At 54.2% G+C, this 139353-nt stretch overlaps 4 protein-coding genes and 1 long non-coding RNA gene across 20 annotated transcripts in view; 1 reads left to right on the forward strand and 4 right to left on the reverse strand.

Annotated features, from left to right (window-relative positions):
• Nucleotides 1–12413: 12413 nt before the first annotated feature.
• KCTD17 (potassium channel tetramerization domain containing 17) lies at nucleotides 12414–25843 on the forward strand. 12 transcript variants are annotated; one of them, XM_010389189.2, is made up of 9 exons: nucleotides 12414–12764; nucleotides 13913–14021; nucleotides 17126–17217; nucleotides 18207–18302; nucleotides 20109–20234; nucleotides 21624–21723; nucleotides 21905–21976; nucleotides 22340–22430; nucleotides 23324–25843. In XM_010389189.2, exons 1-9 carry the CDS (start codon nucleotides 12555–12557, stop codon nucleotides 23391–23393), a joined length of 966 nt encoding a protein of 321 aa, XP_010387491.1. In that variant the 5' UTR covers nucleotides 12414–12554; the 3' UTR covers nucleotides 23394–25843. The 12 variants fall into 12 exon arrangements, with proteins under 12 accessions (XP_010387491.1, XP_010387489.1, XP_010387492.1 ...); XM_030915495.1 differs by having other exon boundaries at nucleotides 12418–12764; nucleotides 21905–22185; XM_010389187.2 differs by having other exon boundaries at nucleotides 12415–12764; nucleotides 22340–25843.
• Nucleotides 16150–17976, reverse strand: LOC115892883. Its single transcript, XR_004052797.1, has 3 exons — nucleotides 17898–17976; nucleotides 16617–16708; nucleotides 16150–16508 (listed from the first exon to the last, which is right to left on the reverse strand). It is a non-coding gene; the product is annotated as an uncharacterized LOC115892883 (long non-coding RNA).
• Nucleotides 25835–72107, reverse strand: TMPRSS6 (transmembrane serine protease 6). Of its 2 annotated transcripts, XM_030915491.1 has the most exons (19): nucleotides 71902–72107; nucleotides 64750–64829; nucleotides 59173–59369; nucleotides 55937–56070; nucleotides 54540–54607; nucleotides 53798–53982; nucleotides 53454–53495; nucleotides 48752–48956; nucleotides 45894–46030; nucleotides 44348–44460; nucleotides 43916–44025; nucleotides 34601–34746; nucleotides 34053–34151; nucleotides 32972–33085; nucleotides 31274–31390; nucleotides 30837–31005; nucleotides 29419–29690; nucleotides 27217–27353; nucleotides 25835–26633 (listed from the first exon to the last, which is right to left on the reverse strand). In XM_030915491.1, exons 3-19 carry the CDS (start codon nucleotides 59366–59368, stop codon nucleotides 26475–26477), a joined length of 2403 nt encoding a protein of 800 aa, XP_030771351.1. In that variant the 5' UTR covers nucleotide 59369; nucleotides 64750–64829; nucleotides 71902–72107; the 3' UTR covers nucleotides 25835–26474. The 2 variants fall into 2 exon arrangements, with proteins under 2 accessions (XP_030771351.1, XP_010387494.1); XM_010389192.2 differs by lacking the exons at nucleotides 64750–64829; nucleotides 71902–72107 and adding an exon at nucleotides 63798–63873.
• A 10348-nt stretch (nucleotides 72108–82455) lies between these two features.
• On the reverse strand, nucleotides 82456–105969 carry IL2RB (interleukin 2 receptor subunit beta). Of its 3 annotated transcripts, none has more exons than XM_010389193.2 (10): nucleotides 105791–105969; nucleotides 99622–99742; nucleotides 99077–99191; nucleotides 98003–98081; nucleotides 94849–94954; nucleotides 93401–93549; nucleotides 92048–92213; nucleotides 91150–91264; nucleotides 88169–88253; nucleotides 82456–85052 (listed from the first exon to the last, which is right to left on the reverse strand). In XM_010389193.2, the coding sequence occupies exons 2-10, from the start codon at nucleotides 99707–99709 to the stop codon at nucleotides 84300–84302; spliced, it is 1656 nt and encodes a 551-aa protein (XP_010387495.2). In that variant the 5' UTR covers nucleotides 99710–99742; nucleotides 105791–105969; the 3' UTR covers nucleotides 82456–84299. The 3 variants fall into 3 exon arrangements, with proteins under 3 accessions (XP_010387495.2, XP_030770584.1, XP_030770585.1); XM_030914724.1 differs by having other exon boundaries at nucleotides 99077–99194; nucleotides 105791–105940; XM_030914725.1 differs by lacking the exon at nucleotides 99077–99191 and having other exon boundaries at nucleotides 105791–105940.
• A 30039-nt stretch (nucleotides 105970–136008) lies between these two features.
• C1QTNF6 (C1q and TNF related 6) overlaps nucleotides 136009–139353 on the reverse strand; it is a 10211-nt gene continuing 6866 nt past the window's right edge. For both annotated transcript variants that reach the window (XM_030914726.1, XM_030914727.1), the window contains one exon: nucleotides 136009–138596. In XM_030914726.1, coding sequence (XP_030770586.1) covers nucleotides 138049–138596 — 548 coding nt within the window. In that variant the 3' untranslated portion in view covers nucleotides 136009–138048. The remainder of the gene's footprint in view (nucleotides 138597–139353) is intronic.

Consider the following 139353-nt stretch of genomic DNA (forward strand, 5'->3'; position numbering starts at 1 on the left):
AAAAAGAAAGAAAGAGAGAGAGAGAGAGAGATTTTAATGGTAGAGAAAACCCTCAGTTACAATAGCAACAAAAAAAATTCAAAAGGACAAAAAAAAGCAACTTAACAAGAAATGTGCAAAGCCTATTTAGGATAGCTTTAAAATAACCTCCTAAAAGACTCAAAAGTAGGTTTGAACAAATGGAAGACATCGCTCGTCCTTGAATAGGACAACGCAACGTCATAAAAATGTCAGTTCTCCCTAAGATAATTTAAACATTTGACCCAACCGCAGTAAAAATATCAACACGCTTCTTTATTGGGCTAAAAATGCTGACCCAAGTTCACGTGGAAAATCAAACGTGCAAGAATAACAGGAAAACTTTGAAGAGAAAAAGCTACAAAGGGTCTGACACTACAAGAATACTCTAAAGACTCTCTGTAATTAAAACAGTGTGTGGCTTGTGCATGAATAGACAGACCAATGGACTAGAATAGTGAGTCCAGAAATAAGCTCCAATACTCAAGGAAACTTAGTGTATGATTAAGGCATCTCAGACCACTGGGGCAAAGATGGACTTCTTTTTTGTTTAAAAGACAGAATCTCGCTCTGTCATGCAGGCTGGAGTGCAGTGGTGTGATCATGGCTCACTGCAGCCTCGAACCCCTGGGTTCAGGCAACCCTCCTGCCTCAGCCTCCCAAGTAGCTGGAACTACAGGTGCATGCCACCATGCTCAGCTCCAAGTAACTCTTGAATGTGATATTTTGGCTGCTTAGACTATACATACTTAGGCAAAATACAAAATAAACAAAAAAACTTCCCATAACAAATACTGAATTCTTGTTAATAGGTTTGTTTTTCCACAATGTTATAGGTTACCAGTTATAAAACTAGGAGTGGCCAAATAAGTAAATATATTAAATATACTGGGAACAAGTTTTTTCCCTATTAGAAAGAAGAAAGAAGACAGACAAATATGGAAAGGGAGAAGACTTGAATGTTGGAGATATCAGTGTGAACTCAGGATTTCTACTATAGACAGGTGCAGAAACTGTGTGTGTGTGTGTGCACGTGTTTCCCAGCTCTAGCTCTGTTCCTTGAGATTTCCTGAAAGCAATGACATCCTAGTGCAATGAGCCCACCAAATGCTCAGGTGTTGGTTTTGGTTATATATTCTTTCTTTTTTTTTTTTTTTTTGAGACGAAGTCTTGCTCTGCTGCCCAGGCTAAAGTGCAATGGCGCAATCTCGGCTCACTGCAACCTCCGATTCTCAGGTTCAAGCGATTCTCCTGCCTCAGCCTCCGGAATAGCTGGGATTACAGGTGCCTGATGCCATGCCCAGCTAATTTTTGTATTTTTAATAGAGACAGGGTTTCACCATATTGGTGTCGAACTCCTAACCTCAAGTGATCTGCCTGCCTTGGCCTCCCAAAGTGATGGGATTATAGGCGTGAGCCACCGCACGCGGCCTGGTGTTGGTTTTAATACCATTAGCCATCAAAAGGAACTGGAGCTGCTGGGGCAGGGAAAGTATAATATGAGCCCAGACTGTTTTGCTGGGCCAGAAAGGAATGAAGTGCTCAAATGATAATGGGGATGAGTCAGAAGGATACAGGAGCCAGTTAGGAGAGGAGAATGGAGACCTGCTGTTTAATGGGTACAGAGTTTCAGTTTTGCAAGATGAAAAGAGTTCTGTGGATGGATGGTGGTGATAGAATCACAACAATGTGAATGTATGTAATGTCACTAAACTGGACACTTAAAAATGGTTAAAATGGTAACTTTTATGTGCACTTTACTACAATGTTTAAAAAGATTCAATGTTTAAGAACCTGTTTTTAAAAAACGACACAGGGGCCTGGCACGGTGGCTCACGCCTGTAAACCCAGCACTTTGGGAGGCCAAGGTGGGCAGATCACAAGGTCAGGAGTTTGAGACCAGCCTGGCTAACATAGTGAAACCCTGTCTCTACTAAAAATACAAAAATTAACTGGGCATGGTGGCGCGTGCCTGTAGTCCCAGCTACTCGGGAGGCTGAGGCAGGAGAATCGCTTGAACCTGGGAGGCGGAGGTTGTGGTGAGACGAGATCGCACCGCTGCACTCCAGCCTGGGCAACACAGAAAGACACTATCTCAAAAAAAAAAAAATTCAAAGGGGAAAGAAGTAACTGTACAGCTCAGAAACCTGGCAGACACCAACTTCACAAAATAATCAGCCGTGATCCCACCAATAATGGGACAATGGACATCAGGGTCCTTCAGACCCGATGCACTGGCAAGAACACAGCACCATTTCTTTCTTTTCTTTTCTTTTCTTTTCTTTTCTTTTCTTTCTTTTCTTTTCTTTTGAGATGGAGTTTTGATCTTGTATCCCAGGCTGGAGTGCAATGGCTCCATCTCAGCTCACCGTAACCTCTGCCTCCCAGGTTCAAGCGATTCTCCTGCCTCAGTCTCCCGAGTATCTGGGATTACAGGCGCGCACCACCATGCCCAGCTAATTTGTTTGTATTTTTAGTAGAGATGGGGTTTCTCCATGTTGGTCAGGCTGGTCTCAAACTCCCGATCTCAGGTGATCCGCCTGCCTCGGCCTTCCAAAGTTCTGGGATTACAGGCGTGGGCCACAGTGCCCGGCAACACAACATCATTTCTATGGGAGTCCTGCCAAAAATGCGTACGCGGAATCGAATCATGAGGAAATATCAGACAAACCCACACAGAGGGTAATTCTACCAAAAAAAAAAAAAAAAAAAAAATCACCTATACTCTTCAAAAATGAAAGAGAGAGAAACTGTCCCAGATCGAAGGAGAACGAAGGAGAAATGACAAGGGAACGCAATTGTCCTAGATGGGCTCCCAGAGGCTTTTAGCATTTTTTTCCCTTTCTTTTGCTATAAAGGACATTCGTGGGACAAATGGAGATTGGAAGAAATCTGTAAATAAGCTATGGTATGTATCAATGTTAATTTCCTGACTTTGACCATTGTCCTGTGGTTATGGAGAGAATGTCCTTGTTTTTCAGAAATCATGTTGAAGAGTTTAGGAGTGAAAAGTCATTAATTTTGCAGTTTCCTTTCATATTTATTTATTTTTAATTTTTATTTTTTTGAGACGGAGTCTCTCTCTGTCGCCCAGGCTGGAATGCAGTGGCGCGATCTTGGCTCACTGCAACCTCCACCTCCTGGGTTCAAGTGATTCTACTGTCTCAGCCTCCTGAGTAGCTGGGATTAAGGCATGTGCCACCACGCTCGGCTAATTTTTGTATGTTTAGTAGAGATAGGGTTTTGCCATATGGGCCAGACTGGTCTCAAAGTCCTGATCTCAAATGATCCGCCAACCTCAACCTCCCAAAGTGCTGGGATTACAGGTGTGAGCCACCATGCCCAACCTGCAGTTTACTTTCAAAAACAGTTCACAAAAACAGCAAAGAAGGTGGGGAGAGAACAACGAAGGAAGGATTGTGTGAACACTTGGTGAATCTGGGTAAAGGCTCTATGGAATTTTTTACCGTAATGTTTGCAACTTTTCTCTAAGTCTAAAATTATTTTCAAAGTGAAATGTTTTGTTGTTATTTTAATGCAATTTTTTTACTGATTTAGTTTCAGCTAGGGCCGCTTGCTGACCCCACTTTCTTTTTTTTCTTTTTTTTTTTTTTTTTTTTTTGAGATGGAGTCTCTCTCTGTTGCCCAGGCTAGAGTGCAGAGGTGCGATCTGAGTCACTGCAAACTCCACCTCTGGGGTTAAAGCGATTCTCATGATGGGATTACAGGTGCCCGCCACCACGCCTAGCTACTTTTTGTGTTTTTAGTACAGACAGGGTCTCACCATGTTGGCCAGGCTGGTCTTGAACTCCTGACCTCAAGTGATCCGCCCACCTCAGCCTCCCATAGTGCTGGGATTACAGGCATAAGCCACTGTGTCCGGCTGACCCCACATTCTAAAACAAGGTGAAGTGACAGACTCTCGAAAGCATTGCTTGCTACTGAAGTGGTTAAGAGCTAGCTGTAGAACCCTAGGACCACCCCACGACCCACACCTCTCCTGCCCCCAGCAGAGATAGGAGAGCTGTCACCAGGAGCAGCAGGAAGGTAGAGGATGCTTTCTCTAGCGGCAGGTGATGCTGTCCCATGGAGGAGGTGCATGGGGTGCCTCCCCTCTCCACAGGCGGAGAGGGCTTCAAGGAGGCCATCTGCAGAGTTTCACCCGTGTGTCCTGGATTCTGGGATCTCGGAGGCTGGGCGGGCCCTTGCCTGGAAAAGCCTGGCCAGCTGCTCCTTGCTGGGGTCAGGAGGCATATGTGCTCTGAGTCTTGTCAGGGTGGAGCCTGCCTGCAGGCTTTTCTGGGCCCAGCTGAGAGCTGGATGAAAGGAGATGGCTTGGAGCTGTCCAGAGGAGAACTTGGTGCATGAGGGCACAGAGGCCGAAAGGGGGGTTGGAGAGTGGGTGGACAGTGGAACCCAGTAAGCTGATCCGTGAGTAGTATCCCAAGGGGTGAACCAGAGAAGACACTGCCCAGGAAGAGACCTGTAGTAGGAGCTACTCCCAGCAATGGGGGTACCAAATAACCCCCAAAGCAACCTGCCAGAAAACAAGGAGCCAGCTTGAAACATCTGCTCCAGCCACAGCAAAACCACACCAGAGAACAAAGGATGCCAGGCAAGGAAAACCTTTCCTGCCCTTCCTTCTACCCACATCCCCACTCCCGCCAGGGAGGAAACAGAAGGGCACCAGAGGGTAGAAGGAGCTGGAGGAAAGGCTGGGGCCAGAGCAGCACAGAACACTCCTTGGGCTCCTCCTCTGTAAAGTGAGATCATGGCCACATCTCCCTGTTGGGTTAGGATTAAAAGAGATCATCCACAAAAGTGCTTGGGCAGTGCCCGGCACATGGAAGTGCCATAAACATCCCTCTGGCAGCAGGGGCAGAGTCCACGGGGCCCAGGGGGACAGACGGTAGATCCCTGTTCTGTGTGATCAAGCTGTGGAATTACATGCATTGGAGCCAAGGAGACGTTGAGGCAGGAGAGGGGAGTCCTGTGGAGGGGAGGCCGGTGAGAGTTAGGCCAGCTGCCATGGCCTCGGTCCTGAGAGCTGAGCTTCTGCAAAAGGAATCAGCCATAGCAGACACATAGGCAGGCAGGTGCCCTGGGGCTGCTGTCCAAGCCACTCCCCAAGGACCTGGGCGGCGGACACACCCCCTGCTGGTGAAGAGGCGTCTCCAGCCACTCTCCCGCCCAGTCAGGTCAGGCTGGGAGCCCACTGAGCCCCACCCTGCTGGCTGAAGGCAGCTGAGCCAGGGGCCCAGGTGGTCCAGCAGGGGCCCGAGGGGCCAGCATCACTGCCGCCCCCACTGCACCTTTGGGCAAATTAGAGAAGGTACCCTTTCCTCCAGACATTCCTGCCCTTCCTTCTACACGCATCCCCACTCCCACCAGGGAGGAAACAGAGGCCCGGCGGAGGGTAGAAGGAGCTGGAGGAGAGGCTAGCACCAGACATTCCCAAGCCTGTCACAAGTGCTGAGCTTTAGACTTTCAGAAACGAAGGAGACACAGACCCTCCCCTGGAAGAGCGCCCTGGGAGGGCCTGTAATGTCTGCAGACTCTAGGATCACCATCATATCGTGAAAGGGCTGTCAAATATTCAAGTCTATGGACCCATATCTAGCTTCTCTGAGAATGATGCTTCCAGCCCAGGACTCAGCACATAGTAAATGCTCGGTGATAATGGCTAATATTCACTGTATGCAATAGCACTAATAAGCAGGAATTACATGACGATGTAAATACTGCAAACGGTTTGAAGGGGTTGCATCACTAACTAATAAGGTGTCATGAGTCAGGATCCCAACCTGGAGCAGAGATTCAAACCCTGGGCCGTGGGCCTCTGGAAGCCTGATCTCATGCACCCATAGCTCTGGCTGGTCAGGAAACACTTTCTCTGGTTGGATATGCCTGTTTCTCTCCTCAAGTGACCTGAAAAGGTGCAGGCTTAAAACCAAACAGCCCTGAACCAAGGATAAGTAGCAGAATGGGCCCCAGGCAGTGATAGGATTGGATTTGACATAAAGAACAGAAAGTGGCTGATCAGAACGTTCTGACGTGCTGAATCTGGGGAAGAAGAGAACTGAAACCAAAAAACCCAGCAGGGATGAGTGACGTCTTAGTCATGGAACTGACAGCAGCTGTGAAACAAGCCGCTCAGAAGTGAGGCAGAGACTGCTGCTAAGCTGAGAAGGTTCAAAACAGGACTCAGTGATGTGCTCAGGTGAGAACTTCAGGATGTATCTTGTGTTCTTTCAGCTCTATCTGGAGCAGAAAAAAAAAAAAAAAAAAAAAAAAACTCCTGGGCCATTCTAGGTCACAGGCGGGGCGGGGTGGCATGAGGAAATGACAGCCAGCCTGCTCTGGAGCTGGGATCATCTAGGGTGGCCTTTCTCCCTGCCTTTCCCTCCAACCCCAGGAATGGGGAGTTGGTGGGCTTGGTTCTTCCCTGACCAAAGAGAAATGGATGTTAAGGGGCAGCCTTTGCATCAGGCACTGATCTTGCTTCCAGACAATGATAGGCAGGGTGGCAGGACTGGCTTCACCAAAGCCAGTGTTCCCTGGTCTTCACACAGGTGGCCTGGCGAGTGGCCTCCACCTGCTACCTCTTTAAATCCTCACAACAGCTGAGGTAAGCACTATTATTGTTTTCAATTTAGAGATGGGGAAACTGAGGTTCAGAGAGGTTAAGTGACTTTCCAAAAGTGACCCAGCTGATAAACCACGAAGCCTCGGCTAGCATCCTTGTCTGGGGGCCTGTACCCATTTAACCATATCTCTGTTCTATTTCACCTTCAAGTGCAGTCCAGAGCCATATTAAAAAGCACTGAATGGGACATGCACGGTGACTCATGCCTGTAATCCCTGCACTTTGGAAGGCTGAGGTGGGATGATCGCTTGAGGTCAGGAGTTCAAGGCCAATCTGGCCAACATAGCGAGACCCCCCCCATCTTTAAAAAATGACAATAAAAATAAAAATAAAAGGCACCAAAGCATCTGATCCCTAGTGGTCTTGTGGTTGGGGCAGGGCGCAGGGGTCGGGGTCCGTGGAAGAAGGAAAGGAGGAAAAAAAAAAAAAAGTACTTGAGGCTGCTCTTCCCAGAAGAAGACATCAGGGGGCAGTGTAACCAGCAGGCATTTGAAATCTGGCCCTCCTCCAGTTTAACCATCTTCCCTGAAAAGCAGCTAAGGAATGTTTGCATTTTTATCATTATCCTCCGAATGGGGAAGACGTGCAAAAATCTATGCAGAGTGATAGTCCATGACTGCTAATAGGATTATCTGGGATTCCATGTTTTGTCCAAGCCTCCCAAGCCCACCTACCCCAAACCAAAGCCTTCCCTAGGGCAGAGGCCACCTCTCTGTGTTTCAATGTCTGACATATATCGTGGGTGCTCAGCAAGCCCAGCCATGGCCTGAATGCCGGGTTGGTTGTGGGGAGGGGCCAAGCGTCCTTCTCAGAGGTGGGTGCACCCTTTCCCAACCCAAACATGGCTTCATCCGGACAAAGCCCAGGCACGGGCAGGGACGTGGTGGCATCTGTAGGCTCTATGTAAGCGTTCCAGGTCTTGCCACCTGGCTCTTGGCTGTGGCCCTCACCAGTGAGGTTGTGGCTTCAGATGGGAGGATTTTAGAAGCTTGTTGAGCAGAGCGCTGCGTCCAGGGATAGGTTGGGGTCCCTGTGGAAAGGAGGGGGAGTGAGACTGGCCCAGACAAAGCCTTTCCCTCCACTTTGGGACCAAAGATGCTGGCCAAGTCCCTGCCTGGCACCTCCAGGGCTGTACCTATGGGACGGCGGAGACCAGCCCTGCCCCCGGCTCAGACAGGCCTGTGTTGGACCAGCCCTGCGACTGCAGTTTCCTCATCTGTAACATGGCGTCAAGAGCACCTGCCGCAAGGGTGCTGTGGGGTTCCATGGGAGGCCGGAGAGCAGAATGGTTATCAGCTGTAGCTTCAGAGCCAGCGAGACCAGGCTTTGAGGCCAGCGCAGTTCTCAGTAGCCATGTCCAGCACGACCCAGTAAGGACCCCTGGTCTCTGAGCCATGGCCTCACCCTCTGTAAGATGGGGGTGGGAACAAGATGGCTCTCATGAGCTTGCTGTGAGGATTACAGGAAAAACACATGGGCATTACTTGGTCCAGAACAAACCCTCAATTAAATGACAGCTGCTGCTCCTGCTGTTACAGGATGCCTGGAACACGGTCCGTGGTACCTAGCAGATGGTAAAGTTGTCTTCATTGGATACACACAGTATGTGTGGTGTTGCACTTAGGACAGTGTCTGGCACATGGGAAGCATGAAGCAGTGAAATAAAATAACATGGGGCCAGGTTCTCACGTCTGTAATCCCAGTACTTTGGAAGGCCGAGGTGGATGGATCACTTAGAGGTGAGGAGTTACAGACCAGCCTGACCAATATGGTGAAACCCAGTCTCTACTAAAAAATATAAATATATGAATTAGCCAGGCATGGTGGCGGGTGCCTGTAGTTTCAGCTGCTCAGAAGGCTGAGGCAGGAGAATTGCTTGAACCATAGGTGACGGAACAAGACTCTGTGTCAAGAAAAAAGCAGGCCAGGCGCAGTGGCTCACGCATGTAATCCCAACACTTTGGGAGGCCAAGGCAGATGGATCACCTGAGGTCAGGAGTTCAAGACCAGACTGGCCAACATGGTGAAACCCCATCTCTACTAAAAATACAAAAAAAAAAAAAAAAATTCACCGGGCGTGGTGGTGCACACCTGTAATCCCAGCTACTCGTGAGGCTGAGGCAGGAGAATCGCCTGAACCCAGGAGGCAGTGGTTGCGGTGAGCTGAGATCGCACCACTGCACTCCAGCCTGGGCGACAGAGTGAGACTCGGTCTTTAAATAAATAAATAAATAAATAGAAAAAAAAATAACATGGGAATACAGTATGAAGGAAGAAGACTCCATCTCTGCCCTAAAGATATTCCCAGTGTATTTGGGTTCTTGTTCCATTTATCCCCCTCCCAGGTCAGGCCCAGTGTTTGACATCTTTGACACCTGCAATACGGCAGAGTGGGGACAGGGCCTGTCCTCAGGGAGCTCACACTGTAGAGTGAGGGAAACAGACCAGAAAATGGTGCTACTGGAAGTGGGGGTGGTCTCTGGGTAGGTCCCCGACAACATAAATGTTGGCTCTTACCCTTCCCTCCCCCTTTCTCCCTCCCTGCCCCCGGACTTTCCCCCACCCCAACTATCTATCCTGGCACCAACGCCAGGTTAAGATTCCCCAAGTGCCACACTGACAACGCTCCTCCTTTGCTGAAAGACTCGGTGCTATCCAAGTTCTGCCGCAGCATCCACATGCCTCAGTAGAGAGAGGCAGCCCTAGGTGGGCAGGGGCTGGCCCAGGAAACGTGGGGGTTGTAACTCACCTTCCTGACTTTTTTGGTTTTTTTGAGACAGGGTTTCACTCTGTCACGCGGGTTGAAGTGCAGTGGTGCGATCATGGCTCACTGCAGCCTCGACCTCCTGGGCTCAAGGTATCCTCTCACCCCAGTCTCCCCAGTAGCTAGGACTACAGGCACATGCCACCAAGCCTGGCTAATTTTTTTAAAATTTTCTGTAGAGACGGCGGTCTTGCTGTTGTCCAGGGTGGTCTTAAACTCCTAGGCTCAAGAGATCCTCCCACCTTGGCCTCCCAAAATGCTGGGATTACAGGTGTGAGCCACTGCATCTGACCCTTCCCAGCTTCTCCTCAGGTCAACTTGTTTCATCCCAACTGGCCCACACCTGGCCTCGGGAATGCCCTTATTCCTCCCCATCCAGCTTTGCTTTTTTCTCTTTCCCCACTCAGTCCACCCTCCCCTCTCCCCACCTCCCGAGACCCTCCCTGGACTCTTTTTTCTGACGCTTTGTTGGCTGGGATTACAGGCGTGCGCCACCACGCCCGGCTAATTTTTTATATTTTTAGTAAAGACAGGGTTTCATCATATTGGCCAGGCTGCTCTCAAACTCCTGACCTCAGGTGATCCGCCCTCCTTGGCTTCCCAAAGTGCTGGGATTCCAGGTATGAGTCACCACGCCCGGCCTGGGTTCCCTCTACTCTTGAACCAGATGCAGGTGGTCTCCTAACTGGTCTCTCTGTGCTTCAAACCACCTTCCCTGCAACCTAAGGGTGATCCATGTTGCAAATCTGACCGTGTCACTTTCCTGCCCGCCACCCTTGCGTGGATAAAGAAGTATCGCCTGCTCTAGTTTTGCTTTAGCTGACAATAGTCAAGGCCTCACTAAGTGCCAGCAGTCCTGCCAATCTTTCAAGGCCACTTCATATCCCGTCTCATTCACCCATTCATGCATTCAAACATAATAAATGCCAGAGACTCTGCTAGGTGTTTTTTTTGTTTGTTTGTTTTCTTTCTTCTTCTTTTTTTTTTTTTTTTTTTTGAGACGGAGTCTTACTCCGTCACCCAGGTTGGAGTGCAATGGCATGATCTCGGCTCACTGCAACCTCCACCTCCCGGGTCCAAGTGAATCTCCTGCCTCAGCCTCCCGAGTAGCTAGGATTACAGGTGTGCGCCACCATGCCCGGCTAATTTTTGTATTTTTAGTAGAGAAGGGGTTTTACCATGTTGGTCAGGCTGGTCTCGAACTCCTGACCTTGTGATCCGCCTGCCTCGGCCTCCCAAAGTGCTAGGATTACAGGCATGAGCCACCATGCCTGACTGTTTTCCTTGTTTTCTATCATTTTATTTTTAAAAAATAGAGATGAGGGGCAGGCACGGTGGCTCACACTTGTAATCCCAGCACTTTGGGAGGCGAAAGCGGGAGGATCACTTGAGCTCAAGAGTTCGAGACCAGCCTGGCCAATGTGGTGAAACTCTATCTCTACTAAAAATACAAAAATTAGCCAGGTGTGGTGGTGCATGCCTGTCATCCCAGCTACTCAGGAGGCTAAGGCATGAGAATTGCTTGAACCCAGAAGGCAGAGGTCGCAGTAAGCCAAGATGGTGCCACGGCACTCCAGTCTGGGTGAGAGAGTGAGACTCTATCTCAAAAAAAAAAAAAAAAAAAAAAGAGAGAGAGAGAAAGAGAGAGAGACAGGGGTCTCACTATGCTGTCCAGGCTGCTCTTGAACTCCCGGGCTCAAGTGAGCCTTGGCCTCCAAAGTGCTGGGATTACAGGTGTGAGCCACCGCACCCAGCCTATGCTAGGTGTTTACAGACATTAATCTTCACAACAATGCTCTGGGGTCACAACTATTGTAAGTCCCATTTGGCAAAGCAGAAAGCCAAATCTCAGAGAGGAAGTTGCTCAGGACACACTTGGTGAATTTTAAGTAGCAGGATTCCAGTACACCTTTGACCCACTCCCTGCCAAGGAGAAAAGCTTTATGCAGAAACCAGGGCATTGGGTGGTAACAGGGAAACTTCTCCCAGTACAGGGCCAGGATGCCCAGTGTTCGGGCTAGCTGTGTGTGACATTAGATCAGTGAGGGGAGCCTCTCCCACATAGGCCAGGACCAGGACTGAAACCAGTAAGGAGAGGAAGCTAAGGAAACAGCTTCCTTGTCAGCCCCTGTCCCTCCCTGGTCCCAGACCACATGGTGGGGTCCCTTTCCCCATCCTGAGGTCCACAGAATGACAGTCCTCCTCCAAGTTAACTGGGAAATAACTCAGAAAGACACCCACAGAACCAATCCCTCCTCCTCCTTGGGGAGGACTTGGAAAAACTGAGAACAGCCAAAAGCCAGAATGGAAACTCAGTTCTCCTGACTGGGATCCAGGGCCTGCTCTACTCTTCCTCCTTAGAAGTCCTTCCCAAGGATCCCTGACATTCCATGGTCGGGGAGCAGGAAAGAGGTCTTGGCGGGTACTCACTCACCAGCTATGTGAGTAGGGCGGTCACTTCGCTTCTGTGGCTTCATCTGTAAAATGGGTATAGCCCAAAATACCAGACTCACAGGGCTGCTGAGAGCTTAAATGAATAACACACTTACGCAAAGTGTCTGGCATACAGGTGCTCAGCCAACCTCAGATCCAGCTATGTCGTTCTCCAAGAACTTAGGTGAAGGAAAGAACCCGCTCGCACCCACCCCGCCCCCACCCCTATACACACAAAGGGCAAATGAAAAAATATGACGAAACACATGCGGGACAATGCTATGGGGATTCCTGGTGGGGGAAGTTTCTTCCCTTATCAGCAGTTGGATGACGCAGATGGCACAAAGGAAAAACAAGAACGCTCGGACCAATGGGAGGACTGCAGATTTGGGGAAGCACTCATTCTTTTCCCAGAGGTCGGGAGTTCGACCTTTCCCATACACAGTGATTTGGTTTCACGAGTCCAGACTGCGGGCCTGCAGGGAAGGGCGAAGCGGGGCGGGACCGGGCGGGACCGGGCGGGACCGGGGGCGGGACCGGGGGCGGGAGCTGCGCGGGGCGGGAGCAGCGCCAGGCGGGAGCAGCGCCGGGCGGGACCCTCCCCGCGGCCCACGCGGAGCCAGGAGGCGCGGACTACAGCTCCCGGCCTGCCCCGCGCGTGGTCCCCTCCCGCCCCCCGCGCCCGGGAGGAGGATGCAGACGCCGCGGCCGGCGATGAGGATGGAGGCCGGGGAGGCAGCGCCGCCGGCGGGGGCGGGCGGCCGCGCCGCAGGCGGCTGGGGCAAGTGGGTGCGGCTCAACGTGGGGGGCACGGTGTTCCTGACCACCCGGCAGACGCTGTGCCGAGAGCAGAAGTCCTTCCTCAGCCGCCTGTGCCAGGGGGAAGAGCTGCAGTCGGACCGGGTGAGGCCCCCGGGGTGGGCGGCGAGCGGGCGGTGGGTCCTCTGCTGGCCCGACGCAGGGCTGTCGGGCCTGGCTCGCCCGCCAGGCTGGGGACCCGGCTGGGTTCATTTCCGAGGAACTGGAGGCGGGAAGAAGCGGCAGGAGGAGGGAAGGGGGAGGTGGGTCTGGTAGTGAGGGATGTGCCCATTGCCGTGGCAACGGGACAACGCAGGTCGCGGCCATTAGAAGCTCTCGAGCCGCCCTGGATCGGGGCCTCTCCTTCTCCTTTGGGGCAGTGGACAGGGAGAGATCTGGGGCCTTTCCTCCCTCCCAAAGGGGACTCCTGCTCTGGGGAAGGAGTCGACGAGGCTACTTCTCTTGCCCTTTGAGATGTGGGTGGCGGAGGGGTGCAGGGAGCTAGCTGGATGGAGGAGCCCTGGGGCGCCTTGTGAGCGGGCTGAATCTAGAAGGAGAGCTGGCCCAGCGGGCACTGTTTCTGAGCACCCACCCTGACTGCTGCACACTGCCTGCTGCGACCTTGGGTCGGACCCTTCCCTGCACTACACTCAGCCTCCTTCCTCATCTGTAACACGAAGGGCTGATCTGAAGATGACCTCTAAGGTCTCCTGTCCCCCATCCGTGACCCTCCGATGCTGTGGCCTTTGGCAAGTCGCCTGACCTCTCAATGTCTCCCATCTCTCTGTAGAGTCGCATGGAAGCCCACTCTGCCTCCCTGCCCGCCTGAGTGTCCAGTGAGATAGTGGCTTCTTTGGAAACTTGTAAACATCCCCTGAAAGCCTAGGGACCTGGGGACGACAGTGGGGCTGGCATCAGGGGACAGCTTCTAAGAGGGACATTCGCCGAGCCCTGTGCTGCCCCAGTTGCCACTCAGACTTCCTGTCACCAGATGCTCATAGCGACCCCTGATTATGGGGAGAGGACTGAGGCTCAAAGAGGCCACATCATTAGCCTAAGGTCACACATTCAGGAAAAGGCAGAAGCAGGGTTTGAACTCAGGTCCATCTGACCCCAGTGCCTTTTTGCTCCTTTGTGCCTGCTCCATCCAGGGAAGAGCTCTCCCTGGACTCGCCTTCCCTCCCTGTGCATGTGCGGGGTTGGCCTGGGAGAGGCCTCACTCTTCGCTCACCGAGCATCCCTCACCTCCATAGGATGAGACCGGGGCCTACCTCATTGACCGTGACCCCACCTACTTCGGGCCCATCCTGAACTTCCTCCGGCATGGCAAGCTGGTGCTGGACAAGGACATGGCTGAGGAGGGTGAGTTGGTTCAGGGGACTGGCCTGGGGCCCACATCCTAGCCCGGCCCTCTGCAGCCTGCCAGGGCCCTCTATGGAGGCCCCAAGCCATTTGGACAACCAGGATGGCCATCTGCCTGCTTTGTTGTTTCCTGCCTCTTCCCATCCGGACGAGTCTGATTCCCAAGCATCTGCCTGTGCCCAGCCTGGGGCTCTGCCAAGCGGACGGGCTCAAGCTTTCCCAGGGTACTGTCAGGGAGGTGACAAAGACACACGCGCAGGGGATAGAGGAAGTCAGCAATGCCCTGTGGCCTCTGCTGTGGGCTGTGATGCCCTTTCTCTCTGGCCTCCTAGGAAGCCAGATGTGGACCGTCACATCTGGAGGGTAGGGTGACAGGCATTTGGTGTTGACAGGCATGGGGAGAGCTCTCTCTCTCTTTCTCTGGCTGATCCAGTATCTCCAATTCTGCCTGGTGAGGGCTTGTAAGTGGGTGGAGCGGGTGACTATTCACTAAGTCTGGCAGCCTGTGCAGCACAGTGCTGGTTGTGGGTGGAGGCAGGGGAGGGGGGAGTCTGCTTCCCAGTGAGGCTTTGGTTATCCCCAGGCCTAGGTGGCAGAGGCCCTGGATATGCCCATATCTGGGCCTAACAAACAGTGGGGAAGCCGTGTCTGGGAGAATGACCTGTTAGCAGAGCCCCAGCCAGGGGCAAGGACTGCAGTCAATGCCAGGTTAACTCTTCTTTGGGACACAGGGTGTGGCTCTGGGTCAGCTGATCCAGCCAGACCAGCTTGAACATGTCACTTCTCCTCGCTGCGTCTCCACTGGTATCTGTTAAATTGGGGTGGTGATCTGCCTCCTGGAGGGAGATGTCGTGAATCCTGTGCACAGACAGCACCTGCATCTGTGTGTGCCTTCCTGCTCTGGGCCATGGTCTGCCCTCCGTGAGCCCTAGGGGACACAGTGGCTGGAGGCCCAGTAACTCTCTAGCAGGTCGGGGCCGCAACACCAGAGTCCACTGTAGGTGCCTGGCCCTGCAGAACCCTACAGCTTCCCTGTTAATCCCTGGGGGAGCACAGATACCATGGGCGTGGCCTAGGCTCAGGAGCGGGCCCCACCTGGAAGGAAGTAAACACTCAAGCTGCCTCACAGCCAGCACCTGTTTACACGCCCTGCGTTCTCAAAGCCCTGCTATTCCCACACCTGCAGACAGGCCTTTCCGGGGGCTAGAGGATCAGACAGGGCTATCCAGGGGCTAGGGGATCACACAGGCCTGTCCGGGGACTAGGGGATCATGCAGGCCTGTCCGGGGGCTAGGGGATCACACAGGCCTGTCCGGGGGCTAGGGGATCACACAGGGCTAGGGCTCATCCAGGGGACAGAGGATCTGAGATGAGACTTACTAGCTGTGTGACATTGAGAAAGTGACCTAACCCCTCTGTGCCTCCATGCCCCCATCTGTGAAATGGGGGACCATAGCACCCACCTCACCGAGCTGTCATGAGGATAAAAGGAGTTAATAGCAATGCATCATGGAGTTCAGTGCCTGGCCAGTGGATGTGGGATGCAGGTGCTAGCTGTCTGTCACCTGCAGGGCTCTGCCCAGGACACTGGGGATAATTCTCGCAATCGGGTAGCAGCACTCCCTGACCTCCTGCTCTGTGTTCGGTCCTGTGTGGGCACCGGGGACAGAGGGCAGATCAGAAATGTGAGCCCCATCTTAGCCATTTCAGGCGGCAATCATGAAGTACCGTAGATTGGGTGGCTTGTGAAAATCAGAAATTTATTTCTCTCGGTCCTAGAGGCTAGAAACCCGAGATGGGGGCACTGTGGCAGCTTCCGGTGAGGACTTTCTTCTGGGCTGCAGACTGCTGACCTCTGGTTGTGTCTTCACATGGCAGAAAGAGAGGCAGCTAGCCCCCGCCCGCCCCTTCTCGAGAGCTTGTTTGGAGGTTCTAGCAGGGCAGCGCAGCTACTCACACACCCTTGACCAAAGACTGGTCCTCTATCGGGGGTGGTCGCCCTCTTCGACGGAGCTGGCAGCTTTGGGAGGGACACACCTGGAGTGGTGAGGGAGGAAGGGGACATGCACCTAGCCAGCTAGATTTGCTAAATCAACCCTGGTGATTCAGTGGGGTGACAGATGTCACAGCCAGATCACCCTCACATCCAATCAGCCTTTCTTATAAGAAGACTGATCCCACCCTGATCTCATTACCTCCCCTCCTAATCCCATCACGGTTTTCAGCAGGTGGATTTTTGGGGAACACACACATTCAGCTCATAATGAGCCCTGTCCCCAGGGAGCCCAGAGGCCAGTCAAGGAAAGGGCCCGAAGGTCCCCTGCCTTCTGGGAGCCTAGGGGAGTCGAAACAGCTGGAGGCTCATCGCTTCACTAGTAGGCTGACATCTTCATCTCCCAGATTAACTTAACTGTCAGATGGGGATGGTAAGGCCGGCTCTCCTCATATCCCTGGGACTTGTGATGAGCTTGTGTGGGGTGTTGCAAACTGTAAAGTGAGGCAGTTGGGGGAACGTGTGGTCACAAGGGTATGTACTTACGGTGGGAAGACATGGGCTCTGGAGTCTGCGGTGCTTGAGTTCCCTCTGCCACTTACCAGCTGTGTGACCTTGGACAAGCTGCTTCTCTTTGGGAACCTCAGTTTTCCCAGTTGTTCAGTGTGGATGATGAAAGTACCTCCTTCTAGTTCTGAGAATTCAAAAATGTAATGCACCTAGCACTTAGAGTGTGCTTAATAAATAGGAGCACATGATCGGGAGTTAGGCAGGGCCCTGCTCATGGTGACATTCTGGGGATCAGTCCCAATGACCCTGCTGTCTCTTGATGGCCCTAAAGCTGCCCCAGACTGTGGCCTGGCAGGTGCCCCTGGGTCACCGCGCTCAGCCCAGCAGAGCTGTGTGGCAGCCTCTCAGCCCCTTCCACAAGAAGTGTGGGAGCCAGTGAAGGAAATGCTCCCTTTTGCTTGACCCCTGACCTCATAGGCACTCAGCTCACCCTCAGGGTGGGTGATCAGAGCAGGAGGTGGGTTTCAGGGTGAAGGGAACAAGAGGAGAATGGGGCATGGAGGCAGAAGGAGTGACCTGGGGTCCGTTCTATCTGTGCCAGGGGTCCTGGAGGAAGCCGAGTTCTACAACATCGGCCCACTGATCCGCATCATCAAAGACCGGATGGAAGAGAAGGACTACACGGTGACCCAGGTCGGGAGCAGGGGCAACATACATGCCAGGGCAGGGGCCGGTGGGGAAAGTGAGGCTGGGAGACCGGGGCGGGAGGCAGAGGAGGTTGGAAAAGACAGGACCAGTGTTTATCATGGGGAGACCAGGCTGGCCTGTAAGGAGAGGCATGGTTGTTGGGCTCCCAGGCTGCCCAGCAAAGCCCCAGACTGGGAGATGGACACTGGGGTTCAGTCCCTGTCTCAGCCCCATTTGCTGTGTGACGTTGGGCCAGGCTCGCCCTCTCTGGACCTTGATTTCCTCTTATGGGATAGAGAGGGGTGGGAATGGCACCCCCATCCCTTCCTCATAGGCAGAAGGGGGTCAGTGTGGAGGTACAGGGTGCCCTGCAGAGTTCAATGCAGGATTAGCAAATTGTGCATTTCGTGGCATCAGATGGTCGCCTGGCGGGCTCGGCACAGGCTGTTGGGGCTGGCATTTGTGAGCTTGGAGCCTGGGCCTCCCTGGCCAGTCTGCAGGAAGAGGGAGGGAGATTTTCCGCCTGCTCTTGGGGATGTGTAAGGTTTGGGGGACAGGTAGTGAGGAACCATCTCCCAGGCCCACGGGATTGAGGAGGGGAGGCTCCGTGTCTCCTTGAGGGCCTGACTCCTTGAGGGTGACCCAGAATGTTCCCCAAGCCCCACCCATGTTCTTTCTTGAATTACCTGTGTTCTGATTCTGTCTCCACCCTTGAGCTGGGTGACCTTGGGCAAGTAACTGGACCTCTCTGAGCCTCAATGGAAAGTCCCATAATGCCTAGGATTCTTGGAAGGATTAAGTGAGATGGTGTCTGGTGAATGCCTGGTGAGGAGCAGGCACTCAGAGCATGGCTGCCTCCCCCCAGCCACCTCTTCTTTCTCTCCCTCTCTTCTTCTTTAGGTATGTTGCGGGGGTGGTGGCAGCAGGTGCTCATGCCCCTCCTGGGGTGCCTGGTGCTCCCACAGGTGCCCTCTATGTGACCCTTCTGCCCACAGGTCCCACCTAAGCACGTGTACCGCGTGCTGCAGTGCCAGGAGGAGGAGCTCACGCAGATGGTCTCCACCATGTCTGATGGCTGGCGCTTTGAGCAGGTGCGCTGGGGACGGGGCGTGCCACCAGGACCACCCTGGGGCCTCCTGGCCTCTGACCAAGCAGGCCCCTCCCTTCCTGCAGCCCCAGCCTTGGGTTCCCCACCACAGTCCCCCCTGCCCCAGGGGTCTTCTGAAATCAAACTAAAGAAGGTTAGGAGAGACCACACTTTGTGGCAGGTTGACCGAGAGAGAGAGGACAGGAGCCCCAGTGGCCACAGGGAAGCACGGGGCATCCTTGTTGGTGGGAGTCCTCACAGCAACCAGGTGGTGATCTATCTGGCGGCATGAGCGAGTCTCTGGCCCCCAAGTGACAGCCCAGGTACAAGGAGACCAGATCCACATAGGTGAGTGGAGTCCACCTGGAATCAGCGCCTCTTAGAACTGAGTCAGCACCATGTGATCCAGCAGTTCCTGACGCACAGTTTTCAGGGTCTCTGCAGGGGATATGCCCAGCGGCCAGCATTGCAACATGCAGGGGAGCCCAAAGCAGTGGCTTCCCGTGAGGTCTTTGTGGTGAGCGATGGTTCCTCCCAGTCCAGATGCAGTTTACCCATCGCGAGATCCTTATCCCAAAGCACTTTATCCCTAGTCATGCAGCTGACCTCCCACCTCTCAGGTTTCCAGAGGAGCAGAGCCAGAAAGTGAGCCCAGGGTCAAAAGTGCCTTTAGAGAAGGAGAAGGTCTTGGCTAACCTTTCTCCACACCCACCCACACGCTCCCTGGCACATGGAGACTGCAAGGCAGAAGGTCGGGGCCCCCAGGATGGCCTGGAGGGATGGAAGAATGGGCCCAGTGCAGAGCCAGAGCTTCACCCCTGGGCCTCGCCACGGACATGCCTGCCACGTTGGGCAAGTTGCATCTCCTCCGCGGGCCCATTTCCTCATCGGTGAGGTGGGCTAACGGTACCTCCTCTGTAGGACTGTTGTGAAGATGAGAAGGACCATCGGTAAAGCTTACAGCCCTCCGTAGGACTCCCTATGTGGGCACTAGTGTCGTGCAAATCATTAGAAATCCATATTGAAGTCTGCGACCCTCAGAAAGGACTTGGGACCCCCGATGCCATTCCCTGCTCCACCCCTTCCCGGCTGTGAGGCCTTCAGCAGGCCTGAGAGTCCCTCCAGGGTCCCTGAGAGCTGAATGAGATTCATCACCTGGAAGAACTTTCTTATTCTTAGCTAGAAGGGCTCTATGGGCGTGGTTATTCTAGGGACCCTGAAACAAAGGCAGGGCCACTCTGAGAGCCTCTGGGCGTCTCTGGCAATTGCACAGACTCTCAGAGGCTGAGCAAGCAGGCCAGGGGCCATTGGTCATTTGCCCTTTGGTCTCAGGAGTGGACCACCTATCCCACCTCTGCTTCCAGGAGTGAAGGGAATATTCTGTGGGGCTCCACCTTGTGAATGCCACCCTGCAACCTTGTCCTGGGGCTGTGTCACCCACATCTGGAACGGGGCACAGCTGCCCTTTAGAGGCCTCCGCCTGCATTTAGAAAAGGGGCCCCTGGCTCTGGGGCTAGGCTCGGGGTGCTGGTGGGGACAGCGGTAATGCCGCCACCCTCCACCAGGGATCGGACCAGCCAAGCCAGGCGGAGAGGCTGGTCCTGGGGCACAGACCACGGGCACAGGCTGCAAGGGGAAGACTCCACCCTCCTGCCCAGGGGTGCCCTCTACAAACCCAGGAGTGGGCCCGGCAAGCCACAAGATCAGAACCTGAGCTGGTATCTTGATTTGAGTGCCGAGGTCTGCCCTACCCAGCCCCATGGCCCCCAACACCAACCTGCGTCCTTCTCCCCATGCTCCGCCCCTCTAGCTGGTGAACATCGGCTCCTCCTACAACTACGGCAGCGAGGACCAGGCAGAGTTCCTGTGTGTGGTGTCCAAGGAGCTCCACAGCTCCCCGAATGGGCTGAGCTCAGAGTCCAGCCGCAAAACCAAGGTGAGCCCACCCGCCTCAGCCTGTGTCCAGAAAAGGTTCCTGTCTCCCTCCACCCTCTCCGCCTCTGCCGCCCCTGCGCCCGCACCATCCCTCCACCTCTCTACCCCTGCTGCCCATGCACAACCCCATGCTCACAGCCACCGCCATCCATCCCATGCTACCTGCCGTTACCCAGGCCCAGGCTGGGAGCAGTGAGATGAGAGCATCCCGAGGGTGCGGCCGGAGTGGACTCAGAGGCTGCGTGAAGGGGGCCGCGTAGTGGCCACCAGGCACTGTGGCATGGACGAGGGGTCAGGGCACAGCGTGGCACTCTGTATGACTCAGGACAGGGCTTGTCCTCTCCCGGCACCTTTGCTGTGCTCTCTGAAGTGAGAGGGGAGGATCACATACTCTTTGTGGTGCCTTGGAACCTGGAACTTCTGGGATCCCACATGTCCGTTTATTCCCCAGGGACGGGTGCATGTCCCCAGCTGGCCTGAGCCGGGATGGGGAAGCCACCGCTATAACTCCTGCCCCTTTCCCAGGCCCCCTCCTTGGCCGCTCTGCAGGATGGGGGCAGCCTGGTGGCTGCCAGTCCTGTGTGTCTGCCTGGCCTGTTGAGGCAGCCTCCTGAGAGTGCCCTGGCAGCATCCACTGTACCACTGTGGGGAGGGGGCTGAGCGGGGGTCCTGCCACCCTGGACACAGTGCTGTGGTGGGAAGTCCCAAGGGCCTTCGCAGAGCCACAGAGCAGGCATGAACCAGGCTGGGAAGAAGGCAGGCTGCTCCACCTGGGGCCCACCCCTGCACAGTGGAGGCTTATCTCTGGCTTCCTGTCTGTCTGTCTGCCTGCCTCCCTGTCCTGCTGTGACGCACCCTGCCTGCCCACCCACCCCCACCACTGCCAGGGCTGGCACTGCCCTGCAAGGGTGCAGAGCGAGCCTGCTCCTTCTGCCTTTTTGGGCCAAAGCCCCTGGACCTGGGGTGTCAGAGACCTGGTGGCATCCCAGATCTGGGTGGTGTCTGCCCTGGGGCTTCCTTGGCCACATTTCTACTCAGGAGCAGTCTTTCCAAACAAGGCCTTCCCAGCCACCCCCAGGGATACCCCAGTCCCACACCCTGGCCGTTCTGCTTCATCCCCTCGCTGTAGCCCCACTCTATGTAACAGCAGCCAGGCTGACCCCAGAGCATGACCACAGCACCCCATCCTCAGCTGCTTTCCCCAGGCCCCCCCCCAAGCTGCCCAGGGGACCGGAGAAGATGTCCCCAGCTTCTGTGGCTAGAGCCCTTCCCTCTCCTGAGGTCCCTTTCACCTTGCCTGAGACCGGGTCTTTGGGGATAGCCAGCAGGCCCTGGCCCCTCTGTTAGTGTCTCCACTCTTTCTTCCCTGGGTCCGCCGGCTGGTTCACAGAGCACGGAGGAGCAGCTGGAGGAGCAGCAGCAGCAGGAGGAGGAGGTGGAGGAGGTGGAGGTGGAACAGGTGCAGGTGGAGGCAGATGCACAGGAGAAAGGTGCAGCCAACCCCCAGGAGGATGATTGCTAAGCAAAGTTGGAGCCTCCCGCCCACTCCCTGCTGGAGCCAGCTGCAGAACCGGGGGCCCCGGGGCTGCTGGGGGGGCACCAGGGTTAGCTCAGCCACTTGCCTGGCGCCTCACCCGCATAACCATCCCTTCTCTCACTTTCTCTTTGCAGCCCAGTCATCTCAGGATCCCGCTAACCTTTTCTCCCTCCCACCACTGCCTCCTCCTGCGCTTCCCGCTGGAGGTCCTGCCTCATCTTCATCCACCTCTTCTTCCTCCTGGATCTCATCTGCACCCTGCCTCTTCCCTCTCTGCCCCTGTCCGGGTTTTCTCTCTGCCTGCTCACGCCTCCATCCCGGGTCTGCCCTGGTCCCAGCCTCCCGTGCCCTCCACCCAGGCCCCCTGGCCCTGCATCCCAGAGCGTCCTGCCTGCCGCCTCCTGCGCCCCTTCTGGTACCTCCTGCCTCCCAGCCCGGGGAGGAGGGGCGCAGCTGCACCTCCTCTGTGCCCACCAACCCTGCCGGGCACCACTGAGGCTGGGCCCCGGCCGCAGGCCCTGCCCCGCCTCCTCTCCTCCCGGCCTCCTCCTCACGTTTCCTCCTTGCAGGTTCCCGTCCGCACTCTCTCAGACCTGAGGCTGAGCTTGCAGTGAGGGCTTCTCCTCGGCCCCTCGCCCGCCCCCAGAGCTGCCATCCCTGGTTTGTAGCTTGGCGGTGCTGGAGGGAGGGGTGGAGCGAGGAGGGTGCTCATCTCTTGATCCTTGGACTTGAGCCGAGCTTTCGGCTGATTATCTCCACCCACCAAAGTTTCTCATCCAACCTTGGCCTTGGGGGTGAAGCTCTGAGAGAAGAAAGTTAGGGAATGGGAACTTTCCCACCAGCCCATCAGCACCAGAGCCAGGCTTGCGGGGAGGGAGGGACCCGCTGAAGCCAGAGGCCTTGGCCGAGTCCCTGCACATCCAGGAGCTCCTGTGTCACTGCCTTGTGGCATCCCCTATTTCTGTGGGGATGGGGAGGATAGTCCACTTTTGGATACCCTTGGCCTATGAAGTGTCAGCCAAAGCTGGCTTAAGGATTGCAGAGTGTCAGAAAAAGCCCTGGCCACATGCCCAGAAGCCCCCCACCCCAGTCTTTTCTTCCTGCTGTGTGACTTTGGGCAAGTCACTGTCCCTCTCTGGGCCACAATTGCCTCTAAAATGGGGACAAACGGCTGCTCTCTGTGGCTCCTTTTGCCTGGGGCATCAGTGCTTCTCCCAGCCTGACCAACCCCCATCCCACCCCCTTAAAAGTCTTGGCAGAATCTGGCCTTTGTAGGTGGCTGCCACTGAGCCCAAGACGGGGCATGGGGCTCCTGGATGGGTTACTTGGGCACCCTTCCTGCTCCTCCCCCACTCAGTTCTGAATCCACCTTCTCTGGGCCTCAGCCCCATCGCCTTCTCCAGAAGGAAGCCTGTGACTCAACTGCCTCTCTCTCTCTCCCTCTCCCCGCCCCTTCAATCTCCTCTCCATCCCCTGGCCCTGCATCACCCCCTCCTTACCGGCCTCACCTCTGTTCCTTCCATCCTCCTGTCCTTCCCCTCTTTTTTTTCTAGCTGTTACAAGCCAGAGGCACCCGGATGTGAGGCCCCAGATCACCTCCAGGGACTTGGGGTTCCCATCTGAAATCCTTTATTTTTGTACCATGGGGTGGGCCCTGGGCCTGAGAAGGAAGAAGCCTCCTGTCTGCACCTGTGGGGCTGTGACTTACCCCTGCCTCCAGGGCCGGGGCGGGGCGGGGGCCCCTGGGACCTCTCAAGGCCCAAGGTGGGCCCCAGGATCTCTGGGCAGAGCCAACTACTCATGGCAGACGTGTGGCAATGTCTGGCTGTGTCTCTCCAGCCCCCGCGTCCCCTTTCCCGGGCTCCCCTGCTGCATGGCGGATGCACTCCTTCCTGGCCCAGTCACATCGCCTCCTTGAGCCTTAGTCCAGGGGGTAACTCCTCCCACCCCACCTACCTCACAGGGTTGTTGTGAGGGTGCACAGAGGAGCAAGGTCCCTGAAGGCCCTCAGGCAGTATATAGGGGCCGCCCACCTTCAGCTGCCCTGGGATGGGAAGGACCCAGCCCGACCCCTGGGCGTAACACTGTGTTTGCAAATGGAGATTCAGGTATTGGGGATGCAGGTTGTGGGGAGCTGGCCTGTCAGAGTAGGTGTAGGTGGCTTGGCCTTCACCTTGGTGATCCCATCCCCAGCCATTTGCATTGCTGGCCCAGCACCTGGCCTCAGGGGCGGGGAGAGGCAGCCGAAGGGGCTGGGCAGGGGCGGTGGAGGACTCACGGTGGAGGACTCACGGTGGAGGACTCAGGAACTGCCCGGGGAGCATGGGTGTGGCAGCTGAGCCAGGGCCCTCCTGTGTTTGACTTCCTGGGATGGGTCCTTGCTTCTCAGCTGTGTCGGACCCCACCGTGTAATAAAACCGGAAGGAACAGCCCAGCCTGGCTGTCACCCTTTCTTTCTCTGGACCACTTTTGGGGAACTCAAGGTGTGGTAGACTGGCCCAGAGGAACGCAGCTTTCTCTTGAAAGCCCAAGGACGCTGCCCTGTTGTCATTTTCCTGGGTGTGTTGCAGGGAGGGCTTGGGGAACTGGCTATATCCTTTGCCCTGGGGCCAGATACCAAAGCACCTGCTCTACCTGGCCAGGAGCCAGAAAACAGAACTCTAGGGAGAGCCCTGGGCTGCCTCTGCCACATCTTTAACCTCTCAGGACACCACCACCCCCACTTCTATTCTGACACCTGGGCCACCTCCATCCCTCCCTATTGGGCAGATCACCCAAGGGATTCTGCATGTGTTCTGCCCACCTGCTCTGAAGACGCCCCCTGCTCGCCCAGCTGCCCCGGCTCCTCCTGGCAGGACCCAGGTGGGTGCTTCCCGTCCCTGGTTCCCCTTCTGCCTCATTCACCCACAGACCTGGCAGCAGCACCCACGTTGGAAAAACCCCTCTTCAGTCTAGGGCCCCTCTGAAGCGCCCTCTCTCCCTTCCGCTCCCAGTTAGGCTTCCAGAAAGAGCTGTCCACAGTTGACCACCCACCCTCACCTCCAGCGGGCCCCCTGACTCCATCACAACTGCCCTCAGGGGTCCGAAATCATCCTCCAGTCCATCCCATGGCGCTGCTCAGTCCCGGCCCATCCTCTCCTTCCTGGAATCCTGCAGTGGCCTCCTAACCAGCCTCCCTGCCTGCCACTCCCTGCACACTGGTGCCAAGGCTGGTTCCAAAATGTGAATCCACTCATGTCACCCCTATGCTATAGAGCCTACCATGGCTCCGCAGAACTTTCAGGGTCAAATCCTTGGCTCAACTCCAGGCTCTGCTATCCCTGCCTCAGTTTGCCCCTCTGAATTCTTCAGTCCTTCCCCTCTCAAGCTCTGTTCTAACACTCACTCGGCTTGCTGGGTCCTAGTGTGTCTCATTCTTCCAGGACTCTGTGCCTTTGCACATGCTCTTCCCCTGCCTGGAATATCCCTCCCAGATATTCCCACCTTGACTACCTCTGAACCCCAGCTCAAGTCTCACAGCCTCCAGGCAGCTTGCCTTGACTTGCCCAGTCCGCGCTCCCCTCCGTCCCCTTCCCACTGGATCATCCCCACGGCTCCTGGGGTCAGGAGCCAGGTCCTTCACCCCTGTGGCCCCAGCACAGTGCCTACTCAATGACTCAAAGAATTCAAAGGGAGTGAGTGTTGCGCTGGAGGGGGCCATGGCAGACGGGGAACTGGGAGACAGGAGTCTATACCACCTCCACTCCTAACCCCCAGTGCCACCATGAGGATGTCTTAACCGCCTCTCTCAGCCTGTTTCCTTTAAGGTTCCAAAAGGAGACCATTGCTCCTCACATCCCTCCCTCTGACCTGAGGGTCCCCAAACGATTGCCTTCCTGGCATTTCTCCTGGGATCTGGGCAGCTGCCCCAGAGGCCCCAGCCCTCAGTGGCCACGCTTGCTGCCACTGAGCCCACCTTGGCCTTCTGGTCACTTGTCAAACAGGCTGAGCTGGAAGCAGGGACTGCTTCAGTCAAGGGCATGAGGCTGGCGCCCGGGTCCCCGTTCAAACTCCAGCAGAGGGGCTTGGATCAGGCAGCTTTATTCCAAAGGGCAGCTGAGCTCACCCTCCCCAGGTCGGGGCTGTGAGGGGCCAGGTGGCAGGCAGGGGTGGGGCAAGGACCCTGGAGACAGGGCTTCCCCACCTTTTTTGGCTTAGGGTGGCAGCTGGCCCACCTGGCAGTCCCCAGGGCTCTGAGGGTCCCCTCCTATGGGGGCACCTTCCATTCCCAGATCCCAAGTTAGACCAGGGGCTTCCGAAGCTGGCATCTGCTCTCTGGAGCCAGGGCTGCCCAAGCAGGCTTTGTACAGAGTGTACACCTCAGACACTCCTGGGGATGTAGAGCCAGCATTCTTGCTGCTGAGCCACTTCCTTGCAATAGGCAGCAGTGGAGGAAGGAGACGGAGGAGAGAAAATCGGGAGGCAGAAGGGCTGGGTGTGGGCCTCGGTCCCCAGGGGACGTCTTGACCCCCAGCTGCTGGCACTCCTCCATCCTCCTGCCATCACTGGAGCAGACATCAGGGACAAGACAAGATGCCACCTCCTGCCACCACAGGGCCCGCTCGCCTACCCCCCCCCCCCCAGAATACTTGTCCCCCTGCTTGGCAATTGCCCTGGGCTCTCTGAGTCCAGGAGGTGGGACCCGCTCTGCAGGGGGGCAGTTCCTCAGGTCACCACTTGCTGGATCCAGCCAATCACACCTGTGATGCGGGTGTAGACACCGAAGTAGTTAGGCCGGCCACAGCCCAGGCCCCAGCTGACCAGCCCTGCCAGGAACCAGCGGCCACTGAGTGCCTTGCATACCAGCGGACCACCCGAGTCACCCTGAAAGGGGGAAAGGAGAAAGGACTGAAGCAGGGTAAGGACACCCCCTTTCCAGGCGAGGGGCCATGGGGATTAAGTCCTGACTGTTGGGAATTGACTGGGTGCCAGAGACTCACATTCAGTCTTAAAGCTCTGCTTTTTCCTCGCCTGCTAAATGGAGAGAGCCCAAGCCAGCCCTCTTTGTCCTCCAGCCAGCCTGGGCCCTCCTGGAACTGTGGCTGTGTCCCCACACCCCCACTCTGCCTCTACCTCCCTTCTGCGGCTGACACGCCTTTCTTCTTCCTGCATCCACCTCACTGTGGGACCCTGGGCCTAGTGCCTTGTGATGGGCAAGGAGCAGAACTGGGTTTGAGCCTAACACCTGCCCGTCACAGCATCTCTTCTGATCCATGGCTCTGCAACCTTGGGCAAGCTCCTCAACCTTTCCACCCCCCAGTCTCCTCTTCTGTAAAGTGAGGGTGGCCATCGCCACCTTGCTGGGAGGATGGGAGGCTTCAGCAGGCTGATGTGAGCACAGGGCCAGACCCTGATGATGTGAGCAGCATCCTTTCTCCTCTCTCCCTCCCACGCCGGGGGGACTCACCTGGCAGGCATCCTTCTTGCCCTTGCGGTAGCCGGCACACAGCATGCGTGGCGTCACCTGGTAGCGATAGGCCTCGCTGCACAGGTCCTGTGGGATCAACTGCACATCCACTTTCTGCAGAGCATTGCTGGTGGGGCCTGTCCGTGGTCAAGAGCAGAAGTGAGATCTAAGGAACCTGGAGCCCCTGTTCTCTGTTCTCTCTAACGCTATTCCCTTTGCATCTCAGGAGCCTCCTTCTCTCCTGCTCTGCCCACCGTTACCTCTGCTGGGGTTGCACCTGCCCCTCTGCCTCCCTGTCACTTTATTCTAGCTCTTTCTCTGTGGGGTTCATGGAGACAGAGCGCCTGACCAAAGCCCATGTGGAGGGCCGGGCGCAGTGGCTCACACCTGTAATCCCAGCACTTTGGGAGGCCGAGGCGGACAGATCACCTGAGGTCAAGAGTTCAAGACCAGCCTGACCAACATGGAGAAACCCTGTCTCTACTAAAAATACAAAATTAGCTGGGTGTGGTGGTGCATGCCTGTAATCCCAGTGACTCAGGAGGTTGAGGCAGGAGAATCGCTTGAACCCAGGAGGTTGTAGTGAGCCAAGATCGTACCATTGCACTCCAGCCTGGGCAACAAGAGGGAAACTCCATCTCAAAAAAAAAAAAAAAAAAAAAAAGAAGCCCGTGTGGATGAGTGTCTTACTCCAGCGTCTTGTCCCCCACCTCTGTCTGCTCAGGCACCTCTGGGCTCTGGCTGGCTCTTCGCTGCTATGTTACAGCACCTGGGGATGTCTCCAAAGCCCACATCTGACCCCTTCACCGTTTCCTTACAACTCTGCAGAGCCCCAACTCTGCAGTACACCCCAGTGCTTCTCCAGGAGGGCTGCATATCACAGTCCCCTGGGAAGCCTTGATACAAGGGTTTTTCTTAAAGCTCCATGCATGGTTGTAAGGTGCAGGTAGGAGGGAGAACTCCTGGCCCAAGATCCTTACACTGGCTGGCAAGGCCCTGTCTGCCCTTCTGGCTGCTCTTTGCCCAGGCACACCTGCGCCCCACCTTGGCCCCTCTGGCAGGCTGCGGATGTTCTCAGGTCTTCCTGTCTTGGCACCTGTGTCTTCACCTGAATGTCTTTTCCCTTTGTCTGGATATTGCCAACTCATCTTTCAGGCCTCAGCTTAAACAACCCTCCCCTTGAAGCCTCCCTTGATCCTACCTAGGCAGGAGCCTCCTCTGTGTCTCCACTGTCCCTGCACCTCCCCATCCATGTCAGCCCTTATCACTGGCTGTCTCCCCCGAGAATGTTCTCTCTCCTTCCTGATGTACCCTTCCCTTAACCCCATACCTGGTACATAGCTGGTGCTCAGAAAGTGTCATTGAGTGACTGAATGAGTGAAGGAATAGTGAATGAACCAGCCTTTGCTTTGCCATGACCTCTGCCATCCCCTTGGGTTAGTCACTGTTCCTCTGAGCCTCAGTTTTCCCATCCTTAAAATATCTCTGCAGCCTTGCCTGCCTCCAGATTGTAAGTCATTGTACACATTTTTGAAGCCACCAACATTAAGGCTGCAGGGCATGTCTGTAGGTTTGCCAGCTGGGTCTGTGTCCCCAAAACTGTACAGTGGCTGCCAGGGATGGCCAGCTCTGGTTAGTGAAAGTAGAAAGGGGAGAGACCCTGTTTCTGAGAGCAGTAGCAGGAAGAGCGGGGGCTCTGGAGGCAGCCAGTCCTGGGTTCTAATCTCTGCTCTAGTCCTCTCTGGCTGTGTGACTTACAGCAACATGTCTCTGAGCCTTGGTTTCTCCATTCATAAAATGGGGCCACAGCATCCGCCCCAGGGCTATTGGATGGATTATATGAAATCATGTTCCCCTAAAATTCAGCCTGGATGTGGAAAGTGCTAATAATTAAGAGCCTCCGCCCTTGCAGCCCAAGGAGCAGCAGGTGGAACTTGCACGTGGGCAGTGGCCCCCCAGACCTGCCCCTTTGCCCCACACACATAACGGCCTTCCAGAGTGAAGCTAGGAAGGCAGGGGCGGGGGCCTATCGGCCGCATTAAATGGTGGTTTTGTACCGTAAAATTCAGCCCAATTTGAATCCCAGGAGTAGAGGGCCTGTGGGGTGAAGTCCCGGGACCTGGGCCCAGCCCCGCCCTTCTCCAGGTCAGGTGTTGCAAAGCGGATCCGCACGGTCTCCCGCCACCCCTGCGGGCCGCTTACCGCCTTCGCGCAGGGCACCCCAGCCGGTGATCCAGCAGTGCAGCCCGGGTTCGAAGAAGTGGGAGCGCGCGGGCAGGCAGACGGGACGCACGGCGGCTGAGCGCACCACCGGGTGGTCGAGCTGCAACAGCGCCACGTCGTAGTCGTGGCTGTCCTCTTCGTGATACGGGTGCAGGAGCAGGCGGCTCACCTTGAAGGACACCTCTCCAGGCCAGCGCGAGTTCTGCCACACCTTGCCCAGGAACACCGTCCACAGCGCCGGGGAGGCCATGCTGGGGTGGGGTGGGGTGGGGGGAAGCTGCTCTCCCCATCCAGGGACCCTCAGGATAGCCAACTGCCGCCTGGGACAGTGCCCTCCACACCCAGCCCTCCCTTCCCTCCCTGAAGACCGCCTAGCTGGTGGTACAGCGGTCAGCCTTCACCCACTCGGCCTGCCTGGGTTCCAGGCCCCAGCTTCATCCCTCCCTAAACCTGTGTGCCTCTCTAAGCCTCTGCCACCTCATCTGCAAAATGGGAAGGGCATTTTCTACTCGACTGTTCTTGAGAGAATCCAGTAAGACCGTGTATCAAAACTGTAGCACAGGGCCAGGCCCTCAACACAGATTTCTTTTTTCCTTAGCACTTTACGGACCCAGACTGCTCTGAGTTCCCCGAGGTTGGTGGGTCCTGGTGGGGAGGGGCTGGGCGTTGACCATGGAGGAATTGGACTGCCGTAGTCAGCTGCCTGCGTGGCAGCGGGCAGCCTTCGGGTCTCTCTACCTGAGGGGTTAGGGTACCCCTGGGATGGGTACCCTAGGTTAGGGTATCCCTGGGTTAGGGTACTACCTGGGATGGGGTTAAAGAGAGCTAGGTGGTCAGAGCAACCTGTGCCCCAGAGAGGATACAAAAGGGGATCCCTATGCAGGTTCTGGAGGCAGGATCTGGAGCCCAGATCTGTCTGCGGGTGGATTGGGGAAGGTTTCAGCCCACCAAGCAGATGGGAAAGATGGCCATGAGGCCTGATGAGATGTCCCCTGGGGGCTCCCTGCTACTTCATGTCACACCTCGGGGAGTGTCATAACTTATGATGAGGTAGGGCAGTTCTGTCCTTTACTGTATCCCCAGCATCTAGCATAGCCCCTGGCACATAGTAGGAGCACAACAAGTGTTGCTGAATGAGTGAATGAAATGAATGAATGAATCACTGGCCCAACTTAAAGCAAGATACCGAAAGTAGATGGCAGAGAGGTGGAACAACGTGTCCAGGGACCCAGTAGGTCCTGGTGGAGCCAGGACTGGAACCCACATCACAGTAGCCTGTCTGAGGGGTTCAGCACCCTTCCCTCTATCTGCAAAGAGCTCAGACTACAGTGCACCGCCTACCAGGCCTTCCCTGCCCTTGCCTCTTATGGCCTAGGCCCCCACACCCTCCCGATTACCTGTCCTCCTGGAAGCAATGGGCAGCTGTTATCACCCAGCGGTCAGCGATGAGGGCCCCCCCACAGATGTGTCGACCCCGAACCTGGAGGCTGGCCTGCCATGGCCACTCACCCTCGGAGGACATGGCCCCACCAACAATGCGACTGGAGGGGCCCTGGAGGCCACAGTCTGGGGATGGGGCCAGGTGGTAGGGTGGACAGAGGAGGAGGGGAAGGGGAGAAGCAGACAGACAGAGAGGAAGGGCAAAGGAAAGAGATGGAGAGACAGAGAACAGGAGAACAATGGAGGGAGAGAGATCATAAAGACCCAGGTGAGGGGGCAGAGGGTGGGATAGAGAGAGACCAGGGGACAGGGGTGAGATTTCCCTCCAGTGTCCTGCTGTGGGCACCCCCTCCCTCCCAAGCTCCAGGGCCCCGGGCAGCCAGGCAGGGCTCACCACAGTGCTGCTCGTCTGAGCCGTCCCTGCAGTCGGGCTGCCCATCACACTGTGGGTTGGGCTTCTTTACGCAGCTCCGGTCCTCACACTGGAAGGTGAATGTCCCGCAGGGCACCCCTGGGACAGGGGATGGGGACAGGGCACAGAAGGTGGGTCTCTGAGCCCCAAAGGAGACTTCCAAAGTGGGGTGCAGGAACGATGGAGCCAGAAGAGCCGGGAGGTGACTGGAGAGTCTTTTCCTGAATCTCCTTTAAGATTTCCTAAAAGCAGGCCATGTCCCCCACACCCCTAGCCCCTCCATTCAGACTGGTCTGTTGAGTGCAAAGCGGTGTCTCCATTCTCAGACTGGAGCTCCTGACCGCAAGATCATGCCTCCCCCTCTGGTGTGGAACTTCAAAGCAGAACTGTGCCTCCACTTTCAGACCAGAGTCCCCACCTCGCCTGGCAGTCTCCCAGGCTCTGGGCCTGCCCAGTTGCCACCTTTTCCTCCCTGCTCTTCACTGTAAAGTACTTTCCACTCCACCACTTGGTCTTTGCCTCTCTCCTTTCCTCCTGCCTATTTAAGTTTTAGCTCTCACCAAGGACCAAACGCCTACCTCCTCCAGGAAGCTTTTCATGTCTGACCTTCTCCCTGCCCCACAATCTACACGGCAGGAGAGTCACCCATCGTATCCTCCTAACTGATAAGCCTTGGAAGGCAGGGGCCGCATCTCTGCTGTTTTATTCCCACTTCCTCACTGCACCTTGCCTATTGCTGGATAGCCTGCAAGTGTTGGTCAGTTGGTCAGTTGGGTGGGTAGATGGATGGATGGATAAATAGACCCAGACAGAAGATTGAGCAGAAAAGCCAATGGGTGGAGTGGTGGTCCATTAGGGAGACTGACAGACAGCTAGAAGGTTGGATAAATGCATGGATGTAAGGACCAGTGGACAGACAGGGTGCTAGGGAGATCACTGGATGGGTGGGTGGATGGGTGATGGATGGATGGATGGATGGATGGATGATGGATGGATCGGTAGATGGATGGGTGGATGGATGGATGGATGGATGGATGGATGGATGATGGATGGATGGATGGATGATGGATGGATGGATGATGGATGGGTGGATGGATGATGGATGGATGATGGATAGATGGATGGATGAATGGATGGATGGATGATGGATGGATGATGGATGGATGGATGGATGGATGATGGATGGGTGGATGGATGGATGAATGGATGATGGATGGATGGATGGATGGATGATGGATGATGGATGGATGGATGGATGGATGGATGGATGGATGGATGATGGATGGGTGGATGGATGGATGGATGGATGATGGATGATGGATGGATGGATGGATGGATGGATGGATGGATGGACAGATGGATGGAACAGTGGCCATTACAGACAGGTAGTCAGCCAAACTAATAAGTGGGTAGATTGACTGTTTGATGATAGGGAGATCAGTGGTTACAAAGGTCAGTAGATGCATGGATAAATGGGTAGCTGTATGAATCAATGGACAGACAGGGTGATTGGAGACCAGAAGATAGCTGAATGGATGGATGGATGCATGGATATACAGGTGTAAATACAGAGGGGTTGGTGGGTGTTGGGATGAGAAGCTAGAAACCTTTGCTGAAGCCTGTAGCAGGCCTAGACTGCCTTTGCTGTCCCTCCAGACACTCAGCCAGGCCCTGTCCTACCTTCCTGGCACCGCTCTTCATCGCTGCCGTTGAGACAGTCAGGCTGCCCATCACAGACCTTGAGCAGTGAGATGCACGTGCTGTCCTCTTGGCACTGGAATGTGGCTCTGCAAACTGTGTGGGGACACAGAGAGGGGACAGGTTGGAGGAAGCCAGAGGAGACAGCTGGGGCTTGGCGATGCCTATAGAAGGTGTGCTGTATTGCACATTACCGATCACAAATCTCTCTCTGCTACTTTATTTTAATTTAATTTAATTTAATTTTGTGTTATTATTTTTTGAGACAGAATCTCGCTCTTGTTATGAAGGCTGGAGTGCAATGGCACAATCTCACTGCAACCTCCCAGGTTCAAGTGATTCTCCTGCCTCAGACTCCCAAGTAGCTGGGATTACAGGCTCCTGCCACCACACCCAGCTAATTATTGTACTTTCTGTAGAGACAGGGTTTCACCATGTTGACTAGGCTCATCTTGAACTCCTGACCTCAGGTGATCCGCTCGACTCGGCCTCCCAAAGTGCTGGGATTACAGGCGTGAGCCACTGCACCCGGCCTCTTTCTCTGCTACTTTACACCCAAAGTTTCACAGCAACCCTGTGAGATACCCCATTTCATTGGTGGAAACAGATGAGGTGACTTGTCCAAGGTCACTTGGCTGAGCCAGAACTTGAAGATGTTCAGTTTCCAAATATGAGGCACCTCCCCCAGCACCGTGGCAGGATCATCCCCCTGGCCATGAACATCTTGCTTCCCTCTTCCCACATATTTAAACCTTTGACAGGGCAGAGCAGGGGGACATCTCCCTCACCCATTCTGTTCCTTCTTGGAAGGTTGGCTGGGACAGCGGTGGGGGTGATAGCTCTGAGCTGGAAGTCAGGAGACCTGGCTCACCACTTGTCCCTGCCACTGTCCCACGAGGTGGTCTCATCTTGCCACCCCCGACAGTGAGAGAACCCCACTTCCTGGGTGTTGATAATGGAAGCTACATGTAGGAGTAGGGTCTCTACTCAGCTCAGAGCAGGGAAGGTGAGGAGGGAGGAGGGATTGGCGGGGAGAGGAAGGATGCGCGGGTGGGTTGCTCACCGCAATTTCTCTCATCCAGGCCGTTGGGGCAGTCCTTGACCCCATCACAGGCAGGGACGCAGAGTCCATTCACAGAGCAGAGGAACTCTCCAGGGCAGGCTGCGAAACCACAGGGGACCGTGGAGGCAGGGAGGGCGCCGTTAGGCCATGCATAGCCCCGAAGGCGCACAAAGACATGCAGGCACCTGTTCACTCACACACACGGACAGGCACCGACAGACATGTGTTCCTGGGCACCCATGTACACATTCCAAGCAGACATACATATCCAGACACACGCACAGAACACACAACACACGTGGTTATGTATGAGTGTGTATTCCTGCAAACCCGTGTGGCTGCCTTGCACATGGCACACACAAAGCTGCATAAATCTGTGCAAGCACAAACACACGCTCTCGCTCTCTCTCTCTCTCTCTCTCTCTCTCTCTCTCTCTCTTCTTTTGTTCAGCCTCATAAGCAGCTGCCTACAGCCCCCTTGGTGGTTCCAGGGATGGCCAAGAGGCAGGGAGTCACTGCAGGGGGTTCCCCCGGCTGCCCATACTCACGGTCCGACTGGTTGTACAAGCCATAGTGCACCCGCACACCAGGCCCTGTGAGGGAGATCTGGGAGGTGAAATTGATGGTGATGCCGGCCGTGGCCACCACGGGGATCCTCTCGGCGTAAGGCTGCAGGATGCGCAGGCCACACAGCCTGGGGGGAATCAGAGACAAGTCAGGGCCGCACTGGCTGGTCTCCTGGGTCCTGTGCACAGAGCAAGGACAGGGCAGCCAGAGGGGCAGGGGGAGCTGCACCCCCACTGCGCCTCCTCTGCCCTGATTTCTCCCTTGGGTGACTGCTCACCCCGAGTCATCTTCTAGAAAGTAGCCTGGCTATGTCACTCCCCTGCTCAAAAATCTTCAATGGCTTCCCATTGCCTGCCAGATAAACTCAATTCTAGTCACAGTCACCCGTGAACTGTGAGGTTCTAGCAAGTCAGGATCCTTCTTTGAGCCTCACTTTCCTCCCTCATAAAACAAGAAAAATTGGCCAAGAGCAGTGGTTCACACCTGTAATCCTAGCATTTTGAGAGGCCAAGCTGGGTGGATCACCTGAGGTCAGGAGTTCAAGACCAGCCTGACCAACATGGAGAAACCCCGTCGCTACTAAAAATACAAAATTAGCCGGGTGTGGTGGCACATGCCTGTAATCCCAGCTACTCTGGAGGCTGAGGCAGGAAAATTGCTTGAACCCAGGAAGTGGAGGTTTCAGTGAGCCGAGATCACACCACTGCACTCCAGCCTGGGCAATAAGAGCACGAAACTACATCTGAAAAAGAAAGGAGGGAGGGAGGGAGGGAGGGAGAGAGAGAGAGAGAGAGAGAGAAAGAGAGGGAGAGAGAGGAAGGAAGGAAGGAAGGAAGGAAGGAAGGAAGGAAGGAAGGAAGGAAGGAAGGAAGGAAGGGAGGGAGGGAGGGAGGGAGGGAGGGAGGGAGGGAGGGAGGGAAGAAGGAAGGAAGGAAGGAAGGAAGGAAGGAAGGAAAGGAAGGAAGGAAGGAAGGAAAAATTATTTCTGTTGACCTTAAATCTGACAAAAGGCTTCAATGTGTCAGTCGAGGCAAAAGCCCTTGACTGGCCCACTGTCCACAGATGTGCAAGGTTATTCGCCTTGAGGCTGGTGTGGGACGAGGGGGCAGCAGTGCTCCCCATTTAGGCACCAACCCTCCTGCCTCCTTGTGACACTGTGGGTTTGAGGGAAGGACCAGTCCTTCTCCCATGACCAGTAACTTAGTGCTGATGGGCAGCACCTTCTCCATGCATGGCCTCACGGGGTGGGACCACCCCCAGCTGTGGGAGCACCCTCATATCCCTGCTGGACAACACCGCTCCTGCTCCCCTGCCACAACACCACCAAGAAAATACACTTGTTTAAACAGAGCAGGTGGGGGAACCTCCAGAGAGGCTGAGTCTTTCTCTCCTACCAGAGAACAGGTAGGAGCCCTCCCATCTCTAGGTCATAGGCCCAGAGGCTCCTCCTGCAGAGTCCGGCGCACCTCCTCCCACAGAGTAAGTGGGCAGCGACATGCCTTCACAGAGTGGGTGTAACCACTCCCCGAGAACAGTGGAACCCTCCCTCCACAGCAGCCGGGGGTTCCTTTTCATCCCAGGTGGGACACGCTTGCAGAACAGACGGGGACAGCTTCATCAGCTCATAGAAATGCCCTCCACAGAGCAAATCAGAGCGCTTTGCAGATGGGGGAAACACGCCCAGGGCGCAGGTTGAAAATCTGCAGGGAGAGCTGAAAATGCCCCTGGCAGAGAAAGCAGAAGGAAATCCAGAGAGCATCAGGAATAGCCCTGAAGGCCGATGGAGATATCCCACAGCAAATCCAAAACCCCTCAGAGCCCGCCATGATTCCCAGGGGCCAGGCACTTCCCCAGAACTTTCTAGTATGTGGTAAGCACTTAACCTTTCAATAAATTAATCAATTCACTAGCCACTGAATAGCTGAAGATGAGCTTTGAGGCTGTTTTAACATCTCAAGGTATGTGGCTGGGGCTGAGCCTCATCGGCTATGGCATCACAAGGCCTCGTTGCACGGGAATTCTGAGGTTCAAGCAGCACCTCCGCCCAGGGAGGGAGGAATTGCTGTCATCCCATTTTACAGATGAGGCTCATGAGCGCAGGAACCAAGGTGTCGTCAGAATCTGGTCTCAGGGCCCAGAAGAGCTCACCTAGCTTGCTTGGCGGGAGGGACCCTGATTCCCACTGCAACAGTAGCCCTGAGGTCTGAGCCCCCTACATCCCCCATGTCCTCCACAGACCTGGACTAGACTCTGGCACCCCCATAAGTCTGTCTGGCCACAGTGATCACGATCTTACCCTTACACCAACCAGCAGTTCTCAGAGCACAGTCAGGGGACCCCCTGGGGTCCAAAAGTCATTTTTTTTTTTAGTAACACTCAGATGTCATTTGCCTTTTTTGCCCTCATTCTCTCATAAGGTGACAGATGAGTTTTCCAGAGACTACGTGATGTGTGACATCGGGACTGAGGGAACTCAGAGGCAGATTCGAAGGTCCTGCCTGTGGTCTGTGAAGCCAGTTGTTAAAGAAATGTACAAAAATGTAAAAGGACAGTACTCTTGTCACTAAATGTTTTTACTTTTGGAGCATGCAACTAATTTTCATAGAATATTATTTATATTCAAATGTGTAATAGGCTGATAATTACATTAAAGGAATTAATAAACATTTTTAAATTTTGTTCCAATTTCCAATGCTGCAGGTATAGATCTATAACCTGTATAAGCAACAACTCTTTAGGGTGCTCAGTCATTTTGCAGAGAGTAACTGGGTCCTGAGACAGAGCAGGTTGGGAGCCGCCGCCTCCCACCATAGTTCCCCCAGCACAGCAGGGCCAGTGGGGGACGAGGCACCGCCAGGGGGCGCCCCTGAGCAAACCCGGCCCTCTTGCCCTCGTAAAACCCAGGAAACCCTGGTTTTGGTGTCTGTTTATAAAGTTATCATGGATTGTTTTCCTCACAGAAGGATCTCAGGAAGTAGACAGGGGAGCCAGGGGTTGGGAAGGACTGGTCCAGGAATGAGGAGTCAAGCACATCCCATGGGCCTTGGGGTGTTCCTCCCACAGTCACAGGGAGATTGTGGAGAGACAGAGAAGGAATCCAAGCTGGGGTTGGAGGGGAGTGGAACGTTTCACCCTAGAAGCAACTGCGTGGAGGGCTGCAGTGTCAAGCCTTGGGCAGGGGCTGTAAGGCAAAGGCACCTGTGCCTGCTACAGGACGTTCTCTCTACTAACCTCCAGGGAGAGTCCTAGAACCAGCCTGTAGCTGGCAGCAACCTTTCCCCAAGGCTTCACCGCGTACCCGGGAAACTGTCTGCCTGGGCGGCATTTGGTTCTCACTCTGGAGGCCTGGAGCAGGGGTAGAGGTGCTGGACCCCTAGGACAAGCCTCTGCTTAGAAAGCGCCAGAGAGGAATTCAAGGCAGGGGCTGAAATCTAGTGGCCCAGGGGGAGTCACTCAGCATAAAGACAATGTGTTTATGCAGCGTGTAGAAATTGCTTCATTGAGTCGCGAGCTAATTTCACATAATAATCCAGATTCTTGCTCCTCTAGAAGAAGGAGAAGGAGAAGAGGAAGAGGAAGACAAAGAGGAAGAGGAAGAGGAATAAGGAGGAGGAGGAGGAAAGATGAAGAGGAAGAAAGGAGAAGGAAGAGGATAAGGAGAAGAAGAGGAAGAAGAAAAAGAAGAAGAAAGAGAAGGAGGAGGAAGAGAAGAAGAGGAAGCGAGAAGAAGGGAAAAGGAGAAGAAGGAGAAGAAGGAAGAAGAAAGAGGGAGAAGGAGAAGGAGGAGGAGGAGAAGAAGGAAGAAGTAGAAGAAGAGAAGGAAAGAAAGAAGGAAAGAAAGAAAGAGAGAGAGAGAGAAAGAAAGAAAGAAAGAAAGAAAGAAAGAAGAAAGAAAGAAAGAAAGAAAGAAAGAAAGAAAGATAAGAGGAAGGAAGGAAGGAAAGAAGGAAGGAAAGAAGAGAGAGAAAGAAAGAAAGAAAGAAAGAAAGAAAGAAAGAAAGAAGGAAGGAAGGAAGGAAGGAAGGAAGGAAGGAAGGAAGGAAGGAAGGAAGGAAGGAAGGAAGGAAAGAAAAGAGCCTGGAAAACACCACTGGAATACCCTACCCCCCCATCATAGGCTCTAGCCCTGGCCTGGCCCCTTGGCCCATCTGAGTTTTCTGTTTCTGCTGCAGAGCTTTCTGGGAGAGGGTGCACATTCTCTGGCTCTCCAGTGCCTCCTGTCCATCAAGTGCTCCCCTCTAGCCCTCTCCAAGAAGCACCAGAAGCCTGACTGCTGCGATGCCTGCCAATTCATCTTGGCTACAAAGTACTGAGTGTCTGAAGGCACATTTTTGCACCGTGTGGCCTGCTTTGCTTCCTCACCTCATTGGATATGGGGAATATTTCCTTCTTGCCTCATCCAGGAGGTACCCTGTCAGGAAGGGACCTGTCAGGAAGTACTGCCTGGAGGGATAAATGCATGGATGGGTGGATGGATGGAAGGATGGGGAGAACACAAGAAGGAAGAAGGAAGGAAGGGTGCATGGGTGGATGAATGCACACCACCATGCCCTTACCTACAAACAGGTTAAAGGGGAAGGAGGGTCACAGAAGGCAAGTGCTGAAGAGGGCAGGAGAGCAGCACCCAGCATGGCCAGAGCTCTGGACCTGGGGCTGCTAGAGCTGAATTGACAGCCTGACTTTGCCCCAGGAACAAGCTGTGTGACCTTGGGTCACCCTCAGCAAGCTTTAGTTTTCACATTTGTAAAACGAGTGATCATATCTCCCTTGTGGCATGGTTTAAGGCATGCATAGGAAATGACTTCTTTGAAGCATCTGCTGATGTCAGGTTGTGAGCTCATGGAGGAAGCAGCTGGCGCTCTCCTGCATGGCCAGCCCAGCTCAGGTCAGCCACACTGAAATTCTCACTGAGCGCCTGTGGCTGCCGGCTGTACTGGCCACTAGGGCTCCAGAGAACACAAGGACCACCCCATAGCCAGGCCAGGCCGGGTCGGGGGTGGCTCCAGCTGGCCTAGGGAACCCCTGATTCTGCCTGTCCCCACTGGCTGGAAGTGAGTGGAAATGGTTGGGTGGATCACAAGAGAAGTGATGTCACAGGAGAGGAAGCTGGCGGGAGGCAGGTTCCCGGAAAGGGGAAGCCTGTGCTCCGGTGGCAGCCTGTGAGAGTGGCTTCTGCGAAACGGAGCAGCCGTGGTCAGATCTCATGGGCCAAGTCCCTCTACCACTCCCAGGCCTCTCAAGGGCATGAGGCCTCAGCTGGGCTCAAGTAGGCACCAGGAGAAGCTAGGTAGAAAGCAGGTAGGTCAGGGGTGAAGGAGGCACCAGGGGCTCAGAGGAGTCAGGTGAGGTGCCTAAGGATGCTCAGCCCGTGGGGGGCCCAGGCCAGCCTTTCCTCATCACTACGCTGGCACTTGAGGGTTAAGATACCCTCTTCCCTGACACACCCTCTCCATCAGTGGGCATTCTGGGCCAAAGGACTGTACCTCCCCCTCCCTAAAGTGCCTTGTCTGAAAATCTGCTCTTCCCTAGACCTTTTATGTCTTTGCCACCCACACAAGCAGATTTCCAACAAACGCTCATTCTAAGAATTTCTCAGCATCTACATGGGATGATCACTATCACCCATGATCATAACTAGAGGGCACGGTGTCCCAGTGCGGATGGTTCGCAGGTGCTGCCTCTGCCTTCCCTTCCACAGTCATTCACACAGGAGGAGTCTGCGGGGAGGGGACAAGAGTCTGCCCCTGGGGATCCTGGACCCTTAATGAAAGTCTGAGAAGAAAGGGCTGGGACTTCCCAGGCCACTCTGCAGCTGGTGGGACAGCCACAGAAACCGTCCATCCCCCCACCCGGATGCCAGTAGGTTGGCTGGGGATGCCTTGGCTGAGGGAGTCACCAGCTGGCATGGGTCACTAGAGGCCCAGAGGGAAGAATCGCACACGTGGACCACACATGCACACACACATGCACGGACACGCATGGACGCACGCACACAGACATGCATCTGTGCACCCACGTGCACTCCGGATCAGGCTGCCTGGCCTTAGCTCTGGCTCAACGACCTGGGTGACTTTGTGCAAATTACTTCGTCTCTCTGTCTTGGGTGTCTCACTGGTCTATGAAGTCTGTACAGGCACGTGATTCCTCGCTGGGTTGTTGAGGCTGAAAGAGCCAGCACCGTAAACCCCTCGGCTTGTGCCTGCCCAGAGCGGAGTGACAGCCGGTGAGGAACACAGGGTCGCTGCACTTGAACCACGCCCACGTGTGCAGTGTTCTCCATGCACTGTCTCACTTAGTCTTCCCAGAGCGGGGCTCTCTTTCACGACCTTTTTTCAGATGAGTTACCTGAGGCTGGGAGATCTAAGTCCTCGCCCACATAGGAAGCAGAGGAGACAGGTGCTGAGCCCTGGCCTGTCTGGCTTCGACACTAAAGCGCTTTCCACCTCACCAGCCTGACTTGGAATGGCCTTTGGCCAGGAATGAATAAACGCAACTTGTACGGGATACAGCCCCTCCCTGATGGGTAAGTAATCAAAGGTTGGGGCTGGCCTGAACCGCTTGTTTCACAGACAAGGAAATGAGTGCATCTAGAGATCCATGCAAACCCTGACGCCAGATCCCGCTGAGCACTTCCACCCCCATGTGGCGAGGGAGGCCTGGACAGAGAGAGGGGAGCTATGGGGGCATGGGGAACTGCCAGGCCTCATCCTTACCACCCAGCCACTGCTTAGCTACACCCTGAAGTCCATCTCCACCACTGAAAGGCAGAAAAGACAGGGACAAAAGGCCAAGTCCTTTTAACCATCGCTGATCCCAGTTTCCCCACCTGTACCGTAGGTTGGGTGCTAGGACCAGTCCAGCCCACACGTTCTATAGCTCAATGGTGCTCAGAGACTCTGGGGAGATCCCTCCACCCCATTGGAAGCTGTCCTAGTGCCTCAAATTCACCATTGAGGCATCATTCCTTTGGATTAGGGAAAAGATTCTCCCATCCGTGTTCCACACTCTCTCTGTCATTACCCAAGTGTAGCTCACGAAGTCCCTGTCTCCCCAGTACCCAGTCCCTTGCCCGACTGCATCAGGGAGGGAGGAGGGCCCTCCCCCAGGAAGCATGGGGTGGAGCATCCTTTGGCCTGCTGACTGTGGCTGGTGGGGTATGGGAGAGACACCAACTGTGGACCCATCTGCATGTCACCTAATCCTGCTGAGCCTTGATTTTCTTCTCTGGGAAATGGGAACGGTGCCGATGACCACACAGGTTGTTGGGCCAATGCACTGAACACCTGTCTTTGCCCCTAACTCCAGGCCACCAAACTCCCCACAACCCGTGAATGCTGGGGCCCCACCTCTGGCAAATGGAATTGCCATGGTGGTGAGGAATGAGATGAGGGTGTCAGACCCAAGACCGTTCCTTCTCCTTTCTGAGCCTCCCTGAGACATAAAGTTCAGCTCTGGAGTAGGGAGGGAGGCAGGAAAACATGTTCTCATCATTCGCAGAACTGTGAATCATGGATCCGTCTCAGGGTCACCCTGCGGGTTCCTGTGAGTGGGGGTGAGGCCAGCCATCCTCAGCCTAGGTGAGTAGCAAGGCAGCCCCAAGGGAGCTCCATGAAGGGTCAGGGCAGCCATTCCCAGAGGTGCCCCCATCATGCTACAGATGCCTTCTGCTCTCCAGACAGCACAGGCCTGATGTCGCCGAACCAGCATGTCACCCCAGCAGCACAGGCCTGATGTCACACTCCATCAGCATATCATCACCAAATGCAAAGCCCTGAAGCCACTGCTTCCCCATGTCACCCCCAGCAGCACAGGCCCAAAGTCACTCCCCATGTCACCCCCAGCAGCATAGTCCTAAATCATACCATGGGTAATTCTTCTCCTTTCCTTTAATCCTAGTCCCAGATAAATTGCAAAAAGGAGTCAAGCAAACCTTGTCATTCTCTGTCACCTTTTGTCTGGATGATCCTTTTGAATAGGATCAACCAACAAGCAAATTACAAGTGTTGGTGAATGGGAACACAGACTCCAGAAATCCAAGAATTCTAGAGCCCCAGAGCCTTCCAATTTTGGCATCTTCCAAGACTGGCATCTTGGATATTCAAACTCTGTGAAACCAAGAAATGACGAATCTTGCGTACTAGACTCTCAACCCATTAGGCCCCCAGAATTCAGGTTGGAAGGGAGGGCAGAGCCCAGTCTGTGAAGAGGGGTAGTCTCCTCTTTCCTGACGCTGACACGATGACCGTTTTCACCCTGGATTCCCAGGGGAAGGGTCTCCCTGGCTCTGCCATCGCTGCTTCAATATTCCTCTTCTCTCTCCCCAAACCTCTGCTCCCCAACAATGGAGCCGTAGGAGGGCCTCCCTCTCCTCTTGCCCACCCTCCACCCTCTAAACAATATGACCTGCACCTGAGCCTCCTTCTCTCCCTCTGGGGATGCTGGGAGGATCCACACATTTGAGATACGGAACCTCTCCTGTCTTAAATGCCCCTTCCTTGAATTGCCTAGTTCTCTTTTCTTCCCAGACAAATGAAAACCTGTCCATATACACTGTCTCTGTTTCCCTGCCTCCCTGCCCACCCCAGGCCTCTGAAGCTGCTGGCACCACCCATGGCCTCCTGGTGGCCAGGCCCAGGGGGCACTTATTGGCTTCATGCCATAGTGACCCTGGTGACAGTGGTCGCTTAGCCTAACTCTGCTGTCTCTTGCTCACATCCCTGGAAGGACTCACTTCTTTGTCAGAAACTTAGTTACCAGAGGGGGCAAGGGCAAGAGCAGGGAAGAGGGCAAGTGCCCTGTTGGGGATTTGGGGAATCCAGGGCACCCGTGATTTCCACGTTACCCTGTGCAATGGGATTGGACCTGGCTGTGCAGCGGGGGGTCATGATAAGGGAGAGGCCCCTCTGATTGTACACCTTGGGTTTAGGGGGAAGGCACCGAAGTGCCCATGAGTCCTTTGGCTCTGGAATCATTTTATTGAAGGATTGAGGGTACCAGAGGGGGTTACAGCACCCAAGGAGATGAGACTATTTTGCTGTAATTAGAACCAACATCAAGGTGTCTGATGACCAAGAGCGTCTGAGACTGCTGGGGTAGCTAGAGGGGAAGCTGGGGCCAGAGTGGGGGGCCGGGACGAGGACAACAGGCCCAATACCAGCCCCAGCCTCTGCTGGCTCCCCCTGCTGCCCCTCTGAGGCTGGGGACTTGGGCTTCCAATGAGGGGGTCACCTGTAGGGGAGGGAGGAGAGGGAGGGGGAGGCAGGAAAGGAAGCTGGAGGGAGGAGAGGAAGAAGTACCTCCTGTTCTGGATTGTCCACTGGCCCTGGGTGCACGGCAAATCATACTTCTGCCTCCGCAGTGCATAGGCGTCAAACCAGAGGGCCAAGCCGTAGTCCAGAGAGGGTACCTGGGAGGGAGGAGTGGGCCATCAGGTGGCCCATGGGGTGTGGCCAGGTTGGTGAACCCACTTCCCTAACAACAAAGAGAAGGAGATACAGAATCCCAGGTGGGGCTAAAGTCTGTCAGTCACTCAACAAACAGGCATTGCTGTGACCCACACAGGGAGACCTCGCCCACACCCCTCTCCACCCTAGCAGGATTGGTACCCAGGGCTCAGCCCGTGGGCGCTTCAGCAGAGGCGGGACACTGCCCGCTCTCATCTCGGGTTACCAGGGACCTGTGCTGTGCTTGGGGCAGAGGACAGGTGGGCCGGCAGGGTGGGGTCTCACCGTGAGGTGCCAGGAGCAGTGGGTTCGGGGCGAGTAGTAGCTGGGGAAGTACGGGGTGCTGAGGACACCCTGGGAGTCCAGCCTGTCATCCAGCGTCAGGTTCACCTCGCAGGCTGGACCAGGAAAGCAGTCGTTACACGGGGTCCCCTGGCTGCACCTCCCAGCAGGCGAGTGCAGCTTGTAAGCCCACCACCCCTACCACCTCGGCCAGCAAAGTGCTGTGGTTAAGTGTAACTGTGTGAACCTGGGTCTCAGTTTCCTCATCTGTAAAATGGGGACAATAATAGCACACACCTCATAGGGTAGCAAAGAAGATTAAAAAGACATAAAACATTCAAACAGCCTGGCATGTAGTAAGTGTTTGATCGGTGTTAGTTATTGACATTTGCGGGACAGCACTCGCCAGTTTACAAAATGCATTCACACCTGCGCAGGCCTCACGGTGGCAGCTGGGAGAGAGAGAGCTGTTCCCCTTTTCCAAGATGAGGTTCGGAGAAAAGGAGTGGCTTGGTTGAGGCTACACAGTGAGAAGCTGAGGGGTCCAGGGAGCAGGACGGGAGCCTGCTCAGCTGCCCTGGCCATCTCTCCATGGGGCCAGGGCCCCCAAAGCTATTTGTTCCCTCCTGCCTTAAGCCTGTATCAGACTCCCAAGAGAACAGCTCTGCTACCCATGTAGAGCTCCAGCTTGGTCAGCTGGAGACCCTGGTCCCTGCCAGAGGGTTTAGGGATAAATCGAGAAGAGAGTGGGGACCCTGAGTGGGAGGGAGCAGACTGGGGAGGAGGGTCGGGGGAGAAGCAGCTGCCAACACTCTGTGGCCTCCTCGCTGCCATCTTCGCCTCCCAAGCTCCAGAAATGGCAAAGTTTGAGCTTCCTGCCCAGAGGTATGGCTGGCCCCGGCCCAGGACAGCTGTCCAGTGCAGAGTGGGACGTGCCCTTCCTAGGAAGGGGGAAAGGAGGGAGATCCTGAAGCAGGAGAAGGGTGGGGGCTGGGAGGGCAGTGTGAGACCTGTCACACCGGTGGCCCTGGCCTGGCTGTGCTGCCATCGCGCCTCCCCAAGCTCCCTGTGCCCTCTTGGCCGTAAGCGGACTGTCTAGGGCAGAATCCAAGGAGTTCTTAGTCCTGCTGCAAACAGACCCGCGTTCCAGGCCCAGCCACTGATGGATGCCGAGGGAAGAGGGCAGGGAGGGGCAGAGGGGAGGGGACACAGGTCCAGGAGGGTGAGGAGGGAGGAGAGGCAGTCAGCACAGAAAAGAGAAAAGGAGAAAGAAGGATGGAGAGAGAAAGAGGAGGGAAGTGAGGGAGCGATGCCGGGCAGACAGAGACTGCGAACGGGTAGGAGGGTCAAGGGGCAGAGCGGGGTGGAAGTGCAAATGGCGGAAGGAAGAGGGGGGCAGGGTGGGGAGTGGAGAGCAGCAGGAGCTTCCAGAACCTTCCCTCTCCATCCCGTCCTCAATTTGGGCAAAAAGGTGAGCAGTGAGCCCAGTGGAGGACCCTGGGGTTCTACCACCACTCCTCCCCTGCCCCAGAGTCCCCTCACCCCTCACCCTGGAAGACCACTGGCTGCACGGAGAGCACAAAGGGGTCGTAGTAGCTGTGCAGGCCCTTCTTCCAGACCACCGCCATGATGGCCCCCGATGCCAGGACCTCCACCACAGGCTCCTGGCGGCTGCAGCCGTACACCCTGGCAGAACAGAAAAACGGCAAAGCTGGGCCGGGGTCTGGGAGGGGAGTGGCAGGGAGGGTGGCAGGCAGCTGCTCCAGGATGGTGGATGAGAGTCTGGACATCTGGGTTCTGGACCCAGGTCTGCTACTAGAGACCGCTGTGTGTCCATGGGGAGCCTGTGTCTCCCTGGCCCCAGAGGATAGACTGAAAGCCCTCCAAGGACCAGGCCAGCTCCTCGGGTGAGAGAGGCCCAGAGGTTCCCCAGACTTCTGGAGCTTACAGTTCAATGATGATGGCTGGCTCAAGTCTCATGCTCCCTCCCCAGCCTCCTCCACCCTGCTACAGAATCACCTGTGACCCCTAACATCCCTGGCAGGAAGACTAGACTGGCATCTGCAGGGAGCACCCCTTCTGGCTGCCTGCACTGCAACTCCTGGCCGGCCGTGTTCAAGGATGGGACAGGCAGAAGGCAGGTGTGGTCTGGTGACCCCCAGGGTGCCCCAGAAATCTGCCCAGAGCTTGGTGCCTGGGGGGCTCGGAACAAATAACCGTATCTTAGACTTCTGGGCTTTGAGAAGTCTGGAATGTCAGCCCGGAAAAGACTCTAGTGACACTGTTGAAGTCAGCTACTTGATTCCCAGATGGGGAAACTGAGGCCTCACCGGCAGTCCATGGCAGAGACAGGCCTGCGCTAGGCATTGCCTGTGGTGGCTGCTACCCTCCCACATACACAGATGCCCCTGGTCTTCCTGTCTCAGACAGGGGTCCCCCAGCGCCCCTTCACCCTCTCACCAACCTCCACTGAACTTCCCAGTGTCCATGACAACACCCTCTGGAGGCCCAGCGCATCTGATGGACCAATTTATAAGAAACTAACAGCCCCGCCTGCCCCCGAGTGGGCAGCCCAATAGCCTCCCTGCCTGCCAATGGTGCGTGGGCACCCGGGCCTTGACAGGAGGAAGGGGTGCCGCTGGAGGGATTTCGGGCGCCTTGGCGAGCGAGTACCTGAGTTCCTCCAGGCACAGGCTCAAAATCACTACACGTGGCATCCCAGCAGCCTGCAGCCGGTTGAAGGCGTGGTGTGCATAAGCCCAAGGGGTCTCCCTGGGAAGGTCTTGGTGCCCAGAGTCCGGTGATGGGGCATTTCCCCTGGCCTCTTGCCAGGGGAGGGAGGTGGCCTCCAGTAGCAGGCACCACCCCTCTCGCCCCCCAGGCCCTCGTCCCTTCTTCCTGCCATTCCAGCTTGGTCTTCCTGCAGTGCTCAAGTCTCCCCAGCCAGACCTCTGACCCCCACCCTCCCACACAGCCATGTCCTTTTTGGCCTTACTGGCTCATCTTCCCTGGGAGGTGGGAGATACGATATCAGGATGGAAGAGACCTGGAGGTCACCTTTAATGGGGGCTTTTGCTTTCATTGTTGGGGGGGTTTATTTTATTTACCTAGCAGCAGAGCCCTTGTAAATGAAATATGGAACGCAGACACAAAGCACATGGTTGAAGTTGGGCAAGGGGCCACCTGCTCTGTCTTCCCATCACCACCAAAGGCCCCCTCATCCCCATTCCCCAGCAGGTTTCTGGGGTATGAGCTTGAGAACCCCAAATATTGTCTAACCTGTCATTTTAGAGCTTCTCCAAGGGTCTGGGATGAGGGAGCCACCAGGAGCCGCAATGAGTAGGAACAGAGTTGGGCCTGGCAGTCAGGTCCCCTCCCAAGCTGAGGGGCACCTGGAGAAGCCCCAGGGGAAGCCCCTAAGTGTCTCCACCCTTTTTGGACCTGGAAGTCAGATGGTGTCTGGCTTCTCTGTGCTTCCCAGAACCCTCCAGGAACTCAGCCCACGCACACGCCTCAGATCTCAGAACTTTCAATAGCTCCTCACTTCTCAAAGTCCAGACGGCTCTTGGTACTCAATGCCTTTTGTGGCCCAGTCCCATTTAGACTATATATAATGGTAACAATAATGGCTAGCATTTACTGGGCACTCACTATGTGTAAGGATCATGGTACAGATAGTCTGATTTAAATCCTCCAATGATCCCGCAAGATGTAAGGTAAGCAGGTCCTGAGAGGCAAAGTAACTTGCCTTAGGACACACAGCTAGGAGGCAGGCGGTTCCCCATCACAGCCCCACACCCCCACCCCACACACCAGTAAACCTCTCTGCTCTTGTATTTAATCCATGAGCTCTGATGCATTGCTAGAGCTTGCAAAGCGGTACCACCTACATCATTCATTGGTTCACTCAAAATCGATACTGCACACCAACTGTGCGTTTGATCTAGGCACCAGGGCCCGGCAGTGAAGATATCCCCTCCCACTGAGAATCTAGTGTCTCATTTAAACCTCACCAGAAGCCTGGGAAGCAGGTAGGGTGGGTGTTCTGCCAGGAAGCAGTCAGGATTTAGGAATGAGCCCAGAGATTGAAAGTCCAGGCTGCAGCCAGACTCTGAAACATCCCAACAAGCCACAGTGCCTCCCAGAGCTGACTTTAGGGGTCATCTAGAACAACAGCTTTGTTACAAATGGGAAAACCGAGGCTCGGGGAGGGGAAGCGCCGCCAGTACACAACCATCTCCAGCCTCCTCTCTCCTATCCCCTCTAGGCTAGCCGTCCTATCTCCCAGATACCCAGGCCCAAGGTCCTACCCCCACTTGTCTAAGAATGCTGTGTATGACTTTGAACCCCCCAATCAGCCATTCCCCTTTCCAGCCCTCCCTCCCACCCTCCTTCCCAAGGACTCACGAGGTGATGAGCCTCTTCTCCAGGGGCCCAGCCACGTCATACATTGCCAGTCGGTCCCGGCACTCGGCCAGCGTCCACTCCAGCCGGAGTTTGAGCATGAGGTCTTCGGGGCCCTGCAGGTGCCACAGGCAGCTGGAGGCCAGGTGGTCGGGTCCCTTCAGTCGGAGGACCTGACCCTGGCCCACGTAGCTGTAGCGGTAACAACCTGGAGCGGGAAGAGGGGCACAGCCCCTGATTCCTGTGACCCAGAAGAAGGGGACCCTGGGGAGCCAGGTTCCTCAAGGTCCTCCCCGAGGCAGGATGGGCCGGGCAGGGGAGCCAGGTGGGGACAGCCAGACACGCTCTACCTGATCCTTCTCTTTCCCTGCCAGAATCCTCATTCACACATTTGTTCATTGGTTCAGTCATTCACTCATGGAATAGACACCCACTGAGCTTCATGCTTACTCAGTGCCCAGGTAAAGACACAGTCACTGCCTGGGGACATGGATGACAGCGGGGACAAACAGACACAGAACAGGCAAGAATAGCTCAGGAGGTGATGGTTCCAAACCCAGCCTATGGGCTGGAGGTGTCCTGGGGGTCCCCACATGAGCAAAGAGGCTGGGGCGAGCCGGGCAGCTTTGAGAAAAGTGCACACAGGGCACGTGTGTCTAGAGGACAAGCTGAGGGCAGGGAGGCCCGGCCCAGGCCACTCCCAGGACCGACGCTGCTTTCTCCTGCAGCCACAGGGAGCCACAGAAGGTTGAGCAAGGCTGGACATGGGCTGGCTTGGACCACACACTCCTCTGGCTGCTGTGAGCAACACTGTGGAGAACAGCGAGGCCACACGCAATGAGGAGGAGAGGGGATGAGGGCTTCACTTCCGGTAGAGAGAAGGGACTGCCCTAAGGAGGAGTCTGGGAGGCTGCCTTGCGGGGAGGACATGAGCTTTGAGCTAGTGATGGTGAAGTCGTCAGAATAAAACAGGTGCTTATCAAGCATTTGCTATAGGCCAGAAACTGAGCTGAATGCCTTCCCTCAGTGTCTCACTGAATGCCCACAACAGCTCTATGAGATACTTTCAATGATTGTGCCCATTGCACAGACCTGGGCCAGACACATCTGGGTTTGCCCAGGCACCACCTAATCTTTCCTGGGCCTTGGTTTCCTCATCTGTAGAATGGGACAATAACACCACCCTTGCAGGGTTGCCAGCAGGTTGTGGCATGACACACGTTTGAGTGCCCAGCACGGCGCCTTGCACAGTAGGGGCTCAGTAAAGACATTGCCTGTTCCTCAGGTGGATGTGAGGGAGACGGAGCAGGTAGGGCTGGGAAGAAAGGCCTGTGACTTGTCATCCTGCCGCTGGCCCCGCCTGAGGCTCGAACCTAGCCCATCTCACGGCTGCCTCGCTTCACAACTCCTTCACCATCACACCCTACACCCCTACCCCACACACCAGTGAGCCTCTGCTCTTCCATCTAATCCATAAGCTCTGATGTGCTGCTAGAACTTACAAAGCAGTACCACCTGCATCATTCATTCATTCATTCATTCAAAACAGTGACTGTGCACCTACTGTGTGTTCCATCTAGGCACCAGGGTCTGGCAGTGAACATATTCTCTCCCATGGAGCACCCAGTATCTCATTTAAACCTCACCAGAAGCCTGGTGTTCTTCCAGGAGCCAGTGGGGATTTAGGAATGAACCTGGGATGTGGGAGGCAGCCTGGTGACATGAAATTATAAAACCTGAGTTTTCAGTCTATTTTCTCTGCTTTAAATCGTCTTATTTGGAAGGCCACCGACAAGCAAAGGTCTGCCTGTCAGCTTGGTCAGACTGAGGGCAGCTCCCTAGGCTAGCCATCTGGGGAGGGGGAGGAAACTGGAGAGAAGGAGGGAGGGGCACTACCCTCCCCACCTAGCACCAACACTCATCAGCTGTGTGATGATGTCATTCTTGGCTCATGGGCCATACAAAATCAGGCAGCAGTGGACCAGATTCGGTGTCCAGGCTGCAGTGAGCCAGTCTCTGTCCCCAAGCATCGTCTGATTAAGTCCCCCTGAGGCTCTCAGGAATAATAACTCTGACTTACTATTGATTGTAGATAATCAACCTCGGACTCTGTAGAGGCAGATGTTCACTACCTCTGGGTAGTTAACTGAGCCTCGGCCAGTGGCTTAGCCATTCCAAGTTCTGTCAAATGGATGTGATAATAATCCCTGTCCTACGACCTCCTCCGGGCAGTGCTGAGGACCAGGAAGGGAATGAAGGTGAATACACTTGGCTCTGATGCTGCTGCCTGTGGCTCAGCCCCTTCTCCCTGACCCCTGGCCGTGCTGACTGCAGTGGGGAGCTGAGCTCCGCAGGGAGAGACCAACAGTATCTGCCTAGGGAAGGGAGAGAGCCCCCACCAGCAGCTGGGGAAAGATGCCTGGCTCTTCCTAGGGTTTTGTGTTCTTTAAGTCTTGCTCTAAGCAGATTCTTTGCTCTTGCCACTTTAATAATTACTTTTTTTTTTTTTTTTTTTTTGAGGTGAATTCGGTGGAGAGGTATGTGCTAACCTCTTGTTAGTCAGAAGCACCTTCAGGGAGCCTGGCACCTCTCGGGGCTGGGAGGAAGTAACTGAACATGACTTGGTGTTGCTCTCCCCTGGCCTTTGCCCCTGCCATTCTCTCTGCCCAGGGAACCCTTTCTCCTTCTCACCCTGACAAATCCCTGCCTACCCCCACGCCCGAATTTCTTTTTCTTTTAGAAATTATTTTATTTTATTGTTGAGACAGCCTGTCACCCAGGCTGGAGTGCAGTGATGCGATCACAACAGCTCATTGCAGCCTCAACCTCCTGAGCTCGGGTGATCCTCCCACCTTAGCCTCCCCTCCTCCACCCCCGAGTAGCTAGGACTGAGGGTACACACCACCATGCCCAGCTAATTTTTTTTTTTTTTTTTTAATGGAGTTTGCTCTTGTCGCCCAGGCTGGAGTGCAATGGTGTAATCTCAGCTCACTGCAACCTACACTTCCTGGGTTCAAGAAATTCTCCTGCCTCAGCCTCCTAAGTAGCTAGAATTACAGGCATGGGCCACCATGCCCAGCTAGTTTTGTATTTTTAGTAGAGACGGGATTTTGTCATGTTGGCCAGGCTGGCCTCGAACTCTTGACCTCAGGTGATCTGCTCAACTCGGCCTCCCAAAGTGCCGGGATTACAGGCGTGTGCCACCACGCCCGGCCCATGCCCAAATCTGAAGCCCCCTCCATGAAGTCTTCCAGGGTCCCCCAGTCAGGAGCACCCCCTTCCTCCTGTAGATCTGGGACTCTGTGTGAGGCTCTTGATTTACCCCCTCCTCTACTTTGGAACAAAAAATTCCCTCTCTCCACTGCCTCTGGGGCCTCTATTCTCACACTGGCACTTGATGTTATGAGAATCTGTTTATGTGTCTGTCTCCCTCATGGGGCTTGAAGCTCCTCCGAGGGCAGGGGTGAGGATACGGTCGTCCTGGTGTCCTCAGCACAGGAATGGGGCCTGGCATAAAGGAAGTGCTCAGAAAGTCCACTTCAAGGATTTAAGTTGTTACCTCTGCCCCCTGAGACTCTGCTCTGGACGCGCACGGAACAAGTCTCCTCATTCATGCTTTCATTCGTTAAATCATTCACTCATGAAATGAACACCCACTGAACACAGATAATTACAGAACAACTGTAGACAGACAGATATCAAGAGAGAGATGATAGATAGAAAGATGGATGGATAGATAGATAGATAGATAGATAGATAGATAGATAGATAGACAGATTGATCAGTTTCTTGCATTCTTTACCATTCCACTGGTTCCCCCGTTAATCAGCTAAATACATATTTAACACATGGTTACTCTATCTTTGTATGAGAATCATGATTTCACCTCTTTGAAAACTGTACTTTGAGCTCATCACTTCCATCCAACAAAGAAGCAAACATTTGACCAGCAGGATGGGAAGAGGGGAAGGTAAGGAAAGGTATAACAAGGATTTAAACTCAGCCTCCCTCCCTGAGAAGGGGTTGAGACGCTCACCCCCACCTTGGCTCTGGGTGACAATGCTAGATAGTATAGGAGGCATCTGAGAATTTAGGGGCCATACAGTCCAGCAGCCCAGTTGGTCCACTGCACAGCTCACACAAACTACAACTTGGACAGCACCTCCTGCCTTATGCAGTGTGGTGACTCTGCTGGTCAGCTGAAAGATTGTGGGTCCACCTGGAGAAACGCAAGGTGACTCTAGCAATATGGCACCAGGTAGGGAGGGAGGGCTGATGAGCCTGACTGGGAAGGAAAGGAAAAGGTGGAAGGAGTGTTCTTGAATGCAATGGCACCGCTACCTCCAAAAGACCTGATACACCGTGAATTGGCAAGGTGATTTTCTACCGTCAGTGGAAAGATGGCTTGTGGGCAGGTTGAAGTCAATGATAGAGAAGGAGAGTCACTAAATCTGACTCATCCTCACACCCACACAGGAGCGCATGCACACCTGTCTACAAGACACACACAAAATACACGCGTGCACAAAGCCACCTCCTCTCCCCCTACAGGCTCCAAGAGTTGCTGGGGATACATCCCCTGGGTGACTCTGGGCCAGGGCTCCCTGCACCCACAACAGAGGCCATGTGTCCCCCTGACACACAACAAAGTCAAGACAAACACCAACTCAAAAGGGAAGTGGGGAGGGGAAAAAATGTAGCGTACCCAGCGTGGAATTCAGTGCAGCTATGTCTTTCACACTGGCTTCTGATAAAAGGAAATGAACAAACAAATAAACAAGGACAAAATAAATAAAAGAAAATACAATGAAAATAAAATTAGAGACTCTTGGAGCCAGCCTTGTCTGAGATTTACCCTAAGCACCCCCACCCCACCCTTCCATCCTGGCTCCTTGAATGCAATGGCTTTGCTACCTCACCTGGGGGGCTCTCCTGGGGGGCCCACCCTGAGGGCACTCCAACCCTGGCAGGCAGCCTCCCCAGGTCATATCACAGCTTGGTTCCCCCAACCTCATGAGGTCGACCCACGTATCCGCTCCCAGTACCGACCTAGGATCACTAGGCCCTCGGGGTCCACTTCGTACTCGGCCCTGTAGGGAACGGCAGCCGAGCTGTTGACCGTGGACAGCAGCTCCTCCACCAGCAGTGCCTGCACCACCTCGGGGCTCAGCATCGGCCGGCGGTGCTCGGGGATTTGGAGAATGAACCAGAAGAAGCAGGTGAGCGGCCCCTCCCTAAGGCAGGCAGAAACGAGAGGGGCCAGGGAAGGATTCTGAGGTCTGGCCCCAGCCCCGCCCCTGCTCATGCACGTTGAGCACTTTCCGCACCCCAGCCATTGCTGTCCGTCTTCACGCAGAAGCCTCCTAGCAACGTCTGAAGGAGGCGCTCTCATCATCTTTATTTTACGAATGAGAAAACTGAGGCACGAGAGGTGAACTTGTGCCTCATAGACTATGCCGCAAGTAGCAGAACCAGATGCAAACGGGGCAGCCAGGCCCTGGAGCCAATGCTCGTAACCCCGTTGCCCTCCAACATGGCCTCGTCTGATGATGTCAAGCCCTTGATCAGCCATCACAGTCATTGCCTGGTGCCAACCTATCACACTCATGTTTCCATTCTACACATGAGCCCAATGAAGGGAGGGTGACATGCAGGAAGCCGAGTTCCCTCTCCGTGCCTTAGTTTTCCCGTTTGAAACATGAAGGCATTGCATCAGAAGCCTACGGAGTCCCCTCCCATTCTTTGAATCTCAGCTTCTTGCAGGAGCTTGTCAGGGGCAAGGACAACTCACCCAAAGGAATAGACGGAGCTGGAGTTGTAATAAGTTCCCAGGCGGGTGCTGGCGATGAGCTCCTTGAGCTGTAAGAAGGGAAGACAAGAGCTCCTGGGACCCTCTGCAGGGAGGGCCACTTCCTACTTCAGGGTGCTCTTTGCTCCTCCCGGCAGCCCCGCTCCATGCAGGAGCCTCCAAGGTGGACAGGCTTGATCACAGTCACACAGTGCTGAGTGCCCAGGCCGGGGCATGCATGAACCTCACACCCCGTCCCCTTCTTTCCCTTTCCCCTATACCTGACTCTCACCTCCACCCGCACTGCCGATGACTCTCTGCACCTTGCCAAAAGTCACTGTTCAACTCTGAAAAACCCCACTCAGCTCCTGGGTCCCCTCTGTACCTCCTCCCATGGCCTGGGACAAGCCAGCAGCTCTGATGGGTAGCACAGCTGGCTGGATTTTTTGCACATCTCCAACTACAGTGCCGCTGGCAGGATTACAGGCTCTCAAGCATTTGTGCGGCGTGGGAATAGTGTTCGTGTTATCTCAACTTCACTGCAACCCGCAACAAATCTGCAGCCGGGTCCTGTTGTTATCACTCCCACTTCATGGAGGAGGAAACAGGCAGCCTCAGGCTGGGTCCCTCAGAAGCAGACCCTCCATTGACAAGGTGGGGCAAGTGGTTTATGTGGAGGTGATTCTGGGAAACAGTAGTTGGGAGGGAGAGACTGGAAAGTGGGCAACCAACACAGGGCCATGAATGTGCAGTGTAGAGCTAAAAGCATCTGAGCTTAGCCCAGCAGGGCATCTCTGGGAGGCAGCCTGGAACACTCTCTGAACCATTCCCCCAGCCAGGGCCAAAGAAGCTGTGGTATTGATCCACCCACTCCAGCGCTCACGGCTCAGGGGTGTTCCTGGGAATAACTCCCTGGCACTTCTGGCCTGCCTTGCTGGGCACTGATCCTGCAGCCTGAGAGTGGCAGGCAGTAGACCAGCCTCTGTGTAGTGAGCCACCGTCCTGTAACGGAGGGGAAGGAGTGCGCCACCGTCCTGTAATGGAGGGGCAGGAGTGGGCCACCGTCCTGTAACGGAAGGGCGGGAGCGGGCCACCGTCCTGTAACGGAGGGGCGGGAGCGGGCCCTCGACAGTGTCAGCTGCACTGCGGGAGCTTTCCCAAGGTCATGCTCCACCCCTGGTAAGAGGCATGATCAGGATCTAATCCGAGTGCGACTGACTCAAGCGTCTGCTAACTTTCCCATCACCCTCAACTTCATCTGCTTCCATGGTGTCTGGAGCAGGGCTGTGGTCCCCGTGAGTGCTCCAGATGGGTTGACCAACTGGCTCCATTGATCAGACCCCACCGCTCTCGTTTCACCCCCACATTCCCTCCCTCTCATCCCCCAAATCCTTTCCTACCATCTTCTGGGCTTTGGCGGTTTCACTGCGGAAGGCACTAGATTCCCGGCGGGTAAGATCCTGGGAGAAGTGGCGATTGAGCACACGCAGGCTGCCTGAGTACACCTGGCTGACCGTCACCTCTGCCTTGTACCCTGCCCAGGAAGGAACCAGCAGTGTTAACGGAGGAAGCGGATGGGAAAGGCTCCTGTCTCTTCCATGCCTTCTCCTGCCACCCACACCCTCCGCTCAGCCTCAGTGTCTTGGGTCTCCACAGAACCATCATCGTCATCATCATCATCTTTGTTACTGCCATTGTCATCATGGTCATTCAAAGTTTATTGGATGACAAACTGGTTGCACGGTGCCAGGAAGGTGAGAGGCTCCCAGATGAATGGTGTCCTACAGGTTCCCAGGGAGAGGGTGACACAGTGAGCAGTCCAGGACACCAATGACAGGAAAGCCAGGAAATCCACATAGGCCCAGGAGGCCAAGGCTGTGGGTCAGCACCACTAGGCATCCTTCCACTCATGAGGTCATCCAGGGATCCCACAGGTGTGTGCCAAGCACCGACTACAAGGGGTACGCTAGTTAACCAAGACAGATGTGTCTCCCCTCGTGAAGCTGAGAGTGGTGGGTAAGAGAGGCGTGGTGCTGGCAAACACACAGCACGCAGCACCCATCTGTGAACAGTGCCATCAGGGAGCAGTGCCACTCGGTGCTGTTGAGGGGACGTGACGAGGACACTCAGCCTGGGCCACAGTGGAGTGACCCTCCAGCTGTTATGTAGGGATGGGGAAACCATAAATTGGTAAGAGAAGAGGGAGAGAAGTACCTTCAAGCAGAGGGAGCAGCATGGGGCACAGGGCTGGTGGCACGGGGACCATGGTGAGGACCCGGGCTGAAAGCCTGTTTGACTGGAGCAATCAGAAATGGGGAGGGGTGGCAAGGAGCTGGGACCTCCGCAGGGCAGGGCCCACTGGGTCTTTACCCGAAGAACAAGGGAAACCATCAAAGGTTTAAAATCAGGAATGATGTCATCATACTTCTGTTTTGCAAAGACTATTTTGGCTGAAGTGAAGAGGGTAGACTCATAGCCCTGGTTTACACCCCTATTTATCCACTCAACAAATACTTCCTGAGAGCCTGCTATGTGTAGGAACTGAGCCAAAGCACTTGGGACTATATGAGCAAAACAATGAACAGAACAATCAAGAAAAATCTGCCCTTAATAGCTTGCAGACTAGCAAGGAATCAGACAGTAAACCACACATAGTGTATAACAGGTTAGAGGTGATCAGTGCGGTGGAAACCAGGGCATGGGGCGGGCTGCAGTATGGAGGTCAGGGAAGAAGGTGAGGTACATCTGTGGAAAGAGTATCACAGGCAGGGGCAAGTGCAAAGGCCTGGTGTGTTTCAGGAGCAGCAAAGAGTGAGCAACGGGACAGCAGGAGGGTATGAGATTGGGAAGGGGAGAGGCCAGGTAGGGCTTGCCAGGCCTGGGAGGACTCGGGCTTTCACCCTGGGTAAGATGGGAGGAATGGGAGGTGTTTTGTTTTGGTTTTGGTTTGTTTTGTTTGTTTTTGAGACGGAGTTTCACTCTTGTTGCCCAGGCTGGAGTGCAATGGTGCAATCTCAGCTCACTGCAACCTCCACCTCCCGGATTCAAGCAATTCTCCTGCCTCAGCCTCCTGAGTAGCTGGGATTACAGGTGCATGCCACCATGCCTGGCTAGTTTTTGTATTTTTAGTAGAAACAAGGTTTCTACTAAACCTCGATGATTTACCCCAGGAGCATAATCAGGGGGAATTAAACTCCTCTGCAAAGAGAAATAATTGGCAGGTGAGTTCCTGCCCTTCCAGCCCAGTGCCCCGTGGTTTACCCTGAAGACCAATTAGCCCGATACCTGAGGAGGCCCCCACAGCTCTGTGCTAGTGCTATCTGGGGCACTGGCTTCTTGCCGGTGGTGAAATGCACACAGCGTCTACTGCCTGCGTTGCTCAACTCTGGGTAGAATCACTGTAAGTCACTGCAAGCAGGCCCATGTCAGACCTGGGGTTGCCAACAGCGTCACTCCCAGAGGCTGGTTCCAGACATCACCAACCCTGACCCCCTTGGATCTAGGCCTACGTGGATTTCTCTCCACTGCTTCAAGTTTGGTCCCCAGGTTGCTTTCAATAGGCCTGGAATTCCACCAGGAGATTCGGCCAGTAAAAGCACTAGCTAACCTTTGCAGGATGTTTAATGGGATGCCTCTGATCACGCAGGCAGCTGGATTGTCCCTGCCTCCCAGGCCTCAGCTTTCTCTGTCCCAGCACATGCTATGCTTTAGCGGAAGTGTCAGGTCTGACGCCTTGGCTAAATCACAAGGACAGGGGCTGACCCCAGTACCTGGCACACAGGAGGTGCTTGACACTAAATAAATAAACGAATGAATGGGTCTTCTACAGTGTACAGTGTATAGGCACAGTCTAGTTTGGTTTCTGCATTACTTCCCACTGTCAAAGGCAGAAGGAAGAGGACAGACTCCATCAATCTTAGAGAAAGATAATAGATGCTCAAGAGCATTTATTCAATGAATGAATGAATGGAACCCTGGATGAATGGGCCCAGAGCACAGACCAGTTGCTCCCCAAGCACCAGGGCACTGACTGAGGGCTGTGAGATCAGGGAGGGGCCGGCCATAATTAAGGACATGGGAGAGGCCCCCAAGGCTAGCTGCTCTCCAGCTGCCCGCTCCATTCCCCCATTCATGCTGGACCCTGGAGACCCAGAGGGGATAGAGCTGTGGTCCCCACCCTAGAGGAGAACCCAGGCTGGGCTCAAGTGAGCAGAGGCACTAATTGGTACCAGGCACCATGAGTGCCTCTGGGCCTCCTTCTTTAGGACTGGATTGGCTCCAAGCCTCAGGGGCAACCCAGGAGGACTGTAGGCAAGGGAAGGCAACGTTTATGCTCTGGGGGATGGTTGGTTCACAATAACTGAGTACTAGGAGAGCCCACTTTCCCCACCTGGTAGGGAGCCTTGGGGCACTTTGCCCAAGCGGGAAGCAGGCCTGAGCCATAGGACCCGGAGCCAGGGTCTGACAGCATCTCCAGCTGGCAGGACAGGGAGGAGACCCAGAGAGGAGAAGTGACTTGCCCAAGGTCACACAGCAACATGCTAAGCATGGCTGAGCCTGGAACCCAGTTCTGTCCTGCTGTGCCTGCTACTAAGTCCACCCCAGGTGCCTCTCCCAGGCGGTTCCACGACGTTACCTAGGAAATACCAGAGTAGCACCCCCACCGAAGTCAGCACAACCAGGGTCAGCCACAGGGGCACCAGGCGGAGGTAGCCCCGGGCTTTTCTCTTGGAGTCCTCACGGGCCTTGAACATCCCCTCCGGCTCTGCTTCCTCGCCATCACCTCCGTCCCCCTGCCCACCAGCCACCTGGGGGGCCTTGGCCACGGGCATCCTGCCAGAGAAACAGACCGAAGTTGGAATCAGCTTCGCATTTGCAAGGGAGCCTCTGCTGAGCACTGGTGGGGTACAGAAGCAGGTCTTCCCTGCCTTTTGGAGTGGAAGAGTAACAACATCAGGCGGTAGTGACCGGAAGTGGGTGCCGAGACAGTTCACAGAGGAGCGAAGTGCATCTCAGGGCAGCTCACCCCAGAGGGCAGGCACCAGAGCTGGACTGCGTGTGGCTCAGGAACCCCACCTTTGCTTCCCACTGGCTTTCCTATGGTCAGAGGACAGACGGAGGTCTCAGTGCCTGAACGCCCACCTCCCTAGAGGCTGCACCCACAGACAGAACTGAAGTACATGGGGTACAGACTTCTGCAGGCGTTGGACCTCTTGCCCTCATTTCCCTTCCACGCAAGGAATGCTGTTTCTTGCTCCTGGTTCTGGTTCGCAGAGCTTCCCACCATGCCCACACAGCCCATGCACTTAGCCCCTGCCCCAGAATCCCCTGAGCTGGCACTGTGCTGGGCCAGGGACCTGCCTTCCTTCACAGAGTACCGTCTCTCTCACCTTTCTATTCTCAAACTCTCGCAGCAGAGGAAGGGAACAAAAACTAATATTCATTTCGTACCCTCATGAGACATTTCACGCTTAATTTTCTGGTCACCCAGGGATATGGAACCATTGTCCCATGTTTTCTTCCTCAAGCCCACACCACGTGGGTACTTCACCTGCATTATCTCGCTTAAACCTCCAGTCCTGCACCCATTGAACAGATGAGGAAACTGAGACCCAGAGTGTTCTAGCAATAACGCAGTCTAGGGCTTTTCCTAGCCCCATTTTTCCAATGTGATTTGAATACCTGGCATTCAGTCCCAGATGCATTTTACAGATTAAAAAAAAAAAAAAAACCATGAAGCCCAGAGAGGCTAAGCCACTTGCCCAAGGTCACACAGCAGGAAAGTAGAGGTTGAGTCTGGATGTCTGACTCCTTGCTTTTTCCACTAATCTAAGATGCCGCCCATAAATGAGATGTTAATTAACAAATCATGATTAAACAGCAACTGAATGTCACCCCTCTCCATGTTCCAGGGTTCCAACTCTATTTTGAGAGGCTTTGAAGCAAATATCCCAATGTATTTGGCCTTTCAGGCAGGTTTCCCCACAGTACAGAGAAAGCCTTTGACCCACCCACCGGGAGAGCAAGGGCTCCACACTACTGGGAAGTTCATCTCCTCTTACTATATGCACAAATACTGAGTAGCTTTAAAATGCACCCCAGGGCCGGGCGCGGTGGCTCAAGCCTGTAATCCCAACGCTTTGGGAGGCTGAGGTGGGTGGATCACCTGAGGTCAGGAGTTCGAGATCAGCCTGGCCGATATGGTGAAACCCTATCACTATGAAAAATACAAAAATTAGCCGGGCATGGTGGTGGGCGCCTGTAATCCCAGCTACTCGGGAGGCTGAGGCAGGAGAATCACTTGAACCCGGGCAAGGGAGGTTGCAGTGAGCCAAGATCATGCCATTGTACTCCAGCCTGGGTGACAGAGCAAGACTCTGATCAAAAACAAACAAACAAACAAACCATTAAAAAAATAAAATGCACCCCAGACGCAGGCGGGGGCTTCCTTTGGGCTGTGTCTTGGGGTTTTACAAAGTGGGTTTCCAAAAATGCAGCTCTTTAGTGATGCTCAAAATCCTCCCGGGTGGATATGAAGGGTCCTGGCCCTTCTCCCAGCTTCCCGGCTCCCTCCAGCTCCCCTTGGCATCCTTCCCAGCTAAGGGTCTTTGGTGTCCAGCCACAGTGACTCTGTTGAGCGGTCCCCATCAGATACAAGGAAGGGAGGGACTGCAGGGGACCCTCATTGGGCATGGCACCCCCCTCCACACCCTAAGCTAGGATATTCCCACATGTGGGATGGGCCCTACTGGCTTTTATGGGGCCAAGGCCAGGGAATGGTAAATGGTAAATGTCCGGCAATGGGCAATGGGTGGGAGAGCCCTGCCCACTTCCTCAAATGTTCACAGTATCCCTGGTGCCCTACTACCTCTCAGATAATCAGTGTAAAGAGAGGGAAACTGAGGCTCAGAGAAGGTCATGGGTCCATTAGAGGAGCCCCAAAGAGGCTCAGGGTGAAGTGCTTCGTGGGCCTCCCCTCCCATCTCATCCTCCAAGCCAGGCCTCCTTCTCTATGCAGATTTTGCCTCCCTCTAAATACCCCTCGCATCCATCTGGGAGGACTTGAGCAGCACAGAGGGGCTCATTTTCAGGAAACCCTCTGTAAAAACCCAAGCCATGGTCCAAATGGTGGGAAATTAATTCCCCCAGGCTCATCATGACTTCCCACCCAGGCCGGGCGCGGTGGCTCACGCCTGTAATCCTAGCACTTTGGGAGGCCAAGGTGGGCGGATCACCAGGTCAGGAGATCGAGACCATCCTGGCTAACAAGGTGAAACCCCGTCTCTACTAAAAATAGAAAAAAACACTGCGTCTTGTCACTATGTGCCCTGTCTTGTCACTATGTGCCATGAGCCTCCCACGGCTTCCATCCAACTAGAACTCAGTCCCAAAAGGCCCAGGGGCTAGGTTTTCCTGTCCTCTTCGCTGAATGGGAGTTTGCTCTTTGCTGAGCCTGGGATGCTTTCCTTTCTGCTTGCCTCATGGCTCCCTCCTTTACCTGCTCCAAGGTGTCAGATGTCACCTTTCCAGAGAGGCCTTCCCTGGGCACTCCCCTGTCTCTCCTGCATTTTTCTTTATAGCAATTACTGAGGGCTAAATTGCCTGATATGCAAATATGTCGTTTATCTGTCTCCTCCCTGTCTGTAAGCTGCGTGAGAGCAGAGTCTGGTACTCAGCGGACACTCAGTAATTGTTGAACAAATGAATGACAAGGTCCCAGCTCCTTCCTCCCCACGGAACTCCAAGGTGCTGTGTGCATATGTGGCCTGGCCACCTTCTCCTGCCTCCTTTTTTCTCACCCTCTCTTCTCCCTGTCGCACCCCGGGGACACTGGACTTCCTTCCCTTGGTACGAAATTTTAACAATGGGATGGTAGCAAACATTTACGGATTAAGAGCAGCCAGCCAGCACCAAGAGCCCTCCTGGACCTTGAGCCCTGTCAGTGCTTGTTCATGGCCAGGCATCCCCACACTCTTCCTTCTGCCTGGGCCCCCACCTTCCAGCCTGGCCAGCTCTCAGGCAGTCCGTGTCACCTCCGCTCAGACCTCATCTCTTTGCAGCTCTCCCAGAGTGCCCTAGAAGGAGCAGCTGCCCCTCGCAATGTGCGGTTCACCTATGGGCACTCTCTCTGCCCCTCACATTGAGCTCCTGGAAGCAGGGACTGTGCTCCAATTGCTGCAGGGGCCTGAAGCAGTCCCGCAGCTCTGAGCACCTGGACCCCACCCTGGCACCTGCTCTTCACTCCCTCCTGCCCTTCTGGCCATTGGCGGGTCTCGAGTCTGCCTGCTGGAGGCTGAGCTCCTTGGGGCGGGGCCGCCACTCCCCAGCAATGCAGATCTGTATTCAACCACTGCGTGTGAACTCCTACCATGTGCCAGCCCTACGCTGGGCGGCGCTGCAAACTCCACTGCAGCCTCTAACAGCTTGGGGTGCGTGCTTTGCTGACTCTGTTTAATGGCTGGGGAAACTGAGGTAGAGAACAGTAACATGACTTACCTGTGGTCCCTTAGCCAGGGCAGAGCAGAGCAGAGCGGGGAGTCTGGTCTAGGGCCATAGGGGCATCTTTCAGTGAAGTCATTAGGCCCCAGAGACCTGAGAGTGTGGGGGACTGGGCGGGGTTCCCTTCCACACATATAAACACATTCACAGACCCACAGATGTACACAGATGGAGACACGCGAGGGATATATGTACATCTGTTCATGACACAAAAATTCACAGATGCACGCCCTTCCTACACACACACACGAACACACACACGAACACACACACACACGAACACACACACGAACACACACACACATACACGCCAACTCTGAGCCTTCGAACCCAAGGTCCTGGGCTTAGGTCAGTACACAGGTGCAATGTGGGGCTCTGGGCCTGTCTCCTACACCAGAAGGCCCAGGTGGGGTACCAGGTATGGAGGGGGCAGCACGTCCAGTCCTGTGAGCCAGGGGTAGGGTGGCCTCTGCCTTCCTCCCGTCCCTGCCACCTGAATCCCAGGCCACCAACCACCCAGCACTGATGCTGTGCCTGTCCACACACCTGGTGTCACCCTGCATGGTCCCTCCCCTCCCCAGCTCTGTGGGCCCCTCACCTTCTGCTCACTGATCACCCTCTGGCTGATGAGGCCCTGCAGGCCTGGCCTTGGAGAAGGGTAGGTGACTCAGGCCCCAGGGAGCCAGGCCCAGCTCTTAGGGTGGACACTGTCACTAAGTCATTTATAGATCCTGGTCCCCTGTTCTGGAGGCCCCCGCTTACCTTTGGGAGTGGCGGATAGGTGCTGGGCCTGCACGCAGGCCTCAGGAGCCTTTGTTTGTCCAGGCCAAGGCCTCCCCACCCCCACTGGGCCAGCCCGGGCTGGATCAATGGCCTAGAGCCATGGCCAGGGTGTCTGGCCCTTGTCCCCTGTGGCCTGTGGCCCCAGGCTTCATGGGGCTCCTCCTGCTGGGTCCAGGACGGCACTGTGACTAAGGACAGGTAAACAGGCAGGAGGCAGGAGAAGGCAGGGCCGGCCCGCCCCATCCCCCCGCCCATGGGCACCCCAGAGGCTGGCAGGCAGGTGCAGGAGATCTGAGCTCTCCCCCGAGGCCTGTTGCCTGGTCACATGCCTGCCTGGTTACAGCCCCTGGTCCCCAAGATCATGAGGTAGGGGCGGTCAAGGACTGGGGACTATACAGAGCCCAGTGCAGGTGAGTGCAGGGGCTCACACAGGTAAGTCCAGGTGCTTAACTGGACGGGAGAGACTAAAGGAGCTACAGGTGTGAGAGAGAGTAAAGGAGGCTAGGCCCATGTACTCTGGGGACTGGAGAGGAGAAAGGAGAGGCAGGGGTGGGGTTTGATGCTATTTTCAGTTTATTTGAATTCCTACCTTGTTCTTTTTTTTTTTTTTTTTTTTTTTTTTTTGCGGAGGGGGTGGATAGAGTCTCACTCTGTTAACCAGGCTAGAGTGCAGTGGTACGATTTCAGCTCACTGCAACCTCCACTTCCCCAGCTTCAAGCAATTCTCCTGCCTCAGTCTCCCGAGTAACTGGGATTACAGGCGCCCACCACCATGCCCGGCTAATTTTTATATTTTTAGTAGAGACAGGGTTTCACCATGTTGGCCATGCTGGTCTCGAACTCATGACCTCAGGTGATCCCACCCACCTCGGCCTCCCAAAATGCTAGGATTACAGGCATGATTACCACCACACGCAGCATGAATTCCTACCTGGTTCCGTAGCCCTGTGCTGTCCATGACGGTAGCTGCTGGTCACCCGCGGCTCCTGAGCCAGTCTGAACTGAGAAAAGCTGCATGGGGGAGATGCACACGAGGTTTCCAAGGCCAAGTGTAAACAGGATGTCAACCAATACAGTAACAATTTTTATACTGATTGCATATTGAAATAACACTTTGGCGATCATGGGATAAATAAAATGATTTATTAAAATCAATTTTCATCTGCCTGTCTTCACTGTTTTTTTTTTTTTTTTTTTTTTTTTTTTCAGAGACAGGGTCTCATTGGGTTGCCAGGCTGGTCTGGAGCTTCTGGGCTCACATGATCCTCCTGCTTCGGCCTCCCGAGTAGCTGGGATTACAGGCGTGGGCCACCACACCCCTTGTTGCATGTGGCTATTAGAGAGGTTAACTCACAACTGTGACCTGCGTTGTTGTTCTATGGAACAGCGTTGCTGTGGAGATGGCTTTGAGCCATATGTGTGCCAAAGTGTTGGATGGGAGCCAGGGCTTTCTAGGGTGCGTGCAGACTGGTGGGCGTCTGTCTCAGACAAGGCTGACTTTCAGTGAGTGTACATCCTGAGGCCGGAATGCGGGGTGCACACCTGAGATGCTGTGTGCTGTGGGCATATGGGTCCCAGAGTGTGTGTGTGAGAGAGAGTCTGGAATTTGTATGTGTAGAATGTGTATGTGTGTGTGTGTGTGTGTGGAGAGTAGGGATTGTGAGTGGAGTATAAGATTTGTGTGAGGGGTGTGTCTGTAAGGTGTGTATGGTGTGGGGTGGGGGGTGCGTGGACTGTGTATGTGTGTGCAGTGTGGGTGCTGGGAATGTGCAGTGTAAGGTGTGTGTGTCTATGAGGTATATATGATGTGAGGTGTGTGTGGAGCATGAGAGGTGTGTGCAGGTGTGTGTATGTGTGTGTGTGCATGCTCACAGTGTGTGTGGAGTATGAGGCATGTGTTTAGTGTGAGGTGTGTATGTGTTGTGTGAGGTGTGTGTGTAGTGTGAGGCATGTGTGGAGTATGAGGGATATGTGTTTAGTATGAGGTGTGTGCATAGTGTGAGGTGTGTGTATAGTGTGAGGTGTGTGTAGTGTGAAGCATGTGTGAAGTGTGAAGTGTGTATGGGGATTGTGAAGCATGTATGTGGTTTGAAACATGTATGGAGTATGAAGCATGTGTGGAATGTGGAATGTTGGGTGTGTGTGTGGAGTGTGAGGCATGTTGTGGAGTGTGAGGTTTATGGAGTATGAAGTGTGTATGGAGTGTGAAGCATGTGTGGAATGTGGAATGTGAGGTGTGTGTGAAGTGAAGCATGTGTGGAATGTGGAATGTGAGGTCTGTGTGTAGGGTGAGGCATGTGTGTGGAGTGTGAAGTGTGTGGAGTGTAAGGAATGTGTGGAGTTTGAGGTGTATGTGGAGTGTGAGGTGTGTGTGGAATTAAAGTGTGTGTGGAGTGTGAAATATGTGTGTAGTGTGAAGTGTATAAGGAATGTAAGGCATGTGTGGAGTGTGAGGTGTGTGGAGTAGGAAGTGTGTGTGTAATGTGAAGTATGCATGGAGTATGAAGCATGTGTGGGATGTGGAATGTGAGGTGTGTGCGTGGAGCGAGAGGTGTGTGGAGTGTGAGGCATGTGTGAAGTGTGAGGTGTGTATGTAGAGTGTGAAGTGTGTGGTGTGAGATGTGTGTGTGGAGTGTGAGGTGTGAGATGTGTGTGGAATTGAGGTGTAAGTGGGGTGTGAAGCATGTGTGTAATGTGAGGCATGTGTGTAGTGTGAGGTGTGTATATATAGTCTGAGGCATGTGTGTGGAGTGTGAGGTGTGTGTTTAGTGTGAGGCATGTGTGTGGAGTCTGAGGCATGTGTTTAGTGTGAATTGTGTGTGGAGTGTGAGGTATGTGTTTAGCATGAGGCATGTGTGGAGTGTGAGGCATGTGTGTGGAGTGTGAGGCATGTGTGGAGTGTGAGGCATGTGTGTGGAGTGTGAGGTATGTGTGTGGAGTGTGAGGTGTGTGTTTAGTGTGAGGTGTGTGTGGAGTGTGACACGTGTGTGGAGTGTGAGGTGTGTGTGGAGAGTAAGCCATGTGTTGAGTGTGAGGTGTGTGTGGAGTGTGAGGCGTGTGTTTAGTGTGAGGTGTGTGTGGAGTGTGACACGTGTGTGGAGTGTGAGGTGTGTGTGTGGAAAGTAAGGCGTGTGTGGAATGTGAGGTGTGTGTGGAGTGTGAGGCAGTGTATTTAGTATGAGGCATGTGTGTGGAGTGTGAAGTGTGTGTGGAATGTGAGGTTTGTGTGGAGTCTGAGGCATGCATTTAGTGTGAGGTGTGTGTGTGTGTGGAGTGTGAGGCGTGTGTGTGTGTTTTTTTTTTTTTTTTTTTTGAGACAGAGTCTCGCTGTATCGCCCAGGCTGGAGTGCAGTGGCTGGATCTGAGCTCACTGCAAGCTCCGCCTCCCGGGTTTACGTCATTCTCCTACCTCAGCCTCCTGAGTAGCTGGGACTACAGGCCCCACCTCGCCCGGCTAGTTTTTTGTATTTTTTAGTAGAGACGGGGGTTTCACGGTGTTAGCCAGGATGGTCTCGATCTCCTGACCTCGTGATCCACCCGTCTCGGCCTCCCAAAGTGCTGGGATTACAGGCGTGAGCCACCGCGCCCGGCCGAGGCGTGTGTTTAGTGTGAGGCGTGTGTGGAGTGTGAGGCATGTGTTTAGCATGAGGTGGTGTATTTAGTGTGAGGCATATGTGTGGAGTGTGAGGTGTGTGTGTAGTGTCAGGTGTGTGTGTAGTGTGAGGCGTGTGTGGAGTGTAAGGCATGTGTGGAGTGTGAGCATGTGTGTGGAGTGTGAGGTGTGAAGTGTGAGCCATGTGTTTGGAGTGTGAGGTGTGTGTGGAGTGTGAGGCATGTGTGGAGTTTGAGGTGTGTGTTGAGTGGGAAGCATGTGTGTGGAATGTGAGGCGTGTGTGTGGAGTGTGATTTGTGTGTGTAGTGTGAGGCGTGTGTGGAGCATGAGGCATGTGTGGAATGTGAGGCATGTGTGTGGAGTGTGAGGCATGTGTGTGGCATGTGCAGCGGGTGTGAAGTGTGAGATGCTTATGGATTGGCTGGGATGGCACACGGCCCTGCGCCCAGGTTTTGCCATGACCGCAAGTTTTCAGCCCTACCTGGCCCCCTTTAAGTTGCAGGAACCTAGGCAGATTCCCTGACTTCTAAGCTGTGGTTCTTCTATCTGTTGAATGAAAAAAAATTGCCCCTTCTTGATGAACTAGAAACAATGTGTGCAAAGGCCCAGAACTGTGGGGGGCGCCCAGAGAGGGGTTCTCCTCTTCTCATGGTGACACGCTGGTGTGTCAGGGCCAGGTCTGCTTGTGCACTGAAGTCCAGGCAAAGACAGGTTGCATGTGTGTGGTGCCTACCTGTGTGGCCCCTCACGCATGTCTCGAGCACATAGATGTCCCATGCTCTCTGGCATGTGCTCCCTAAGGGGGCCTGTGGCAGTAGGCAGGGACCTCTCTGACATGTGCGTGGGGGGCACCAATGTGTCCTGAGGTGTGAAGGCATGTGCCCATGGGGGCTGGGCATGAGCTTAGTACAGCACCATTTCCAGGCAGGGCCAGCACTGAGCCAGGGCAGTAGGGAGCACTGTGGGGCTGGTTAGGATTCTGGGTTAGGGGACACCTTTCCTCACCTTCTCCTGCTCCGTCGCCCTCCCCAGAGCCCTGGCCCCTGCCCATGGGCCTAACCCTGACCCTGAGACCGAACACCATAGGCCTGCCCACTGTCCCTCGTCCCGGCCCCAGCAACTCTCCCTCCTCCCCACAACCTCCCCTCTTCCCAGGCCCTGGCCCCCACCTTGCAAACTTCCCGAGGGACAGGTGCTTGGGACAGAGCAGGGATAGTGTGTGTGTGTGTAGGGGGTGAAGACACCCCGAGCCCAGCCTCTGTACCCCATCCTGTCCTTTGGGAGGTCAAGAGGCCCAGGCCCCCAACCCAGGCAGGCTGCTAGCCTGACAGTATGAAAAGCAGACCTTGCACAATCAGTGTCCTCTAGACTTGGCGGCCACCTGGCCATCGATCCGACATGGCCTGGGGGGAGGGGCTGGCACTAAGCAGGCAGCAGCAAAATGCTGAGAGAGGTGTTTGAAAGCACAGACGTGGCTGTAAGCGGTGGCTTACCCCCACACCTATAATTCTAGCACTTTGTGACGCCAAGGCAGGAGGATCCCTTCAGCCCAGGAGTTTGAGACCAGCCTACTCAACATAATGAGACCCTGTCTGTACAAAAAAACCCAAATTTTAATTAGCTGGGTGTGGCGGTACACACCTGCAGATCCAGCTACTAGGGAGGCTGAGGTGGGAGTATCACTTGAGCCCTGGAGTTGGAGGCTGCAGTGAGCCATGACTGTGCTGCCGCACTCCAGCCTGGGTGACAGAGCAAGACCCTGGTTGAAAAGAAAGAGAAAAGAAGAGGAAAGGAAAGAAGAGAAGAGGAAAGCACGGACAAGGGTCCCAGAGAGCCATGAGTGTGGGGGACAGCCTGCCAATGACTCAGGGATTTCCTCTGTCAACAAGGGACACTCTTGTTCTCTTGGCAAAGAGATGCGTTCACACAGATGGCACAGAAGCCTTGTTGCTCTGGGAATCTGCATTCCTAACTAACACTGGGCCTCAACCTCTTTGATCCCCAAGGACAGTGAAGCCTCCGGGAGGCCTGGTGAGGGGATGAGGGGAGGCTTGGAGGCTGGACATGGTGGGGGCCGGACGGCGAGGAACACAGACCTGACCCAGCAGGACAGGGCAGAGCAGGCCTCGGTGTGCCCACCACACTCAGGTGACCAAGATCCAGCTGGGTACTGGAGAGTGGGCAGACCCGGCCGAAGTCCCAGTCCCTCCACCTGTTGATGATCCACAAGACGTCCCCAAGCTACCACCTCATGGCCTATGGACTGTGGGTAATAAAGCGGGGCTGTTGTAGACCAAAAAAAAAAAAAAAAAAAAATGGTGGGCTCCTTGTCCATATGATTGGTGTCCTTATCCAAAGGGGAAATTTAGAGGCAGAGACACATGCATGCAGAGAGAATGCCATGAAGGTAAAGGCAGAGCGTGGCGATGCTTCTACAAGTCACAGAACCCCAGTGATTGCCAGAAAGACACCAGACACTGAGAGAGAGAGGCCCAGAACACTCTTCCTCACACCTTCAGAAGGAACCAAAACTGCCGACACCCGGATCTTGGACTCCAGCCCCCAGAACTGTGAGACACATTTCCGTTGTTCAAGCCCCCCGGTGGTAGTGTCTTGTGAAGGCAGCCCTAGCCAACGAATATGATGCCCATTGCACTGGTACTGGGTAAATGCTGCGTAAAGCCTGTTCCTGTGACCTGCACACAGCAGGCGCTCACTCATTGTCCATTGAAGAGACTGAAGAGCCAAGATATCTGTATTTTTATCAGGAGCCTTCAGGAAATGTGATGCCTTAAGCCATGGAGTGGACGCTCCGGCAGGGCAGGCTTGGGGGTAACCTTGTCTGAACTCAGAGAAAGCCCTAGAAGCAAGAACGCACAACCTAGCTCTTATGTACAAACCCGTGAGTCACAGCACTTGTTCTGCGAAATTTTCCAGTTTGGGGTCTACTTGTTTCTTTCCCTATTCTCCCACCCCCTTTTCACTGTGCGTTCCGTGAAGATTTCTCAGTCTGCAACTTGTCAGTCCCGCTCCCTCAACACGCTTAGCCTAGAACAGTGCCTGGCACACAGGAAGAATAAACATTTGTTGAGTGAACAGTCATTTGTTCACTCACTTTGATGATAACACAGTAAGGATTTTGGCAGCTAGGCCCGCCACACAGTCGATCACAGATGCCACAAATCTAGGCTTCAGAGTGGGAATATGCGTCTCCACTTAGCAGAAGAGGACACTGAGGATCTGAGAGGAGAAGTTGACCTGCCCCGGGTCCCACAGCCCACTGGAGGTGGAACATGGACTCCAGTCTGGTCTTTTTGATGGAGGGGTGTCACTGTTTCCAGGGGCTGCCATAACAGATGACCCCAAACTGGGTGGCTTAAAACAACAGGGATTTGTTCCTTCATAGCTCTGAGGCCAGATGTCTGAAATCAAAGTGTTGGTAGGCTCATTCCCTCTCCAGAGGCTCTAGGGGAAAAAAAGAAATCCTTCCTTGTCTCTTCCTAGCTTTCGGTCCTCTGGCAATTCTTGGTGTTTCCCGGCTTGGAGGTGTAATGCTCCAATCTCAGCCTCCATCATAACACGAGCTTCTTCCTTGTGTGTGTGTCTCGGTGTTCCATTGCACACACTTTACAAAGACATCAGTCATCATGGATTTGCACCCCACCCGAAACCAGCAGGACCCCATTTTAACTTGCTTACATCTGCAAAGACCCTATTTCCAAATAAGGTCATATTCACAGGTTATGTGTAGGCATGAATTTTGAGGGGCCACTGTTCAGTCCTAGTACAAGAACTGACGGTACTATTCTGGGTGGGAGGAAGGGATCAGATAGTAGGAGGGCCACCGTCTCCTCATCCTCCTGTCCTGTGGGCTAGCCGCGTCTCAGAGCTCAAGGAGGCTTCTGTGGGAAATACCTCACCACCTTCTCCACTCTTTGCTGAGCCGAACCTCTCTCTGAAACCCGCAGGGGAGGCCCAGGGTCTGTGGTGAGGAGGTGAGGGGCGGGCTCCGTGTGCCCCAGCCAGACGCTGTCTAGACGGTGGCTGGAAGCATGGGGCTTTTCTGGGCTCCAGGGTAGGGTATGAGCTTCCCAGGGCTGCCAAAACAAACTGCCACCAATAGGGTGGCTCAAAACAACACACAAGGCTGGGCACGGTGGCTCACGCCTGTAATCCCGGCACTTTGGAAGGCCAAGGCGGGCAAATCACGAGGTCAGGAGATCGAGACCAGGCTGGCCAACATGGTGAAACCCCATCTCTACTAAAAATACAAAAAATTAGCTGGGCATAGGGGCAGGCACCTGTAATCCCAGGTACTTGGGAGGCTGAGGTAGGAGAATCACTTTAACCTGGGAGGCGGAGGTTGCAGTGAGCTGAGATCAAGCTGCTGCACTCCAGCCCGGGTGACAGAGTGAGACTCCATCTCAACAACAACAACAACAACAACAACAACAAAAACCAGACACTTACTCTCTCCCAGTTCTGGATGCAGGGAGTCCAAACTCAAGGGGGCAGCAGGGCCACATACCCTCCCTGAAGTCTCCAAGGGAGGATCTTTCTCGCCTCTTCCCGGCTTTGGTGGTTGCTGGCGATCCCTGGTGTGCCTTGGCTTGTGACAACATCACTCCAAACTCTGCCTCTGCCATCTCATGGCTTTCTCCCTGTGTGTGTCTCCGTGCCTCTTCTCCTCTGCTTAAAAGGACACCAGCCATGCTGGATTAGGGTCCATCCTAACGACCTCATCTTCTTCACATCTGCAAAGATCCTATTTCCAAATAAGGTCACACTCATGGGTAAAGGGGTTAGGTCTTCAATTTATCTTTTGGGCTGACACGATCCAGCCCTTACTAAGCAGGGTGAGGCAGGCAGGGGCAGGCTGGCTGTTGACAATGCTGTGGACAAGTGTCCCAAAGGTTCCACGTGACCCTGAGTCCTCAAGTCACTTCTGAAGCGTGTCCTCTCTCTATACCTGAGCTACCACCATCCTTACTCTCCTCCCCCAAAATCAGTTATGACCTGCTTCCTTCTACCTCCCACAGGCCTCTAAAGCCTGAACTGCTCAATAGATGAGACTTTTCTGAGGCCACCCAGGCAGGGTCCCCAGAGGCCACCTCTCCCATCTGTTTCCAATGCACGGTGTCCCTACAGCAATTCCCTTGTTCATTCATTGATCTGGTGTTGAGCCTCAACACAGCCACAAAAGAGAACAAGAAAAATAACATAGAAAGGATAAGGAGTCTGGGCAAGGTGGCTCATGCCTGTAATCCCAGCACTTTGGGAGGCCAAGGTGGGAGGAATATTTGAGCCCAGGAGTTCAAGACCAGCCTGGGCAACATAGCAAGACCCAGTCTCTACAAAAATGCAAACATTAGCCAAGTGTGGCAGCATGTACCTGTAGTCCCAGCTACTCGGGAGGCTGAGGGGAGAGGATCACTTGAGCCCAGGAAGTTGAGGCTGCAGTGAGCTGTGCTCCTGCCACTGCACTCCAACCTGGGCAAGACCCTGTCTCTAAATAAATAAAACTTTAAGGAGTTTGGGAAGCAGCAAGGAAGAATTTTTTTCTAGAGCCTTCAGGGAGGGAATGAGCCAGCCAAAACTTTGATTTCAGACAAGGATAAAAAGAGAAGGGGACCAGGCACGGTGGCTCATGCCTGTAATCCCAGCACTTTGGGAGGCAGAGGCAGGTAGATCATGAGGTCAGGAGATCGAGCCCATCCTGGCTAACACAGCGAAACTCTATCTCTACTAAACATACAAAAAAATTAGCCACGCATGGTGGTGGGCGCCTACAGTCCCAGCTACTCGGGGGGCTGAGGCAGGAGAATCGCTTGAACCTGGAAGGCAGAGGCCACAGTGAGCCAAGATCCACCACCCTACTCCAGCCTGGGTGACAGAGCAAGACTCCATCTCCAAAAAAAAAGAAAAGAAAAAAGAAAGAACAAGAAAAAGGATGTAAAAGAAATAGAACAAGTCTCAGTTGCTGCCCTTGAAGAAAGCTGCCAAGCCTAGGGAGACAGACAGTGGGACAGATGCTTGGCAGGCACTTGGCCGTGGTGCCTCCTGTCCTCAGCTTCCCATGTCACAGCACCCGGTGGAGGACAGGACCCTCAGAAATACATTGAGATGCTCCTATGTGCTTGGAGGAATAAGCATCCACCGGAATGGCCTGTCACCGACAGGTGTGAGACCTCTCAGGAGTCCCCAGCTCCGTGGCTTGTCCTCCTCCATCTGTACAGGGATTTAGGGGTTCTAAGGCTTAGAATACTCTATGGCTTACAATACAGCTAACCAGACCTGGGATAGGCCTGATCTCCAATAAGAAAAATGGTCACTTCACCCCATTTTAGAGGTGAGAAAGTGGAGGTTCAGGGCAGCAATTTGCTCGAGGTCACACAGTCAGGAAGCGCTAGGAGCTGGATTCAAGCTCAGGACTCTCTGGCCTCAGAGCCAGTTGTCCTTCCCAGTGACACTTTCTCCTGTCTCTGTGTTCCTGCCCACTGCCCACACCACAACTCCTGAGCCCTCGCCCTCTGTCTCTGCCCTGGGTACTGGCCTCTGGCCTCTGTCTGAAGATGCCGCTGAGACAAACTCACCACCAGGCCCTGGCAGGCCGGTCGCTTCTTTCCCAGATGGGCAATCGGGGTACAGATGCTGATAAGGGGTTTGGGGTTTGGGAGGGGCTGCTTCAAGCCATCTTGGGGACACAGAATGGAAACTCTGCGTGTATCACTCAGCCTGACCTTCTCCTCCACTGTGGAATTGTAGTAGGTGGGGCTCCCAGAACAGACGGGCGGGGGGGGGCTGTATTAGTTCATTTTCATGCTGTTATGAAAAAATACCCAAGACTGGGTAATTCATAAAGAAAAAGAAGTTTAATGGCCTCACAGTTCCACATGGCTGTGGAGGCCTTGCAATCACAGCAGAAGGCAAAGGAGGAGTAAGGGCACATCTTACATGGTGGCAGGCAAGAGTGTGTGCAGGGGAACTGCCCTTTATAAAACCATCAGATCTCGTGAGACTTACTCACTATCACGAGAACAGCACAGGAAAAACCTGCCCCCATGATTCAATTACCTTCCACCTCGTCCCTTCCGCTACACGTGGGAATGATGGAAGCTACAATTTGAAATGAGATTTGGGTGTGGACACAGCCAAACTATTTTAGGGAGCCAGACCCAGAGAGTGGGTGGAGACTACCCAAGGTTGCACAACAATGCTGAGGCAGGGTTGGGACTGGAACCCAGGTGACCTGATTCCCAGCCTGTACTCTTCCCAGTATACTGTCCAAAAATGAATTCCAAAAACTAAAACCAACAATATTACTCATTTCCATATAGGTAAGGCTTTAGGCAGAGAGTTAACAAAAATTTCCAAAGGACACAAAATGGCAATTTTCAATTTTTGGTTTTTTTGGCTCAAAAGGTTGCAGGCAGAGCCTCCTCTAAAGACAGTCCAGTCTGTGGGACTAGCTCTTGCCCTTGAAGGGGGGCGCTGTCCAAGGTCGTAGGCACCCAAACTTCCCCAAGGAGGCGGTTTCCTGCTGCCCTTTCATGAGAAGACCCCAGCACTCACTCACGTTCCCCGAGTGCCTCTATTCTCCTTGGTCATCTGTGTCATCAGACAGCTGTTGACTTGGTGGGCCCGAGAGAGCGCCTGATAGCTGTCGGCTCTGTCCCTTCTTCCCTCCACGTTGGTTTCTCAGAACCTCTCATTCCAGGTTCTCAGAGCCTCTGTGTAACTGCCCCTCCCACCTTTCCTTCCTTCCTTTCTCCTTTTCCTTTTTCCTTCCTCCCCTTCGCCCATTTACCAACCTACACATCCATTCAACAAACATCCTGTGGCAGGTGCTGGGATTCAGTAATGGATGGGTCACCGAGGATCGTGACCTGGAGAGAGTTGCAGCTGAGCTCAGAGAGCAGGGGATGGGGGCACGGAGCAGCCAGCACAGCCGGGGTCGGGAAGAAGTGATCTTTACAACAAATCCCGCAGGATGGTTTTCCTTTCTCCCTCCCTTTCTACAGTGCAGACACATTTTGCTTGACTTGCCCATTTTCTGTTTTTAAAAGATGAGTGGCTAATATTTAAAAATAAGGACACTTCGCAGGATAAACTGAATTTTCAGCTTCTCTTAAAAATATAGAAGATCGGGCCGGGCGCGGTGGCTCAGGCCTATAATCCCAGCACTTTGGGAGGCGGAGGTGGGCGGATCACCTGAGGTTGGGAGTTCGAGACCAGCCTGACTAACATGAATAAACTCCGTCTCTACTGAAAATACCAAATTAGCCAGGCTTGGTGGTGTATGCCTGTATTTTTAGCTACTCGGGAGGCTGAGGCAGGAGAATCGCTTGAACCCGGGAGGCAGAGGTTGCAGTGAGCTGAGATCATGCCATTGCACTCCAGCCTGGGCAACAAGAGTGAAACTCTGTCTCAAAAAAAAAAAAAAAGTAGACAGTCTAGCCAGCACCCAACATGGCAACAATCAGCCGTGGCTGCCCTGGAGCAATTTTGGTTTGACACAGACCCCACCACTCCCTATTGTATCACCCTGCATGGGTTAAAAACAGATACTAGAGTCAGGAGTCTGGATTTGAGTCCTGGCTCCACCAGTTATTAGCCACAGGCCCTTGAGCTACAAGGTATTTGATTTTACTGGGCCTTCATTTCCTCATATAGCAAATGAGACAATAAGCCTAAGTGTAGTGAAGATGGAGAGAATCTGTGTGAGGAACTCAGAACGGGGCCCGCATCTACTGGGTGTGCACTGTCAGCATTTCATCACTGTGGCTAATATCTACCGAAACCCCAGCCCCTGTCAGCATCTGAGTTTGGGATCCCAGCGCAAAGGTTTCATTGTTAGTTTCATATTTGCATAAATTACAAGCAATAGAATTCTCTCGCCAACATGTACTGTTCCTGGCTGATTGCTCGGACTGACACTGTAACAGGTGCTCTCCTACACCCACTGTTACGAGAATCACTGAACCATTGGCCGGGAACAGCCGGCCACCCACCCAAACACTGGGATTGCCCATCAAGCCGTTCCAAGCAATCCCAGTTATCTCAAACTGAAATGTCCAATATGAACAGTCCAGTGCACATAGTAGAAGCTCAATAAATAGATTAGAATGAATGAGTAGTAGTTGTTGGGCACAAGGTAGGCTACCAAACATTGAAATTTCATTTCTTTTTCTTTTTCTTTTCTTTTTTTTTTTTTTTGAGACAGTCTCACTCTGTTGCCCAGGCTGGAGTGCAGTGGTGCAATCTCAGCTCACTACAGCCTCTGCCTCCCAGGTTCAAGCAATTCTCCTATCTCAGCTTCCTGAGTAGATGGGGCTACAGGTGCAGACCACCATGCCCAGCTAATTTTTTTGTATTTTTAGTAGAGACGGGGTTTTACCATGTTAGTCAGGCTGGTCTCAAACTCCTAACCTCAGGTGATCCACCTGCCTCAGCCTCCCAAAGTGCTGGGATTACAGACGTGAGCTACCACACCCGGCCTTTGAAATTTCACTTCATCCCATTTTAGATGAAGAGACTGAGGCTCAAAGGGGCCAAGTGGTACAGAATTGGGAGGGACACAATGTCCTTGGCCGTGAACTAGGCTGGTGGCAGCCAGCACAGCTGGATTTGAGAGGTAGGAAGAAGACCTCATAGATTTCCTTCAGTGTTTGTCACACCTCCTAGAATCTTGTCATCATAGATTTGGGCCTTATCCCAAACCACCATCCCCCAAGATCTACCTAGGTACTTGAGGGAGATGAGCTGTCAGGGATAAGAGGTTGGAAAGGGCAGGGAGGTGTCAAGAGACACCCAGCCTGCCGGTGTCCAGCTCATCCCCTGCCCCTAACAGCCATCACCGACACAGCAACAGAGTATCCAAAAGGCCAGCCAGCAAGTCGGCAGCTTCCACGTCTGTGGTCCCTGGGCTGCCTGGTCACTTCCCTGTGCCTGTCTGTCTCTCCCATGGCTAGCTCTTCTCTCCTAAGTACTTTACATTCACTTACTTCTTTTTTTGTAACAGGATCTCACTCTGTTGCCCAGGCTGGAGTGCAGTGGCACAATCACTGCTCTCTGCTGCCTCAATCTCCCATGCTCAAGGGATTTTCCCACCTCAGCCTCCCTAGCAGCTGGGACTACAGGTGTGTACCACCATGCCTGGCTAATTTTTTGTGTATGTTTTTTGTAGACACAAGGTCTCACCATGTTGGCCAGCCTGGTCTTGAACTCCTGGGTTCAAGGGATCCTCCCAACTGGACCTCCCTAAGTGCCGGATTACGGGTGCGAGCCACCACACCCTGCCATGTTCAATTATTTCTTTCATCCTCACAACAGTCCTGGTATTGTCCCCTTTTACAGATGAGAAAACTGAGGCATAGAGAAGCTTAGGTATTTGTCCAAAGTCACAGCTGATAGGCAGCAGGGCCAGTACTTAACCCAGGCTGTGGGGCCTCAGAGTTAGTACTATCACCACTACACCACACTGCCCCAAGGCGGTCACAAAGTCTGAAAGGGTAGAACAAAGGGGGCTTTGTTCACTGCTGGATCTCCAACACCATGGCTTGCACATACTAGGCCCTCCTAAATGTCTGTTGAATGAATAAATGAATGAATGAACAATTCCTTCCTCTTCTAAGAACGATCCTCAACCAACTATCCAAAACCAGCTGAACTCTGGCTCAGCCTGTCTTGCTAAAGCCCCACACAGCATTCCACAATTCCTCCACAGCGAGGGAGGGCTGTGATCAGCTGGTCTACTTGTGTGTGTCCCCCAGAGTCACTCCCTCCCAGACAAGGCTAGAGACTGTGGACCGAGCAGTAGCCGGCCTCCTCTCTGTGGCCAGTGCCCAGTATGAGGCCAGGCACATAGAGGAACGGGAGATGAGACATTGTCTGCCAGCTCCGCTCCTCCCTCCGTCTGCATCCTGGCTTCCTGGAATCATAGACCGGGCACTCCCCCTCTACTACCCGACCTGCGTCTCTCACCACTCAGCGCTTCCTGCCTCACTTTCTGCCAGGCTCTGTGATGGGAGCCTCAAGTATGTCATAGCCCTGGTGGTGGAAAATATCTCTAAGCAAGTCAGCCTAGGGGATGTCCCAGGCCCGTCACAGGTGCTGGTGGTGAGCTCACATTTAATCAACACTCCCTCCCCCACTACTGAATGCACTGTGTGGCCCGGGACATGGCACCACCATCCGCTCAGGGCCTCCGGGCCTCAACTGAGGAACAGGACTCAGAACCTCTGTCATTTCTGTTTTGTTAGGTCACTGTGTGATTGTGTGAGATACCAGGGGCTCACACCCTTTGGAGCTATAAGGAGCTGTGCCCTGTGGGTACTAAATATTGCCTGGGTTCAACTCCTTGCTCCACTGCATTCTAGCTGTGTGATCGTGGGCAAGTCACTTGACCACTCTGAGCCATAGGCTCAGCTATAAAATGGGCTAAGAATAGTACCTCCCTCATGGCATTTGTTTAAGGATCCAGTGAGTTAAGGATCCTTCTAGCGAATGGAAGGATCTATGTGCTTAGAACAGAGCCTGACGCATCTAAGTACTCAATACCTGCAGACTTTGAAGGACCGAGAACATTCCACAGTGGCTCTCACAGATCCTTGACCCCAAAGCTGTCCACCCCCCACTGCCTGTTGATAAAGCCCACATTGTTAAATCGTGGCTGCTAATCTGCAAGAACAATTCCTCTCTCTTCCAAACACCATCCTCAATCGACTATATCCAAAACTAGCTGAGTTCCAGCTGAGCCGCCTTGCTAAAGCGTAACCCAACATTCCACCCTCCTTCCCCAATTCGAAGGTCCTTTCAGACTGTTCTTGTGCCTGGCTTTTCTGACTAAAGGCTTGAGCTAACGGGCTCTATCTGATGTTCTTCCAAAGCTATTAGTATCACCCTTAGATCCCCAGAATCTAGTCCAGGGTCTGACTCACGGCACAACAGTTCGTTATAACAGGGGTAGCTCAGGAGGGGGACAGGAGGAGGAAGTAATGAACTCTACTTGGGGGCAAATCAGAGGGCCTGCCAGAAGCAGAGATGCTTGAGTGGGGTTCTGAGGGATGCATAGGAACCTGAGGGCAGATTGTTTGGGTGGCAGGGCTACTTCAAACCCAGGATCAGCTGGTGCCAGGCAAATGAGTCAGTTGCAGTCCCTACTCTCATCCCCACCCCCCAACCCCAGCACCAACACCTGACGTGAAATAGATGTAGTCCAGGCCTCAAGCCATATTCCATGTGACACCCACAGAATGTCAGGGCTAGGAGAGCACTTAGAAATCATCCAATCTGCCTGCCTAATTCATAGATGGGGCAACTGAGGCATAAGAGCCGATGGGACCTCCCCAAAGTCCCCCAAGTCATGGAGGATCACATTAAGGACCTCAGCCATTATCCTGAAAATGACAGTGGGTCACTGGAGGTTTAGCAAGGATGTGGTGTGGCCAGATATGACCCTTAGCCAGATCAGCCTGGCAGGGCTCAGAGGTGGAAAGATCAGAGGGGCAGGCGGCCGTGGGGACAGGCAGACGGAGGAGGAGGCTGAGCAGGAATACGAGTGATGGTGTCAGGTCTGTGGCACAGGGGTCACCAGGGTGGCAGTGGGGGCAACCAGTGAAATGCTGGCCCAGAGGGACACTGGACCAGCTTGGAGGGTGGAGGCAGCAGGAGGGGCCCAGTTACAGAGGAGGAGGAGGGGATAAGACCACCTCAGCCTCACCAAAAAGCATCGCCCTCAGCCTCCTCTCCTGGCCACCGTTCTGCCCCATCTACCTGCCAAGCTATCAGAGGGCTTTGCTTTTTCTCCCACAATCACAGTCATGGATCGTGACATCTTTTTCCCCCCTAAGTTGATGCCAGGAAGCTGAGAATGAAATTTTACTAGGTATTTTCCTATCAGTATAATTATCCCCTCCGTAGCCTTCCATATGCTAAGGGCCGAAAGCTCTGGAGTCAGATGTACCTGAGTTTGAATCCTGGTGCTACCAACCATCAGCTGCGTTTCTCCACCTCCCTGGGCCTGTTTCCTAATCGGCAAAATGGGGAATAAAGCACCTGCTTCTCGAGGTTGTTTCCGGGTGATGAGAGACGACGCCCAGGCCATGCTGGCACAATGTGTAGAGTGGAAGTATTGGTTCTCTTGCCCCTTCTTACTGTCCTCCTTGGTCTTTTTTTTCAGCTGTCAGTAGTGAGGAGGACAGTGGTGGGTGATTCTTCCTAGATCTGGGCCTACACTTTCCACCATAATTTACTTCGGAAATGCAGGCCCTGAAAGTTGCTTCGAATAAGAGATGGGAATTGGGGGAACGGGGGAAGCAAAGGAACAAATCTAGTTCAACAAAGAGGAAACATGAGAGGCTGGAAGGCTCCCCCGCCACCTCTCCTCCTTTTTCTCTTACCCACCAGATCTGCCCTGGCTCCTGGCTGCCTCCTGCTTCCCGCTCCGCACCTGATGGTTCTCCTGGACCCCAGCGGCTGCCTGGTCCCCAGCTGGTGCTGCTCCTGTCTCCTGAATCTGACCCAGGCCCCTCCTGCAATCTGACCACCACCCCTGCCACCAGCTGCTTCCTCTTTGTCTCCTCTCCAAAGATCCACACTCGGATGCACACTGAGCATGACACACACTGACCCCTGGCCCATCCCTCCATCTGCACCTGGCATAAGGTGACCCTGACTCTACTCAAGGTGACCCTGATCAGCTCAAGTCTCTCACCAGACATGGTGGGGACACCTGGGCTCCCTGGGCTTGCCTCTCACAGCTCCCTCTCAGCTTTCCAGTCTCCATCCTCTCAGCTTCAGTTTTCCCTGCCTGGGAAATCGGAGTTGGGAAACATAAGACCTCCTTTTGTGTTAGGAACCTGAGGAATTATATGGTCCAGAGAAGTCATCAGTTATCAGCTGTGACCACCTGGGGCCTGCCTACAGCACAGCATTGCAGAATCTGAAGCTGCACCCAGGCTCTGCAAGAGGAGGGCTGTGGTCAATTAGAAATGTCTGCCGTGCATGGGTGCAATTGATTAGCAATGTCTGCCATGAGTGTGGATTTATGAATGCCAGGAATTGCCATCCATGGTCTGGTCCAACTTTTATCAGGACACTATCTATCATCTATCTATCTATCTGGAGGGACAGAGGGAGAGACAGAGAGAGAAAGAGAGAGAGAGAGAGGGATCCATCATCAAGTGCAATACTTCGCCAGGCATAGACTTGTGGGATATGACCATGAGCTGATACCTGGACACAGAATATGACAGACAGTCCTGACTCCTATTAGTGAAGAAGATATTCCCTTTACAATCCTTTTCCTTTCTCTCAAGGAAGAAGTTTGCATTTGGCCCTGAGATATCTTTAACAGCTCCCCAACAGCTTCTCATTTCTCCTTTAAGAGACAACAGGTTTACCGCAGGCAATGAATATCAACACTATTTTGCTGCATTGTACTTATTTTGTACAGTTACCTTTTATTTATAGCGAAAATAGTTTTTTTCATTTACAGAGTAACATGAAGATTTTTCTTTAAATAAATGTATTTCAACAAAAATGAATTGACCTAAAGAAAAAATATTAAGAAAATAATCACAAAGATGGTACACACAGACCATTGAAAGATACGGATGTATACATACATATATCACAAATGATTAAGACTTAAAAAAATATAACCCTCCCAAGAAGTGGGAGCCTCCCAAAGTGGAGCAGGCAAATACAATTTCCATTTAGGGGGATAAGGAAACTGACTTGCAGAGAGGTTTAGTATGTACCTGAGTTTGAATCCTGGTGCTACCAACCATCAGCTGTGTTTCTCCACCTCCCTGGACCTGTTTCCTAATCGGCAAAATGGGGAATAAAGCACCTGCTTCTCAAGGTTGTTTCCAGATGAGAGACGACGCCCAGGCCATACTGGCACAGAACACACAGCAATGGTGTGGAGCCCCTTGGGGTCTGAAACTTTCAGGACCCTATGGCAGGAAGTGAGACTGTCCCATAATTAAGCTCTTTTAAGGCACAGACCCAAGACTCAGACAACCCCAAGAAAAGGGAGTTTATTTTGGATATAAAGGCAACAGGAATCCTGACCAAATGGTCGGCAGCCCTCTCGGCGGTAAGTATTTTTGTATTGGGAGCCCAAGGTCCTCTGCTTAGTGGCTCAACGCTTGTCTACGTTTTCCAGGGAGCCTTGTCCACGAGCACCTGCACCCAGGGGCCTCCACTCCCTGAGTTCAAACGCCCGAGACAGAGATGATCTGATTGGCTAGTTCAGGCCAGGGCTACCTGATTGGACAGAGCTTGGTGCCAAGCCCCCTCATAGGCTGCTGGTCAGCCTGTGGGGGCGTGTGGTCAGGTGCCCAATCAGCTGTGAGCAGGGCCTATAAGTGCAGGTGCTTGAGGGCTGCCAGGTCAGAGTTAGCTGGGACTGGGTCACTGTCCTGCTGGGATAGAAGGTTGTCTGAGCCATTGCAATGTGATCTGCCTGAGGCAGAGGAAAGATAAGTGGAGGGGTAGTGGTGGGGGGCACGAGAAGGAAGGGGCCAGTTGTGTGAGAGAGGGAGGACTGCCAGGTGGGGGGTGAGCCCCTTGCAGTAGGGGGCATGCCAGACCTAATGCGCACAGGACTCTGCCTTTCTGTGTGAATGTCATGTGCAGGGAGCCCAGACGAGGTGGTGCCAGGTAATTAATTCATTCATCCAGGGTATACCATGGGGCACTGGGCACTGTGTCTGGGGCAGTGAAAGATGATGAGGCCCTGCCCTGTGAAGCTGCCCTTCTGAAGGCCAGTGTGCCAGCCCCTGAGCTGCAGAGGAGACCCTCCGGTGGAGGGGGAGTGGGAGGTCCCAGGCCTGGCAGCATCAGGGCCCACCACTAGGAGGGGACTGCTGCCTGGGCCTCGGACTCCAGGGTTTACTCTCCAGCAGCTTCTCTTGTGGGTCTGTGAAGCCACTGTGGGAAGATGCAGCAGGCGTCCACTTTGTGGGGGCATCTGCGCCCATACTTGGGCCCCAGCATTAAGGATGCAGCAGCCAAGCACTCAGGTCTCAGAGATCCCAAGGGAAGAGTAACAGGGCCTCTTTCTCCAGGCGCCCTGGGTCCCTGACAGCTTCTCCCTCCAGCACTGATGCTAGAAGTTTCTGGCAGATTAAGGGAGACAGTGCTTCCCTCCAGGGGAAGCAAAATCGGCATTTGAGGGGTCAGGGAAGTTTGTCACCCAGATAAGGGGGAGAGCACAGCAGGCCCAGGGAATAGCGCATGCAACAGAGGGGGTGTGCGGGAGCTCCAAGTGGCTCAGGAGAATGGTAGGAGGACTGCAGAAGGAGCTGTCCCCACACGACACCGGAGGTGAAGGACCACGCTGAGAAATGGGGCTGAGGGCAGTGGGGCCTGTGCAAGATTTTGAACCGAGGAGGAGCATGGCCATATTTGGGTTTTGGGTTTTGGAAAGCACACTCAGGCTGCCCTGTGGAGGTGGAGGGGAGGGGAGGAGGCTGGGGCCGAAAACCCAGGGAGGAGGTCAGGGCAAGGAGCCCTAGAGAGCCGCGAGGACTGATACTGGTGAATAGCTGCAGGGCTGGAGAGGAGTGATGCTTCAGAGCCTAAACTCGTAGGACTCTGTGATTAAAGAGGGAGTTGGGGAATTACCGCCCCCCTGCAACACACACAGTTCCTGGCTGGGGCAGCAGGACCAGGGAGCAGCAATGGAGGTTTGGAAATGGATGGGCCAAGTGTGCAGGACTGGGTGGGGGCCATTGGGGTGGAGACGTCCGGCGGCAACTGGACACTGAGTGTCCTCATCAGTGCACTGAGTACCCTCGACAGGGTCCTCCTCAGGCTCCGCACAGAGCAGGCAGCTGCCTGCCTCCCTGGCCATCTGTCTACACCAAGTGAGTTGGGTCCTGATCCTGGAGTTCTTGGAGGGACAAGTAAGCATCAGTGTTCAGGGGCAGGCGAGCATTAAGAGCCCTGACCTCCCCCTGCCCAGGAGGCCTCACCCAGGGGAATCCAAACGGCTCCCTGGGGCCAGGGTCAGGGACCTCCTCCCCAGCCTCTCGCAGCACCAGCTCAGGGAATGGCTGAAAATCCACCAGGTCTGGGACTCCTGGGGTGGGAGGCCCCAGGGGCTGGGGGTCCCAGTCTCTGGGGACTCTCTCCTGCAGGGAAGCGGGTAGCCTCTCTTCACCAGCCCCGCTGCCCCCAGGGGCAGTGCTTGGGGGGCTGGGGCCACCAAGGAGACTGGGGGAGAAGAGCAGCAGGTCATCCCCGGAGGGGAAGGTGCAGTAGGCGTCGTCCTCCGCTGACAGAGGCCACAGGGGTTGGGGGGAAGACCCTGTGGGCGTGCCGGCCCCACCCTCATCAGGCTCTTCCTCTGCGTAGGGATCATAAGTAAAGTACACCTGGCAGGCCTCTATCTCCAAGGCATCCGGGAGGTGGAAGAAGAAGTAACCCTGGTTGGTGAAGCAGCTGGTCAGTGAGCGGTTGCTGCTTAAGGATGAGGGCTCAGGCACCTTGTCCTGCTGCAGGAGCAGCTGTGTCACCTTGTCCCTCTCCAGCACTTCCAGTGGTGAGATCTCAGGCGCCAGGCCACCAGGGCTGAAGGACGATGAGGGGAAGGGCGAGGAGAGCCATTTCTGGCAGGAGAAAGGCGGGGGGTGGGTGAGTGGGGGCTTCCTTCACCTTCCTTCACCCTCCACCCCTTCCTCTGGACTCTCAGCAGCTCCTAACTCCTCCTCCTGAAGCAGTTGACCCAGAGATGCCCCCTGTAGGAAGCCCTCCCTGACTATAGCCCCGCACTCCCCCAACTCACCTACTGGCTTGGGGAGCCCTCTGGGCCACCAGCCCAGGGAGACTGCCTGAGCCACAGTCCAGCATTGGCCTGCCTGGCTCCCAGTAGTGCCCAGGAATGTTTGCTTGCTGAAGAGTGACTGTTTATTGGACACCTGCTGTGAGCCTGGCACTGTTCTAGATGCTGGGGACCCAGGAAAGCAGAGAATCCTCAGACTGTCCAGTGGGTACTAGCACAAGTGTGTGAATTGATCCATCCATGCCAAAGCAGAAGGGCACTGAGAGCACAGCCTGTTCACCTTACAGATGCCCAGAGACGGGACACGCCCCAGCCCCGATCACAGACCGGCAGGCGGCAGAGCTGGGACCCAGGATCTCCGCTTACACTGTGGTGGGAACGTCTCTTGTGGGAGCTGATGGTTTCCTGATTCACCTCTCCCCTAGTTCTCTGTGGTCCCCACCCCCACCCGCTCCGCCTCCCATCCCCAGAGAGGGGAAAGTGCCCATCAGAGAACTTCTCAGTTGCTCGGGATTCCAGAGAGCCCTGGCAAGGAGTGGGAAGACCCGGGTTCTAGCCCTGGCCCTGGCACTCACTAACTGTGTGACCCTGGGCAGGCTCCTGCACCTCTGTGGGCCTCAGTTTCCACAACAGTTAGCCGCGTCTCTCCTGACTTCCTTGCTGTCACCCATCAGGTCACCAGGGAGACATCAGGTGAGCAAATGGAGATGTAAACACCCAAAACAGGGTAAGACACAGTCTGCACAGCAGAGTGGGGACAGCAGGCCCTCCTGGTGGTGTGACAGCAGGCCCTCGGGTGGGTGAGTTTGGGAGCCCTGACAACCCTCTGTCCCCAGAACCCTCAGCAGCTGGACTTGGCCCCCTAAGCACAGGAGCCAGGCCCAGTGGGCTCCCCAGGCCTCTGTGCCCAGCACGAGGCTGGCGGGTTTCATGGATCTATTTCAGATGAATTAATGAAGCAGCAATGAATGCCCAGTTCTCCTCTCCAGGGGGAGTCCCTGAGGCTGAGTCAGCTGCTCCACAGACACACACACACACGCTCACATGCATGCACACACGCACACACGTGCACACACCACTCAGTTAAATCCACCCCCTTCCCGCAACCAGGAGTTATGTCACAAAAGAAAAGGCTGAGAGAGGCAGAAAGGATAAACTGAGGATGGCAAAGAGGGGTTGCTTGCTGGGCAGAGAGGGAAAAAGCACTGTTCGGGTGAGGTTCATGATATCCGGGGCAAGGGCGGGGCCAGGCAGCAGCCCTGAGTTTGCAGCCAGAGAGGGAGCGGCCGGGCCTGTGGCCAGTGCCCGTGAGCCAGGAACCCACTGCCCGTGGCCAGCTACTTCCTGGGCCTGAGCCTCTGCCCACAATGCCCTGAAAGGGGCTTCAGGAGAAGCTCACGCCCCTCACACACACTCCCACACTCGCACACACATTCCAGGATCCCCTGGGAAGTACGGTGGGCCTTGTGGCCCCTGTGGGTCCTAGGGTAGAAGGATAGGTCTCTCAGCCAGATGCAGAAAAGGTGGGGCCGGCTTTGCCAGCCCGTCCCTAGCCACATCATGCCTTCCTCCTCGGGACCCCGCTCCACACACTAGACCCAAGGATGCCCTCATGGGAAGCTGGAATGGTTTGCAGCTCCCACCTCACAATGTTCTAGGGCCATAGAATCAGGACCTGACGCTGGAAGGTATCTGAGCATGCAGCTAATCTAGCTCAGCCTCCAACCAGTTCAATGGGGGAATCTCTATGCTTCGGACACACAGGCAGCCGTGGCTTGCTTGAATACCTTTATAGATGGGAACCTTGCTACCCTCAAGGCTGAGGGAAGAATTTTAAGATAATGCATTCCTGCACATTAAGAGTGCTGCAACTAATGGCCAGGCTCGTTGGCTCACGCCTGTAATCCCAGCACTTTGGGAGGCTGAGGCGGGCAGATCACCTGAGATCAGGAGTTCAAGACCAGCATGGCCAACATGGCAAAACCCTGTCTCTACTAAAAGTACAAGAATTAGACAAGCATGGTGGTGTGTGCCTGTAATCTCAGCTACTCGGGAGGCTGAGGCAGGAGAATCGCTTGAACCCAGGAGGTGGAGGTTACAGTGAGCCAAGATGGCGCCATTGCACTCCAGTCTGGGCAACAGAGTGAGACTCCGTCTCAAACAAAAAAAAAAAGTTCCCTATCTGGTATTACCGTTGCTGGTGTGCTGAACGAACAGGATCTGCCAGCACAAGCTCTCTCCGCCCTACTGTCTGTGCAGACGCGCTCCGTGCTTCTCCTGTCCCTGCCCAAAATTCCTGAGCAGGCTCCATATCTTAGCATGGGTACTAACAAGTCTTCCAGTCACTTTGAGTCACAAAACACCGATTCATTTTTAAAGTGCCGGCCCACAGAGCAGCAATGCTCTGAACTCCATCTCAAATTCAGTCATCTCTTCTTCCCCAGCCCGGTCACCACGCCGGGATGATTTTTGTATTTTTAGTACAGACGGGGTTTCACCATGTTGGTCAGGCTGGTCTCGAGCTCCTGACCTCGTGATCCACCTGCCTCAGCCTCCCAAAGTGTTAGGATTATAGGTGTGAGCCACTGCACCCAGCCTGATAGGGTTCTTTTGAACACTGTGTGCCAAGCAAAGTTCTCAGGGCAGGACACATAGTAACACTGTTTTTCTCCCCATCTAACTGGTGGGGAAACTGAGGACCAGGGAGGCTCTATAGGCCCAAGGTCACACAACCAGAAAGCGGTGGAGCTGGGATTAAAACCCAGGCAGTCTGGCTCAGATGGAAAGTGCCAGAGCTGGAGAAGAGACCCATGCTCACCCTGGAGGCTGCTCACTTCAGCGTTTGGTCTCTTCTCACAAAACACAAAATTAGCTACTCCCCTACCACCCCCCCATCCCACTTACACCCCTGGTCACCTCTGCCTCTCTGCCCCAGCCTCCTACCTGGACATCTCCTCCATGCTCTGAGCTCAGCTGGGAAAAGAACTTCGAAGGGTCTGGGGTGTGACACTTCAGGACCTTCTTCAGCCTGGACAGAGAAGAGAAGGGAAGGAGAATGGGAAGGGCCATGGTGTCCTGCCATCAGTGCCACCACTGTGGATGCCAGGCACAGAGCCATACCACATTTACTCATGTATTTATTCCAATACTAAGTATAAATATTGGTATTTATACCAATACTAAGTGCTCACTGTGGGAGGACGCTGTGTTGGGCACTGGGGAGACAAGAATAGCCAACAAAAGAGGTCCCTGCTCTCAAGAAGCTGACATTCTGATGGGGAGACAGACACAAAGCATGTTGCAACATCATCATTCATTCTGTGGAGACAGAGAGCAGAGTGCTACAAGAGACGGGGAGATGGGGGTCAGTGGGGGCGAACACACAAGCCAGAGCGGTCAGGGATGGAGATGGCTAGAAAAAGTGGAGTGAACCAGGAGGAGGGAGAGGGGAGAGAGGCTTCCTTGTCAGGGCTGCCATGGATGGTGGTTCAGGTTGTGCACTGCCCAAGGGCATTAGGCTTGGGCAGGAAGTGGGAGAGGTGGTGGTAAGTGAGGCTGACTTCCAGCCCATGTTCTGCTTGCCAAACTGAGTGCCTGGAACCTGTGTACATCACCCTGAAGAAAGAGGCACCATTTTTGATTGCACAAAGGTTCCACATGACTGGTGGAGGCCCTCAAGGGCCGGGGTGTATTGCAGCACAGTGGGCAGCCTCTGAAGAGCATTAAACAGGAGAATGACATGGTGGAGAAAGGACTGAAGGGGCACAAGAATGACAAGGAGGAGGGCATTCTGGAGGCCACTGAACCCACGCCTGGGAGAGGACCTCTCCCCTTACAAGGACATGGTTTCCCTGAAGGCTTGCAGGGAGCTGTGGGTAAAGGGGATGGGTGGGTGGAGGAATACCTGTCTTCTTGGGAGGAAAGAGGAAATGGGGCTCCAAATACTGCCGAGAACCACGGCTCCAGGACGAGAGTCAGGAGAGCGGCACTCACTACTAACTGGCTATGTGACCTTGGGCAAGTCAGCTGACTTCTCTGGCCAGTCCTGGCATCAGTTAAAAGTCAGTGGTAGCCCCTGACTCACTGCCTTCCCAGTGCTGTGGAAAATCGAGTGAGGTGACGCAGCTAGGCACGCTTTGCAAACCTCTTGGGAGAAGCAGGGCTCTCATCAGGGGGCCACATAGCCTGGTCAGAAGTGTCACCTCCTCACTGCTTTGCCCTCCACCAGGTCACGCTCCGCACAGCAGCCAGAGCCACAGAGGGCAAAGTGGATCCTGTCCCACTCCTGGGGAAACCCTCCATGGCTGCTCGGCACACCGCCCAAGTCCTCCCCATGGCCTGAGGTCCCAGGAAACCTCACTGCCGCCACATGTCCAGGTTCAAGTTCAGCTTCCTCCCCAACCCGCTTCTGTCTCCAGCCACACCGCGTCCCTGCACTCTGTTCCTGGAAGGTTCTTCCCTCCTTTCTGCCCAGGGCCTTTGCACATGCTGTTTCCTCTGCCTGGGACACTCTCCTGATCCCCTCCACCCACCCCCACCATGGGCTCCTGCTTCAGATTTCAACAGAATCACCACTTCCTCGGGGAAACCAGCCCTGGCCATGCCCCAGCCCTGCTGTCTGCTCCTGATACAGTCAGCAGTCAGTATCCATGGGTTCTGCATTCACGGATTCAGCCAATCCCTGATCAAAAATATTCAGCGGAAAAAAAAACCCCTCATAGCAATACAACAATAAAAAATAATACAAATTTTTAAAATACAACATAACAACTATTTACATAGCATTTACATTGTATTAGGTATTATAAGTAATCTAGAGATGACCTAAAGTCTCTGGGAGGATGTGTGTAGGTCACACGCAAATACATTGCTGTGTTAAATCAGGGACTTGAGGCCAGGTGTGGGGGCTCACACCTGTAATCTTAGCATTTTGGGAGTCCGAGGCGAGTGGATCACCTGAGGTCAGAAGTTTGAGACCAGCTTGGCCAACATGGTGAAACCCTGTCTCTACTAAAAATACAAAAAATTAGCCGGGTGTGGTGTCATGTCTGTGATCCCAGCTACTCGGGAGGCTGAGGTAGGAGAATCGCTTGAACCCTGGAGGTGGAGGTTGCAGTGAGCTGAGATCATGCCACTGCACTCCAGACTAGGGTGACAGAGTGAGACTCTGTCTTACAAAAAATAAATTAATTAAATAAAATAAAAATCAGAGACTTGAGTATCCACGGGCTTTGGTATCTACCGGGGGGGAGGGGGGTCCTGGAATAGGTTCCCCCTGGATCCTAAGGAATGGCCGTACATCGACATCCTCCTCCGCCATCCTGATCCCGGTGTGTCGTTACACACCTTCAGGATTGTCTGCCTTCCCGCACTGGGCTATGAGCTGCCTGGAGCTGGGGCACACGCATGTGGCCTGCCACTGTGTTCCCAGCACTTTGAGCTGTACCTGGCATGCAGCTGGTACTCAGTGAATATGAGAATAAGCGAATGACAGTCAGACCTAGATGGCCCGGCAGGGACCCAGACACAGAGACAGCTGACATGGGCACACAGGCATCCCCAGTCCTGACAGCAGTGCTCTGGACAGGGCCGCGGGGGCTCTCCCTGGAGGGCTGCACCTCCCACCTTCTCCTCGGGTTGGTCCCACAGGTTCCCCCTGTGGGGATGGGACACAGGGAAAGGCCAGGTTTTGGACAGGAAGGACTCTCTGGAGGGTAGAGGAAGCATGGGTGTATCAGAGCAGGGGGCCCGGTCCAGAATCTGACCTGGCAAGGTGGCATGTGCGCATGTAAGTGTATGTGTGTGTGTGCATGTGTGTATGTGTGCTTGTGTGCGTGTGTGTGCATGTGCATGTACGTGTGTGTCCATGTGTGTGCATGTTGGCGGGGTGGGAGCATGAAGGAAGGGGAGGAGAACCTTCTTACCATGGCCCGGTGTTCCTGCAGTTGATCAGCAAGTACACTAAGATGATGAAGCCAAAGGCCCCGCTGAGGCCCACGAGGAAGTGGCCGAGCCACGGAATGGTGTCCTTCCCAAGGGCTGCCCGGGCGTGGGAGAAACAGCAAGGACAGGGGTTAGAGAAGTGCCCTCACTCACCCTGGATCACTCCAACACCCTGGTCCAGGGCCCTTCCAGACACTGCTGCCTCTGGAGGGCTGGGGACAGGGTTCGGCTAAGCCCGTCCTCTCTGGGAAGCCAGATTTGATGCTAAAAAGAAATGACACAGTGGCATTCCAAGAGCTCCTCTGGCTCCAGACAGATCCCATGGACCCACCTGGTGAGCCTACAGCCCCCCACCGCCCCCACAGCAGCCTGGGCTCCACCTGGCTGCACCCCTCTCTCCACCTGCCTCCAAGCACCGCTTAGAGGACCCCAGGTCTTGCTTGAACTTGAACTCAAAATGTGATGCAATGAGGGACAGATGTCCAGCAGACCTGCTGCGGGCCAGGCTGCTGGAATGTCACATGCCTTCCTCAGAGCAGCTCTGCCTCACAGTCAGTGTACCCATTTCACAGATCAGGCCGAGAGATGAAAGCAGCTGACCCCAGCCCCGGCAGAAACCAGGAGTTTGAGATTTCAGGGTGGAGAAAAGTGAAAAGAGCCTTTCTACCCCTCCCCAACTCACAAGGCCCATGGCAAACCCTGTCCACTCACTGAACCCCTGTTCCTGTCTGAAGAGCGGGCCCCCTGCAGGGTTTCAGCAAATGAGACATGGAGCTGACCACTGTACCCTCACTCCAGGCAGGGAGAGGATGGAGCAGCTCCTCCCCCAGCCACCCCCTCCTGCCTGAGCCCCCTCCCACCCTTGCTGCCCACCAGTACCTGCAGGCTTTGTCCTGAAGGCCAGGGGCTGGCTCCAGGGGCTCCAGGTCGTGAACTCGCCTTGCAGAGGCTTGACCCGCACCTGAAACTCATACTGGGTGTCTGGGGTGAGCGTCTCCAGGCAGATCCATTCCTGCTTCTGCTTGAGGGTCATCAAGGGGGCCTCCTGGGTCAGAGACAGGACTGTCAGTGCTCACCTCACCTCCCATGGCAGGGCCAGGAGGCTGAGCACCACAGCACCCTCCTCAACCCCTGCCAGTTGCACCACCCCTTCCTTGCCCCCCAAATCTCCCTCACTACCCAGTCGCTGGGGCCTCAAACCCCAGGGTCATCCCCTAAAGCCCAAGTCGTCAGCTAATCAGCTGGTTCCACCTCCAGAACCTGGTTCCACCTCCACAGCCATTCCAGAACCATCCCCCGTCTCCACGCTGCTCTCACCCCAGGCCTGAGCTGCCGCCCTCTCCCAAGCCTGCAGCTGGTCTCTGGTTCTCATTCATGCCTCTCTGCAGTCTAGTCTCCACAGGACCAGAAAGCAGGACATCTCCACACACCTCTACCACCCTGGGTCGCTCTTTTTGCCTCCTCTTGCTCTCCATACACATAGCAGCATCCTGCCTTTGCCATGGCAGGTCTTTCTAATTTTGCAAAACTCTCCCCAGATCTTTGTAGGTGAGCTCCTTCTGGACGCCCAGGTGTCCAAGGGGCCTTCCCTGGTCACCTGAGTCTGAAATAGCCTGTGCCAGTCACTCACTCTCAAATACCTTGCCCCATTGGGTTTTCCTGGTGGAACTTATCACTGTCCCATAGTCTCACTATCCCAGACCCTGTCGCTGTGCCTGCTGACTGCCTGCCTGCCTGCCCTGCCCTAGTCTGAGATTCCTGAGAGTGGAAGTTTGCTGAGCTCACCCTCCACTCTTTCCCCATCATCCAGCGCATAGTAGGTGCTCAGCAAATATTTGTTGAGTGAGCAATTGAGTGAATAAAGAAATGAGTGTAAGTGAATGAATAAGCAACAGACCCACACGGATGTGGAGCAGATGGGCTTTGACACGTGGAGGGGTGGCTTCCCTGGCCTCCGAAAGCCCGCGGGGCTGGGCAGCTGCCTGTCTCCTGGCTTTCTGAATCTTTCCCTGAACCTGCTGCCAGCCGGATCTCCAGGGTTAAGGGGGCTAGATAAGGATGTGGAAGTCGGGCAGGCGGCCCCAGGCAGTGCAGAAAGAGCACAGGAGTGAACTCAGCCACCCACCATCCACCTGGGGCTGATGGGACCTCGCCACAATGAAAAAGGGACAGGACAGGGACCAGGACAGGAAGGAGGAACCAGAGCAGGTGGGGACTGGGCCACATTCTCACCTCCCAGGTGTGGCCTGGGGACAGCGTCCGGGCCTCAAACTCCAGGTGTCTTTCAAAGTAGTGGGAGGCTTCGGAGATTTCCCAGCTTATGTTGCATCGGTGGGTCTCCACGTGGACGACTTGGAGGGAGATGGGAGCCATCAGGCGAACTGGAGACGAGACGAGACGGGGGAAGGGAGAGCAGCCAGGCATGACCTCCACCTCCCACTTTGTACCTGCCACTCCTCCCTCCTGGCACCCACCCTACCCCCCACCCAAAGCCCTGCTCCCTCCCTGCCTCCCTCCCTGCCTCCAGGCCTCTCTCAATGATCACCTCTTCAGAGAAGCCTTCCCTGACCACTCACCACTCTGCATCCCCCTTGCCTGTTTCATTTTTATTCCCAGTGCTTATCATTACCTGGCCTATGAAATATATGGTTTGATTTCTTTATTCATTTTCTGCCTCCCCCAGCAGACTGTGAGCTCCTTGAGGGCAGGGACTTGGTTGTCCTCTGCACTTAGAATTGACCTGAGAGCTTTCCATGGATCATCTCATTCATTTCAAGTGTGAATATAACACTGTGTGATTCTGAAGTTAAATGAATCTCAGTTTCTATACTTCTGAGACTCTATAGAACCACATAAGTGATAAGCAGATGCTGAGTGCTGACTACATGGTAAGCAGTTTCTGTGTCTCAGTTCAAAGATGCCTTGCAAGCCTGGTGGGTAGGCAACTCTGATTCTCCCCAAAACTCAGGCTCAGAAAGGTTCGATAGTCTGCCAGTCAGATCACATCCAGGTCAGGCCTGACTCTCACTTTCTCCCCCACTGCTTCCCTGGAGATGGACCCCAAGGTCAGCAGGCAGGCACTCAGGCATTCAACAAACCTTCCCAGACCACTGTCCTGATGAGATCTAGTGCTGGGTGCGTGACAAGGAGACAAAGGGGTGGCAGAGACTCTGCCCTCAGGGTGCTCACGGCCCAGTAAAAGAGACAGGCCTGCAATCAGGCAGTGACAACGCAGGACATACATTCCCAGAAAGAGGAGGTACAAAGGGCTAGGGGAGTCTAGGAAGGCCTCCTGGAGGAAGTGACTCTCAACTAAGCCTCGAAACATGAGTGGGAATTTTCCAGGTGTCAAGAGCCTTCCAGTCAGTGGATCAGCATGCGCGAGGGCTCAGAGGCATGAATAGGCAAGGTGGGTTTGGAGAGCTGGCCTTTGGTTGCAGCAGAAATATAGGCTTCAAGAGGAGGAGTGCAGGGAGGAGGCCCAGGGCTGGATCCTGAGTGGCCTTGAATGCCGCAGTAAGGAGCCAGGACATCATCCCGAGAACAGCGGGCAGTGAGGTGGTCAGATGTGAGTGTGGAAGCTGCGGGGGAGAGAGCCTGGAGCAGGGAGGATCCCAGCGGAGGTGGGAGGAAGGAGGTGCCCAGCCCTGCCCCAGCCCCACCCTGGCTTCCTCACTCACGGTTCTCAAAGGGTTTGAAGTCCTGGATGGCCATCATCCTCCATCGCACCCCTTCACGGCACATCACCCTCAGGGTGACGATGTCCACTGCGGTCAGTTTCTGAGACTGCAAGGGAAGGAGGGCAGGGGTGAAACTTCTGGCAGCTGGGGGCAGGGGAAGGGGGAGGCCACAGGGATGACCAGGGAAGGATGGGAGCCTCTCCACATGCCCCGCCACCCAAGGCAAGGGCAGCAAACATTTTCTGTAAAAGGCCACATCATAACTACTTTTGGCTTTACAGGCCACATGGTCTCTGTCACGATGACTCAACTCCACCACTGTAGTGTGAAGCAGACACAGACAACATGTAAATGAATATCAGGACCATGTTACAATAAAACTTTATTTACAAACACAGGCAGTGGGCTGGATATGGCCCGTGGGTCAAGGTAGTTTACCAACGCCTGATCTAAAATGAAGTGAGCTGCCTTGAGAGGGAGTGAGCTCCCTGTCACTGGAGGCATGCAAGCTGAGAAGCCCCCACAAAGCTACAGATCTGGAACTGTACCTGTTTAACATTTTTTAGTGTGAAAGGCCCTCCCCTCCCCTATCTCTTCCCATCCCTATGCCTTGAATTTTCTGGAAGAAAACGGCCAGGTATTGAGCATCTCATGTGAGCAGCCACTGCTCAAATGCCTTAGCCCCTCAATGCACACAGCATCCATCCCACGGTATGGGTGGGAAGCCTGAGGCTTGGGCTGGTCAAGGGACCTGCCCCAGGTCATGCAGCTGGACAGCAGGGGAGCCCAGGTTTAAACCCAGGTCCTCTGTGTCCCCCTACAGCGTGACTGCATCTCTGAGTCCTGCCCTGTCATGCCTGACAGAGGGCTGCCGAGTGAGCAGCTTAGAGCAGCCTCCCACTGTACAGGTGCCAACCCTGCAGTCCGGCAGCCCTGCGGGAGGAAGCTCCAGTGCAGGCCTCTTAGGATCTCGGGTCCAGGATGCTGATTTCACGGCCAGGACCTCGGGCAGAGTCCTTCTGATCTGCATAAGACCCACTATGAGCAAATCTTGAACCTCATCATTAGAATTCCCCAAACTGGCCAGTTCCTCTCCACCCCATAGACCCTGTCCTAGCCTTCTTATAGCTGCTACGCAGACTAGATTTTCCCAGATCATAGTAGTCTCATCATTATTATTACTATTATTGTTATAAAAATATTGCCAGTCATACATTCTCATGAGCACTCACACTGTGCCGGGCACTCTGGAGAGCACTTTACATGTATTATCTCATTTAATTCTGTCAACACCCTTGGACACAGGCACTGTCACTATTTCCATTCTATAGCTGAGGAGACTGAAGCACAGAGAACCTTAGGGACTTGCCTGAGGTCACACAGCTAAGAAATGGTGGAACCAGGATCAGAAACCAGGCCACCTACAGAGCTCCCTGCCCGGGCACAGCATCCGGTTCCAGAGGCTGTGATTCTCTCAGCTATACTGTGTGACTCCATCTTCACACTCTCCTGCCCCTCAAGAAGACTTATAACCTGATGGTGGTTGGAAGATGTGGTCTCGGTGTCCTTGGAGCCCGCTGTTGCCCAGGACGCTTTGACAGACAATAATTTGATGTACACCCATATGGACATGGCCATGTGCCCTGCAAAAGGCAGCCTAATGCAATGGTGAAAAGCCCGAACTGGGAGCCCACAGGCCTGGGTTCAATCCCAGCTCTGTACTTCCTGGCTGTGTGACCTTGGACAAGGACCATACCTCTTTGAGCCTCAGTGTCTTCACTGGTAAGAAGGGGACAGCGCTGATGTTTACCCATGGGGCTGGAGGTGATGGCAGCAGCTGCCCATCTGGAGTGGCCGCTGCTAAAACTCTGTCTGCAGTGGGGAGGCGTAGCTGGGGCCTCCTGCTCCACGGAGCAGGTAGGAGCCCTGCCTTCCCAGGCAGGATTGCAGCTGCCTAAGTCTTGGCTGTGGGCCCAGACCTCCTGGTGCTCTTGGGGGCTGGGATTAGGCAAGAGCCCCACTCTCCTGGGTGCAGCTGCAGGCACCCAAGTTGCGACTGCAGAGCCAGGCGTCCCTGCACTCTCAGAGGCTGGGAAGGTCTCCGCTGCCTCCGCAGGCTCAGAGCTATCTGTTCCCATTGCCTGGCCTTTCCCCTGCTTCTGGCACCCGATCTGATCCTGGAGGCACGGTCGGGGCTACACACTCCATGGATCCAGTGCGAGTTGGGGACAAGCGGGACCCCCGCCCCTTCTGAGGTAGCCAGGAACTCTCCTGGGGCAGCTGCAGCTTCCCAAGCCTGGACCCAGGCATCTCTGCTCCCCCTACAAGCTCAGGGGTGTCTGCTCCCACTGTCTGGCCTCCCCCTGGTCCAGTGCCCACTCCAATCTCAGAGCGGGGCCAAGCCCAGGCACTATCACAGCCTGGCACACTCGAGGCAGCACTGACTCACTGGCCCCAGCTGCCTTGGCCTCCTCTGGACTTTAGGTGCCAATGAGCACAGGGGGGTGGGAAGCCACGGGGGCGCAGGGGGCAGCTTGACACTGGCCTGCAGGTGCCCCTTGGCCCGAGCAGCCTGGGCAGAAGGGGCCAGGTCTCCGGTAAGGTCCCACCTTCAGGCTGGGGAGGGCCTGAAAAACAAGGCCCTTGTTGGGCCTTGACCCAACAAGATAGGTACCATTATTATGCCCATTTTACAGAAAGGGAGATTGGGGCACAGGGGTTGCCCAATGTCACCCAACTGGCAAGCCAGAGCTGGAGCATCCAGCTCCAGAGTCTACACCCTTCACCCCCCACACTGCATTGTGCTGCCAAGACCCCGGAAAGAGCTGGGGGTGGTCATTACAGTTACTGGAGCGCTGTCTTACTTGATAAGGAACACAAGTGTCACAGGAGCTACAAAGCGCAGGGGAGATGGCAGGAGCAGAAGATGCCTCACATACAGAGGGCACGTCAGCCCTGGGGCAGGCCTGAGTCCATGCCCAGGGGTGTCACCTGTTTTTCTCTGCCTCCTTCTCAGCACTGGGCATCCTGCTTGGCCATAGCCCTGGCCATTGGGCCCCAGTTCTTCCCCTGGTATCCGGCCCACCCTGAGATCACAGCCCGGAGCTGGGAGACCACCTTCTCCCTGCACTCTCTCCCTGGGTGGGTTACTCACATTTGGGTCTCCAAGTATCAGGTTGCAGGCCCAGGATGCTTGACTCACAGGGAGCAGTTCACAGGTTTGGTTCCACCACCTTTCATGGCAAAAGACCCTCCTTAGAAGAACAGGAAGGACCCACACAACTGGCCCAAGGGACCTTTCTCAGATGTCTCTGCTGCCAGGATGGCACCAGGCAGCAAGGCCAGGCTGGGGCTCCTGTGCCAACCTCCATGAGGGGCACTGCCTCCCCCACTGGCTCCATGGTATTCCTCCCTCATGGGTACCTTGTCCTGCCCCCTCATCCCAGCCTGCTCCCACGGCAGCTGGAGTGATCTAGAAACACAAACCAGTTCAAGGCAGGCAGTCTTCCCCACCTAGAGCCCTCCAAAGCTCGATGAGGCTTAGGATGAAGACAGATCCTTAAACAGGTGTTCAGAGCCCTGTGGGATCACCACCCACCCAGAAGCCAGGGCCCAAACCTGCTTTGCCCCTCCATGTCCCTCCCCATTTTCCCCCGCCCCACACCCTGTGGAATCCACCAGGGCCCAGCCACCTCTCTATGACCTTCCCCTTCTCCCTGACTCCAACAAGCCTACCTGGGGTCAGTCCCTCACTCACTGGCCACCTGGATGTTTACATCACAGTGACATCTCTCTCCCAGCCCCGTCACCCCAACCACTCCCAGGTTCCCTGTCCCCACAGCTGCCTACAGGGTCTCTCAAAATCCAAGATTATCCAAAAAGCTTGGGGTCCCTCCTTTCTCCCCACTTCCTCTCTGCTTGCCTCTAGAGTAGAGTTCAGCCTTGGCATAGCAGGCTTGCAGCTCAGTGTCCCCAAACTACCCTGTCCAGTTCATCCCCAGCCCCTCCACGGCAGCCTGGACTCCACCCAGGTTCTAGAAGTCTAAATAGCTGACTTCCAAATTATCTTAAATGATCCCTTGATTCCAGGTCTGGGCCCCAACTCCTGTGATTCGAACAGTCTGTGGGTCCCATTAGTCCAAGATTCTGTAAAGGGAGGCCAATGCATAGGATCCAGAATATGAGATCCCACCATCCTAAGATTCTGCAGTGTGGCCAGTGGGCTCACCGTCTGTCCGGCCAGGCATGGACTTGGCAGGAAGTGTCCTGCAGAGCCCCATCTTGGCTCCAGACACAGGAGATGTTGGCTTTCGAGTTGTAGAAGCATGTGAACTGGGAAGTGCCTGCTGGGCAAGACGAGGTGTGAGTGTTGACTGCAGGTGCCCATGGCCCCCCAAGGCATGCCCGCTGCCCCTGCACCTGGCACCCATGCCTGCCAGAGGAGAAGGTGGGTAAGTCTGGCAAGCAGAGAAGGGATTCATGGACCCACTTCAGAGAGGAGGAAATGGAGCCTCAGAGCCTGCAAGTTCCCACAGGCAAACTAAGGCAAGGCAGGGACAGAAAGTAGCACATGTTTGTGGCTTGGAGAGGAGTGTGTGTATTTGTGTGTGTGCATTCGTGCGTGCGTGCCAGGGCGGGGGTCCGGGACAGAGGGTGAGGCGGGAGGTGGACACCTGGTCTCTGGCCCCAACCCCTTCTGGGAAGAGGCTTTAGCAGGGCCTTAGCCATCTCCCCGTAGGGAAAGCACAGCTGTCCAGATGTCAAGGTCCTTACCGTTCACCGCTGCAGATGCCCAAGAGGTAGCCAGAGGCAGGAGGAGGATGAGGAGGGGCAGACGCCAGGACAGAGCAAGGGTCGCCATTACATCCACAGGGTGGAGCCGAAGAAGGAAGCCCTGATGGGAGAGGAGAAAGAGAGAGCACATGTAAATACACATCCCAGGTCTCACTGCCCCTAGAGGCAGGCTGGGCCCGCCCCCTCAGTGTGCATGGTCTGCACTCCCCGGTGCCAGCTCAGTCCAGCCCCAGGGCCTTTACACCTGCTAGTCCCACCAACCCACACATGCTCACACCCTTCCTTCAAGTTTCTGCTCAACTGCCACCTCCTTCGAGAGGTCTTCCTTGACTAGAATACATAAAGAAGCATCCATTGTGGCCAGGCTTGTGGCTCACACCTGTAATCCCAGCACTTTGGGAGGCTGAAGCAGGCAAATCACCTGAGGTCAGGAGTTTGAGACCAGCCTGACCAATATGGTGAAACCCCGTCTCTACTGAAAAATACAAAAATTAGCTGGGCATGGTGGTGGGCGCCTGTAATCCCAGCTACTCAGGAGGCTGAGACAGGAGAACTGCTTGAACCCAGGAGGTGGAGGTTGCAGTGAGCTGAGATGGCGCCACTGCACTCCAGCCTGGACGACAGAGTAAGACTCTGTCTCAAAAAAAATAAAAGAAGCACCCTTTGTTAGTCACGACTCCCCGACATTTTCATCACAGCATTATTTATTTGTTGCTTATGGACTGATTTATGTTTCCCTCTATCTCTCTTCACAAACATACACAGAGTCACGTAAGCTCACTAAGGACAGGTATTTTTGTGTTTGGTTCATTGCTAGGTCCACAGTTCCTAGAACAGTGCCCGGCACATAGTAGGCATCGGGCAAAAAAATTCTTGAACAAACAAGTGATGGAATAAATATAGACAGAGCTAAAGTCAGCAGGCAGAGGGGCTTCCAGAGGGCTCTGAGGCTAGCCCCTGCCTCTGCCCCTCACGCTCCCTCGAGGGAAGTGAGGCAATGGTGTGAAAGCATCAGTACGTGAACTCGGAGAGGCAGAAAAGCAGACAGGAGCTTTGATCTCAACACTGAAGAGCCCTAGAGGACAGGGGAAACTGAGGCACAGAGGGCTGCAGTAGCCTTTATGGAGGACCTTGTCCACGCTCGTACTCCCCTACCTGCCTGGAAGCTCTCCCTGGAGGCAGGGCCAGGTTGGTCACCCAGATTATACCCCAGCGAGGAAAGAGACATGAAATATCTAAGCCAGCCCTGTCAGAGGGAGGCTCCAAAGGTTTCCCAGAGTGCCTAGTATGCACTGGCCGCTGGCCACTGGCCGGTGCTTCTTGTTTGTTTGTTTGTTTGTTTGTTTGTTTGTTTGTTTTTGTTTTTGAGACAAAGCCTTGCTTCTCAAGGAACCTCTAGCCGACCATGGAAGCTCCCATTCAGCACACGGGTGAGGCAAGACCACGACTGTCACAATGGAAACGGGAAAGAAACGCAGCTGCCCCTACCCTCTGCAGGGCCTGGGTGTGCGGAGCGGAATGAGAAAGTGAGCACATGGTCACTTCGGGAAGATAAGGGGACTGCTTCCAGGAGAGGTGTTTGGAGCAGGCAAAGGGGGAGGCCGGGAGATGAGGAGGGGGCTTCCAGGGAAAGATGAGGGTGGCTTCAGTCAGAGGGGACAGGAGCAGAGGGGACAGGAGCAGAGGGACAGGAGCAGAGGGGCAGGAGCAGAGGGGACAGGAGCAGAGGGACAGGAGCAGAGGGGACAGGAGCAGAGGGACAGGAGCAGAGGGGACAGGAGCAGAGGGGACAGGAGCAGAGGGACAGGAGCAGAGGGGACAGGAGCAGAGGGACAGGAGCAGAGGGGCAGGAGCAGAGGGGACAGGAGCAGAGGGGCAGGAGCAGAGGGGACAGGAGCAGAGGGGACAGGAGCAGAGGGACAGGAGCAGAGGGACAGGAGCAGAGGGGCAGGAGCAGAGGGGACAGGAGCAGAGGGACAGGAGCAGAGGGGACAGGAGCAGAGGGACAGGAGCAGAGGGGACAGGAGCAGAGGGACAGGAGCAGAGGGACAGGAGCAGGTGAGTCAAGACATGCGGAGGAGGTGGAGTGTCCTTCCCTCCCTCCTGCTCTTCCATTCCGAGAGCTGCCAAGACCCCCGGGCATTGGGCTTTTTTCCCCCTCTGTTCTCCCTTCTCCAGCGGCTCCGAACTCGAGCTCTCACTCCCCTTCCCTTCTCTCTCTGAGTCTCTCACTGGCTCTAACCCTCAGCTTCCAAGGGTCTTTCTCCAGCTCAGCCCCAAGCCTCCACGTCCCTCCCGATGGTCTGCAGGACTCCCTCACAGCAGGTGCTCCTGGATCCAGCAAAATCCCAGCTCATCCCCAGCTCTTCTCCTATCTGACTTTCAGTTCTGGGACAATTGTACCGTTCCTGTTCCAGGGGACCTTCGCCCCCATACCTAGCCAGCCAGGACACTCCATAGACAGCAGGACAGTCCAATGACTACTTGTTGTCTCTTCCCTGCTCTCACTGGGCCAGCCTCGTGCCATTCCAGCCCAGACGACAGCACGATCCCATCTGTAGGCTCTCACCTGCCTTCCCTGAAGCCCACCTCCAACCACCCACCTCCCTGCCCAGGAACCTGCAGTGGCCCTGTTGCAACCAAAGCCTAAATTCCCACTTTCAGGGCTTTCTGGGACCGGGATGAGGTCAGTCAACCCTTCCAGACTGCCCTCACAGGAGCAGGTGCATGTACCCAGGCCAAAGCACATACACACCGCACCTACCTGCCTGCACAAGCCAGTGGCTCCAGGCGGCCAGGAAACCGACACTCACCCTCCAAAGGTCCTTCCCAAGTCTATCCTTTCCCCTGGGTCCCCTACAGATCCTACCATCCTTCAAGCCCCTTTCAAACGGGCCCTCATGCCTTTTTCCATGAAGCCCTCCCTGATTTCCGTGATGGAGGGCGAGGGCTTCCTCTTCTGAGCGCCTTGCTCCTCCCTCTAGGCTGGCAGCAGCAGAGACCAGCATTGGCCAGGGGCTGGCCCACCAGTATACTTGCTCCAGGGACTGTTGAGCACAGGGCCGAGCACACAGTCAGTGCTCAATAAATGTAGTGAAATGAATGAATGTAGTCAGAGGCCTCAGTACTGCAAGGAAAGCAGAGCTCTTTGGGTGGCCCTGGATTGTCTCGTGGCTTACATCGGAGCCAGCATGGAGCAGGGACCCGCGCCCTGGTCCGGAGAGCCATGGGTTCCATCTCCTAAGGCAGATGTCACAGGAGGGAGAGTCAGAGGCCCACACATTGTCAGAGCTGCAAAGGTTCTTGGAGCAAGCCCAGTCCCTTATTCTACATTTGAGGACATTGAGGTCCAGAGATGGGAAAGCCTTGCAGAAGGTCACATCAGGAGCCCAGCACAGAGCTGGGACCAGAACCCCCTCCACACTGCTCTGCCACCCCCTTAACCACACCAAAACCATTGGCTGACAGGTTACTGTAAACCAGGCTCCGTTTGAAACTCTTGAAATGCAGCAATAAGGGCCTCTGGCAGGGATACGCTTATCATCCCCATTTTCCAATGAGGAAACGGAGGCACCCAGAGGTGAAATGCGTTGCCTAAGGTCATGCAGCGGATGAGAGGCCTTTCTGGAATCTGAATCAGGGCAGACTGCCCAGTGCTCAGGCAGGGATCCTCCCCTCCCGGAACTCCCCAGGCGCGTCTTCCCACCACAACAGCTCACATGACGGTAAATATGCACTGGTGACCTAATAATACTCATGACGTGTACCGAGCACATAGTCTACGCCAAACCTGGGGCCAAGGGCCTCACATATGCCAGCTCATCTAAGCTGCCCAACGGCTTTATTACCCCATTACACAGACGAAGAAACTAAGACTGCAAGTCCCTAACTTGCCCAGGGTCATATACACAGCAAGAGGCGGAGCTAGGCCTCCAGGGTCACTCTCTCAAGCTGTCCCACCCTGCGAGACACTGGTCCCAGAGGTAACACTGGTCCCAGAGGTCAGGCTGCCACCCTCCCTGCCCTGGGAGTCCGGGCCCAGCAGCTCACAGAAAGACCGGCAGGTGCTTCTCCTGAGTACCATGGGTTCACCTTTGCCTGGCCCACCGTCTCCACAGGAGGGCGAGCTCCCCAGGGTGGGGGCTGCTTACCTCTTTCTTGGGATCCTCAATAGCAGAGGGCACAGGGTTGGGACTCCAAAGAGTGCAGAGCCCAACCAGGGACTCCCACAGCCTCTGGGCCCCTTCACGCTCAGTCATGTCAGCCTGGCCCTGGGGCAAGGGGACCATCAATGTTTTCTGTGGGTGTCACCCCAGGTCAGGCCCAGCCTCAGGATGACCCCATGCCCAGGACAGGACCTGCAGAGAGCTCCAGTGTGGGAGGAAGGTGCTGGGGGACAAAGGGGTGCAAGGTCAAAGGAAGGTTAGGGGCAAACCACAGGCCCAGCCTAGAGGCAGCCAAGCAGGAGGAGAAAGCGCCATCTGGGGTCTGCTTCCCGCCGCCTGGAGCCTAGGGGTGCAGCGATGCTTGGAGAGGACAGAGTCCGGGGAGGACGGTGTGGGAGTGCCAGAGGGGCACAGAGCTGAGGGAGTGCCTGACAGTCACCGAGGCTGCACCCTCATTCTGCAAGGGGGAAGCTGAGTCTCAGGGAGGCCAAGGAACCCACTCAAGGTCGCACAGTGAGGAGAAGCCCAGCCTCGGGTGACAGCAAGTGGAGCCTGGGACCTCGAGTTTGAGCACCCCCTCCTGGGTCCTCAGGCACACCCATACGTGCCCTGTCGTTCATGACTCTGAAACCAGTCACACCCACAGATGCCTACGTCCCCACCACAACCCTGCAAGGTGGGTCTCGCTGCCCCATTTGATCCATGCCAGAACTGAAGCCCGGAGCGCCTGACCCGAGCCATCTGATTTCCAGAGAGATGCTGCTGGGGACAGGGACTGGCGCCTGCTCTCTCTCTGCCTATGCTGTCCTGAGCGCTCGCGGGTAGTTCGGCGTTTAGCCCTCCCTACAGCCCCACAAGGAGGCTCTAGTTTGCTTCCTTTTTGCCAAATGAGGAGACTGAGACACAGGTCAGCCTCTCGCCCAGGCAAGAAGGGCGTAGAGCTAGGATTTGAACCTGGTGAGGTGCAGTTTGGGGCCCCTGCTGCCATCAGGGGTACGTGGTGGCTGGGGCAGGGCGGTAAAGCAGGAGTTCGGGAGCCCATGGTGCGTGCCACCTGACCTCCGAACTCGATGGGGCCTATGACCCCTCGTCCTCTCTGGCCACCTCCACCTGCCACCCCCGTGCTCCCACACACAGTGTTTGTCTCTTGCTATTTAGCTTCAGGGGCTTCCCCAGCTGGGTACGGGACCCTGGCTATGGGGGAAGGAAGGGGACCCTTGGGGATAGCTCAGCCCCTCACTCCACCTCCCTCCCCCGAGGTGCTACAAACACAGTTAAGGGTGGGAGGCTTCGGCTCCCAGGAGAGGAGAGAGCATGAGCTCCAGGCAGCCCCAAAGATGGGGTCCCATCCCCAATGCCTGGAGATGCTACTGACCTGTCCAGTCATGCAGCCAAGGGAGAGACAAATCCAGACTGAAACCCAGGGCTCTGCCTCCAGCCTGGGCCTCCCAGAGGCCTCGAAGCACACTTCACTTCACAGATGGCTCTCCAAGGGGACCCTTCTCTCCCCACTGACTCCACAAGCCTCCTGATGAGCACTCGACACAGAGGTGCCTCCCCCAGTATATGGGCCCCACTCCACAGAGGTCAGGAGGGGGCTCCTGCCTGTCCCACCCCGTATCCCGTACCCTCTCTGGGCACCCAGGCTATCCACCCACCCCTTCTCCACCTCTCCAGGTTGGGGGCCCAGCACACAGGGCCCAGCGAAGCCCCCCATCCCACAGCAGCCGCTAGCCTCCCCTGAACGGGTTGGGAAGGAGGGGTGACCTGGGACTGAGGAACGCTTTTTCCTCCAGCCGGGAGCCCTGAGAGCTGGGCCTACGCCCTCCCCAGGGGAATTCTAAGATAAAGTTGGGGGGATGGGAGGACCGGCAGAAACTGCTGGGGGAACTGAGTCAGAGCTGAAAGTCTTCTCTGTGACTTTCACTCCCAGCCCCCTGGCTGGTCCCACAGGGGCTGGGAGGGAGGCAGGGGAGCATCACCTGGCTGAGACATGGGGCGGTGGCAGCGCGCGCTCTCCAGTCCTCCCCGCTGCTGGGACCGTGGCCATCTCTCCAGGGCCCTGCTCAGCTCTGGCCCAGGAGACGGCTGCGGCTGCTGGGGCCACAAAAACTAAAAGCCCAGAGCCAGCCCACTTCCTGTGCAGAGAATAGAGGGGCAAGGCCTGGGGTGGAGAGGCGGGGAGACGAGGCTTATGAGAAAGCCTGAAACTCCTCAAGCACCCAGGGCCAGATAAAGATCTGCCTCCTACGCTGGGGGCGGCACACACACACACACACACACACACACACATTCACACACACTCACTGTCAAATAGGGGCCTAGCTGCACACAGGAGCCAAGGGAACACAGACCCCCCCCCTCCCCTTCTACATCACCCCCATGCCCACTCACACGGACTACCCAACACCTCTGATGCCTCCATCCGGTCACACACGTACCCACTAACACATAGGCTTCACACAAGCAGGTCCCTCTAGGTGACCCCAGAGTCTCACGAGCCTGCAACGCACCATCTTTCAGAGACTCCTTTTTCACCTAGCCTTCCAGAAAGCCCCTTACTCCGTTTAGCATTCAGAGACAACTGCTTTTTTTTTTAATTTTTAATTTTGTGGGCATGTGGTAGGTGTCTATATTCACGAGGCACATGAGCTACTTTGATATAGGCATACAATGTGTGATAATCACATCAGGGTAAATGGGGTATCCATCACCTCAAGTATTTATCCTTTCTTTGTGTTACAGTCCAATTATACTCTTTTTTTTTTTTTTTTTTTTTTTTTGAGACGGAGTCTTGCTCTGTCGCCCGGGCTGGAGTGCAGTGGCCGGATCTAAGCTCATCGCAAGCTCCGCCTCCCGGGTTCGAGCCATTCTCCTGTCTCAGCCTCCCGAGTAGCTGGGACTACAGGCGCCCGCCTCGTCGCCCGGCTAGTTTTTTGTATTTTTTAGTAGAGACGGGGTTTCACCGTATTAGCCAGGATGGTCTCGATCTCCTGACCTCGTGATCCGCCCGTCTCGGCCTCCCAAAGTGCTGGGATTACAGGCTTGAGCCACCGCGCCCGGCCTAGTCCAATTATACTCTTTCAGTTATTTTTAAATGTACAATAAATTATTGTTGACGAAAGTCACCCTGTTATGCTATCAAACACTAGATCTTATTCATTCTATCTAATTACGTTTTCGTATCCAACAACCATCCCCACCTCCCCAACCCCCACTGCCCTTCCCATCTCCATCACTGCCCTTCCCATTTCCATGAATTCAATTGTTTTAATTTTTAGCTCCCACAAATAAGTGAAAACATGTGAACTTTGTCTTTCTATGCGTGGCCTGTTTCACTTAATATAATGACCTCTAGTTTCAAACATGTTGTTGCAAAGACAGGATCTCATTCTTTTTTATGGCTGAATAGTACTCCATTATGTATATGTACCACATTTTCTTTACTCATTCATCTGTTGATGAGCACTTAGGTTGCGTCCAAATCCTGGGTATTGTGAACAGTGCTGCAATAAATGTGAGAATGCAGATATCTCTTCCATATATTGATTTCCTTTCTTCTGGGTATATACTCAGCAGTCGGATCGCTGGATCATACGGTAGTTCTGTTTTTAGTGTTTTGAGGAATCTTTAAACTGTTCTTTATAATGGTTGTACCGACTTACATTCCCACCAACAGTGTACGAGGGTCCTCTTTTCTCCCCATCCTCATCAGTATTCATTATTGTCTACCTTTTGGATAAAAGTCATTTTAACTGAGGTGAGATATCTCATTGTAATTTCGAGGTGCATTTCTCTGATGATCAATGATGTTGAGCACCTTTTCATAGACCTGTTTGCCATTCATATGTTTCCTTTTGAGAACTATCCAGATCATTTGCCCAATTTTTGATGGAATTGCTATAATCTTTTTTCTGTAAAGATGTTTGAGCTCCTTATCTATTCCGGTTATTAATCCCTTGTCAGATGGTTAGTTTGCAAATGTTTTCTCCAATTCTGTGGATTGTCTCATCACTTTGCTCATTATATCCTTTGCTGTGCAGAGGCCCTTTAACTTGATGTGATCTCATCTGTCATTTTTGCTTTGGTTACCTGTGCTTGTGGGGTACTGCTCAAGAAATCTTTGCCTAGTCTCATGGCCTAAAGAGTTTCCCCAATGTTTCTTTTTAGTAGTTTCATAGTTTGAGGTCTCAGATTTAAGTCTTTAATCCATTTGGATTTGATTTTTGTATATGAAGAGAGATACCCAGTTTTCCCAGCATCATTTATTGAGAAGACTGTCCTTTCCCCAAAAGTATGTTTTTGGCACCTTTGTTGCAAATGAGTTCACTGTGAGTGTGTGGATTTTTTTCTGGGTTCCCTATTCTGACCAATGGTTCATTGGTCAATGTGTCTGTTTTTATGCTAGTGCCATGTTGTTTTGGTTACTGTAACTCTGTGGTATAATTTGAAGTCAGATAATGTGATTTGTCCAGCTTCGTTCTTTTTACTTAGGATAGCTTTGGCTACTCTGCATCTTTTGTGGTTCCATATAAATTTGACGATTATTTTTTCTATTTCTGTGAAGAATGTCATTAGTATTTTGATAGGGATTACATTGAATCTGTATATGTCTTTGGGTAGTAAGGACATTTTAACAATATTGATTCTTCCAATCCATAAACATGGAATACCTTTTTATTTTTTGTGTCCTCTTCAGTTTCTTGCACCAAACTTGTTCTTGGAGCAAGAACAAACTTGTCATTATAGAGATCTTTCACTTATTTGGTTATGTTTATTCCTAGGTATTTTATTTTATTTGTAGCTATTCCAAATGGAGTTATTTTCTTGATTTCTTTTTCAGATTGTTTGCCGTTGGTACACAGAAATACTGCTAATTTTTGTATGTTGATTTTGTATTCTGCAACTTAATTGAATTTGTTTATCAGTTCTCATAGTTTTGTGGTGGAGTTTGTAGGCTTTTTGAAATATAAGATCATATTGTCTACAAACAAGGATAATTTGACTTCTTCCTTTCCAATCTGGATGCCCTTTACTTCTTTCTCTTGTCTGTTTGCTCTAGTTAGCACTTCCCAGAGATGACGATCAGGTCTTTGTGAACAATTTGACGGCCACTTATTGAACATTCTAGAACCTTCCTCTTCCTCTCAAGTCATGGTTCCCAACCTTTTACCCCCTTTCTTGGCAGGGGAGAAGGGTGGTGTGGGAGCTCAGCTCAGGGCTCTTTTTTTTTAATGATGAAAACTTATGAACTGGTCTTTAGAAAACTGCACACCCTTACGTGCTGCATCACAGCCCCATAGACCCTGTGAAGTTCCATCCTCAGAGCCCAGAAGCAGCAGCTCTGCTGCTTCTCTTTCCTGATTCCTTGCTTCAGAGGGGTTTTATTGAAAGCTGCGGCCTCTTTTTTTTTTTTTTTCTTTTTCTTTTTTTTGAGACAGAGCTGGAGGACAGTGGCACAATCTCGGCTCACCGCAACCTCTGCCCACAAAGTTCAAGCGATTCTCCTGCCTCGGCCTCCCGAGTAGCCAGGATTATAGGCACGTGCTACTACACCCAGCTAATTTTTGTATTTTCAGTAGAGATGGGGTTTCCCCATGTTGGCCAGACTGGTCTCGAACTCCTGACCTCAGGTGATCCACCCACCTCAGCCTCCGAAAGTGCTGGGATTACAGGCGTGAGCCATTGCACCCAGCCTGCCACCTCTTCTGAAAGGAGAGAGAGAAGAGCAGGGAGGGCAGCTCTGCAAACCTGAGAAAGTGGAATTCAAGACTCCAAAAGGAGAATCAGGCCCAACTCCCATGTGCAAAGCCCAGCACTGGAAAAGAAGCGTGGAGCAGTGCTGCCCAAGAGGGGCAGGACTGGAGATTGAGGCTCTGACTTAGGCCTCCGTGTGCTTCAGTATGCACACCTATCAGATGAAGGGGTGAATTGGACAAGAAGGTGTGTATAAAGCACTTAATGTGACCATGCGCCGCAGGCTTGCTGTAAAGGCCAGTTCCTTCCACACTGCCCTTCCCTCTCCCCTAGAGTAAGGCGGTGGCAGGAGAGGATACTAAACACACAGCCACAACTAAGAGAATAACAGCCAACATTTGTTAAGCCTCAAATATTCCCAGAAGCTTTGCAAGAAATTAGGAACGCTGGTTTTCTCGGGGAGAAGAGGCAGGTGAGGAAGGATTAGGAAGGATGCTTTTCTCTATAGACCCTTTTGTATGGCATGAACATACTTCCTGCCCCCAAATAAATGAATTCAGTTAAAACTTTAAAAGCACACACATATAAAGAAAAAAAAAACCTATCCCCAGCCAAAGCCAGAAGTCACAGACGCAGCTTGTAAGGAACAGCTGTGTATAGCTGTTCCATCCGTGAGACCGCATCAGTCTTCCTGGCACGTACTGCCCAAGACTCTTCTTCCTCCTCATCCTGCTTTCCTTCTTTTATTTATTCAACAAACATTTACTGAGCACCCCAGATGCCCCAAAGGCCAGGTCAGACACAGGAAGCCTGAGGTGGGCAGCCCTGGCCAGCAGGGTAGGGCCAGGGAAGGGAGGCAGGCCACTCTCCACCCTCGTGCCCCTGGGATGTGCAGCAACCAGGGAAGTGGGGAGCAGAATGGGGGAGGGTGCAACCCCCACATACAGAGTCTTCCATCCCCAGTGACAGGGGATAGAGCGGGTTTGTTCTTTTGTCAAGGGTCCTAGCCCAGAACACCTCAGATGGAGAGGCAGGGAGTGGGCTATGCAGAGAACGATCCTGCTTCACAGCCTCTACGTAACACCTCATGGCCTGTGGGAGCACGTAGGAGGGAAACCTGGTGCAATGTGTCTCCAGGCCATGGCATGCACCCTCCTCCCGGCTCAGCTAGGCTCTGCTTCCCAGGCTCCCTTGCAGTGATCTGGGGCTTCGGGACCAAGTCTGGCCAATGGGATGTGGGAGGAAGTGATTTGTTCTACTTCTAGGCCTAAAAAATCTCACCTATGATCTCCTGTGTCTCTTAATCCCTCTATCTCTCTCTCTCTTTTTTTAGATGGAGTCTTGCTCTGTCGCCAGGCTGGAGTGCAGTGGCACGATCTTGGCTCACTGCAACCTCCAACTCCCTGGTTCAAACGATTCTCCTGCCTCAGCTTCCCAAGTAGCCAGGATTACAAGCACACACCACCACGCTTAGCTAATTTTTGTATTTTTAGTAGAGACGGGGTTTCACCATGTTGGTCAGGATGGTCTTGATCTCCTGACCTCGTGATCCGCCCACCTCAGCCTCCCTAAGTGCTGGGATTATAGGCGTGAGCCACCATGCCCAGCCATCCCTCTATCTCTTTCTCTCTCTCCCCTCCCCTGCCAGAAACCAGTGAAGTTTTGGGTAGAGAGCCTGGAGTCCCCTGAAGGACAGGCCCTTACCCCTCCTCAGACAATTCAAACTGGACCATAACTTGAGTGAGAAATAAACCTCTATTGCTGGGCCTCTGAGACCTGGGGACTACCGTTCCCGTTTTCCCTGACTCATACAGTCTGTCCCCCAGGTGCTACAGTTGAACATAAAACCAGGTGAGGAGGGGTGAGACGGGATGCCAGCAGGAGCCCAGAGGCATGGGTGGCCAGCAGGGGTGTGCAGAGAGGTGCACCTGCTTTCTTCAGCCCTCACCCTGCTCAGAGCTGTGTCATCTCCCACCTCAGCAGGCCCATGGTGGCCTCCACCCTGGTCTCCCTGTTTCTATTAATACTCCTGACTCTCTGGTCTGTTCTCCACTCAGTGGCCAGAGCAACCTTTCCCAAACTCAAATCACGACATTTCACCCCCCAGCCACTCTCCATCGCACACACTCAAACCTTCCCAGTGCATTCACAGTAAAATACAAACTCTCAGTCTTGACCCACACGTCCTACAGGGGCTGCCCCAACTTCATCTCTGACTCTGCTTCCTGTGCTTTCTCGCTCCGTCGGGGCTTTGTGCATGCTGAGCCTGCTCTTCCCTTGCCATTTTATAGGCCAGGAAACCGGGGCTCATGAGTCATCCTACCAGAATGTGGCAGAGCGGGGATTAGAACCTAGGTCTGTCCCAGAGGACATCTGATTCTCTCTGAAGCAACCTGAGATGTAAATCCAGAAGCTTCTCTGATGGCAGGGCCCTGACAGAGCCCACTCAGGCCTACCCAGACCTAGGTCTCAGGAGTGCTGGGGTTTGGACCCAGCCTTCTCCAGGAAGCCCTACACCTTGCTCCTATAGCTACTTCTCTTATATCTTCCACATCCCCACCTGACCCTCTGCAGTGCGCCTTCACAGGCCCCACTGGGAACCGACCGCCTTATACCCTCTGTTTCCATGCACCCAGTCCCACAGCTCCCCCACCACTGGACCCAGACCCCTCTTCCACAGGGGCCATGGGACAATGGCATATTGGGGTCTTCCAGCCCTGATGTCCTTTTCTGACTATGATTTTTCCCCTACCCATCACGGGGCTGTCTTTTTTTTGGGCCAAGCCAGACTGCATCCTTCTCAGTCCTGGTATCTGCCAAACGCCCTACCCTTCCTCCCTCTGCTCACTGGAGTGCTTGGCCCTTGCACTCAGCCTCCCTCTCCACTCTACCTCCCAGGAGATGTCAGGGTTCGTGCTGCAGCCTCCAGCCTCCTGTTCCCTCTGACCTGCTCCGTACCAGTCCCATGCCCAGGTCCACACTTGCACCCTGCCATCTTTCTGACCTGTGTTAACCCAGACCCCTTGAACTGCCACCTCAGCCCACCCCTCTTGCTGCCATCACCCCCTCCACTGTACAACAGTGTCCCAGTTAGGATGAAGTTCAGCTGCATGTGTCCAAAGAGAACAGAAGAAAACAGTGACCTAAAATATGAGAGGGTTTTATTTCTCTCACACATAAAAGAAGTCCAAAGGGAGGCCGCCCAGGCTAGGTGGGGTGGCTTTATGATGTCAGGATCCTGAGCTAAATCTGTCCCGCTACTGGGACCTCTTCAATATCCTTCTCCCACCTCCTCATAGACCAAGAGAGGTATTCAAGCTCCACCCATCACCTCTGCATTCCTGCAGATGGAAGGGAGAGGAAGGAGAGAAGGAGGGCTCGCCTCTGCCTGTTAAGGACCCTTCCCCAAAGCTGCCGTAGCCACTTCTAATGTACATCCCATTGGCTATGCCTGAGTCATATGTTCAACCAAGCTGCAGAGGAGGCTGGGAGATGTAGCCGGCTACAAGTAGAGGGGCACACGGGCAAGGGAGAACAGAGGTTTGGGGGTGCCATTCACTGTCTCTGCCACTACCTGTCCTCTGCCACTGTGAAGACCTCCAGTATCTCCGGGGCCACCTCCCTTCCTGCCCTCCCTGGCTCAGCCAGCTGACACTGTCACCCACCCTCATGTCCTTGTGTTCTGCCCACCCCTGCTCGGTGCTGTGACCTGTCTTCTGGAAAGTCAGCAGGTAGCCGAGTCCCCACCTGGAAAAAGTCCTGCCCCCACAGTGCTGGGCCTCAGCAGTGACCTAGTTTTGAGTCCTGGGCCCTGGTCAGGAGGACCATGATATGCATAATTTGGTGTCTGACTTTCCGCCCAGTCCCCATCAGACTGTGGGGTACCCCTCACAACAAATGAGGATCACAAAGCTGGAGGGGTCCACAGAGGGGCCAAAGCAGAACAAGGAGAAGGAGCAGGCTAGTGGTCAACTTCCTGAGGGCTCTCCTCTGAGCATGGCCCTCTGCTGACACCCGCTCTTCTTCAGAGGCACCCCATCAACCAGTCCCCAAGACGGAATGTGGCCATTCTCCCTGACTGCTTCCCTCCCTCACCCCCTCCTTCCAAGCCATCACCCTCATTTCCGCTTTGCCACAGTAGCCACCTCCACGCCAGCCTTTCCAGGCTCCAGACCTGAAGCCCAATGTTCTCCCCTGTTCGTCTGGGAGCTGTTTCACAGCCACACCAGCACCAGCACCCTGAGTGACTGCTATCTCATGCAAACCACGACATTCCTTACCAGGATTGCTCCAGGGTGACCAGCTGTCCCACTGTGCCTGGGACTGAGGGGGGTTTCCAGAACATGAGATTTACAGTGATATGGCTAGGACAAAGTTGGTCACCATATCCCTACCCTACTTATTCAGACTAATCAGCTCCCCAATTTAAAACCAGTCCTTCCCTGATCTCCCATTCTGGCCAAGGCAGATTCTGGGTACACGCCAGTTACCATATCTCATGTCATAGCCTTGCTTATGAGTCTACACCAGGAGCTCTCGGACAACAGGAACAGTGTGGGATTCATCCACGCCACTCCAGAACCCAGAAAATTACCTGACACACAGACAGTGTCAATATGAGGGGAAGGAAGGACAAAAGGAAGAGAAAGACTCAAAAGTGCTAAGTCTCTAATACCCTGAAGAGTCCTGAGAATACACATTTAAAACAACGCCGGGAGAGTATATTTGAAGTGTCAAAAGTTTTGCCATCAAAGGCAGGTTGAAAAAGCGAGTCACTCTGCTGGCGTGGGCTTCAAGCACCTCCCTGGAAAGGCAATCTGACATCTACCAATATCTCTGACACGTGACCCAGCAATTCCACACCTGAAACTCATCCACAGAGTGACCCATGTGGAATATGTGTGTACAAAGTAATTCTCGCAGTCATGGGACCCGAGGCCAACAAAATGTGTATCCATAGTGGACAGGTGATAAACAAATTAGGGAACTTCCATCCAGTGGAATGCCATGTAGCTGTGCCAAAATAGGAAGCGGAGGGCTGGGCACGGTGGCTCACGCCTGTAATCCCAGCACTTTGGGAGGCTGAGGTGGGCAGATCACGAGGTCAGGAGTTCGAGACCAGCCTGGCCAACATGGCAAAACCACATCTTTAACAAAAATACAAAAAAAAAAAATTAGCTGGGCAAGGTAGCGGGCACCTGTAGTCCCAGCTACTCAGAAGACTTGAACCTGGGAGGCAGAGGTTGCAGTGAGCCAAGATTGTACCACTGCACTCGAGCCTGGATGACTGAGCAAGATTCTGTCTCAAAAAAAAAAGAAAAAAAAAAGGAAGGGGAGGCTCTCTGGGTCCTGATATGGAGCAATCTCCAGGATGTATGGAGAAGAGACAAAAAATGAAGTTCAGAATACATGTGAGTACACCACCACTCAGGTAAACATAAAGGGGGTAAGCTCTGTGTTCGAAGGCATGAGTGTGGCATGCGTTTGTGAAGGTGTGTGGGAGCGTGTCTGTGAACTAGCGCATACCTGCGCTGAGCCACTCTGGCAGGAATCCCTGGAGGCTGCTAGCAGCCAAGTCCTCCAGTCGGTTTCCTATTGAAACTGTCCCTGAGTCACCAGGCCTGTGGAACCACCCATCCTCCACCGTCTTCACTATGCTGAGAGCGCCCAGGGAGGGAACAGTGTCCACAACACTGGTTGGCAAAAAGGCAGACTCCTAACCCAGGTCTCCTCACAGCCAGGCCAGTGTCCTGTGATGGGGACAGTCAGGAAAGCCAGTACCCACAACGGTTTCCGCTTTTCCCGTGGGAAACAGGTAGAGTGAAAACATTATCTTTGCTTTTTCTTATTCTTCGGCAGGTTTCACCAAAATCTGCGATCTTTCTCAGAAGACAATCTAGGTGTTGCTGTGAGGAAAAAGGACGTGTGATATTTGCAATGTGTCTGTGAGAAGTTCCTCTCTATCGAGAAGTAACATTTGCTTGCTTTTTTTTTTTCTTAGTGTTTTTATTAAAGAATCGGAAAAAAAATAAAATGTCCCTCTAAGAAGGTTATGCCTGGCTGTCACCATTGCCTGTAAAGTCTGCTTGGGGAAAAGCAAACAATGGGGTCAGAAAAATGCTCTCACTCAGGCGTGATGATGCCCTCCGTCAGGCCTGGCTCCAGGAGCCGGCCACCCTGGGCCCGTTGAGAACACGGGACTCTGAAATCCCCTGAGCAGGAAAGGTGCACATTTCAGGCAGGGGGGAGGAGCAAGACAGGCTAGATCTGGGTATCACCTGGCCCTACAACATATGTAGAGAGAAACTGTAAAATCTCTGCCTCTTGGTCTCTGCCTCTTGGAGTCCTAGCATTTGTGTTCCGTTACCATCTCAAGAATCTAAACAATGTGAGGCCGAGGGGAGAGAGGCAGGTGCATTTTGGCAGATCCTGAAACACGCCACAGTGAGGATGCAGAGAAAACCTCCCCAGAACGATGGGGCTGAACCGGGCCTGCAGAAGGGAAGTTCTGGACTAGGACACAACCCCCAAAAGTGCCCAACTAGTGACAAGGATTCAGGGAGAAGGACCCCCCACTTTGGGCGGCACTCAGGGGTGCTGGCGTGGGGACCACCCGTTGTTATTTCCACGGCTCCTGCATCTGCAGCCTAAAGCCTTCCCCACCTGTGTGCTCACGTAGTACCCAGCCTTGTTCCCAGCCAAGTTTAAAACACGATTCTCTTGATATCATTTCTGCATATACGGGTTTGTGAGCACATTGCGAGGGCCACTGCATTGTAAAGACCTCACTCATTGTAAAGACCTAATGGAGTAAACAGCATTTTGGGACAATCAACAGTTAGCTAAAATATATCCTACTGTTGACCTCCCAGCATCAAAGACTGTTCACACCCATGGCCAGAGGTAACTAGGCACACCCTTACTGATTGACAACAGACCCCAGTGTCTGACTGGCCAGGGCACTGATTGGCTGAGGCAGTGACGGCAGCTCCCTGTGGGGAGCAGAGGGATGGCAGCTTGTCTGTGGCTAAGGGAGCATTACTGGAGTGTATGAGATTCAGCGGGGCCTTCGTCTTTCTCCAGGCAGGCCCAGTGGGTACAGGAGAAGGTGGGGGCTAAAGGAACCAGTACCACTCAGCATGATCACTAAGGAAACCTAGTCTCTCCTTCAGGGAGGGTTTGGGCAGGGAACTGAGATGCTCATAGGGGCCAGGTAGGAAGTGAAGTTACATCAGGTGGATGGGTGGGGACCATAGCACACTGGAGACTCCAGTTTAGGAGAAATGGCAGATGGAGATGTCTGCACCACACTACCAGGAAACTCAGTTTCAAAAAGAAGCTAAAATTGGTATTTTCAAAAACGTGAAAGACCAAGGTGGGTGGATTGCTTGAGCCCAGGAGTTCAAGACCAGCCTGGCCAACATGCTGAAACCCTGTCTATACCAAATATACAAAAAAATTTAGCCTGGCATGGTGGTGCATGCCTGTAGTCCCAGCTACTCAGGAGGCTGAGGTGGGAGGATCACTTGAGCCTGGGAAGCAGAGGTTGCAGTGAGATCATGACACTGCACTGCAGCCTGGGTGACAGGGCGAGATCCCATCACAAAACAAACAAACAAACAAACAAAAAAAGACCGGACGCAGTGGCTCACACCTGTAATCCCAGTATTTTGGGAGGCCAAGGCAGGTGGATCACCTGAGGTCAGGAGTTTGAGACCAGCCTGACCAAAATGGTGAAACACCGTCTCTACTAAAAAGACAAAATTAGTTGGGCGTGGTGGTGCATGCCTGTAGTCCCAGGTACTTGGGAGGCTGAGGCAGGAGAATTGCTTGAACCCCAGGAGGTGGAGGCTGCAGTGAGCCGAGATCGTGCCATCGCACTCCAGCCTGGGGCACAGGCAAGATTCCGTTTCAAAAAAAAAAAAAAAGTAAAAACCTCCCATTTAAAATACTCGCCATTAATTCTAACTTAAACATGCAACAAAACTCCACCACCACAGCTGGCCCATATGTGAGCACTGGGCACTTTCAGAGGAAGGAGTGCAGCTGAGGGTGGCATTGACAAAGGGACCCTCTGCCAGCCCTGTTTCTTCTCAGGTGCTGTCCTGGATATTTAGTTTACATCGTGAATGTGCTGCATCTCTGCAAACCTTTCTTGTGTTAGAGTCATCTCCTTTTTTAGGAGTCTTCTACCCTAACCAGTAAGCTGAACTGCTTTTCCGGCCTCCCTTGCAGCTGGGACATGAGCATGTGACCAGGCTGCCCAATCAGAAGCCTCCATTCCAGACCTCAGGCTGGGAAAGTGAGCACGTGACCAGGTTCCTTCAATCAGAAGCCTCAGCTAAGGACCTCAGGCTGGAAGAGCATGTGACCAGGTTCCCCCAGTCAGAAGCCTCAGTTCCAGACCACAGGCTGGAAAAGTGAGCATGTGACCAAGCTCCCCCAATCAGAAGCCTCAGCTCCAGATGGCAGCGTGGAAGAGCATGTGACCAGGTTCCCCCAGTCAGAAGCCTGGGTTCCAGACCACAGGTTGGGAATGTGATCATGTGACCAGGGTCACCCAATCAGAAGCCTCAGCTCCAGACCTCAGTCCTGAAGAGTGAGCCTGTGGTTAGGCTCCCCAAATCAGAAGCCTCAACTCTAGGACCTGGAGGTTGGTGAGGGTGGTGTCGGAACAGCGTGTCCAGGGCAGAGCAATTCTCCTAGCCTCTCCAAGCTTCTCCAAGCCTGATTTGCAGATCCTGCCAGAGATTCCTGAGCTTCAGAATATCCTGAATGATTCCTTTTCTAATGACAGTAGCCAGTAGAGTTTTTGCAACTGAAGTTCCTGGTTGGCACAGGTGCCTTAGCCAAGCACAGGGGCATGCAGGCATTTAGTACAGCTGTCAGATTTGGAATAATCTTTAATTACAGCAATGACTGAGCACGTTGGGTGATGGCGATCGAGTGAGAGGGCAGCGAGGGGAAATGTGCTCACCCCCACGGTTTTCTCTCTGTGGGGCCTTGGAGTAGGACCACTGTTGTACCACAGGCCCTGGTGCCAGTGTGAGCATTGGATGCTCAAGGACAGCACAGGAGGTCTTTGATAAAAACCTCCTCTGCCTAGGGTGCTGATGGGGTAGGTGACCCAAATATGGGGGAGGGCTGACCCTGAGCTCGCAGCCCACGGACTTGCTGGAAGGCTACCTAAATGCCCACTTGGAAGGCCTGGTGAGGCCCATGCACACACCAGTTGGCTGGCTGACCTTGAAGTTGTCTTGCTAACTGGCTTCTACTTCAGGTGGCTGGTGAATAAAGAGGCTGCCAGAACTTTCAGAACCAGCAGGGGCCCCCATGTTTGGTGAGTGGCTGGTTTCACTTTCAAAGTGAGTTAGAGACAGTCCCACTGTGCATCCTCTACCACACAGAGTCACAAACCCATTCTGGTTAGTCTGAATAAGGTCAGGCACAGGCTCTGTTTACCAAATCCTTGTTCCCTGGAGGACCCTGCATCCCTGACCCCCACCCCACCGCTCTACCCCAGATCAGAGATCCTACCACATGCCAGGGGTTCTGGGGAAGAGGCAGGTGATTGTGAGGGTCAAAGGCTACCTGTGTGATTGACCGCATCATACCCCTGCCTGCCTAGTTCTATACACCTTCTCACACTCTGCCCAGCAGCCAAACCACCAACACCCACGCTCCAGCACCAGATCATGAGATGAGAACACTCATTTCTTCCCTTCAGTTCCACTTCATTTCAGTCCCACCCCTGTTCCCAGGCCAGAGGCTTCTCCCCAGGGGCATGAGCACTGGACTGAGAGTCTGGAGACCTAAGTTTGAGCCCCAGCTGTGCCATCGACTCACTAAGGTCCCTCCCTGTAGTCATCACTTCTCTGGAGCTGCAGACCGCAGGAACAGGCTGTAGCTAACTTGAGCCAAACAGAACTAGCTAAAGGATCTGGAGTGGTTCTCAGGTTCTGGAGGGAGCTGAAGACCCAGACCTCAGGGACGGGCAGATTCCAGACCAGCCGCACCCACAGCTGAGTGTGGTCCAGCTACAGAGACCCCTTTGAGGCACCAACCTCCAGCTGTTTCCTGGATTTATTCACTAGAATTCAGAGTCTCACTGGCTAAGATCAGGTCAAATGCCCACCCTCCAGCTGGAAAGGGTGGGGTACTTTGATTGACAGCTCAACCAAGACTTCATCAAATGCAAGAAGGTAGATCCCCCAAAGAGAAACGGGAGGTGGCTTCTAGAAGCAGGAGGCCAGATGCCTGCTGAGCAAGCAGGAACCAAAAATGCCCCGCAAGGATGGGCTTGGGTTGGATGATCCCAGAAGCTCTTCCAGGAAAGGCATCCTCTGATTGGAGGAATCCAAACTGGGCACCTTGCCTCCCTCAAGGGAGGAGGGACTCTCCTTAGCCCTTGGAAGGGACTCCTGGCATGAGGATGCCTTACACTCCTGCCCTGAGGCCTCCCATTCGGGAGAGAGCCAGGAAGGGTCGGGGCTGCTCCCTGAGTGGGGCAGAGGGACGCTCGTCTCCACCACCCACATGGGCTTGAGCCTGTGACCTTGATTTCGTGGGCCTCCGGGAACTCATGAGCAAACCTGAAAGCAGCAGGGGATGAAGGGCCCCATGCTTGTCACCCTCTTACTGGGCCAGGCTAGAGGAAACTGAGACCAGCTCATTCCTCACTGCCTGGAGCTGCTCTGTGAGAAGCGGCCCCAAACTGGAGCTCAGGTGGCAGCCAGCAGCACAGGCCAAGAGTCCCACAGCTGCTGCTCACACACAAAGGTGCTTTGCTGTTCCCATACCACTTTCCGTGGATTGCACATGGGACCCCTGGAAACAGCCCTGAGACCATCACTTGTATCACACATGAGGGTGTGTGAGGCGAGGTGGCCTGCAGAGCGGAGCGGAAAGCGACAGTCAGCCATGTAGCCTCTCAACACAGCGTTCTCCCGCTGTGCTCCCTGCCCCTTGGCCCCACTACTTCACCCCCAACCTCTTCCACCTCTCCAAAACTACCCGAGAACCCCAGCCTCACTCCTCCCTAAGCCAGGCGTCAGGGCCCAGGAGAGACCTGGCCAGTGCACAAGGGGTCAGAGGAGGGAAGCGGAGTGTGGAGGGGGCGTGGGGGCACTTTGATCTGGAGGATGTGGTCAGTGGCTTCAGGCCTGTGGTTTGAGCCCAGAGGTGCTGCTGACACTCAGGCTGAAGGCATCCGTGCCGTTCCTGCATGAAGCAGTGTGGCAGGAGTGAGGGGTGAGGGGCTGGGCCAGTGGTGGGTGGAGGCCAGGGGGGGATGGTGGAAGCTGTGAGATGTGTGGTTTAGGTTGTGAAGCTCACATCAAGTCTGGACATTCAGGTGACTGGGCCAGGCAAGCCACCTCTCCCCACTAGGCCTTCTTCCTGTTTCTCTGTCTCTTGAAATCACCTCCGGTCTGTCCCTCCTCAGGCCCAGAATGCAGACCACCAAGGAGGCTCTGAACAGCCCACCTCAGAGACATCAGAGGCTCCAGCATCACCGAGGCTCCAGAGAGCAGAGGGCCACCAGGGATGCAGAGGGCAGAATGCTACAGGGCAGAAAGTTCTAGAAGCATAGCCTTCCCAGGGAAGTACTAGGTAACTCCTCTAGCCCTTACTATGCACCAGGCCCTATTCTAAGTACATGTATTGATTCCGGACTATGCCAAGGGCAGTCTGAGGTTCAAGAGCATCAGTGTTCCCTGAGAGCTGGTCAGAAATGCAGATGCTCAGGCCCCAGCCCAGACCTCCTGAGCCAGAATCTGCATTTTCACCATGTCCCCGAAGCGACTCGAGTGCACGCAGAAGTTTGAGAGGCTCCATGTTACCTCAGTGAATCCTGACAACAGCCCTTGCAGACCAGGACTCTTATCCTATTTTGCAGATGAAAAAACTGAGGCACAGGGAGGTTAAATAACACGCCCAGGGCCACACAGGTGATGTTTCAGAGGTGGGATGTGGGCCCGGACCATCTGGCTCCTAAACACATGCTCCTAACTGCCAGCCTGCCACCACCTTTGGAAGAAGAGAGTCATGGGAGTTTGAGCTACGGCTGGCTGCATCTGTGCCTGCTCTGGCTGTGCGGCTCTGGCCTTCCAGAACCCATTCTGTCCTTCCTACTGTTTCTCTGACTGTGGCCATGATTTTCCCAGGCATGGAAGGTAGGAACACCTGCCAGTCAGCGTGGAGCGTTTGTCAAGCGTCTGTATTATCCCAACTCAGGGCTGGGAGTTACAGCGGCCACAAAAGATGCTCAAGACCCCACCCAGCCCTCAGGGAGCCCAGAGTCTGGCTGCAGGGACAGGAAACAGGCATGGGAACGAATGCAATATAACCACAGCTAAAGTTTGTATGAGGTGTGCAGACGCTCCTGGGCAGCTGCCTCTTCAGGGCAGGCTTCATGGAGAAGAGGGCTTTGAGCCAGGCCTACCCAGGGCAAGTGCCAGAGGGACAGAGGCGGGGAGGACACAGGTACAGACCAGCCTAAAGCAGACACTTGGAGCTGAAAACATCCTAAATCCAACTGTCCACAACTCCCTTCCACAGCATCTCCCCAAGAAGGCCAGACTCCCCTGAATTCTCCCTATGGCAAGGAAATCATTCCTCGCCGGGGGAGCGAGATCATGGCAGGGAGAGATGACCTCACCGCCCATGCTCAAGGTCTCTCTGTTGCACTGGACAGGGCCTGTCCAGCCTTAGGCCCTTGAAGTCCTGGCTCCTTGGAAATGCTCCCGCTACTGGGGGGACCCTCCGCTTCACCAAAGGACCACAATGGAAAGGGGGTCCTCAGCACCAGAGCCTCCTCACCCCGCCACCTCCTGCCGAGAGGAAGCCCAAAACTGGCCACATCCACGCACACAGCCACACGCCCCCTTTGAAGGCACTGTGCCGCTGCATGTGTTGTACGTGGAGCCTGTGCTTCCTGGGCCAGAAGTAAGGCTAAGATGCACTCCACGCATTTAGCCGTTGAACCCTCATTGCAGCCACAGGAGCTCTGCCACCACTGCTCCATTCCCACGGTGGAGGAAGGACGCCTAGGCCTTGGGAGGGATCAGGAGCACGTAGAGTCACACCCTAGGCCCCTCATCCAGGAAGCCTTCTCCCCCATCCGGACTGCCCACCTACTTCATGCCTGCCTCGGGACTTTGCATGCAAAAGGCGCTCAATCATCGCTTTAAGAATAATTGAGTTAGTAAATAGCAGGGCACAATGACGGGTGGGCCCAGAAGTTGCCACCAGAGGGCAGTGTGTGCTCCTCCGCACCTCCGCAGCCCCTACGGGGCTTGTTCTGCAGGAGGGAGGTGAGGTCGCGGCCAGGAGCCCGGCCACGCTGAACAGTGTCTGCTCCCTCCCTGGGAGTCCCAAGTGCCCACAGGACAAGCAGGGGAAGAAAACTAGGCCCCTGGCTTCTGGGAAGACGGTAGAGGGCAGACCAAGGAAAGACAGCCGAGGCAAGCAGATCTGCCAGGGATCTCAGAGGCTGTCGGACCCAGCTCCTCGCTGCATAGGTGATGATGCGTCTGGGCCCAGAGAGAGACAGCTCTCAGCTTAGGTCACACAGCAGGGCAGGAGTGTGAACTCTGGCCTCCAGCCTCCCAGTTCCCCTCATCCCACCTAATCCCCAGACTCAGAGAAGGACACTCCACCCAGGCAGTTTCTCACCTTCCCCTTAGTTGGTACTGTTGGTACAGATCAGAAACGAGAGTACCTCCTTCTCCTGGCCCCCACGTTTAGGGTTCCAGGACAGCCTCCGGCCCACCTTCTGACCCTCCTGCATCCCTTTCCTCGGCCCTGGGTGACGGCACCCCAACCAGACCAGCTCTGACTGCCTCCAAGTGCAAAGTACTCACAGTCCTCTACCCCCCAGCCCCAGCCAGCACCCTCAGTCTTGTCCCGCCATCCCCTGCCCCTTGAGTCCCTCCCTAAGTCCCATGACCTCTGCCCCAGCGACTGCCCTTATAAAATGAAAATCAGACACCCCCCCCCCAACACTTCTGCTGCATTTATGCAGTATCCAGTCCTCCTTGCCATGGAAAGCCCAGCCCTGCGGCCTCTCTGGCTTCTTCTCTGCCTTGCCCCACTGCTCCTGGCTGCCTGGCAGTTCCTGGAAGTTTCCAGGCTCTTCCCTGCCTCAGGCCCCTGCCCACATTCTCTCGTCCCAGGTCTCAGCCTACGGTCACTTTCTCAGGGCAGCCTTCCCAGCACCCCACGCATCTAAAGCAGACGCTGCCCTGCTCTGCCCATCACTGGAGCAGGTGCTTGTATTCCTAATGGACTGGGCATAGGTGGGAGGATTTGCCTGGTGCCTGTCTTCCTGGCTGGACTGCGGTGGCTCAAGGCCACAGGTGAAGTGCATGGAGTCCCACAGCTTCTCTGAGCCTAAAGCTTGGTGTGACAAATGCATTCAAACTGCATTTGTTGAAAGATGGAAAGGAAGGGAGGAAGGGAAGGGATGCGGGAGCGAGGGAGGGCAGTCCTGGTGTTGGGCTGAGGCGGTGTTTGTCCCCCTTGCATGAGTTCAGTAAGGATTTACTGAGCACCTGCCGGCAGCACCATTCTGGGCACTGTGGGAATGACAAGGATGCGTGGGATTTGAACTCTAACTCAGGGTACCTTCTCTTGGTATGGAGGTAGGACAAATACGCAAATGATTATAACTAAGGAAATTGTGTCGATGTGGTGACCCTTGGCCTGAACTTTCAGAACAGTCCTCGTATCACGTGAGAAAAGTAAATACATGTGATTTGATTCTAATCTGACTAAGACCTTATTAAAGAAGGTAACGAGACAGAAAAAATACTTTTTCAGGCTGTCTGTGCGATTTTGTCTTTAGAAAATGTGGTCATAATGAGTATGAGAGGCATAGAGCATTCCCAGTTCGAAACGCCAGTAAATGACAAAACACAAAAACACAAACCCAAAAATAGAGCCTGGCTTGGCTGGAGCCATAGGGGAGGCTCCAGAGGATGTGGCATCAGTGCTGTGGGCAGTGAGTCATTGTGGCAGTGAGGGCTGGGTCCCCATCCCACCTTGGCCACTTCCTAGCTGTGTGATCTTGGATAAGTTCCTTTACTTCTGTGAGCCTCTGCTTGTGCATCTGAAACATGGGACTACTCACTCCCCACCTCTTAGGTTCATGGGGATGGCATGAGATTGTGCACACAGAGAAGCCAACACCCACAGTTCCTGGCATGCAGGAGGCACCTGAGGAAGGCTGGGTTCTTCCCCTTCTCTGGGAGGATGGGGATGAGTGTTCCATAGGCAGTGATGCGTCGAGAGAAAGGGCCCAAGACAGAGGGAGCCACAGGAGCCAAGGCACAGACTAGGTGGTTGAAGGCAGGTGGGGAACAACAGTTATCGCCAGAGCCTAATATTTCCCCAGCTCCATCTCCTTCCCTCCATGCCCAGGGCCAGAGGGGCACCGCTTATAGAGGGGTTCTGCTTACAGAGGCGTTCTTGCTTACAGAGAGGAATTCTTGCTTATAGAGGGGTTCTGTTTACAGAAGGGTTCTTGCTTACAGAGGGGTTCTGTTTACAGAAGGGTTCTTGCTTACAGAGGGGTTCATACTTGTTAACAGGACCCAGCCATGTCACCCTTCACTCTGCAGACAGAGCAGTTCTTGCACACAGTTCTTCAGGGGCTCCCCACTGCCCTCAGGACCCTATCCAAGCATCCTGAGTCTGGCTTCAAGGCCCTCCCTAACTGGAGGCCCACACCCCATCTTGAAGATCCCCCTTTGCATCCACTCCTCCGGCCACACAGAATGCAGAATGATTTGCACGCCTCCCTCTCCCCCCAGGGTTTGCCCCCTCCCTGCCCTGCATGTGGCTCCTTTCTTTGCCTTCTTATCCTGCAGACTCATCATCCTTCAAGCCCCGGGTTCACATCCTCTGTGATGCCTCCCAGGCCTTTACCCTTGCTTTCTAATGGGGCTAGTTACCTGTCAGAGGCTTTCCTTCTCTCCCCAACTAAAGTGGGTGCTCCCCAAGGGCAGGAACTGAGTCCCATTCATTCTGTATTTCCTTATGCTGCCTGGTATGTGCCTGGAGCATAGGAGGTGCTTAGTCATTGTGATGTGGATGGAAGGGTGGTTAATGGATGAATGGAAAATGGACTGATGGACGAACAGAAGAAGGGTCAATGGGAGATCATGGAGGGAATGATGGAGGGAGAGAAGGAATGATGGGGGAGAAGGATGGATGGATGGATGGATGGATGGATGGATGGATGGATGGATGGATAGATGGATGGATAGATGGATGGATGAACAGATGAACAGACAGACAGATGGATGGACAGACAGTGGATATGGATGGACAGAATAACAAGACTCTTTCAGGAAGACCAGAACACAGCAGAAAGGCCCTGAAGAAAACCAAAGCAGCTGCAGGAAGTTTGGTGTTTGCCAAGGTTGGGGGTGAGATGAGCTACCTGTTTTGCAGAGGAGATGGGGTGTGTTTTACCAGCTGACATCACAGAAGATACAGGTCCCAAGACCTAACAGGAGAGCAGCTGAGAAGAGCAACAGCTCCTCATAGACAGGGATGGACACTCGAGGCCAGCAGTGGGGGCAGACTCTGCACTGTCCCCACTGCCCCCAGCCGTGGAGAGATGCGTGTCTGCCACAGGGGAAGCAGCACCACCCAGGGGCTGGGGGAATGACAAGCTTGGCCACTTGGGGGTGGAGAGTCTAGAACCCAAGCCTCCATCCCTCTCTGTAGAGGCACCGTGGGCGTTGACTTGCCCCTTCTGGCCACCTCTCAGTCCCAAGGGTGCCACATTTGGGGTCCTCCACCACACAGTCACTGCTTGATGTGGCTCATGGCCTTCCAGCCTCACTGCACGGGCCACACACACTTCCCCCAGTTCCTTTCCTCATTGTCTCCACACACAGATTCCTGCTGCCTTTAGGACTTTACTGCTGATCTCCAAAGAGATGAAGCAATCTCAAAGATAAACAGGCAGCAAATCCAAAGAAATCCTGCAAAATCCTGGGAGCGCCTTTCTCTGGTTGGAAGCTGGGCACGTGGTGGGATGATCCTGCCAGCCTGTGGAACTTCTGATATTATGGATGAGGATAGATTTTACTACCTCCCAAATTCTAGGACTCACACTCTTTTTGGGGGGTGGGGGCTGGGGACAGAGGCTTGCTCTGTTGCCTAGGCTGGAGTGCAATGGCGCGATCTCAGCTCCCTGCAACCTCTGCCTCCCAGATTCAAGCAACTCTCCTGTCTCAGCCTCCCAAGTAGCTGGGACTACAGGTGAGGCCACCCTGCCTGGCTAATTTTTGTGTTTTTAGTAGAGACAGGGTTTCACCATGTTGGCCAGGCTGGTCTCGAACTCCTGACCTCAGGTGATCCACCTGCCACGGCCTCTCAATGTGCTGGGAATACAGGTGTGAGTCATCACACTTGGCCTCACACTCTTTCATTCAAATAATGTTTATTGAGGAGCCTCTATGTGCCAAACTCTTTTTCTAGATGCTTGGGACACAACAGTGAACAAAACAAAGATACCCGCCCTTGTGACGCTTACAGTCTAGTGAGGAGGGGGGTGAGAAACAGACAATAAACATAGGACTTAGTAAGTTTCATAGGAGGTTAAAAGATGACAAACTCTATCAGAAAAGAAAAAATGGGAGACAGAGAATCGGGAGTACAATTTTAAACAAGGCAGTCGGGGTAGATGGACCTCACAAGAAGGTAATGGGAAAATCTGAAGGAAGGAGGGAGCCAGGCAGAGCTGAAGGAAGGATGAAAACTATGGAATGCTTCCTGAATATGCCAGGCAATTTATAACTCCCTGAAATGTGCCACACAATTCCCAATGCATGCCTTTGCCCACGCTAGACTGTAAGCTCCACATGAGAAGAGACTGCTTGACTTGTTCCCAAAAAGTATTTACAGGATTTATAGATGCAGTTGTACAGAATAGAATGCTGCTCACAATCCTCTTCTTCACCCTTCCTCCTAGAAAACTCCTACCCAGCCTTCAAGACCCAAACACATATAGGCAGAGTTGGTTGCTCCTCCTTTGAGCTCCCTACTCTTGCATCTTATATAAACCTCTTTTATAGCCTCAATACACTTTGTTTCCCTCGTTATACTGCAGGTCAGAACCTTCCCCTGGATTGAGAACCCACAAGGGGATCTGACCTATTTGAGCTATGTATGGATCCCCAGAGCTCCTGGAACAGACGCTCGGTTAATGTTGTCAGAACTGAAATGACCTGTTACTGCTTTAATGCTCCCTCTCAAGTAGGTGGTTTGCATTTCTGGGACCTTTGACACCTCAGTTGAGGCTCTTTGGTCGTGAGCAAGAGAACTCAACTTCTATTAGCTAAAGGTAAGGTAAAGAAAAAAAAAAGAAGTGATGTTGGGGATGGAGGCAAGGGGCTAGAGCCCCAACCAAAGCTGCAGGGAGGAAAAGTCAGAGTAGCCCCAGGACCTTGGCGCCCGCTGTGCTTGGGATCCCTGGCTGCACCTCCTAATGCACTCAGCTCCATCAGCTCCCAGCTGTGGTTCTGCTTCCCAAATCTGCAGAGCAGGACTCAAGCTGGCCCCACTAGTTGGGGCCTCCGTTGGAGCTATCAACCACCCAATAGGGGCCAGAATGAGGTAGAGAGATGGGCACGAGGGTGGGATAAGGGGCTGAGGTTTTGGGGGTGGGCAGTGGTGAGGGTTCCCTGGAGAAGAGGAGATCTTGTGAGCCTGGGGCCACACCCAAAGTGCCTCCTTCACTGGGCCCAGTCCCCACCCCAAGCCGCATTTCTAATAAAGGCCGTGTTTTGTAAGAATTTTTAAATGCTTTAACTAGAAATTGGCAAATTGCCACATGTAAGAATTGGCAAATTGGCAAATTTTTAAATGCTTTAACTAGAAATTGGCAAATTGCAACATGTAAGAATTTTTAAATGTTTTAACTAGAAATTGGCAAATTGGCAAATTGGCAAACTGCACCATAACCCATTTCAAGCTAGCATTGTGATGTCTCTGAACCTGCGACTGGGAAGACATGCACGCAGTTGGCTCTGGTGCAAGCTGGCTCCAGCCACCATTGGCTGTGGGGCTGAGGACACAAGGCTCCTCATAGACTCCTGTAAGGAGTCCTGCCCTATCTTGAGAACCACCCAAAGAGTTTAAGGGTGTGTCCCATCCTCCAGCCATCCTCTGAGAAGTCATAGCTCAGGTCCTGGATGAGCTTCCCCTCTTTCCCAGGAACCATTCCTTCCTTCCAGTGTAGCCCACTGGACAAGATCCAATATCCCAGGTCCTGCAAAACCTGGCTCCTTCCGGGCTCTGGGTCCTTCTTTCAGTTCCTGGGAGGGGCTGAGCAGCCGCCTACCTCCTGGCCTTGACCTATATTGGCCCCGCTACCAGCTGTGCTGTGTCTCTCATCTTTGGGTGTCAGCTGAACCACCTTTTCCTCAGAGAAGCCTTCCCTGACCACTTCTCCCTCCCAATTTGCTTCTCCCTTGATAGCACTCACCCCATGCTGAAGCTCTGCTGTGACTGTGTAATGTCTGTCTTCCCTATTAGACTGGAAACTGCATGAGGGCAGGGACCGTGTGGGGTTTTGGCTCACCACACTGTCCCCTGTGCTTAGCACAGGGCCAAGGCTATAGAATGGGCATCAATCCATAATTATTGATTGGGTAAACAAATGACACATGAAGGAATGAAATTAATCAGTTTCTCTGTACTTCACAGTTTCTTCCTCTGTAAAGTAAATATAAGAAAGTGTCTACCTTAAAATAATTTTTAACACTTACAGAGCATCTCCTATGTACCCAGTATTTTGCATATACTTACTCCTTTAATCCTCACAACAGCCCTTTGGGGTAGATAGTGTTAATATCATCCCCATTTTACAGGTGACAACACTGAGACACAGAGAGGTTCAATGACCTCCCCTAATTTACCCAGATTTGAACCCAGGCAGTGCCTCCAGCAGCCTCAGCCTTAACCACACACTAAGCTGCCGAGGGGGGTTGGGGAGGGGTCCCGGCGGTGGTAACACTGGCTGCTGTAGCCTTGCTGCCCCAAGAACTTGAAGCCTCATGAGCAGAGCCAACTATTGCTAAACACCATAACCAGGAGATGCTCAGGGATCCAGCTGCCTCTCACATCTGGGAAGCTTTCCTGGGACCAAGACACCCTGGCTGAGCCAAGTACCCACATCTGACAATGTGGCCAGAGAGCTTTTACAAAATGTGAACCAACCGGACTCTCAACAGCTTCTCCCCACCCCACCCCAACCTGTGGGTGGGACTCTGATCTTGCCTGGGGCTCCAGCCTATCCCCTCAGGGTTCAGGGGTAAATCTTACTTCCCCAAGGTTGGGTTAAGTACAGTCATGTGACCAGCTCTGGCCAATGAGAAGCGAGGAGAGGCTTCTGGACAGAAGAATCTCTGATTCTGTTTCACTCACCCTCGCCATATCCATGAAATGGAAGAGTTCGTCGCTGGGTTTTGAGACTTTTTTCCGTGAAGCTGAAGGCCAAGGGAGCTGAAAGCCTTGCCACTGAATGCTGAAACTTAACTTTCACTGGCTACCTTAGAGGTAACATTCATAGGTCACCATGGTAATGGTGGCTTTGGTTGCTTTTCAGGAATTGGGCCAGCTGAAACTGGTTGAGACCCTTCAGCTGGGCCCATATATGTGCCCAAGAGATGGCCATTTGATATTGGAGGACCAAAAGCTCCACCCACAGATCAGGCTAATGCATCCATTTTCTGTATGTGTCCTGTGAAATGCCATGAACCCCAACTATGCTTGTGCAGAACAAACTGGTTACTTCATTCTTCCCCACTGCCAATCACCTGCCCCCACACCTTAGATCACCCACTTCTCTAACCCGTTCATATCCTTAAACCTTATCTTTGGGGAGGTAGATTTGAATGCCGTTCTCCCACCTCCTTGCTTGGCAGCCTTGTGAATCAATCTTTTCTCTTTTGCAAAACCCAAGTCACAGTGATTGACTGCACACTAGCAGAACAGATTGGGATTTGGCGGGTGACACCCAGATGTGACACCTGGACCCAGAACAGAAATCTCATGGCCACCATCTTGGGATGGCCATCCTGTGGCCCTGAGGGAAGCTGGCTGTATTAGTTCGTTCTCACACTGCTATGAAGAACTGCCTGAGGCTGGGTAATTTAGAAAGGAAAGAGGTTTAATTGACTCACAGTTCCACATGGCTGGGGAGGCCTCAGGAAACTTACAATCATGGTGGAAGGCGAAGGGAAAGCAAGGCACCTTCTTCACATTCCGGCAGGAGAGCGAAGTGCAGAGTGAAGGGGGAAGAGCCCTTTATACACTCATAAGACCTCTTGAGAACTCACTCACTATCACGAGAACAGCATGAGGGTAACCGCCTTCATGATGTAATCGCCTCTCACCAGGTCCCTTCCCCAACATGTGGGGATTGCAATTTGGATTACAATTCAAGATGAGATTTGGGTGGGGACACAGAGCCAGATCATATATCATTGGCCTAAGGGCAAAGCTGTTGTGCTAAGAGTGGAGATATGGGACAGACCCAGGTCCTTAGTGAGCTGCTGAGCTGCTGAATTGACAGACCCTGAGGTTCCCTACTTGGGAATTAGGATTACTTTTCTCTCTTGCTGCTTTGGGTTGAATATGTGTACCTTGTACCCAAAAGCATCCTAACAAATACAGAGGCTACGTAGCAAAAAGCAGAGGAGGAAAGGGAGACTTCTGCAGGTTCTTAGGTTTCAGAACAAGGAGAGCCCCACCAGAAACTTCGGGAGAGGTTGCCTTGAGCCCTCTCCTGACATTCAGAGGAGCTCAGGTGAACTCAAGGAGCGTCATCCCCAGGTGACGGGGTGGGGCGGTGCAGAGGGGAAACAAGAAATGAGTTAGGGTTGGGATTCCTGGCCAAAGTGATCCTGTCCCTTCCTCCCCAGGCTGACTCCAACAGGTTTGGGACATCTGAGCTTCAGAGGGGCCATTCTTCTCTTTCTGGGCAGAACCCTAGGAAGGTGCCTGAGACCCCAGGGAAAAAATGGCTCCAGGGTGTATCTGGGCAGATGGGGCTGGGTGAGACAGCCCTCAGAGAGGCAAGGAATTTGTGTACAGGCAGCACCCAGGTGTCCCGAGAGGGATGAGGGCCCGGGGGGCACTGTGGGAGTGAGCATGATTCAGCAGGTATGGGAGTGGGCCCCGGAGCCCAGAGCAGACAGGACATTGCCAAACTCAGCAGAGGATACATGGACCTGGAGTGCCCCAGCTCCTCCCTACTGGCAGGGAGGGGCACTTAGATGCAGCCGCAGGGAAATGTCGGGGGGTGGGGAGGAATCCCAGCCGGCCAAAATCACATTTCTTTGACTTCAGCCCATGGAAATGCCTATTGGGAGTGAAATTTACTCAGAAAAATAAAGCACAGCCTGTTTTGTATACATCTGCATTTGTGGCATCCATTCCTTCCCACCAGCAGTGAAGAGCAGCCAGCCACCTGCAGGAACTGCCCCACCCTCCCATCCTACTGCTGACCTGCAGAGGGTCACCTCTTTCCTCCACGTGCCTGCAGCAGGCCCTCTCCAGTGACCCCTTCCTCCCCCAAAGCAACCCTACTTCTGCCGCCAATGCCACCACCTCCAGGCTGCAACTCCACAGCCCACCTGACTGTGTGCTATGACCCCAGCCCCCACGTGCGGGCCACCACCGCCTCCTGTCCTCCCGGGTCTGAAGGCCAGCTGCTCCAAAGCCACGCCAGCTTAGCCCCGCGCACTCTTGACTCGTGTCCTGGAAATCCCTCCTTCCTCTCTGGCTCCCGCGGCCACCCGCTGGCCTCACCCATAATGTTCTTGACATCTGTTTCTGGTCATGTTAAGTTTCTGCCTGTGTTTCTCCTTTCCTCCAGACGCACACGTGGCAGTATGTGGCTACTGTGATGGGCCTGCCAAGTGGAGGTGGAGGCGGGGAGAGGAGAGGGGGCTGCAGGGCCTCCTCCCTGGCCAAGGAGTGTTGCTTCTCACTTCCCTCCGCACCTTTCCCAGGATGCTCAGAGAGGTCACTCATCAAACCCATACCTTTTGAGCACGGCTGTGTGCCAGACACTGCTAATACCCAGATACATTGTCACACTCAGTCCTCTGTCAGAACAAAGCCAAGATTCACGGGGAGGAAGTGACAAGCTCAGGTCATACTATAGGAAAAATGTTGTTGTGCGCCCTGAGCCAGGAGCTGGTCTAAGGAAAGAGTGTGCTGGGATCAGAACCCGCAGCCTGGCTCCAGATTCCATACTCGCCAGCGTCTGAGCACTCACCACCTCTCTCAGGCTTCCCCAGCCCTGTCCCGTGCACTTAGTATTCTCTGGGACAACCGCTGCTAATTGCACGTTTTCTGCCCCACTGCCACTTCTCCATGGGTCCTGGTTTGGGGTTCTGAAAATAGCCGTGCCCCTGCAGCTTTGGATACCCGGAAGTCCTCAGTGGGGTAAGAGAGAAGGGCTTTTGCATCTGATGTTACGGATAAGGACAATATGGGGGCCCAAAAAGGCTAAATGATTTACCCAGCACCCTCCAGTCCTCCAGCCAAACAAGGGACTCTCCTGGGCAGAGCTGCCACAGGAGCCCACCTCCTGGCACCCCGGCCTGCTGACTTCCCGCTGTCTAACGAAAGCCTTGTGGAAGAAACACCCTGATAGACCCTTAATCCAAGCTGGACCCCGCCCTCCCCCTCCCCCACCACCTCCCCAGCTGCCCTCCTCCCCGCTCTCTGCTGTTGAATCTCTCACCAATTTCAAAGTCAACTGGGGACATGCTTCCCCATCCAGGATGACATCATGATTCACCCAGTTTCTAGGCGTTCTATATCATCCCCTGGACCACAGCACAGGCCTCCTCACTGCCTCCAGCTTCACCTTCTGCAGCCTATGCTCCACCTGGCTGCAGAGTGATCTGCCTCTTAAAGATGCCCCAGCACCTAAGAGGTCAACCCTAGACTTAGCCTGACATTCCATGCCTTTCCTGTCTCAAACCCCATTCTGCTCTCCTTGCCTCCTTTCCAGACATTTATCTAACCTACTGGTCTCTCCCACTGCCCAGAGCATAGACTACATTGGTCCACCTGCAACCCTTTCCTCTCATCGGCTCCTTCCCCCGTGTCAAGTGCCTTTGAAACTCCTATTCATCCTCCAAGGCCCTTCCCAGATGTCCCCTCCACTAAGAAGCCTTCCCAGATCACCACATCAGAATTCTCTACTCCCTTCCCCACACTCCCATGTGGCAGAGGAGCTCCAGTGCAATTCCTCCCAGGAAGGCTGAACACTTCCAGACACAACCTAACCTAGCGTGAGAAATGGATCCAGCCCACCTATCCAGACAGCTGGTCACCAGGGACACGGTCAAGCTAAAATCCCTGCACCAGCTCTGCCCCTGATTTTAACTCAGGTTCCCATCTAATCACCCTTTTCCTCTCAATCTTCCCATCTAATCACCCTTTTCCCCTCAGTCTTCCCTGTATTTGCCCCAGCTCACTCAACAAAATGATGGCAAAGTGGGCGTGAGGTCGCCCTGTCTTGGATACACTTCTTGTCAGGGGTGTTTTTCATTTCCCAAGGCTGCTTCCACTCTTGACCACCCTCTCCTTCCCCTTCCTCATTGCCTAACGTTTCAGGTGGAAAACATTTTCAAAATACGTAACTGAAAGCGATTGCCCAGAAGTGGTTACACGGGCATTCAGCCAGCTTGCTGAGGTTACCAGTACTAAGCATGGCAGATCTCCTGGGGGATGCTGTGCCCCACAGACCTGGCAGTAGGATTGGGGGCCTCCAGTTTCCCAAGACCTTTGCCCAACCCCTGCCAAGAATATGCCTGTTGGGAGAAGCTTATCACAAAGATCTAGTGGCTCTTAGCACCCATCCGGGCCATGCCATTGAGTCAGAAACCTGGACCTAGTGCAAAAAATCCTGGCCTAGACAGTTCAGAGGCCATATCTGAGCCCTGGGTAGAGGAACGTGTGCAGTGGGTCAGATGGGATGACAGAGAGACAGCCAGCCTCTGTTCCCTGAACTAATGTGGCCTGGAACTGTCTGGGGAACTTGGCTTCAGTTTACAAAGGACAAACTTCAATCCTCCTGCAGGCACTTGGCAAGAAGTTTCAAAGCTTTGCTGCCTCAGCGATCAGCAAATGGCTCATCCTTGTGCTGTACATGACAAAAGACTCCTGGCTGGCACTCTGGGCAGTCTTTGTCCCGAGGGCCGGAGCTGGGATGCTGGTGAGGCCGATTGTGTACAAATAGAGCCTGCCAAGAGACATGCTGTGAGATCGCTCCCTTGGGTAGCCTCTGACATGGGAGGAGCCTCTTTGGCAAGAGCTGTATGACACTGAGGTGCAGCGGGAAGCCTTCCTTCAGTGTCAAGGGACCTCCGAAGAAACGGAGACCTGTCTGCCCCTATAAGGTGGGCTGCTGGGCTGGGCTGAATCCTGGCATAGGTGCAGATGGTCGGTTCTTGATAGCACACTTCTTCCACCTGGTGCCCAAAAGCCAAGCAATGCGCCAGGGACAACACAGAGGAGGGCGGGATGCCCCGTCAAGTCTGTCAGGAAATCAGCGTGGGTCACTTTAAATATATTTATGTGAGTAGCCATAAATATATTTAGCCTAGATAGTCCAAACTTGACAACATATTAGAAAGCCAGGCTGGGCGCGGTGGCTCACGCCTGTAATCCCAACACTTTGTGAGGCTGAGGTGGGCAGATTACAAGGTCAGGAGTTCAAGACCAGCTTGGCCAATATGGTGAAACCCCATCTCTACTAAAAATACAAAAATTAGCCAGGCATGGTGGCGGGTGCCTGTAATCCCAGCTACTTGGGAGGCTGAGGTAAGAGAATCACTTGAACCCAGGAGGTAGAGGTTGCAGTGAGCTGAGATTGCACCACTGCACTCCAGCCTGGGTGACAGAGCGAGATTCCGTCTCAAAAAAAAAAAAAAAAAAAAAAAGGCAGACCCCATCAAGAGGTTCCACTGTACAATGTAGTAGTGTGTGTTTTCCTGCAGAGAAGATCCAACAGTTCTCTTATCATAATTAAACACAAAACATGCGACAGGGTCCCTGGGGCGGGAGGTAGGGGGGCTTGTGTGTGCCTCACTGGAGCATAAACGGCACAGGTGCTCAGCTCTGTGCTGAGGGGCTTGGTAGATGCTCCCTCAGCTCTGCGCTGAGGGGCTTGGTAGATGCTGAGCATGAACGTGCACTCATCAGGCAACCTGGCATCTGATCCTTATGTCCACCGCACGAGGTAGATTACCATCGTCCCCATTTTACAGACAGGAAACCGAGGCGCAGAGATGTGGGGACTTGCCCAAGGTCACAACCAGAGAGTGACACGGCTGACTCTATGCTGGTGCCACCAGCTCCAAGGCACGCCGGCTGCGTGAGTGACCCGGGGGCTCGCTTCTTTGTGAGCAGGGAGCACGTAGAGTGGGCAGAGGGAGCCGAGCAGAAAGAACCAGTCTGAATCGCCAAGAGGAGACAGCATTCTTTAATCATGCTGGATGGCAGGGCGGGGCGGGGTCAGGCTGGGGCGGGGTCAGGCAGGGTGGTTTATAGCACAGGTCTTCCTGGCACTTGGTCAGACCCTGTTTCCGTCATCTGGCCATGGAGCCATGGCTCCCTCGGCTGTAAGCACCAGAGATCACTCTGGGCACCTCGGCCCCAGAGTCTGCATGAGCACCAATGGGCGGAGGCCGCCTCCCTCTGGGGAGAAGGGCAGGCCACCTGGGTTTGGAAGGCTAGGGGGCCACCAGGCCACCCCACCCCGGGAGAAGAAATCGAAGGCCCAAGGTCCTTCCTTTGGCTCCGCCTCTCACAGTGACTAGAAAATTGCCTGCTTCAGCTCCCCAGACCTGCTGAGGGCTCTAAAGCCTGGGGCTTCCGCCCTGGCCCTTCTCCCACAGTTGTTTGTAAAGGCAGCACCAGGCCGGAGGAGGGCTCTGAGATGAGGAGCTGCCCACCGGGGCCTTAGCACCTTGATAAAGCCTGGAGAATCGGGGCACTGGGCCAGTGAGGGGCAGAGAGCACCTGGGGACAGACATCAGTGTCTGAGGGCAGCGGGAGGCCCTGGGAAAACTGAGTTTCAGATGCCTTTGGTGTGGGGGTTTGAGCAAGGCCCTGGCAGAGCCCTGGGAGGAGGCAGGAAGGGGATCCCAGTGCAGAGGGCAGTTTTCGCAGGCTGCTGTATCAGCTGTGGGGAGAGCTATGGGTGTGGGCTCCATTCCTCAGGGACCCCTTCATCCCACAAATGCCCCCATACTCCTGGGTCTTCTCCTCACAGAACCCTTGACCTGTCCAAGGTCCCCTGGGGTTTGTTTTAACGATAGGCATTGGGCAGGTGGATGAGGAACAGAAAGGGGATACCCGCCCCTGCCACTGGGACCCCGTCCCACCAGCCTTGGGGAGTGGTGGGTAGTGGAAGACCAGCAGCACCTGAACACCCAGAACACAGGGCCCCATGAGCTCTGGGTCTGCTTTAAAACCTGTGTACACATCTCTCCCCACCTGGGCTGGACTGGCTGGTCACTGAGGGCAGGGGCAGGGCCTGTGTCTGACTCCCTCACCCTTCCTGGGACCTGGCACAGCGAGTGCTCAGCGTTTAATGAATGAATAAATGAACAGTGACTGCAGTGGTGCAGGCCTGAGCAAGAAAAGAGGGGGAAGGGGCAAAGAGAACATAGCACCGGGAGCCCTGGAGGGATGAGAGAATTTAAGAATGTTGGAAGAGGCCAGGCGCGGAGGCTCACACCTGTAATCCCAGCATTTGGGGAAGCCGAGGCAGGTGGATCACCTGAGGTCAGGAGTTCAAGACCAGCCTGACCAATATGGTAAAACCCATCTCTACTAAAAATACAAAAATTAGCCGGGCGTGGTAGTGGGTGCCTGTAATCCCAGCTACTAGGGAGGCTGAGGAAGAAGAATCGCTTGAACCTGGGAGGCAGAGGTTGCAGTGAACTGAGATCATACAACTGCACTCTAGCCTGGGCAACAGAGCGAGACTCTGTCTCAAAAAAAAAAAAAAAAAAAAATGGGAGAATTCTAGAATGTGTAGATTCCAGAATGTTCAGAAAGTACTAGAATATTGAGAAAGTTCTAGAACCTGGTTGCTCCAGTGTGGTTCATAGACCGACCCCATCAGCATCACCCAGGAACGTGTTAAAAACACAGAATCCTGGACCCACTCAGACCTGAGTCAGAATCTGCATTTAACACGAACCCTGGGTAATTTGTGTGCATATCCAAGTTTGAGAAGTGCTGGGCTACAAGGCTGGGAAAGTTCTAGAATATTTAGGTTAGAAAGTTTCTTAAAATAGGTTCAAGAGAGAAAAGAGGAGCAGAAATAGGCTGGGAGGGACGATGGCAGCCAAGAAAGAAGCAGGGTCTCCCCAGAATGCCAGGTCCCAGGGGACCTCCCTGGCCTTCCTGCTTCACAGCGATGCAAACTGAGCCCTGCAGGGGATGGGACTAGCACCTGGGCTCTCCGGCCGGGAGGATGGCCCAGAGGGCCTCAGTCGTCCTCAGCCTTGATGAGGTGGCCACTGAAGGTGATGTAGGTGTCGAAGTCGTTGCTGTAGATGGCGTTCTCGCGCTGGCGCTTGAAAAGCCGCACCCAGACGCGGTCCCCGTAGGCCAGGTCCAGCATCACGCTCTGGCTCTGCATGATGCTGCGCTCGCTGGGCTGTGCGTACAGGATGACGGCCTCCTTCTGGTTGTGCATGATGTGCACGTACGTCTCCTTGTAGTTCCAGCTGTGCACATTGAGGCTGAAGAAGTAGATGCCGCGCAGGGGAGCAGCAAAGTGGCCGGCCGCCATGTCAAAGCACCCATCGAGGTTCACAAAGACCCTTTCGAAGAGCAGCGTCTGGAAGTCCTCGCCGCTGTGCAGGGCCGTCTTGCGGCCCACTGAGAAGGCGAAGAAGCGCTTCTGGCACGGGGCGCCGGGGCTGCCCATCTCCCCCTTGTCGCCCTTGCTGCCCTGCGGGCCAGGCTTCCCTTGGGGACCCTCCCTGCCCATGTACCCTGGCAGGCCCATCGCGCCTGGGTCCCCTTTGTCACCTGTGGGGATAAAAAGGGACAAGTCAGGGTGGACATCTGAGCCTGCTCCAAGGAGGTGCCCACACTCATCTGTGAAGGCGCTGCCCCTGTCCTGGCCCAGAGAAGAAGGCAGCATTTATTTAGCATCTACGGTATGCCAGACATTGCCTCCCCAAACGCCTGCCTAAAGAAAACATCATGGCCGGGCGCGGTGGCTCAAGCCTGTAATCCCAGCACTTTGGGAGGCCGAGACGGGCGGATCACGAGGTCAGGAGATCGAGACCATCCTGGCTAACACGGTGAAACCCCACCTCTACTAAAAATACAAAAAACTAGCCGGGCGAGGTGGCGGGCGCCTGTAGTCCCAGCTACTCGGGAGGCTGAGGCAGAAGAATGGCATAAACCCGGGAGGCGGAGCTTGCAGTGAGCTGAGATCTGGCCACTGCACTCCAGTCCGGGGGACAGAGCGAGACTCCGCCTCAAAAAAAAAAAAAAAGAAAAAGAAAACATCATGACCATCTTCACTTCACAGAGAGGTTAGGTGACTCACCCCGGGCCACAGAGTGCAGGAGAAGAGGCAGAACTTAAAATATGGTCTGTCCCCAGGGTGACTTGGCTTCCCCTCACCCAGCAGGGAGGGTCCGACTGTTGTCTCTGGGACACCAGGCCCAGGCCCCCACCCCAGGACCACAGCGCAGTCCAGGCTGGCAGGGATGTGCGGTGTGCTGGAAAGTACTTTGGGTTTCCAACCCAGGGAAGAAGCCAAGAAAAATACCTT

This window comes from Rhinopithecus roxellana, chromosome 13 (genome assembly GCF_007565055.1).
Source record: "Rhinopithecus roxellana isolate Shanxi Qingling chromosome 13, ASM756505v1, whole genome shotgun sequence".
Taxonomy (NCBI): domain Eukaryota; kingdom Metazoa; phylum Chordata; class Mammalia; order Primates; family Cercopithecidae; genus Rhinopithecus; species Rhinopithecus roxellana.

Bases quoted from the DNA above. Each gene is read 5' to 3' on its own strand.
- KCTD17 (XM_030915492.1), top strand. From the start codon at position 12,555: ATGCAGACGCCGCGGCCGGCGATGAGGATGGAGGCCGGGGAGGCAGCG. The intron at 12,765-13,912 runs GTGAGGCCCCCG...TCACCTCCATAG, and splicing joins AAGAGCTGCAGTCGGACCGG to GATGAGACCGGGGCCTACCT. The intron at 14,022-17,125 runs GTGAGTTGGTTC...TATCTGTGCCAG, and splicing joins CAAGGACATGGCTGAGGAGG to GGGTCCTGGAGGAAGCCGAG.
- IL2RB (XM_030914724.1), bottom strand. From the start codon at position 99,709: ATGGCGACCCTTGCTCTGTCCTGGCGTCTGCCCCTCCTCATCCTCCTC. The intron at 99,195-99,621 runs GTAAGGACCTTG...CGTCTTGCCCAG, and splicing joins GGCATCTGCAGCGGTGAACG to CAGGCACTTCCCAGTTCACA. The intron at 88,254-91,149 runs GTAAGAAGGTTC...TTCTCTGTCCAG, and splicing joins TGCAGGAACACCGGGCCATG to GCTGAAGAAGGTCCTGAAGT.
- TMPRSS6 (XM_030915491.1), bottom strand. From the start codon at position 59,368: ATGCCCGTGGCCAAGGCCCCCCAGGTGGCTGGTGGGCAGGGGGACGGA. The intron at 31,391-32,971 runs GTAGGACAGGGC...CCCCTGTCCCAG, and splicing joins TGAAGAGCGGTGCCAGGAAG to GGGTGCCCTGCGGGACATTC. The intron at 27,354-29,418 runs GTAAGCGGCCCG...GACCACGGACAG, and splicing joins GGGTGCCCTGCGCGAAGGCG to GCCCCACCAGCAATGCTCTG.